The sequence below is a fragment of the Lepisosteus oculatus genome, chromosome 2 (assembly GCF_040954835.1).
Source record: "Lepisosteus oculatus isolate fLepOcu1 chromosome 2, fLepOcu1.hap2, whole genome shotgun sequence".
NCBI classification, from domain to species: domain Eukaryota; kingdom Metazoa; phylum Chordata; class Actinopteri; order Semionotiformes; family Lepisosteidae; genus Lepisosteus; species Lepisosteus oculatus.
In genome coordinates, this window is record NC_090697.1 from 16334702 (window position 1) to 16453656 (window position 118955).

A 118955-nucleotide genomic window follows, 5' to 3' on the forward strand; every position below is an offset into this window, starting at 1 on the left:
TTGTTCGTGTAGTGATTTGAACACTTCATCATTTGTTCAAAAGTGCAGCCAAAGCTTAAATTCGTCTTGTGAATCAAAGTCAAATATCAAATAATACAAATAGTCATTTTTTAGCACTTCTAAGGTACACATACTTTAGGCAAACTCTTGAAAATGTTTAATTTCGCACTTGTTTCCACAGAAATAACCTAATATCCTGCTTTTCTTTTATTGTGTTGTGAGAGGAAGATATTGATGTGTCGTGTTTATTCATGTAGAACAGCCAGAATACTGAAAGCAAAAGTAGTCCATTCTTATATCATTCCCCCCTTTCTCTTCAGTCGTTATTTTCCACATTGAATTCCCTCACCCTGTCTCCTAGGCTTCAGCTTGCATCACTCAAACCTCTTCCACTTCGTTCTTCTTGTCTCACACATTCACATGCTCCTGTCTTCTGCTCGAACTTGCCTTTCCCTTCTTTCTACCCCACTGAGACATACTAGACAGTATTACAGACTAGCAATATTCTGAGAATTAACATGACTTGTGGTTTCTACAATCACAAAATCAGATTTGAAAGTGACTGTCACAATTGTTCTCCAGACTGTAACCTGAGGTATTGTGCAGTTTACAGTCTTCAGCACTTAAATACTGACATTTGGTTTTTAGTACATTGTGAAAATGGTATAATATTTCAACTATTACAGCTAATAATTTTCTAAGTGTTTTATAAAACACATTTTTTAAAAGTTGTTGAATGTAGAATGTCTAAGATATTTATAAAGCATTATACTGCCATATTAAATATTACAGAACACTTTATACTCCTTCAATTCATTATAATGAATCACGTTTATTCTATAAATGTGATTCATTTTGGTTCAAGTGTGATAAAAAGCTTTTCATGATGAACAATGTAAATATATTGTTTTTGTTTTCTGCTTTTGTATACAAATATATACATTTTTTATTAAGATTTAGAGCAGCTTACACCAATAGATAAAGTTCATTACCATTGTGTCCCCTCCTTTTCTTGAGGCAGCATAAGCAGAAGTTAAGGAAAGTACTAAAATACTGTAAGAAAAGCACCTCAGGTAATATTAAGATGTTTCATGTGTTCATCATTAATAACTTGTGTTCAAGTTTTCTGAATTTTCTTCAAAATCATTATCTGTCTCAATTGGCTTCTGATTATGGTGCCATGCAGACAACTAGAATACGAGGAGTTGATGTCCCGGTCAGCCATGGATGTGGATTCGTCGCCATTATCAGCTTCTTGACCTTGCTCCATGTGTGTCTGGGAAAAGAGCAGTTGCCACTGTCATAGGCGAAGAGTAGCCTGCTGCAAACTCCTGAAGTCCAATCACAAGACACCGCCATCCAAACCGAAGGGCCTTGCCCACATTCTGCAAAAACAATTGGGACATTGGGTTTGAATCCCACATAAAGAAATGTCATTAGGTGTAGAAGTTATTAATACAGTACAGAAGATAAATAACAAAGGACGAAGTATTTCTTTAAAGATGTCTAAATAACAGCAGTTTCATTTTTGACATACAGTAAACCACGCTTTGCAGCTCAAAGAGCAAGTGCTCTTTCTCATGCTATGAGAAAAGCTGCAAACTTTCCATCCAGACAAGAATTTATCATTTAATTCAATACAGAGACATAATTTAGTACATAGGTCACATCATAGTTCCAGCTGGTTTCATCCTGCTACAGACTATTATTATAGATTTTTTAGATTTTTGTTCATTTTTTATTATATTGTATATTTTACTATATATAAATAATAATTTATATCGGGCGGAGTGGTGACTCTGTGGCTAGGGATCTGCGCCTGTGGCTGGAAATTTGCTGGTTCAAATCCCGCAGCTGGCAGAGAAATCCTACTCTGTTGGGCCCCTGAGCAGGGCCCTTACCCCCAGCTGCTCCAGGGTGCTGTACAATGGCTGACCCTGCGCTCTGACCTCAAGCTTCTCTCCCGGTCTGTGTCTCATAGAGAGCAAGCTGGGGTATGCGAAAAGACAAATTCCTAATGCAAGAAATTGTATAGGGTAATAAAGCAACATCATCATTATTATTCACATTACATTATTTGTGATAATCCAAAGCAATTAAAAAAAAACTCACTCAAAAACAAATTTAAATTAAGATTAAAGTCTCGGTTAGATCTGTATTATAAACATAATTAGAAATAAAAAAATCAAGATGCAAAAAAGCAAGTTCAGCTGGAGCTAAATAGATTTTTGTTAAGAGACATCTTTGTGTCGAGTGATTCACAGGATTGTACGGTTATGCTCGCCCTGCCCTCACTGTTCTCCAGTGGGGCGTGTCGCAGTTTCTGTAGTCTGCGGCCATGCCCAGCTCGCCTGGAGACAGCTGATGCAGATCACCTGACAGGACAGCAGGTCCTCTGAGGGTTTTAAATCCCTCCACTGTTTCTCCTCGCCGACTCAGCATTGCCATTGTTCACTCCACTCCTGAGCCACCTGCCAGCGCCTGCGAGCGCCTCTCATTCCTGGTCTCCAGGGCCCTTGGACTCCTCCTGCGAGCTCTGCCCATGGCTGTGCTTTCCAATAACTTCACCAGGCTGCTGAGTGTGGACCAGAAGTCGGGACCCTACACCAGACCCGGATCCCAACAAACAACTCCCTTGGCTCAGTCACCAGCGCGTCTCCCTATTCCGCCCCGGCCTGGTCTCAGGAGAGGACCACCTGACGAGCACGCGCCTCTTTCGGTCCAGAGACTGAGGCGCCTTGAGCATGACTGTGCCGTCTGGGAGTATCCTGATCCTGCCTGGCTTCAGCGCCAGACCCCTCAGGCCTGGACTGCTCCTCGGAAGCAAGCACAGCTCTGGGCATTGACGGCTCATCCCCTCCTTCACTAGTTTGGCCCTGCACTTTCCCTTCCTGCACCACAGCCTGCCAGTCCACCTGACCGCACGCCAGGCGACTCCAGAGGGCCGTCCTCCTTTCCTGCGTGGCCTCCATTTTCCCGGGAGTGCAGCTGCAGGAATCCGCTCCGAACTGGAAGAGAGAGGGACCCCAGTGGCCCTTGCTCCCAGACTCCAGTCGGTGCACTTTGGTGAACAAGTTCGCTTCAGGCTGGTGCTGCGCTGTTCCAGACACTCCTGCGCCCGAGGCGCCATGAGCCGGCTACTCCCCCTGGTCGGTCGCGCCTTCGCTCTTGGGTCTGTAACACCTACAGTGCCACCTCAATTCCTGGGGGGTGGGGTTGGGAGTTGGTCATGACATGTACGCTGTGATAAATTACAGAACTCATTTTCCCCCATACAACCATAGCTGTCAGGTGCCCTGAAGGCCAGGTGATGCAGGCTTACAGTGTTAATTTCTTTTTGTGGCAAACTCATATTGTCACCAGGAAGCCCTTCAATGTAGTAGATCTTCTTCCTTCATTGAGAAGAGACTGCAGGGAGCCAAGGACTGCTACAGAGACAGGGCAGGAGATCAAGTTCCAGTCCCAGGATATGTAGCAAATGAGAAGAGTCCTCACTTTCAGGAATACCAGTGCCTATTGAGGGTTTGTGTGTGCTGTAGAGGGTGTGAACCACACCTATCCGAAGTTAATTCTTTCTTAACTCCCTTTAGAACAGAAATATTTGATTTGAAACAGCCTATATACGTTTTAAAAAATCAAATACATAACTCAAAGTCCTTTAAAAGTGTTTCCAGGTTTTTCTTTGGTCTTTAGGTTCTTAAGGCGCAGGCTAATACGGTGTATTTTCCACGGACTGACTTCTTGCGTCTCGGCTTCCAGAAAGATATCAAAAGTATTTCTGGTTTTCTGAACCATTTACCTCAAACCCCAGCTATGGCCATTGTTCAGTGCTTTCATGTCCTCCACTAAAGAAAATAAGCAAATCTGTACAGACAATCGTGTTACTATTCTCGTTATTTGTGTACAGTTAACTCTGAAAAGGCACTTCCACTTCTTTTCCCTGGGGGGGTTCCACAGCAGTGCACTGCTGGTGTCCTTCCCAGCTCAGGAACGGCCCAGCGAAAACAAGCATTTCCTCTCTTCTTCGTGTGCCCCTTCCCTGGAACCTTGCTTGCATCTTGTTCACTGTGACAGTGTTCTTTGAGCCCGTCTTTATTCATGCAGCACATTGAGCTGCATTTCCTCCATGACTACTTGGAACTGGTCATAGATGTAACACTGGTTGGCCAGATTTTCTCACACACTTCCTTACTTTGCATCTGCAGTGGCTTCTGGTCATGGACTTTCAAGGGCAAAAATCAGTCGATCGCATTCAAGAACATAATCAGCCTCCAGAGTCCACTCCTCCGCCCACTTGGAAAACAGAGGTTTAAAACTGCCGCAAACACCCAGAGACGGGTCCCCCTGCAGGGAAATGGGGATGGATCACGCAGTCAAACTGCACCTTGGAAGGAAGAAGTCTGGTGGCAGCTTGGGAGAGACCCGACAGTGAGCTGGGAGAAAAGTGCAGATGCACTGGTGTGGTGGGACTGTACTGTATGTGGGTGTAGCAGAGCTAGTTCAGATACAGTGACATCATCACCCTCACTGCGGGTAGCAGGGACCTCAGCTGCCTGGGCTGGAGGAGTTCTCCTTTAGCTCGTGCAGCTGGTTCCCTGTTGCATTATGCCGGAGATCCGGGTTCGTGCCACAGGTGCTGCGGGACAGAACGAGACTGCGCGGAGAATGCAACGAGACTGCGCGGAACCGCGATGGTCACATAGGCAGAAAGGCACCGAGCAGCTGTACAGTCAGAAGGCTGTAATCACCACTGGCAGAGCCCATCATGAGTGTCTAGTTTCAGGCTGAGGAGCCCACATGAAACCACATGAGAAAAAATAATATAGAAATTATAGTCGAAAGTATTTCTTAACACAACAAAGGGAAGAAGATCTTTGCTCTCCTTTACAGTATGTGCAATAATTTTGCGATGTTGTTCTTTTGTCTTTACAATAATGCATGTTCTATGTATTATTTTGACAAAATAGCATGAGAAAGAGCACTTGCTCTTTGAGCTGCAATGCATGGCTTACGTCAAAAATGAAACTACTGTTATTTAAACATCTTTAAAGAAATACTTCTTCCTTTGTTATTTATCTTTTGTACTGTATTAATAACTTCTACACCTAATGACTTTCAGTATGAGCTTGACTTAAAGGTTAGGATAGGACCTAACAAACAGTAAATACAGGCTAAAAGTGAGAACATACTGTACTAACAGAGGTTTTTCAACTTATAGAGGACATCTACCTTATAGCAAAAGTGGATTTTTAAATATGGAGCATCAGGGTAACAGGTAGCACATTACATCTGTGATTTAGATCTTTGTCATGCAATAAACTATATAAAATAGGAAAGATATCAACCTTTGATACTTTTTATTTGATAGACAATGATTTATGTGTTAACCAACTGATTTGATGACATGGCAGGAGGGCACAGAGTAACTGGGAGTAATTCCAAAGTTCCAAAGTCTACTGAAACTGATAAAGCTAATGAATCATCACTGTCTAAAATAACTATTTAACTTGGTAAGTTGGACTTTTTTGTAGAGTGTTCTTGTATAATTTGGTCCCGATTTCACTATCCATGCGATTTACTACCTATAAGTCATATTGACCTTTTTTTGTCCATTTCAAAGCCAGATGAAATGTCACTGCAAAGATTCCTAAAGTCAATAAACATAAAACAGTCTGTCTGAGCTGCTAATCTCCAAAACAAACTTTGTAATATAGCTGTAAACAAGAGGAATAGCAAATATTTATCTTTCAGCAGAACAGGACAAGACTATCCATTATTTAGTAACAGACTAAAGTATAACCAGTATTCAGAACTGTAGCAGCCATTTCATCTGACTGCTCACTGGAAGGAGTTAATACAGACTGCCAACTAACAAGGAAAAACATAATTGTGTGAAGCAAAATATAAACCACAAAAATGTTTCCTTTAACTCAGCAATGAAGACAAACATGTTTTTTCAGATGCTAAGCCCGTTTGTCAATAGAAATTCCTCTACAATCGGCATCTTACCGGTAACAATACACTTCACTGGCCTGACAAGGGAAGTCAGGAGTCACGGAGTCATGTTTGCTGCTTAATACTTTATTATAGGTCGACAACGTTTTGGTGACAGATCATAGTTTAGAGATGTTTTACTGTTTTCAGTTGGAGGTAGTGAATACAGACCATGGGTGGAGATCCTATTTTTAAATTGATTTTGGTCATTCTCAGTGACTGGAAACCTTTAACAGTCCTGCTAGTTAGCAACCTTCTAGCCATCCATTATCAGAAAGTTCTGTAGCCAGGCCAGGGTTACTACAGTTTAGCAATCATCTTTCCAAATCAATACACCAAAAACAGCACTTCACATTAACTTCTGCCTGTTACAGTAGTTACTGTATATTGTTTCCTTTTTGGCTAAGGTTCCGCACCTGTGGCTGGAAGGTTGCCGGTTCGTATTCCACGGCCGGAAGAGGAATCCTACTCCGTTGGGCCCCTGAGCAAGGCCCTTAACCCCAGCTGCTCCAGGGGTGCTGTATAAATGGCTGACCCTGCGCTCTGACCCCAAGCTTCTCTCCCTGTGTGTGTCTCATGGAGAGCAAGTTGGGGTATGCAAAAAGACAAATTCCTAATACAAGAAATTGTATATGGCCAATAAAGTGATCTTATCTTATGGAACAGATGATATTGAATATATGTATCGTGTTGAAAATATAAATATAAAATCTCAACTTTAGATATAATGTTGTCTCCTCTTTCACAGTATATTTAGAAAACATTAAGATGGTAGAGAATTCAAAGCTCTAATGGAGAAAGCCTGGAAAGTAATCTCCTCTAATCCCTCTGGCAATCCAAGCCATGTCACCTGATAACAAATATGCACATACTTTGAAGGATGAAAAAATCATATTTATGAGCTGAAAGTAACTAGTGAGGAAAATGTGCCAGCTGAAATTATAGAGAATACCAGCAATTCTAAGATTGATTTAAGTTTATGATCTTAAGTATTCTTCTTATTGCTTAAAACAACTAATTTAATAGTAATAAATAGGTTTAGATTGGTTTTGCAATACTGAATATATATCTTACAGAGTAACAACGTACATTTAACAGCCCATGATTATGAAACTTTAAAGATTTCAAAGGCTTTAACAATTTTAATGGTAACATATTATAAATTGGATTATCTATCATTTTATCTATTTGATCTCTTATATGCTGTTTACTAGAGTTGACTAATTTTTGAGCATGTGCACAGACTGGTTTCCTTGATTTGGCTTTGCGAAGTATAAAAGTGTTTTTTTTTACCATCATTTTGTAATTGTGTTTGTTTTTTTGTAAAGAGTATATTAGCATGAATGAGACAGTAATGATATTTCTGTGACTGAAGAGGGAACTTTCTATTATTCCCCTCTCTTATTACTACATAATATTGCTTCATACACAGGTAAACTGATGAACAATGAAAAATGGTAGGAAAGCAACGGTACTCTCATTATTTTAATCTGGATATTTACTTCATACCTGAAGTTATTACAACCTGACACTACATTGGAGACAGAAACAACCTAAGATGTTTCTCCCTTGATATGTACAGTATACAAAAGTCCAGTGCATACCCCAATGAAGGTTACAAGCAACAGAATTAAATGTAATTTTAAATACTACAATTCTCTCAGTAATTCTCATGTAATTTGTATAATTTTGCAGATAAGCAAATAAAACTCCCAATGCACACCAGTTACATCTTTTTCAGGTTTCATGAACCAGAGAAAGAACTGACGGCATGCATTTGAATAGGACCCACAGCCAAAATGATGAACAGAAATACCTGTTCCTCTGTCCCTCACATACTACCGCAACTTGTTAACCTCTTGAGAGAAAGCATTCCCTGTTCTGTTGCATTTGGCTGCTGCTCTGTTGCTGAAGCCTAACAGTTTTCCATCTAATACAAAAATCCTCAAATTCTTCAAGCTAGCCCCATACCAATGCACATGACTTTAGGGTACCTTAATTAGTTTGTTTTCTACTACATGAGCATGTGAATAACATAATTACATCAGTATGCTTAAGCTGCACATAAAGCACAGTATATTAGCCTGTAAATATTTTTTCTGGCTGCATTACTGGTGTTTGTAAATTGACAAATGATTCTTTTAGAAAATGTTCAATTTCATCTCACATTTTTAATTCCTACATCAAACCTTTGATCTAAAGTCCACAAATTCATAATGAATTTCAATGAATGCCACAAGACCTGAAAACATTTTGCAAGGATGAGCTGGATATAGCCCACATAGGTTCAATGAGATTCGTGCCTGGTGTCTGTCCAGAAAAGTGAAGAGTTTGCTACCTTAGACCTCTTTCATTCTTGGTCTTTAATATGGCATACAAACAGGGACAGCTTCATCCAAAAACCATAGCCTTTAGAAGATCATTATTGCTTAAAATATCAGATGTTTTAATGGTTAATCACACTTCACCCCCAAAAGTCAAAGAATCACAAGTCTGGACAACTCTTCATAACTGGACATCTTTGAGCACTTTTTGCCTGCTGTGTCAGCCAAGCCTGCTACAGATTTATTTTATTATTATTTTATTTTTTATTTCTGGTGTTCTATAAAGAATTGAGTAACAGTATTGTGACAGCAAAAAAAGTGATATTCGGAATAAACGGCTGTTTTTTTTTCCCCAAACTGTTTTCAAGGGGTCTCTGTAAAAGGTCTGTTAAGAACTGGGTTTTAAGGAGTGATTGCTATGGTAATTAAATGGAATTCAGGAAGGGTCAACGTGCACAGGTCTTTCCATCAAAAAATGTAATCGTATATTCAGTTAGGTCTGTTTAGTTCATTCATGCTTTTACATTAAAGATACAATAGTCCACCTACCTATCCATCCATTTTCTAACTGCTTTTTTAAAATTCAGGCTCAAGCAGGAGCCAGAGTCTATCGCAGCAAGCGTGGCGGGATACACCCTGGATGGGATACCAGGCCATCGCTGGGTGGGCAGACAGACACAAACACAGACACTAACACGCAGCAGAGTGGACTGAGGAAGAAAGAAAAGCAGGAGGAAACCCATGTAAACACTGGGAGAACATCCAAACTTCACACAGACGGCACTCCTGGTCTAGAATTGAATCCAGCGCTCCAGCACAGAGGGCAGCATCTCCATGCCACCCACCTTTTAAGACAGTGATCTACTGTACATAAAAGTACTGTACATAAAAGTAATCTCAATAAAAAGACATTCACAGTTCCATTTTCCAACACATTGGTCTTCCTTTTCTTATTTTACATGCTTACGTTATTTAAGAAAAGTGTACTGTAAATAACCCCAAATCCTTTCTTCATCATCATCATCATTGCACATACCACATAGCACATACTGTAGCACAATCAATAATGGCACCGGTAGTAACTTGCTTTTTACACACATTTTTTTTTAATTACCTTTCTGTACTTCTTGTACTTCTGTTTCTTTTGCTGTTTCTTTTCCTCTTTAGCTCGTCCTGTCGTCTCGTCGTCTTCTACCAAAGGCTCGTACTTGTCCGGTAAGAAGGCGAAGTGAACCTGTCTGGAAGAGCGCTTGTCTCCTTGACTAGTGCTGGAGCCTCCGCTTCCTTCTGAAGCGGCAGCCTGCGGGGAGTCCGACTGCCGCTTGCGCCACTTTTTCACTTTTCTCGTGTTCGGAGATTCAACAAACTGCTCTTCGATATTCTCGACGATTTTTGCTCTGTCATCCCGAAGTGTTTTTTGTTTCATCTTTGTTTTAAAACGCCTGTCCTGTTGTCATAGTACACTCGAAACCAGTTGTAGCGATGTGTTCGTGGGCTAGCAAGTGGAATTGGAGTTAGCACCGGACCTTGGACACAGTAATTAAAGTAACTTGAATAGCTTTACGTAAGACGACTAAGGCTTTGCAGTTGCACGCAGATAATTAGACCTGACACATTCTTTACAATAGGAAGTGTTTTCTTTGTAACTGTTGGAAATCTGGTATTATTACAAAGACCAATAGTCTCTTATTTTAAATGTATTGTAAATTTTAAAAAAGTAGGATGAACACAAGGACCGCTCCTCGTTGCAACCATGTGATAAAAAAAACCTGGATATCGATCAGGATTTTAGGCTCTTAAAAATAAATGTAAAACAAGTTCATTAATGTATGAAAAATAGATTATTATTATTAAGATTATAATTATCAATTCATCACATAAACTATATATTTATATTATATACACTTTTTTTCCCGAAAGAAAGTGACGTTCACTGTGAACTATAAATATATCACGGTTAGTGTGCGTCATGTAAACATTATATATGTACAGTATATAATTTTCTGTCTTTAAGTATGTAACAAGTGAACCTCTCCCTGCGTTGATTCGATCTCAGTTGCTCGCGGGTTTGGAGCTACTGACCTGATGGCTCACAACTACACTGATGTAACAAGCTTGACCCACTGAGCACTCTTACATTTACATTAAATAATACTAAAGTATATGTGGGGTTCAATTAACGGTATTTCTGGCATTGTCAATCACTTATTTTAGCCTTCACTGATCATTGTATTTGGTGTTACCAATTTATAATTAGTATTGTAAATTTGCCACTTAATACGGGCTAAGTGTATTGAGAAACAGGTTACACCTAAACACATTAAAAAATCCCTTTATATAGCACACAATTAAAATTGAAATGCATGTTCATGTGAAAACAAAAAATCCCATTACCAAATCTATATTCTAATGAAGAGATCAGTTTTCACACCCTCCATCAATTCAAGTTAGGTAATCCCCAGGGACCGTGAATAAAAACTGAATTCTCCAGTGGCAGGAGAGGCTGGGTTTTTTCCTTGTGTTGTGTTACAGGCAATAGCTGAATCCCACCGGGGTCGGAGCTACACGGAGATGTCCATGGCCACTATTGACACACTCATCAGGGAAGGGTGGAGGACAGCCTCAGACTGTAACACAAAGATGATTGTCTTGGTCACCCTGAAGTGATCTACCTCCCAACACCTCGGGCCGCACTGCTGCAGAGACTACTGTCTGCTACGGGGTGCACCCAGAGCTGCTTCTACACCCCATGGACAATCTGTTGACCTGACCACTGTGCCCAGAAAGCCCTCAAAGAAGTCTGGGTCCGCCCAACGTGTCCTACAGTATGAAGGAGGCATTCCAGCTTTCACACACTGACAGACCAGCTTGTTTCACCCGTCAGTTTCCTGAATGTCTTCTGAAGACGGCGTGAGGCCAGGCAGAGGGATGCAGCAGTGTCTCAGCTTTCACTCCTCACAGCATTCTCCAAGACCCCCTCTGCACTTGGCCGCTGGGACAGGACATAGGCTTTCAGATGGTGCTGGCCTGGACAGTGTTGCACAGTATCAGCAGGGGACTTGGTGGGTGCTGTCAAAAGAGCTGCTCAGGTACACCAGGCACTGGGTAGGAGGAATAGACTCCAGGACCCTTATTCAGAAGTCTCTCGAACTTGGCAGGAGTGTTGTAGAGGCTGAGAAGCATCACCTGAAATGTCTAGGACCTTACCCCCCTCACCCCTTATATAGAGCATGAAAAGAGGAATAATAGGATTTATTAATAATTCCTTCGATGCACTGTTTTTGTGGACACTCTGCTTCATCAATGATGAAGCATTTAACAGGTAATGGGGACTCCCATCCATCATATCACCAATGTGCAGCCACACCTAGATGATGCGACAGCAGCCATAGTGCACCAGTATCCTCACCATACACCAGCTATCAGTGGGGAGGAGAACAGAGTGTTGAACCCAGTTCATAGAGAGGGATTATTAGGTGGCCATGATTGGTAAAGGCCAATGGGAAATTTGGCCAGGACACCAGGGTAACACTACTACTCTTTTTGAGAAATGTCCTGGGATTTTTAATGACCACAGAGAGTCAGGACCTCGGTTTTATGTCTCATTCAAAGGATGTTGCCTTTACAGTATAGTGTCCCCGTCACTATACTGGGCCTGTAGGACCCACATAGACCATAGGGTGAGCACCCCCTGCTGGCCCCACTAACATGTCTTCCACCAGTAACCTTAGTGTTTCCCAGGTCTCCCATCCAGGTACTGACCAGGCTCACACCTGCTTCAGTGGGCTTCCATTCCAGGGTCATGGGAGATCTGGAGCCTATCCCAGCAAGCAGCAGACGCAAGTTAGGATACACCCTGGATGGGACGCCAGTACATCATTGGCTGACACATTCACGCCAGGGCCAGTTTTCCTCCCAGAAACCAATGAATGTACCAGTAAATATTCTTTTTTTTTAATTTGATATTTTTACATTTGTTGTTAGTATTGCTGCCTCACAGCACTGAATTCAATTCCTTGTTACTATCTGCATGGAGTTTGTATGTTTTCCGCATTGTTACATGAATTTGCTCCAGGTACTCTGGTTCCCTGCCTATTCCTAAGACATGCTGGTAGGTTTATTGGCTTCAGTAAAATTTGACATTGGTGTTAATGTGTTTATGGCTGATGGCAGGATTACTCCTGTTGCTGCCAGGATAGACTTTGGCTTTCCTGTAACCCTATACTGGATAATATAAGTTAGAAAACAGATGAAGGAATGTTTTATGGAGTCCTTGTAGGTGACCATGGACATCACTTGGAATGGTAATCTCTGAAGTCTGTGCACAATCCCATAACACCAGCAGAGTGAGACATAACAGTATAAAGTGGGGAATCACATTGACAGAGCTGTCAATCTTAAAACAGCCCTTTGCTCTCATTCGGTCTGAATACCAGTCCAATAATTGCCTGCAGCCACATTGTATCATGTGCAGTCTTCTACAAGCTGGCTATAGACTTGGGTGAACCACCTGTTCCATCTCCAAGAATTTAACACACTGGAGTTTTCACTCCATTATTATTGGGCCACAGACATGGATGCTCAAAGGCGTTATGTGGTACCAATATTATTTAAGCCATAAGCTTCCACTTCATTCTGGACCTTTATCATGTGATGCAGTGTTCTGCTTAGTAAAATTCTAAATAGCTTAAGTCTATAGCAAAAGTTGTACAACCATTCCCTTTTTATGTAAGTGTTTGGTTCCTCAAATCTTTACCAAAATACGGGTAACTCACAATTTACGCACGTGAGAAGCAACCATTTCTTGGCCATTGCATGAAAACATTGCATGAAGGTAGAGAATTACCATTCATGATATTGCAGTGATGCACCCTACTTTCTCTAACTGTGTCGTTGAGTGAGGGAGAAGCAGAGCAGAAGTACGGGCTCACCAAGGGTTTATTGTCCTTTAATGATTAACAGGTATGTGTGTGGCATCAGGGGAGGGGAAGAGAGCAAGAGAGAGAGAGAACATAGAAGCATCTAGCAGCCCATGAGCTGCTAGAGCAATGTTTCCCAACCTGAGGTCTGTGACCCTCAAGATGGATTGCCAAAAACACAAGGGGTTGCTGGGGGATTTTATAGATTTGAGGTAATAAAATATTTTTAAAAATAGCTTCTCCTGCAGTGATCCACACAATTTATATTCAAATTCATATCATATTTACAGTTTGGATAAAACAGTATCCTTAGTTTTGCTAATTGACCTTCAATCTACATCACAAGCACATCACACTTCACATGTGGGACAAAAACTACAATGAATCACTGCAACTGTGCCAATTCACATGCCAATATGTGCTGCAAGCTGACCCCCCCAGATGATAAAGCTTTCTTTGGTCAGAGTCAAAACGTCACAGGGAATATAGCACATTTGGCAAAAAGTGTTGCCAGGAGAGTTACCTGGATTTGGGTTTTATAGAAAGTGCAGATAAAAGTTAGCCAAAATGTGACAAATGGGAAAAAATTGCCAGAGAGCATGAAGCCTTGCAAACTGCCAAGAAGCCAGGAAAATTGACACCCCGTGAGACTATGAGATAATTTCAAACAAAAGAAAGATATACTGTATCAATCGCTATTAGACCAGTGGGCATGAGAGACGCTTTTGCAAGAGTTGGGAGCGATGCACTGAATCCCACTGAGGCTTCTTTCGAGTGCTCACACTGAATCACACAACAAACCACATGACATTAGCAAATACCTCATTAAAACCCGCTTGTATTAAAATGGGTGAGAAAACGTGGGGGCTGCAGGTAGCTGCTAAACCAAAGACAGTACCGTTTTCAGCACAGTCAACGACAGAATCGATAGGACGGCACATAAGAGGGGATTTTTTTCATAAACAAACTGATAAACGGGCCACTTTGCAGGCCAGTTGGATGAGACACCCGTTGCGAATGAAGTGGCATTCATTGTGTACGTGCAATACATTGTCTTGTTTTAACTCGGTTTTATCAAGGAGAGCAAAGGACATTTTCAAAGAATTTGACTCCCACCTTACAGCACAAACGTGCTGTAAAATGCAAGAATATCGTCACCATGCATTGATGTGGCAGCTTCCACGATGGGGGCGTGGGGAAGAAGAACAGGGAATTCAATTGTCCATTGGGAAAAAAAGGCTCCTCGTTGTCAAATAGTTCATGGCATGATGCACTAGACAGCAAAAATTGTCTGACGGACTGAAAAATCCCCCCCTGATAGCGTATCAAGGGTTTTTTCACATTAACTGCAACCGTATACTGCCCCGGGTAGCAGTGGCAAGCACATCACTCGGTCTCTACCGGTTGGCCACGTTCGTTGGACAATATTACCCCCGCTATAACCCTTCTCCGATTTGTTGTACCAGGATAAACCTCTAACCTCCCAATTTTCATTTATAACTGCTCGCTATTCTTCTTAGCCGTGAGAGTCGGTAAAAAGGCAACCTCTGACTGCCTCAGCAACTGCGTGATAGGAAGCTAGCGATTCCAAGTGCAGCCAATTCAGCGATTTCCTCGCGGAATTTGATGAATGCGGCTGGTGTAAATGAGATGATCTCGGCCCTCGGTGATTCATCTGTGCTCCCAACACCCGCTTTGCTACACGGACATGTTCGATAAACGCCTTCAATGCTCTGAGACTAACTGTTGTGCAAGGGAGCAATAGATGCATTCGTTCGCAAACTGGAGAAAAAGGAGCTTCAAAACACAAGCCAATGTGCCTAAATCAGTGATTAAGGTGGTACCCGCTAACACAGAAACAGGTTCGCCACAGTACTGTATATAGAGGTTACCACACGTGAACGAAAGGTGAGACTGAAGTATACAACACACCTGATGAATATTGCATTATATTCACTATTCATCTGCAGAACAAACTTGCTGCACTACTTGCTCTTTATATATGTAACTTTAACTTTTCCTACCGAGAAAAAAATATTTTAATAATAATTTTATGTAAAATTAACCTTATGTAAATCGAGTCTTGTGTGACTGGGGAAAAGGTTACTAAATTAGCCTCTGCATAATCCTGAAACGGCCTCCTTTGAGTCACTGGATTTATCAAACGCTCCACAGCCGAAACGTTGTTTCCTTTCTTCTCTTTTCAGCATGGAATAAACCTATTACTTGACACTTTCAAATGTAAGTAACCTTTCTTATTTTTTTGTGGCTGTGCAGCTACTGATCCTACTACGGCCTTTTTATTGATCATCACAACTGCACCTTGTGAAACACTAAAGCATGATGTAAGCATGCTGGCCAGGATACCAGACAGATTATATTCGGGAAAGAAGTTTTTTTGGGGGGGAATATCATGAAGGGAAAAGGGACAGTACAAGGACTACTCTCACTTCTGGTGGTCGGGGACTGTAACACAAGGATGATTTTTGGTGTGCGTGTGCCTATTGTGGATAACGTTTTGAGTTCCTTTTTTTTTAAAGTTGATACATTTTGTTCATTTCAAACAGTTTTAGGAATGTCTTGCAGCGGTCTGCGAGTGTGCTGGGTCTCTTCGGAATCCAACGCACAGAGAGCAGGGAGATGCGTCCTACAACCTTAAAAATTGCTTAGGTCGTAGATGACTAGATCCTGAAAGTGTTGTGACGTACTCTGCTGAAAGTGCATTACCCGCTTATTACACTGAATTTTCCCCTTTGAACGGTTTGGGTTTGCACGAGGCGATATAAGTCGTTTGTCTCAGCAAACACTTATTTTTTTCATTGGAGACTTGGCACTGCGGAAAGTTACCATTCCTCTCAGTGCTGCTGTTGGTTTCCAGCTCAGCCAAAATTATTCAGACAAAAGATAACAAGTGTATATTATTAAAAAGGGGTGTTTCGAAGATTTTGTTTTGTATGATTTGTTTTTGTTAAATCGTTATCAAGAGGCAGCCAGCTCAAGCCATTTGTAAATGTTATGTAAGTATTGAGCTTTGGTGTGAATGTTTCAGAGGCATAGAACGTAAAATGATTTTGTGTTCATATTGCTTTGGAATACCGTAAATACATAATATAAATCACTTTTAAAATAAAAATTAAACATTCTCTAAACCGTTGTACAAAATGTAATTAAATCCATAGCGAATTTTAATTGTGCGTTATATGATAATTTTTTCTCTACTACCTCTGCGCTGCAAAGATTAAAATTCAGAATACCATTTGCAATAAGTAGCAGACGAAGCTCACAATAAAATATGTATTTCCTTCAGATAATCAGAAGGAGACTGTGTCTAAAAAGCCGCTAATGTGAAAATATGATTACCTCTATTGTACATTGAAGTTGAGATTCATCCCAGCAAGGTTTCAGTCTCAGATCTCAATATCTTTGATATCCCAGGGACTATCCCTGATAGTCTTTAGCAAATACATTGTGTATATTGTTACGCTCCGGGGTTCATGTAAGTATGCGCCCACGCCGTCGGGGACTTGAACCCGGACCTCCGGCGTCACTCAACAGGAACCCAGCCAGCTGAGCTCAAGGGAAATCTCCCGTCAGCCCGGTAGCTGCGGTCCCTGCTATTCACAGGGAAGGGCGGTGATGTCACTGCCCTGGTAAGCCGGCTCTCACAACCTGCAATGGTGGCCGTATTGGCGAGCTCATTGCATTATTAAATGAGTTGTTCCCCTACCAAATAATTAATTTTATTAATAATTACAAATGCATTTGTGAATATTATATAATGGATATTTAAATTATTACCTTGCTGGTTGAGCAGAAAATGGCAGTTGAAGTTGCAGTTACGAATATTGCTTTCAAATTGATACAGAAAAACAATAACAGAAAGTCTGTGTTGAGCTGTTTGTTGCTTGCATTTGAGGAAAAATTAAAATACGCAGTGGAATGAAATTTGAAATGTTTTTTTTGGTTCGGACTTCATCATAATCCACTAACTCTTACTGTATGTGTCTTTGCAGATTATTGGAAACTCAGCAAAAACAATACTGTGGACAGCCATCTTACTTGGGACACTGAAGCAACATTATCTACTTTTAAACTCCATCTTACTGTTACACACAAGCTCTTCTTGCTTCCAATTTACTTTAAAGTTCTTTCTGTTCCTACAATATGCCACACTTAGACATCTGGCCTTTCGATATAACATCTCTGTTATTTGTTCTGCTTTGCTTTACTTTCATTTTCTACATTTCTAAACCCCTAAAAATGTATAATTTCCCACCTGGTCCCCGAGCTCTTCCAATCATAGGAAACATTCATATTCTGGATCTCAAAAAACCATACATGACCTTGATGGAGGTAGGTTCAAATACGGTTAAATATCAGATGTCATGTGTGTGCTCATTCTCTGTTTGGACAGAGTATGTAGCTTAGTGATCATACTGTAACTTTAGGGTTAGTTATCTACGCTTTTGAAGTTTAGGATTTTCATGGTGTTTATAACATAATCCATTAACAAGAAGGAGTAAGTGGTGATGACAAAGTGTTGAAAACTACCAGTTTGCAAGCATGTGGTAATTTGCACAATTGACAATTGGTATTTCTTGTTACGTGAAATGAAATTTGTTCTTTTTGGATGAACAGCATCTAAAGGGTGTGAAGGATCTAGAGTCATTTTGCAATTGAGGAATGTTTAACAATCCCCCCTGAAAAAGTCAAAAATCTCATAATATGCTAGAAGAGAAATCTTATTAGTCTGATCCATGTTATAGAAGGATTTACAAAATACTGAAAGGATGTGAATAAATGGAAATGTTTTTTTCTGGATTTAAATTCTGTTTGACCAATAAGACTTTTCCCTGTGGAAAACTATTGAAATTACAGAATAACATTTTTAGATTTCTTAAAGCAAGATACATTATCCCGTTTGCATATCTTTTTATTATATTTGGTGTTCCTAATTCCGCAGGGTATGAAAAAATCACTTTACAGGGTATATAATGTGATGGGCCGGGGGTGAGGTTCAATAACACTGGCCATCTTTTCTGTCAACAATGGAGATAAAAATTGCTTGCATCCACTGTGCACTTTGACTTTTTTGCCCAGAAAAAGATTATGGTGGGGAGATAAGGGAATTCATGTTCCTAGTTTTAACAGGACAATGAAGTAACATTTTTAAATTATTTTCACAAATGCTTAAAACAAAACAGTATTATCTAATAAAATGTGTTACCTTAAAACCAAAATATACTTAGGTTCTTAGGCTTTTTTCACTGGAGAAAAAGTAGAATTTGTACTTGCATCATGCATAAAATTGTATTTTCTCCCCTATTTACTAAACTAATGATATGATTAATATCATTAATGACACTAAATGCCTTAATTTGAGATGACACAGTAGATACAGTACAGGGTATGCCACAGAGACAGTGTGTAGACTAAAGTCATTATGCAGATTTGCATGATTGATTTATAAGATAAAACAAAGCTCTGTTCCACAGACATTTTTATAGAAATATTGGGGATTCTGGATTGTCTTTTTGCAAATTTCATTTCCTTTACTGAATTTAGCTTGTACCTTGTTAATAGAACATACTGTAGATAAGAGGACAATATGTATTTTAACAAAAAATATGGCTTCAAAAGGATATTTGATGTTTCCCTTCACTATTTAAGTAATGTCTTTCTTTTTTCTTAGTTAGCAGAGACATATGGATCTGTGTTTAGCATTCAAATGGGCCTGAGGAAAATGGTGGTTCTGTATGGATATGAGACCATAAAGGATGCCCTTCTATCTCATGCTGATGAATTTGCTGAACGCCCGAAAATACCGATATTTGAGAAAATTACCAGAGGAAATGGTATACGCATATTATTGTTGAAGAAAGTAACTTTGATCCAGTATCTTTTGCAGAAAGGGGGCATTTTTTAAAGAATTCTTGTTATACTGTATTTGTGTATTCCTGGCTGGCCTTGTGACTAAGTGTTTTGCAGACGTCAGTTCTAAACCAGCATTCACATAAACTACATCATCATTGTAATGAACTGAAAACCCAGTTTAAAAAACTTTGTATTTATTTAAAGCAAAAAAAAAGTCAAAATAAAGAAAAAAAGTGTTAAGAAAAATACAAAAAATTACAGATACTGTAGATACTTATAGCTATAACTATATAATTCATGCTTTTTGCAGTCAAGTAGGAGTCAGGACAACCAGTGTGAATTCAGTAACCTTCAATGCATTCTCAGGAGAATTTAAAGGAGGGAGAGTGCTCTTATCCAGGACAATTCCTATTCTTCTGAGTCTCAGGAAGTCCAGTTGTACCAATATGGCCATTTCTAATGTCAAATATTTTAAGTGGGTAAATAATCCCAATATCCCTAATATGGGCATTCCAACTATTTACTTTTGTTATTTCTTCTACCACCAAAAACCTACTTGAAGTTAGTTGATGCAGCAAAGACATATGATAGCCATGCAAGCAAAAGAGAGAAAACTCACAAATTCCCTCTCAAGACTCTTAACTCTTCAAGATGCTTTACATTTTTCCTCAATAACCACAGGCATTATCTTTGGTCATGGGGAGTCTTGGAAAGCTGTCCGCAGATTTACTTTATCAACCTTGCGTGATCTCGGAATGGGCAAAAGGACCATCGAAGATAAAATCATTGAGGAATGTGATTATCTAGTGAAAACATTTGGAGACCAAAATGGTAAGTAAGGACTATGTTCTGAATGTACAAAAAGCTCTAAATGAGAGGAGTCCATTTGGACTACTGTAGGTTGTTTGCAACAGCATTGTCTTCAACAACATTTACCGTTGGTTAATGTTCTAAATGATTTTTAAAACATAAAAAATATGTATTTAGCTCTTAACAACACAAATCGTTATTTGCATGTATAATTTATTGTGGTATTAAATGTATATCCAGTATAATGTTTTCTGGCAGCACGGACTTAGATGTTTTAGATAGCCTGTCGAAAATCATCCTAGTATTACTTCCATGTCAGTCTCCAGTTTAAAGCAGTTCAAGTAGGCAGCTGCGTCAGCATGTGTAGGCTGCAAAGGAACAAGTAAAGGTTTATTCCATTCTGGAAAGAGAAGAAAGGAAACACAAGGCTTTGGCTGTGGAGCCTTCTTTGGGTGTGAAACCTGCTTCACCAAAAAATAAATTTTTTGTTTCTTTTCTTCTCTTTTCAGCATGGAATAAACCTTTACTTGTTCCTTTGCAGTCTCCAGTCTTTGTCTTAATATTTGTGGTGGATTTTGCTAAAAAGGTACCCAAATTGTCAGGTTTGATTGGTATATCCATCTACAGTATCTATCCCCGCCCTGGCATGTTGCAGTTGAACAATTTGTTACTTACTGACATACAGTACAGTACTGTAAGAACTACAGTTGCCACTTGTGAACAAGGTCCTAAAGCAAGACTTTTCCACAGAGGGCCATTGCTTCCTCCTACACTTTTCTCTAGGAGAGAATCATGACCTTAGATCTGGTGGTGTGAACTGTTATCTGTATGTTGCATCCAGCAATCTTCTGTGCCATTGCAGTGTTTGTAGCGTGTCTTTGTCATGTTCGGCAGTATTGCCGTACCGTGCAGTCATGCCATTAGTGAGGAATCACTGTATGGTATGGCATACGCACATGTAATGCATTAAGCAGCTGCTGGTGAATCGTAGCTTCCCCTCGTGCTTTACCATTACAAAGGCTAACCTGCAGCTCCATTAACTGCAGCTCCATTAGCTGCAGCAGGATCCTCACCAACAGTGATTGTTCCAATCTCGCCAGGGAAATTCTGATACTGCCTTCATCAAGGAGGACATGAACACCAATCTGAGAAGTTCCTCAAAGTGTTCCTTCTACTTCTCGACTACCTCAGTGGAAGTCAGTGTGTTTTACTACCTTTTCTGAGCTCTCCAAAATCCTTCCAAACCAGGTTCTTGCTTTATTGAAAACTGCATCATATTGAACTGGTCATCCAGTACTTCTCAGCCAATTCATGAGTGCAGCAGTTGCTCAGAGGGTCTCTTTCATTGACGTTACAACATCTGGTGTCTACCAGTGTATCCCGTGTTTGTTACCGTGACTGGCACTAACTGACAACAGTTCAAAGATTGATGCCCTCTGTTTCAAAAGTCAAATTTGATTTAGACTTTGACTTCTGTTTTAAAGTTTATTGAGAGGTTTAACATTAATAAAAATAACCTAGCGATAGCAAGGTCATTTGCATTCTCTTCTATCCCCACCTACAATATAAAGGAAGATCTATTGGAGGTGGGAGTTGCAATCGTTCTTCTCAGGTATAGTCAACATGGATTTACAAAATGTAGATCTTGATTAACCTGTTGGTTTGAGTTCTCTTAACAAGAAATAACAGTAATGGAAGCATATGTGTAGTGTATGTAGATCTTCAGTGGCCTTTTAATAAGGTTCCTCATAAAAAGCTAAGACTGATGGTAGACATTCAGAAAAATGTATACATTTGGATAGAAAATAGTACAGATGAGGAGTGAACCCTCAAATTAGAGTGGTGAAATTAGTGGAGAACCAGTGGAATCTGTGCGAAGACCACAGCTTTTCCCAGTTTATATTAAACAACCCAGATTCATTATAATTAGTAACTGTGACATGTAGTCAAGTTTGCAAACAATAGAAAGTTTGGCTTAGCAACCACTATAGAAAAAGCAAATGAAATGAAAACGTTTTAGATAATTCTCAACACTGGCCAACACCTGGAAAATACCCTTCAGTGCAGACAAATGCAAAATATTACATGAAAGCAGCAAATACCTACATTAAACACAAAATGGGAAATGATGAGCTTTAAAAGGCTACTTATAAAAAAAGACTTGAGTGTAGATGTAGAAACATTTACTTATCCAGGGTGGGCCCTTGGCTTAGGCGAACTAGGAGGCTCCCTTGGGCCCCAAGTCAGCCAGGGGGTCCCCTCAATCCAATAATTATATCACCCTGCAACTCACAACTGGCAACTCACTGATGCTAAACAGGTGAGAGCCTGGTCAGTACCTGGATGGTAGACCTCCTGGGAAAAAACTAAGGTTGCTGCTGGAAGAGGTGTTAGTGGGGCCAGCAGGGGGTGCTCACCGTGTGGTGTACATGGGTCCCAATGACCCAGTATAGTGACGGGGACATTATACTGTAAAAAGGTGCCATCCTTCGAATGAGACATAAAACCAAGGTCCTGTGGTGAATTCAAATCCCAGGGTCTTTCTCGAAAAGAGTAGTAGTGTTACCCTGGCGTCCTGGCCAAATTTCCCATTGGCCAATTTCCCATTCTTGTCTTTACCAATCGTGAATCGGTTTGCCTTTGCCACGACCCCCGAGCACCGGATCACCGTCGTCATGCCCCCCTGTCTGTCAACCGGTCCTGATCCTCTACGTCTTTTCCCTGTTGTCCTTCTCCACTTACTTCCGAACTATACCATCTTCATGGGGTCCTGGACTACACTTCAATTGTATGTGCAAATTGTGATCTGGAGGGCCCCCAAAAAGATAGGGCTGGCACTGTAGGTATCCTGGAAGTGGGTAGCAGGCCAGTAGCTGAAGGAACTGCAGTAGCAAATGACTTGCCACTAAAGGCCGCCAAAAGGCCTCTAGCTAATGTAAATAGTTGAGTCATTAACTCGGTAAGATGTTACTCTGTAAAACATACTGAGTGTTAATTTGTTAATTATTTACAATGTTAATTGTAAAGGGTCTTTTGGTACAATTAGTACCAAATGGTGTAATTTGGTTTAATTAGTGGTGTATCTGGCGTAATAAGGGCTTGTATAGTGATAGCAGTGCTTGGGTTTAGTGGTAGTCATGAGGGTGTTGAAGTAATTCAAGTGGGTAGCTGCATCAGCGTGTTTAGGCTGCAAAGGAACAAGCAAAGGTTTATTCCATGCTGAAAAGAGAAGAAAAGAAACACTGCGGACACAGCCAAAATGTTGTTTCTTGTCTTTTCAGCATGTCATAAGAAGGTTGCTTGGAAGTATTTTTCATTAATTGTAAATTATTCAAATTGCAACAAAACTGCCTGCACTTGATGTTGTTACTTTTTATGTGCATAGATATTTGAGACTATCCTAGCTAAGGATGAGGTCAGTAACAATGTTCATTTAAACCCGCGTTAAACAGTGTTGTGAGAGTATGGAGCAAGATTACTAGACATGTTTTTTAAATCTTCTGTTTCCATTCCAATTAATTTCTTGAAAAAAATAATAGAATTACATGTTAAAACCTTTTGATTGTTTTATCTATAAAAATCACAGAGAACCAGATCAAAAGTATCAGGAAATGAATGAGAAATACTGGTGAACAAACCTTGTTTTTTAAGCTTCTAATGTTGATTAGATTTCAGCATTTGTTAGTGTTATCAATTTGCATTTTCAGGACAGCCATTTCAAACATTACTTTTCCTGAATGCAGCGACATCTAACATTATTGTTTCCATAATCATGGGACACAGACTTGAATATGGAGATGAGAATTTTAAGAAACTTCTTGAAATGAATAATAGAAATTTTGTGCTGACAGGAAGCCCACAGGTTCAGGTAAGGAACAAAAATATACAAAATAATTTTTAGAATTTTATATTAAATTACAAACTACAACTTTGTACTACATCAGCAGAGTCTAATTCTATTTTTCAGTTGTACAATATATACCCAATTATCCATTCCTTACCCGGCTTTCATCATGATGTTTTGAGACACCAAGATAATCTGAAAGCATTCTTCAGAAAGATCTTCATAGAAGAAAGGAAAGTATTAGATGAAAACAGCTCAAGAAATTTTATTAATTCATTTATGAAAAAACAAGAAACGGTAAGTCCTGTTTTATATCTCTAATCCTCAGCCTAATAATTTTTAGACTGTAATCAGTATGATTGGCAGTTTTTGTTGTTGCAGCTACAATTTTATTTGCAAATGTCTTGTTTACTACTTTAATCAATTCAAATTGGTAAGAAATGTTTTGTCATTTCTAGTAAAAATGCTAAAAATTAAGTAGTTCAGCAATTTAAGAGAAATGCCTGAAATGTGTTGTTGGAAACTAGAGGTGTTACAATTTAATCAAATCAAAATTAATATCAGTATCAAAATCAAATGTCCTAACACTAGCTTTATATGCAGGCAAAAGAAAACCTTATTGGCAGATAATACCAAGTGCAACATTACATGTTTTATTTTTTTCCCTAGTACAGTATGATAAGTTAAAAGGACAATGTTTATTTACAATAATAAAACATAAACACAAGTTTTCACAGCAATTTTGAACTGATAATTATTGATCTGCGAGTTCCAGCGCCATGATTTCCATAGTCAAATAAAGCACAAAACTCTAACCAGCAATTGAGGACCAAATACAATAAAAGGAAACTTGTGTCTTCTAAAATATTAGTTCCTCCTTAGAACTTAATCACTCTCTAAACCAGATACTAAATGAATGTAAATCTTTTTCTTAATAGCTAAAAAATGAGATACTACTTTTAGCCTGATGGATACTGCAAATAGGAAATCGGTATTTCTTCAATTATAATAGGCCAGTTCCTTACTTAAAACCAAGACTTGACCTCCTTAATGCACAGATTATCTCAAATGATTCTGGATATTTAGTCTGTTAAAAGAGATTCTCTCTCACAATAACTTCTTTCTCCTGTACAATTTTCTTTTCTCCACTATCTTTTTATCCTGCCATGCCATCTATGTGATTGCTCTAAGAGGGATGACACTGATTTAATAAAGAGTTGTTTGGCTATTGTGATGCCTAAAGCGAGATGATAAAATAAAAGTTGTGTAAATACATTCCAGGATGCCCATAGATTTACTTATTGAATAAGGGACATTTGAAATTCGAGAAATTGGAAATCCCCAACAAGTCACATTATTTAACCATTAATATTAAGAAAAATAAGAACATAAAAGCTTAATATTTTCTCATTTAATGTAATAAAGATTCGTATATGTACTTTTACCACACTCTCTAAATTGAATGTATGAAAGTGAAAATGTATTGGATAGAAATCAAAGAATGCATGGGGTTCTTTGAGCTAAATACAATCAAATGTAATGTCAAGTTAAGTAAATGTGTTAAATAACATCAGCTATCTGGTCAAGGGATAAATGGGAATGAATATAAATTTAAAAATATTTTAGCTAGCCAGTATTTAGTGGATATTGGTGTTTTATTAGTGACTGAAATTGTAATCTTTCAGGAAAAGAAAAATCCTCATTCACACTTTCATGAGTGGAATCTGTTATGTACCGTTACCAATTTGTTTGTTGCTGGGACAGAAACAACTTCCAACACTCTGCGCTGGGCTATTTTACTTATGGTGAAGTACCCTGAAATTCAAAGTAAGTTGTGTGTTCTCACCTCTATTTCAATAGTAAAATTTTATTTAGATTTCTGTTCTAACATTTTTTCAGAGGTTTAACATTAACACAAATGACCCAGCGATATTTACAGTAAGTAGATATGGATAACTGAAAAAATTTATACTGTAGGATAGTGGCCATTTCAGACTCTCATTTTATCTGGAACACACTACTTTATCAGAAGTAATAAAAACATTGGATGTTTTTGTGGTCTTCTCTTTGTCCTATAATGTATAGAACAGTCGCATTTCCAAATGCAAAGAGTTCCACTTTTGAGAGACTGGTGGACTAGCTGTCCAACCTAAGACCTAAATCAGAAATAAGAAATAAATCAAAACTTCAAATTGGCAACTAGTCACTAGTGCCATTACAAACACAGTACTTAACTAGCATATTGCTTACCAGAAGCCTCTTTTTTTTAAGTGATATATGAAATATTGGGTTTTCTTGTAGTATATTACTGGTGGATTAAAGTTTACTTAAACCATGCCTAATCAACCAGTTATGATAATGACACTGATCTATTCAAGCTACACTGAAATACAGTAAATGGTGTGACAGTGTGTTGCGGGTGGCGCCCCGGCAAGCACCAGTAAAAACTCAACGCCTGGGGTGAGGGGCCAGAAGCACCGGCGTGAGGTTAGCAGGGACCAACAAGAATACGAACAGAGGTGGAAAAATAAACAAAAAGCAAAAAGAAAGTGTACCACTGTGCTTTGTTACCTCCACTGTGCCTTGTTACCTTTCTCTGTTTAGCGGGGTCCATTCTGGTGAGCAGAGCGCATAAGGTAAAAACAAACCAAGAACTGAGTGCATAACAAAACATGAGTGTGTAAGCTTGCCCTACTGAAAGTGCGTGATGGGACAGGCAGAAATAAAAATGAAAAGAAAACCTTACGCAGTTGCAATCCCCTCCAGGACTGTTGGTGAAAACTCCCCCCTTCTGGGGGGTATCCAGTGTGTCTTTATAGGATCCGCCCAGCTGGGGCTCATCAGCTAGAAGCCAAAACAGCTGAGACCGCAGAGACGAGGTGTCGCCCTTCTACCAGGGCTCCGCCTCCACACTGGACACGCCCCCGCGTAATGCCACAATGGATAGAAAATAACTACACAAAGTGACGGGTAAATCGGGAAACAAAACACCACACCGTTTCAACTACTATTTATCTTTAGATTTGTAACGCTATCGTGGACACCTATTTCGTGTCGTATCATCCTAATCCGTTAACATGACATGGAGGACATACACATAGAAATCCTGTGTTTCAAATGGGGAAATGCAGGACTGGGGCTGTGGCTGGACCAATCCTGAAGTGAGCAACCTTCCCAGCCCAAACTTTGTCCATTACCTACTGGCCTTTCTGTTTGCTGTGTTGACTAGTACCTAAACTATCACGATAATCCTGTCTGGCCAGAGACATATTACAAATAGGCATTGCCAGTGCCCCTGACACACAGCAGTTGTTTTGTCATTTAATATTTGTAATAATATGCCTCCTCACAAGACTGAACCTTTTTAAGCCTAATCCATTGTCTCACCATATGATTTTACCAGCCTATTCCGTTACCTGAGTAGACTACATTTTTATGGAGGAATCACCTTGCAGGCAGCTGACATTTATTCCTCTAATAATTTTGGATAAAATACATAACATTATTAAGCTCTCCATCTCTGGAGTATCCCCACACTATCCTCTAGTGGACCGAAAACACAATTGTGGGCGAATTACTAAATATCTGTTAGTTTCTTTGAGTTTTGAGTTTGTAGTGACTGCAATTGATGCGTATCAATACTATGCACGCTTCTTATGTGGTGACCAATGTAATCGATGCAGGATTACCAGTCCTGCCAATGGTGATTGTCTGTCCTTCTGTTCTCAGAAAAATTCAACATATCCACACCTGTTTCTGACATAACATGGGTTTCTACAATGAATTTCAGACTGTCATCCTGTTTTCATGCTGCACACGTCAGTGTCCACCCAGGTTTAAGCTGATGCCTTGTATGAGAACCAGGTGGCATTTTCTGATGGGTTCATGATGAAATACACAATGCACTCAAAATGTTCCGAATCAGTGGCATAACTGATTTCTGACAGTAAGAGGTCCTTTTAATTGAGGATTTGAATTGTTTTTACTTAAAACAATTGAACAAAAGACAAAGTATAAAATAATTAAAGCAAGGAATTCAAAATTACATAATCAATGACATCAAACCTTTCTCCAAAGCGGGTCTCCCGAAGTGGATTGGGTTTTACCCCAAAAAAAATCAACGGGAACAAATGTGTTAAATGTGAAAGCTTTGACTATGTGCGGTCAAATACTGTATGTACAGTATATGAAGCGCACATCGTGTCCTTGTTGCTTCCAGTGGACCATGTGACAGCACCACTCTTAGAGGAGAGAAGGTGGAAGGCTAAAACACTCTCCAGCAGGCTGTGAGGAGCGCAGCGGGCACTGTAGGCATGCATGTTTCGTGCTGTAAAGTGATGGCCTTTCCCTGTGATCTCACAGCAGGCAAATGAAAGTGTCCAAGATTATGATGTAGCCTTCATCCTGAACGTCTGTTATAAACTCCATATATACATTCAAACAAGGAAGAGTACACAGGTGTACAGTATATCTCAACTTTGAAAATTCCATTTTGAAGACGTTTGTGTAGAAATCAGATCATTTAACTCCTCATCTGTAGATCACTATGGACCACTGTATTCTGTCATTTCTGTAAAATGTAGTAATGTAATTTTCTAATAAAATTTCTTCAACTGTGAAATTTTGGATTATCCGTACAAGTCCTCAAGGTACAACCAATAAGTTCTAATAATCAAAATAAACTGTAAAATGACCTTGAGGACTCACTGACCTTGAGGACTTGTACACAAACGTCTTCAAAATGTAAACCTTAGGAAACAGGTTAACTTGTACTAGTTAAGAAACAAACTAAAATTAACTAAATAAGTCTTTGGCGATCCAGGAGTAAGGTGATTTTTTTTTACAGTAGAAAAAAATGGCACCATTTGATGGTTTATTTTGATTATTATATTTGTTATTATTGTATTTTGAATATCTGTTCACGTTTGATGCACATTCTAAGAGGTGCTGCTGGCTGGCATCATTGAACTATTCTATATTTCTTCTAAAACTGACATTAAATCTGTTCATTCTCTAATTTAGAGGAAGTTCACAAGGAGATAGACAGAGTTATTGGGACTTCCACTCCCAGGTTTCACCACCGCCAGCTGATGCCATTTTCCGATGCTGTGATGCATGAAACCCAGAGATTTGCAGATATTTTACCAATGGACATTCCCCGTGAAACTACAGTGGATGTAACTTTCAGAGGATATTTCATTCCAAAGGTAAATTTGTGCTGTACCAATGAGTTATTGCAGGACAAATCATGGCAAAGCAGTTGCAGTATGATGAATTAACTGACATTTTTAAAGAATTTTGGAGTGCAGAGGTTGGGTGTACAGTACTATGCATCTCTATTATTAAAGTCACGGGCACAGATGGCAATTAGCATATTCACACAAAGAGGGAAAAACAAGAAGATTCAGGCCTTCCCAAGCCAAGAACAGTTAGGAGTGGGAATTATGACATTTTTGATCCCTTGATCCAGCATGATAGATGATTTTACTATATTCAGAGCAAAAATATGACTTTAATATTTCCCTTATACAGTTGTAGGGTACTCCTCTACATACCACAGGGTCTGTGGTACCAAATGTTGGGATTGTCTCACTCCTGTAGACTTCTCCCTCAGGATCCATGGCAGTCATGCCTCATACATATGAACTTTAGGCCTGCAAAAGTCATAAACACACTACACAGGTCCAAGTAGTTCAGGTGGGTAGCTGCGTCAGCATGCGTAGGCTGCAAAGGAACAAGTAATAGGTTTATTCCCTGCTGAAAAGAGAAGAGAGAAAACATGTTTCGGCCGTGGAGCCTTCTCACACCTGAAGAAGGCTCCATGGCCGAAACATTGTTTTCTTTTTTCTCTTTTCAGCATGGAATAAACCTATTACTTGTTCCTACACAGGTCCAGTCTTCTTAACTCTTTCTGTCCAGGTTGCACATAAAAGGGAGCCTCTGCAGAGGAACTCCCAGAGTAAAAAATTACAACAGGTTAAGACTTCTGGACGCTCAGTGGTGGTGCCAGGGGGTTCACACCAGGACCAAGCCCTCAAGTTAAACTCTGCATCATCAGAAATAACATTCTTTAATCGTTACACAAAGTATTGCACATGCAAGAGATCTCCAATATCCTCTAAATCCAGCCATTCAATTTAAAAGTAATATCTGAAATCTGAAGTATATAATGGTACGATACAAGCACTTCACCAAGAGCTCCAAAAACTACAACATTTTGCCGTTATTCACAAGACCTCTACTGGATTATTTTCATACAGAGAATTTACATTTGGTAACTAATCATTGTTTTTGGAATGTCTTCTTCAACCAGTAAAGCAAAAATACCAGTTTCTCAAGCCGCTTCAGAGACTCACATAAAGCAGTGGGTGAAACATGAAGTTGAGATATGGACTTGTTTAATATGTTGGCAAGTTGTTTATCTGTTCAGAACTATTAAACATAATTGTATGTTTTTCCTTTTTTTAGGGAACCTACATTATTCCATTACTGAGGTCTGTACACCGTGATAAAAAATACTGGGAAAAGCCAGATGAATTTTATCCTTCACATTTTCTCGATTCAGAAGGGAACTTTGTAAAGAGAGAGGCCTTTATGCCCTTTTCAGCAGGTAAAATAGAGATTACTGAGAAAGAATGACAAATTAGGCAAAGCTATATTCATTACAAGCTTTTCAAGAACTTGTCTCGCATTCATTTCCTTCCCGAGAACAGCTGTTTCTGAATGTTTTGTTGTGTTCAATTTCTCAATTTTCACTTTTCGTGAAACAACATTCTGGTGTGCATTCCATTTGACACGAGAAGAAAAGATCCAGCTTTGTCACTGCCATTATAGACTAATTCTGGAACAGATCATGTTCAGTGACTTCCTCAAAAATAATTGCTTGTATTTCGGTAAGATCACATGAAAAAATAAAAATAAACCAGGCAGTGTTGTAAGATATTGCATAAATAACCATGAATGTATAACCTTCACAGAAAAATAGTTTACTAATGTGATGTCTTGATGACATATTGAAAGTGTCATCAGGTAATTGGCAATCTCTCTGTTCAATTTTTGGCGATGTTAAGAAACTCATAGAAGAAACATTACAGAGGAAGGCTAGCCTACTCATCCTAGGGTGTTACTTATGGATAGTGTGACGTCTCCAACCTCTTTCAGTCCACAAGGAATGAGATATTTGATTTGAGGGTTTTCAAAAGTTTAGAGGGAACTTAAAAACTTAAGTTCAATATTATTAAAGAGTGTTGTGATAGATGATAGGTTCAGGGAAGAGGATGCTAAATCACGATGCAGATTCAGGGTGAATAGGATGGTTTTTTACAGCCTTTTCTTCTTTGGCAGGACGTCGAGTCTGTGCTGGGGAAACGCTTGCCAAGATGGAACTTTTCTTATTCTTCACTTCCCTGTTTCAGTCTTTCTCTTTCCATGCTCCTCCTGGTGTCACAGAAAAAGATATCGATCTCTCTCCTGTCGGGGGGCTAACTTTGTCACCTAAGCCCCAACTTGTGTGTGCTGTAAAGCGCAAGGATTTTGCCTAGAAAGATCAATGCAACATTCTAGATGGAAGCTAAATGTGCTGTATTAATTGCATTAAGTGAATTAGGAGGTGTGCTGTTCTTCATTAGAATGATTGAGATCTAGCCAACATGAGGTGAAAAATCCATGTGTAGTAATGTATGTGAGTGAAAGATGCTTAAGACATTGCTTTCAAGAAACTGTGTTCTTACATTTATAAAAGGCTGTAGCTAGGAACTATATAATCTTTATAAAAATGTCCAAGAAGAACAGGTCAACTCAATATTTCCACCTGTACTTTAAACTCATACTATAGACTACTGTGTATTAAATTGATAAAAATGATCAGATTACCTAGAATACCGTAAATAACTTCAGTTTCAATTAATTTAAAAATGAAAGTGTATTATCCTGTTTTGCTTGCAGTGTATTGATTATGATGCATTACATTCTATACCATATTACGCCTAAAGTTTATAGAATGATCTATTACAATTATTACATGATTTAAAATTTTAACTGGTAGTCCATCATAGAAATGCTTCTGCAGTAGTGTATGTCACAAGATACTAACAATTTATCTTTTTAATTTTGTGGATTTGTACTGAAAATGGTTTAATAACCATGCTAAAATGTCAGAAAGACTCACTTGTGGTTTAGAAATGCACAGTAGTTATGTAGCATGTAGTTTGTATGAGACAATCCACTTCAGCAACAAACAAAGGAAGGTACTGGAAAGTAAACTCATGATATCTATTGCTAATTTGGCTACATACATTAATTATTTAATTAATAATTAATTAATTATTTAATGTTACTTTTGTCAGATCAATTAAACACTTAAGGGTCTTATTAGTGCTGCAATGGATACAACTGAAACACTGCATGTTCTGTAGTACTGCTTTATGCTTGAGACGTAAGGACCATCTTTAACAAACTATCAGACAAAGTTGAGCATTCATAAAGAATTAATCTGTAATAGCACAGAGAAAGCACAAGTAAAAGTGTCTCATCCAGCCATATAAATATAATACAAACCTTTTATCTGCAATTGCTAGAAACCCTGAAAACTTGCCTAATTTCAAGTCCAAGTATTCAAAGTACAGGGTGCTTAAGAAGCTATTGTATCAAAACAGGTGTATTTTGAAAACCGATCGCCACAAAGCAAAGTAATTTTCATGCACATACTAACAGAAATAACAGAAACCCATATTTACAGACATTGACAGGATACCCCAAAGGGCATTTATATCACAGGTTTCAACAACTGAAGAGGCAGTGTATTCCTGAAGTATACAGATCAGTGGACAGTACAGATGTTCAGCTCCCTATTGTCCTATGAATAACCTGTTGCAAGCAAGTCTAGAGAAACTTTAATTCCTCTGTGATTAATAACACAGGTATTAGAATACGAAACACTATCATCTTAAATATGAGCTTATTAATTCCATTCAAATTTCCCGGCAATTTTTGGCAGAACGTTCCTTCCCTGTTCTGAATTTCTTATTATTTAATCTCACTGTATATTGCAGTCCTCAAAACTAATTGAACAAATGAAATTTTAGGGATAACTTGTCAAATTAACATTTTAATGTTCATTTTTATTTGCACATTAAAAGTCCATTTCTGTAAGGAAGGAAAGCTTACTATCATTTATTTTTCTAGGGCTTTCAAAATACTGTAAAGTTGTCGTGTTCATCAAATTAAAAAAGGGATTCACAAACTTAGTAAGTTGGTTCTTGGAATCATGCTCTAATGATTAAAAGGCACTTGCTTTGCCTGTGAACTGAGAAAAGATAGCTGCCCAGCTGAGGTCAGAAAATATAGTGTGCATACTAGAAGACCGAAACATGAACATACTGTAAATCTATTAGCTGTTCATAAACTGATAAGTTATTTTATTTTGTTTAAAATTATTTTAAGAGGGTTTGAAGTTTTGCTTATTTTTGATTAAGTGAAGCCACTATAAATTTATTTTGAGATAATTCGATTTAATCATTAAAGCCAAAACATATTAGGAAACCAATGCGTAATTTGGTCTTGAGCTGTGCAAAGATGCTGGCTGACAAATACTGTTTCAACATAAAATATCCATGAGCATGCAAGCTGTAAGAAAAATGAAAATCACAACTGAAGTGTTGAAAATTTTAATGTTTTAAAAAGCGTCTAATACACAGGTAACAAGATCCTCTAGTTTTTCTTGAATCTCTGAACTTGATTTCTTAATTGATCTAATTAGATAATGTCCAATGTCCAACGTTTTCACGTGGACTTAAGTGTCCTAATCAGGTGCTAATTGTGAAGCACCAATAGATGCTACAGGACTCCAGCCCTGGTGGCCTGGTTGCCCATCACTGTGATGAGGTCTAAAACCTGAGCTTTACTGCTCATTTATTAAACAGCAACATTTATGTATACACCTAACAAACTATAATGAAAAGGCACTGATATAGCATGTAATGCATTTCTAATGCCTTTCTGTATATAAATCATGAGAACACGCAGTTGTCCTCACTCTTGGGGGCGGAAGACCAAAGTACTGCAGGATTTATAAACCACAAATATTTTTCTGACTAAAAGACTAGAAATACTTGTAATTAAGGCAAATTAAAAGAGTTCAGGTAGAATGAAATACAGAAGATCCTATGCTCTACCAGATCAGGATTGAGAAGCAATGTCTTACCATTAGAACTCTTTTACTGATGAAACATCATCTGCACACAAGCAATACATACATTATTTATATTCATACATTTTAGTTTTTCAACTGAACACATTTTACATATTTTGAGCAATCAAACATTTTATACACCATATGTTTCTTTGCTTTGTACAACACATACTGTAGATTCATTAGTTTCACGCAGCACATTTTCAGTTAGGGATGTCAGTGCGGGTTGTGCTCTAACTCTAAAACCCCAAGGCCAGTTCCAAGAAGGACCTTTAGCTGAAAAATATTCACTTTTCATCTTCCTCTTCCTGATTTCGTCTCGCAAATGGCAATGTGGTCTGTGTACGATCTGGGTCATTGAGACGAAGAATCCGAATCAAATTATTCACTGGCAGAGAACTGAAAGACAGTACATAGATGATAAGCGATAAAGGAAATCCAGATCTATAATATAAACACAACTATTGTATATACAATACAAGGAAACAAGTAAAGATTTATTCCATGCTGAAAAGAGAAGAAAAACACATCATTTTGGCTGTGGAGCCTCCGTCAGGTGTAATACCTGACACCAGAAGAAGGCTCCAAAGCCGAAATGTGTTTCTTTTCTTCTCTTTCAGGGATGGAATAAACCTTTACTTGTTCCTTTGCAGCCTATGCATGCTGACGCACCTACCCACTTGAACTTTTATGTACAATATATATAGGGATTTCCATGTTTAGTTATAGCCTTTAAATATCAAATAAAATATGAAGTCAATGTTGATCCAAACATGAGAAAAAACACCACAAAACATTATTCCCTTTACATTAGTATAACTAATTTACTGACAGTTTTAAAAGGAAATTGTTGACACTTGTCTTTATACTCAGAACTTGCATATCCTACCCCCAAATATTTTCACTCAAATGACAGCCATACAGTGTGGAGACAGGTTTATTGTGCTGCTTTTTCATGTCCGCCAGGTTTGGCAGTGGTTTTACTGAAAACTATATAAAATAGCAAATATACGCAGGACACACTTCAGTTTAGAGATTTAGTTTTTTGTATACAGCACTTTTGTGCGAAATTGAACATTTTCTTTTAAAAAACTAAAATTTTGAATACTAAATGGGAAGAGAGAAATATCAAGACTGGAGCTATACCTCATGCTCTGTGGGGTCAGGAAAATGAACTGCCGGTAGCGCTGACTTGCAGCAATTTTCAACATCATGTCCATGGAAATTCTTCGATTCACCATATCCTGTATTTTAAAAAAGGAAAAATCTTCCAATGAACTTATTTCCTCAGTCTCCCTTTTTTCCCCCCATTCAAAGGTAATTCTATGAATATGACACAAGTGCACTACACTCCTGGACCTTACTGACAAAGCCAACCCAATTAACCTCTATAGGGAACTACAGCAGCCACCAGCAAAGATCGGCTGGGCTTTAACAAGCAAATGAGGAACAGGTTTAAGAGTCTACTATACGACAGGGCAAGGGATGTCATTATCCTGTATTCTGTTTAATCCATGTCCTTTGACGATTTCCACTACTTTAACGTCCCTCTGCAACTCCAAACCAAGTGATAAAAACAATAACATACCATGTACACATCAAACTCATCCAGGCAGCGGAAGGGGCTCTCTGCGATGGCCCACAGTGACAAGACGAAGCAGACTGTGGAGAAGGACCGCTCCCCTCCAGACAATGATCTCATATCACTAAGAGCAGCTTTGTCGCCCTCTCCTGGTTGAACCTGCCAATAGCCAAATAGGAAAAAGACCACACAAGTTATGCTGGGTCCAAGACATCTTAATCGAGGTCACTGTAGACAAGAAAAAGCCTTGTTCAGCTATACTAGATGCAATGAAAAGCTTCACTTACTGCAATTGAAAGAGCTCCATTTTTATGGTCAAATGTCATTTTCCCAGAGTATCCTCGCTGTGCCAGCAGAGAATCAAAGTAGTACTTGCATCGCAAAGAAAGATACCTTCCAAGAAATTAAAAAAATGTTTACAGGTTGTGTTATGTTGTTCAGAAGATTTAGTATCAGAGACATAAAAAAGAAAAACAGTACAACTGCAATCATTTTTGATTTGGCTTAGTACGTATAAATGCCTGGCACTGATCTACCTGACACACAAAACAAAGCTCAGAAAACCTTTTGGCTAACCTGTCCACTCTATAAAACATATGTAAAAGTCTCATTAATACCAACAAGAAAAAAAGTAAAACTTCACTGTGTTGCCATTTTATATTGATCAAAATCAGAATTTAGAATTTTCAGACTTCTAAATGGAATAAACATTTGTGATTTCCAATTATAATGCATATTTTGAAAAATACAACAGCATTATACATTATAATTAACGTCAGGGTGGCAGGTACTGAAGAAAAGCATTAGGTACACCACGATGAATTACATGTTTTTTTATCAACCCAATGAAGGAAGCAAGACTCAGATCTACAGACTAGACCGAATCACAAGTCACCTACATTCTCATATCCGAGTACGCTTTGTGTCGATCATTCATTATCTTGCCCAGCAGAACAATGAACTTTCTCAGGTTCTTCATCTGCAAAGAGATGTTTCTGTACTTTTCTAATGCCTCACGGTACTGCCTGCAAAACAGGAAATACGCACACAGAACCAGAAGAATAAAAAAATGTTTTTTAGTAAGCACCAGCCATGAATACAATTCACTTCTACAGATTTTTTTACAAAGTAGCAAAGGCACAAATTGCATATTTAGTAATTACTTCCATCTCAGCTTAACATGTTCTGGGGCCTTTTGGATAGAGTAGCTCTCCCAAGCACAGGCTGAGCTCTAGGATCACAGGCTCAGGCCTAATGACACCAGCTGTCTGCAATCACGATTCCCTAAGAGGGAGAGCAAAACTGGCTGAGCATCACCTAGGGCAGGGTGGGACTGGTCAGCCAGGGCTCTCTCGGCAACACAGCGACCCAGGGGCTTGCAGGCAAGTTGGGCCTGTCTTCCACTCAGCTCTGAACAGCTAGCGATTAATGATAAAGGCGACCTGCAGTCCCAATTTCTCAGACCTAATATTAAATCTCAGTAACAAAATAAATTCAGTGACATTACAGAACAATTTGATAAATCGAGAATGAAGCACAAAATCTTAAAGTTTGTGAAAGTACTGTAAGTCGCCACGTTGTCGCAAACTCGCCTTCGGGTTCCCAAGAATTGAGATGAGAAGTGACCCTTTCTGCTCGCTAGTCACTGTAATGACTAATGCAATGTGATTTACCAGCAAATAAGCACAGGTTGTGCAGCAGACATTTCACAGCAGAAATGATCCAACATAATCTGCAAGCCAGAGTTAATAAGTAAGTAGTATAAAACGTAGTATGAGACTAAAATCGAATGCAATATTTCTATTGGAATAAAAGAGATGTATTCACAAGCCTGCTTGTTTACAATGTCATAGGGTCGCACAAGTCACCGTTCTGCCTCGTTCTGAATGGCAAAACTTGGTGCTGCGCTGACCTGGAAGCTTAATCTATTTTGTGATGTAAATTGGCGGTTTTACAAGTTACTGTGTACATTGTACTTTTATTGTGGTTTGAAATGCACTCATCTATGATGATTCTTTCTAACCCCAAAATATAAAAAACACCACTGCAGTTCCCCTTTAAAAGACAGAAGGAGGGAAGGTAGGAGAAGACTGTTGACACTCCCTCAAAGTGTGCGCAAACTGAGACATGAAAAACACACAATTGGCTATTCCAAATTGGCAAGGACAATGAAAATAACTAGTGGGGGGAAAAAAAAGAGCAAGACTTTTTGTCACTGTAAATGCAGCTTAACTCTGACACGTTTGAATTTGCTCACAATTAATGTTCAGTAATATACCCCTCAGCTATGGTGTTTGTCACTAACGAGTATTTCTGCTCTCTGGGTGTTTTCTTCTTGCGAAGATTACAGAGAAACAAGATATTTTTTGTACACCACACCCTGCAAGACATATTTTCCACTTGCACACATTTTGTGTCAGAGATATGAAGGAGATGCACTGTTCTCATGCCACAATCCGGTAGAACAAGATGACTATCTTTTCATGGGCTGCGATCCAAAAAAAACTCTGCACTGTTTTACCTAACAATTTCTTCTCGGTCCCCTTGCTGATCCTGCTGCGTACTAATTTTCTGCCGCAGGCGATTAATCTCGCTGTCGAGGCTTTTTGCTGTCCTCCTAACTTCAACAGGTTCAGTACAGATCTTTTTGGCTTGAGCAACTGATTCCTGTAGAGACATTTGACATGATAAATACATTTAAATATTCAAATTTATATATAACCTCTCTATTCCTGCCTTTTCAAAACTACAAGAAGGACAGAAGTGTTTACAGAAAGCTAAAAATTCTTGTTATAAGCAATCCTGTTTAAAGTTCCTTCCTGTGTTTATAAGAATATACAAAGTCTAATTTTAAGTATAGCAGACAGAATGGTTTGATATGAGTTTCAGTTGCAATAAAAATGAAAATATTTCCCATTTTTCTCATTCTAAATTCTATAGTTTTCAAGTTTTATACAGCAAATATCTCAATAAGAATCTTGTTTTAGCAATTTGCACTAGGCTGGCTGATGTTAAAACATACCTGCAATTGCTTTTCTTTTGTCTCCAGGTCTGCCTTCAGTCTTTGAATTCCACTTAAATGTGCCTTTCTTTTTTCTTCGTAATGCTTTTTGTGGTGCTTACTTCTTTCCACTTCCTGATCAGTTTTGCTAAGTTCCTCCTGTTGAAACACAAGACGTCCTTGTAAGAAAAAGTTCACAAAATTTCACTGAGAAACAAAATGGGTACCTGAAAAGGCTCCTCTGGTAGAAGGATGTGCATCTAAAGGTGCCAGAAAAATAGGTTACAAGGGATAGAGCTGTTATTGCCAACTGAGACAAGGCTTCACCGTCCTGACCAGATGTCAAAGTCACGCTGTAAGAATCACAGCTGTCCACTGCTCTAGGACACTATTTTGTGTTCTGAAAGCCACCTGGGTTCAGCAACCCTGTCACCACTAGACTACATTTAGATAAGATAAGATCACTTTATTGGCCATATAACATTTCTCGCATTAGGAATTCATCTTTTCACATACCCCAGCTTGCTCTCCATGAGACACACAGGCACACAGACAGGGAGAGAAGGTTGGGGACAGAGCGCAGGGTCAGCCATTGTACAGCACCCCTGGATTCCTCTGCCAGCCACGGGATTTGACCCGGCAACCTTCCATCCACAGGCGCAGATCCTTAGCCACAGAGCCACTGCTCCGCTCCGCCGTTTATCTCTCTACCTACTTCCTGGTACCCAAAGAAAGGAGCAACTACCCCATCCTCTATCTTGAGGAATTAATAGCTTCTGTAAAAGGCAGTAGATCCTGCTTTATGATCATATATACAGTACATGAGCTCCATTCAGCCCAACAACTCGGACTTCAGGATTTATACTAATGCATTTGAATCCACACGATGACCCACTGCAGATACTGTTCTCAGAAACAAAGGACTGTTGTAGATTATAATTGTAGACCGAGCGTGTACGAATGTCTCAGGTTGTTTAAATAATAATAATAATAATAATAATAATAATAATAATAATAATAATAATAATAATAATAATAATAATAATAATAATAATAATAATAGCTTACACTTATATCCCCGTCACTATACTGGGGCATTAGGACCCACATGGACCGCAGGGTGAGCGCCCCCTGCTGGCCCCCTGCTGGCCCCACTAACACCTCTTCCAGCAGCAACCTTAGTTTTTCCCAGGAGGTCTCCCATCCAGGTACTGACCAGGCTCACACCTGCTTAGCTTCAGTGGGTTGCCAGTTATGAGTTGCAAGGAGTCGGAACTGTTGGGCGAAACGCACTACACATGGAATGTTTTCAGAAACCTTTTGTGGTGGAACCTGGTCTTTGTGGCTAAGCCTCAATGGATAATTAATTCTGGATGTTTCTATGAGAAATTGCAAAATGAAGTGAAGTGTTTTTGAGTTTTGAAATCTAATATAATTTCCAGTAACTGTTACATTTACAATTTTAACAATTTTACAACTGTAACATTTATCAATTTGTTAAACATTCTGGAAATCAAAGTCTTATGTTGTTTCTATCAGAAAACCATTACAAGGCAATGTGAGACAAACACTGCCCCCCTCATCTTGGCCACTCACTCTAATTGCAGCAGGAATGAGACGTAGCCAACAGTAAAAATAAGTGAACAGCAGGATGAAAAAAGGACTATTTCATGGCCTACTGCCTTCTTACCATTACACAAGCCTGTTGTGGGGGGGCTATTATTCACCCTGGCGATTCGTACCCCCAGCTCTTTTTCCAGCACATGGGAGATGATGGCATCTGCTGTTAAAATCCGTATTTTCCCGCGCGTTACTAATTGTGCTTAATTTACGGAGGTGAATACACACATTTCTATTTTCTCCGTAAAGGCAGGTTTGTCCTTAAAGCCTTGAAAATACATTTTTTTATATAAAAATTGGAGGGTATTCTCAACAAACGACCCGATGGTATTTTTGAAGCAGACTGCCTAGAACTACAAGTACCCAAAAAAGCTAGGTATACCTAAATACCTATTTTCAACTACAAGCTTCATACCCTTCCAAGTTTTTGAATTCACTAATAAGACAATACACTGGAGTTCAGTAACAACCATTTCATACAAGGTTACAGCATCTAAAAACAATTACAATCATGAAGTTACCTTGATTGGATCTGCTTCTTCTCTTATGTTATTTATGTCTTCCCTGTGCTTTCTATAATTCAGTTCAGCTTCATCTAAAGCTTTTTTGAGCTCATGCATCTTCATTCGGGCATCCTCGGATTCTTTTAAAGCAGTTTCCAGTTTGTTGCTGATGTCCTGAGACTCCTCTTCCTGTGCCAAACAATGAGTTATATTTTCATTACAAAAAAAACGCCACTGCATTACTTACCCAGCAAAGGATTGCAATGCTAAAATCGCAACAAAAACCATCAACATACATTTCAAAAGTACACTGTAAAGGTTTTATTTTTTTGCTCTGAATCTTACTAATTAACTGTAAATGTTAACTGTAGACAAAATGTAACACCATAGATAAAGTGGATAAAACTGAAAGTATCGTTCAACTTGAATTAAAAAAAAGAATGTTGCCCTGATAGTCAACATTCTTTTTTTTGCAAGCAGTTCCCAGCCTTACTTTAGCATTGTAGCTTACATGTTACCACCTGAACAAGGCTAACAAACAATTATATTACATTTTAATATATAAATAATTGTATTACTATTATGAATTGCAATATTAAACTCTATTTCTACTCATTTCAAAGACACTAAAATACAAACATTAAGCTTACAAGTGCACTTATGTCTTCTGACTGGGGTTCCTCAGTGTTTTGTAGATCAGTAATTTCCAGTTTTATTTTTCTAGCTTTTTCCTGTATAGGAAAGAAGACTAAAGCATGAAGGATGAACATAATAAAACAAAAACATCAACAAACTGTTTATGGCTTTTAGAAAAACAGTTTTTTTATGTCCCTAAGCACTGGTGACCTTTTGACAATATGCACACTGAAAATTTTATTTAAGAATCAATCAGCAGAAATCAGTCTATTAGAGATCTATTATAGAGATTTATTATAGGCTGCAAAGGAACAAGTAATAGGTTTATTCCATGCTGAAAAAGGAAGAAAGAAAACACAACGTTTCGGCTCTGGAGCCTTCTTCAGGTGCTCACGCCTGAAGAAGGCTCCACGGCCGAAACGTTGTGTTTTCTTTCTTCCTTTTTCAACATAATATATCTGGACATCTTTAATATTGTGCATTTTTCTGTAAAGCTTTCTTTATAACAAAGCAGCCCTTTTAATCCACAACATTTGTATTTTAAAATGTACACATTTTATAAATGCTCTGGTTTTCTCCCACAGTACACTCATACCGGTTTAAGAACGTTCGGTATACGAATTTTCGCTAACCCTGACGTGAAGAATTTGTACCTTTTAGTGCATTATAAGAACAAAATTTCCCTTATTTAAACTTTGAAGTTCGTAAATGACCAACTCTGGCCTAGAACTTTCCGCGAACATTTGAATTCAGCGCCACTGAACAGCGGTTTGTTTCTGCGTGGGCGCAAAGCATTACTGTTAAGGACACTGTGAGGTAGCAGTCCTTTGTTTACGATCATAGCGAAAGCTTGTGCTCTCATTTTCAAAGTGTTTTTTTGTGTTTGTTTTGTAATTGCTGTTCATTATGGGCCCTAAGGAAGAGAAAAATATTATTTTGAGCATAATAGTCATCAATAGTATGCACATCGTTCTAGCCGATCGCTCGGATAGCGATTTATTACGAAAGAATGAAAAATGTTAATATGATATCTTGCCATTATTTTAAAGCTATAGTTGGCTTATTTGAGTAGAACTGTGTTGTTCACTAAGCTTGCTATAATAGTCAGTATGGTATTATATGTTCAGGGTGGTTTTTGAGTGACCGTGTCTTCAGTTCGGAATGGGGTGGAATTTTCCCCATAAGAAATAATGGAATTTTTATTTTCGATTTACATTCTCTCGCCTTCCAAACAGATTTTAAGGAACAAATTAGTTTCGGATACTGAGGTATAAGTGTACTGTACAAAGATTTGCTAGTAGGTTAATGGCTTCTGTAAAAACTGGCCCTGGTGTGAGTGTGTGCGTGTTTGTATCCGTGTTCTATGATGGAATGGTGTCCAATGCTGCCCACCTTGTCCCTGAATTGGATAAGCTGTGATGTAGTGAAAGTGATGTGACGTTTTATAAAATATAGTTCAAAAATCATTCTGATCCTATAAAAATAATTGCAGTTAAAATATCAACCAGAGATCATGAGTAGTACACAAAATGAATCACCTTTGTGTTTTTCTGATTTTCCAGTGTTTTTCGATGCAGATTCTCATTGCGACGGATCTCCTCCTCTATAGTACGTATCTGCTGTTTGAACCTTGCGATGTGTGCCACCTGATTTTCTATTTCTGCTCTCCGATGCCTGTGGAAGAAGTGTTAATTCCACACTAAGATTATTAATATTAATTATTATTAATCTGAATACCAAATACTTCATGAAAAACTTTTAATCTACCCATACAGAGAAAAACAAAATTATTAACAATATCTACATAGCTGGTCAAGTTTAAAAACCAAATGCATAAAAAATCCAAAACATAATGGTGATATCAGTAAGATGTATAAGATTACAATCAGCATTCAGAACTGAGAGTGAAGATCATCTGCTTGTACCATGTTACTAGTTACGTGAAAACACAACAAGCTAAATGCTGATTAGCTCTTAAATGAGATCAGGGTTAAATCGCAACTTCCTACTATAAATTGTGTAGAAGGCCTATACAAAAATGAGTCGGACTGCAGTAAATTTGGTCAATTCCATACGAACCTGATTTCTTCCTCTAAATCTCCACTCAAGTACTGCGCCCTCTTGTGCTCGTTGGAATAGTAGCGGTTGGTGTAGACCTGGTCTCCATCCTGGGTAAAAGCTTCACGGCAGTTCCTTGGGGGACTTCCACACTGCATCACCTGACGGGCGTCTTTGTTGTTCTAACAACACAATATCATCATTTGTGTTTAACAGTAAAATTGGAGAGCAGCCCGCACTGCTTTGAAAGGATTAATAAACTTATCATTTTGGTTTGAGGTGAAGTCCATACTAAGGCATTAAAGTAACAAGCAAGGCATCTGAAATGGCTCAACGACTAAAGACGGTCGCCCAGAGTGCAGACTGAGCCCGAATGTTCAAGCTCTCCTGGTTCACGCTCAAGACACTTTATTAGCCACAGGACACCAAAGCCTTATGATGCAACATCAACTCTGGGGAAATGCCTGCTGCCTGAGAATGAGCTCAGTAAGACACGCATGGCTCAACCAGCTGGTGCTCAAATTTTAACTACGAAAATCTGTGCAGGCAAAACACCTCACAAAAAAAGGAATTTTGTCATTAACCCTTAAACGCTTTGAATGGCGCCTTTTCTAAGAAGAATCGCCGCCTTTTTCTTCTACTACAAAAAGAGTATTCTTGTTTACGCGATTCAAATACAGAAGAAAGACCACAAGTGCATTTTTAAGTTTCAATGTTAAAGACCTTCCCTTGAATTGCAGCATTTCAGAAGGAAAGGGTTGCAAAAACATTTGTGACGATAATGCATAGTTAAAAGAAAAGACATACTTTAATCAGGAGGACTGTCTCTATCCCTCTCATGTCTATAAGACAATTTGTTATGACTGGATCCTCTATTTCCAAAGCCTGAAGAACCGATGGGAATTCTGGGTGATTCACAGCCCTAAAAAGAAAAGCCTAATGTTAGTTTTACATGTCACTTTCAATGACCACTTATCCAATTCAGGGACACGGTGGCCTTGAGCCTGTCCAACGCCAGTCTATCACAGGAGACAAACAGACATTGACACACTCATACCAGGCCCAGTTTTTACAGAAGCTAATTAAGCTAACAGCGTATGTTTAGCACTCCAGGAACTGACCCAGGACCCCAGCGCTACATGGCCATAACACCATTCTAGTTTCACACGGCTCTAATTAAAAACTGTTGATCATATATACTGTCTGATAGAAATTCCCCCAGACATCTGATTAAGAACTATTTCTTGAAGAAAAAAAGTATCAACCACCTGCAAAGTTTTTTTCATTAAATTGAACACTGTAAAATTTACACTCCAGTATTTTGCTTATTAACAAGTTTCAGAGTTGCATTGGCAAAAATAACGCTGATCATTCTATGAGTCATTCGAATTACATTGAATGTAAGGAATTCTGAGAATTTATTCTGATTCATCTGACCCAAACATCTTTAAAATGTTGATGTAAATTTCTGATATAAACGGTAAGTTCCAATCAGTTTTAGCCAACTTCAAATGTTAAAGAAGTGACATTTTCACAAAAGTATAACAGTCATGTTCACCCCTCCTTGGGTCAATAAAATGCATTCATGATCTCTAAAAGCAGTCCTGCACAGAAGATAAGAGTTTTGTTTAATGGGTCACATTGTGGCTCCCTGAATGACTCAATCAGTAAAGGTGTGGTTTTCAATTCTGTTACTACTCAGCTGTAGCACGAAGAATGAGTGAGCTTTAGTATAGCCAGGGTATCATCAGTTAGCTGGACAAATGACTTCAGCTGATATTTCAGGCGCTTGCAAGCACAGGACAGGCAGTAAGACACAGTGGACTGAGGACTATGCACTGTGTGGAAGGGAGAAAGGCTCGGACAAGTGCATTATTCCGAAAACATAAACTCGGTTTGCAGGTAACAGGGTCGGGTTTGCAACTGGACCAAACTGGAAGCGTATCAAAATAAAGAGCTAAATATCACTGATCCTAATTCTTTCAAAAGGACATGGCAGAACGTAAGAATTGTATAACTTCACATTCCCAATATTTTCTGAATGTGATTAAAACTTGGCAAACTGAGCAACTGCCGTTGAATTCTGAGCAAGACCACATTCAGTCATTTCAAATTAAAACTAAGACACTAAGAAGCTCTACAGTGTTAGGTGCATTACTTTCAAGAAAAATAAAATTCCTTGCTCATTTATGAAGAAGGACATTACTAAAAAAACATTTTAAACATGAAATGGACAGAAGGTGACTTCTAAGGTCACAAAGAACATCACATCACAAGGATGTTTGAAAACAACACAAGAAGCAGTGTTCTAACATTATTTAAAAAAATCAAATCATTAAATAAACATAACAAAAATCAAATCATACCTATGTCTTGTGTTGTACTCTGTGTTTGAAAATGCGCTCACAATAATCTGTGGTCTTCTCCCATGATTGTAGTACCGAGACATAATTGTCTGCAGCGTCTTCTCATCATTGTAGTTGTCACAACAAAAGGCCATCATAAGTCCCTTCAGACAGCTCTCTACAGCTAATGCAAGGTCAGGGTATTTAAGCCGTATGCAGAATCCTGAAAAACATATTTCAAAATCCACTATACTGTGCATGGACTATTCAATAAAGAAACCAAAAATGGTGGCTGCTGATTAAACAAAGAAAAAAATGATTTCATTTTTTACATCATACCATGATTTAATAATAGTAGACTAACAACTGACGTACAATTAGGCTGAAGGCACTTGAGAGAAAGAAATATGCACAAAACAGAGCACTGATGTAACTATAAAAAAGATGTGCTATACAAGGCCTTTATGTCTTCCACTATACTAAAGTATTTAGAGTAGGGAAAAAGAAAACATTCAGAAACACATAAAAAATTATGGGACTTTACCAATAGGTCCCACAGGTTTCTTTTTAAATACTCCTCTCCTGTTTGCTTCATCAATGTCTTTTAAAAGAGCAGGCATATATTCCCCAAATCTCTTAATTTTATCCGTTCTGCTGGCCTCCACAGCACTCAGTTCCCTCCTTTTGGCATTCGTCAACGCTTGAAGATCTCTCTCTTCGCGACTAAGACAAGTGAATGAAATGTAAAATGAGCATGGAGGAACACGGGATAAAGGTAACCATTATGCCAGATGCTATTGTGTGACAGCAGGCACACCGCCACGCTGACTGACACACCTCATCTTCGCAAGCTCTTCTTTGTACTTCGTAACCACCTGTCGAAACTGGTCCAGCTGCTGGCCTAAAGTATCGTCTTGCTGGCCTAAAGACGTTAGCTGGTCCTCAAGAGTGGCAATTCTCTCCAGTCTTTCCCGCCGGTCCACCTCAGTGGACTGACTTGCGCTATTGAGAGACGACATTTTATTGAACAGGTTGCAGGTAAATAACATTTTCGCACGCTCCTACTATGTTGAGATCAAATTCAGTACTCACTTAAGTAAATATCGTCTGCAACTTTGAGCTTTTCATTATCCACACTATAAGCTTTCCATCACCCTGGTTAAGGATTATCTTGGTCTCATTTGTTGATCAAAGTTCTAAAACTCTCCTGACCTAACTGACCCAAAACATAGGGCCCAGGCAACCAAGGAATTCACCAGGAGAGAAGAGTGAAAAATCGAACATTTATACGTTTTGACTTTGCTGTCCCAGTACTTTTGGATGGCACTGTATATGCCCAAGCACTGTATTTGCTTTTCTTGCTTCCCCACATGGATGATTTCTTTCATGTATCTTCTAGCAGCTCTGAATGCAATATGTGTACTGGACGTTCTTAGTCACAGATTGGATCACCTTTTTTACTTATCAAAGTTAAATTTAATTCAATGTCTCCAGACCAGAAGATAATGAATGACAAGTGTGGAAATACCTGTACTTCAGCTCCTCAATGTGCTTTGTCAGCTGCTCTTTGTCCTTCTCCAAGTGCTTCAAGTTAGTCTTACAGCGATGATATGCAGCCTGATAAAGGAATCGGATAAGAATACAGGCATTAGAATATGGGAATCAGCCCATGATGAAGCTCAAACAAATCACACATTTACTCAATGTTAAAACAAGAAGCATAGCTCATTTTGTTCTAATTCTGAGAAATAAAATAAGAGGACCATAGAAAACACATTATTGAGGAGGCCGTTCGGCCCATCAGACTTACTCAAGAGTTAGTAGCTATTTGACTAAGGGATCTGATCCAGCCATTTCTTTATATAGAAACCAGGGTATAAGCTTCAATAATATGTCTGGGTAGCTTGTTCCGAAGTTCCACAACTGTTCGTATAAAGATGTACCTCTTGTTCTCAGTTTTACATGCACCATTGTTTCCACTTTGCCCTCCAGTTGGCGTTTCACGATTTATTCCTAGAAATTCCACTAGGTTGATTTTGCCAATGTTCTAAATGATTTTGAATAGACTACAAATATTCAGTTTATTTAACCTGTCGGTGTGGAACATTTTCTTAAAATCCAGAAGGCATCGGAGGATTTTCAGTGAGCCGATTCCAGACCAGCAAATTCGTTTTTTTGTAATTTGGTGACAAAAAAACAAGGTCTTACTATTGTTTTTTACCATTTAAACATAGCACCCATTGGCGACAATTCTACCCTTCAAACTATACATCTTAATATTTTTTGTATTTGTACTGCTTCCCTGAACTGTCTAGAAGATGTTAATAATATATCAATATTAACACTTTAGTCTTTGTCTTAAGTAGCCTCTACAAGATCAGTAATTCCCACTTTGTATTTACAATTTATGTTTTAGCTACCTGCATGCAATCTCCTGCACCTGTCCACATTAAAAGTAATCTGCCCAATCTGAGAATTCACCTCTTATTGTACTCTCCATATTCAATTAACACACATTTTCTATCACACACGTCCCCAGATGACTACCGCCTATAATTTAAGAATCAATCCTTTTTGAAGAACTTCATCCAAAGCCTTCCAAAAAATCTAAATACACTATATACTCTGTGTTTGATTGTTGCTTGCACAAAAACCTCATAACAAGTTAGTTAAGAATGACATGCATTTTCTAAATCCATGCTCCCCTTAAGTCCTATTTCTATAAAGCTGATCCCCTAGATTGGTTTTGAAAGTTGTTTACATAACCTTGTAAGTAATGGTCAGAATTGTCTATAATCACTTGGTTCAATATTATCACCCATTTTATGGAAGGTCAGCACATTAGCAATTGCTGTACAAATGCCTAAGCAACCTTTCTTGTTTCCATATATACAATTCATAGGATTCCTTCTGACCATGGAGATTTATTCATCTTCAGTGCTTCTGGTTCCCAAAACATGTCTGCCTCTCCTACGTTAAAACTATTTAATGGAGAACTTTATCATTCTACTGCCTGAAGGAGGTAGTTGATTTTTTTCTTTAGTAGCTATTTGAAATACTCATTTAGTACATCAGTACCGTAGTACCATTTCCAAAGTAGGAGCAACTGTTAAAACAACTTGCAGTGAAATGAACAGAAACACAAAATGGCTGTAAACATCCAGGCAACATAGCTGCGCAGTGGTTAGAATTGCACTGGGTCCCTGGTCCATTTCCTGCTTTGTTTCTCCTTGTGCTCATGTGGGTTTCCACTGGGTGCTCCAGTTTCTTCCCACAGTCCGAAGACATAATGAATTGGCCTTGGAGTGAGAGTGTTTATGTATGTGTTAGCCCTGAGATGGACAGTGTCCATTGCTTGCCAGGATAAACCCTGGCTCCCTTACAGTCGTTTGGATAAAGCGATTAGAAAATGGATGGATGGATGGATGGATGGCTGTAAACATTACAAAAACATCAGGTACAATTGACCGGGACAATCGAAGGGTGGGGAGGGTGACTTTATCTATATGAGTGTCAGTTCCTCTTTGTGGCTTTAAGTCTTTTCAAACTCACCTCAGCTTCTTTGCACGCTTTGCTCCGTGCCTGTGCTTCACTCTTCAGAGCTGAACACTGTGGATCCAGAACGCGGACCCTCTCAGTGATGTTCTCCAGCTGACCATGGATCTCTTTATATTTCTTCTCAGCTTGATCCACCTTTTCCTAGGGAAAAAAACAAACTGCTTCAAAGGATCTGCCTACACAATGTGCACAATGTTTCAGAACTGACTTGTTAATAGAATACAAAGGCAAGACAACCTGTGTAACACAATCATCTGAATACTTGGTTTATGCATTCCTGTGTTAAATATTCCCTGCTGTAATTCCCTCTCCAGTAAGAAAGAAATCAAGGCCTCTGTAAAAACAAAACCTACAAACCAATTGCAGAGCAAGTACAAAGTAAGACATGGCAGATTCTTGGTGGCAACATTTCAAACAGAATGAGGCCTACAGTATATTCAAAATCAATGAATGCTACAATATCATTACCCTAAATTCCACAGACACTTAGATCCTCAAATAAAACATAAATATAATTTATTCTATTTACTACTTCTAAAAAACTGTGTAAACTAAAGATAATTAACCACAATTACTCAATCAAAAAAGTTAACCTTCCACTCTTCCACTTTCTGATCAAACTTCACTGTGGCCTTTTCTTCATGGGAAATTCTGTCCTTGATCGGCTGCAATTCCTTCTCAATTTCAGCGACCTATTGGAATCAAGCAAAATATTAAATGAACATGAAAATATAGTTTTTAAAACTGCAATTAATAAACTCTATAATTGGGAAATATTATCGACAAACGAGCATCTGTATAAGCCACAATTACAGGAACAAGTAAAGGTTTATTCCATTCTGAAAAGAGAAGAAAAGAAACATTTCCACTGTGGAGCCTTCTTCAGGACTTAGAGAAAGTGTGTAATTCTAATTAAACTAAAAACCTGACAATGAACCCTCCATGCTTAATAAAGCAACAGCAAATAACACATCAGAGATGTGATGAATTTGTGAAAAAAAAAGGAATAATGATTGGTGATTGACACCTGAAGAAAACTCCACAGCCGAAACACTGTGCCTCTTTCCTTCTCCTTTCAGCATGGCAAACTTGATTTACTTGTTCTTTTGCACTCTATGCATGCTGACTACTTCAACTACAATTAACTACTTGAACTACTTGAACGCATCTAACTACTTGAACTACAATTACAGGAAGTTAGGACTTTCGCTTACCCTATAAACAATTATTATTAAACTAGGAATCTGCTCACTTACCCTAGCTTGACTGAAACTGTATTGAAAAAAATATGAATTCAAGAAATACAATTCAATGTCATTTTGATTCCAGTTAGTCACCAAACTAACTTTGTGATATCTTATCTGCAATCTGTACACCATGCTCATAACAAACACAACAAAGTATTTTTAAAGATAACTTATACTCAAGCACAAAATAATAACATTAGTACATAAACCTTTCCTGACAAAATCTGATTTGAAAAACATTTCCTGAGAAAAAGACGTAGCTTAAGGGCAGCCATAAAGAACCTGCTACCATCCAATATTTTTGTTCATGACCTCAAAAGATAATCAGAACAAAGAACTTCTAAAGCTAATTCAATTGGTAATAGCTAAATTATTGATAAGTATGTTACAACATGTTTAAAAACTTTGAATTCATTTATGGTACTACCTGTTTTGCAAACAACTATGACTACGACTAATATGAATAATAAAATATAAAAGATGACATTGTGAATAGAAGTAGTGTTACACCTATTTATTACATATCCATTAATGTGCATTTGTTCACTGAATAACCCAACACAAAAACAAATCCCAATTGGAAATGGGAGAGTTGAACACAAAAATTCTAAAAGCCCATTAATAGATTTTAAATTATTTAGCAATTTAACCAAAGTTGCAAAGAATTACATACAGTAGAATGTAATATGTCTTTTTTTTAAAGACCCAGTCAAGGTAATATAATCATAAGACTAGACAAAGTCAAATAAAGTATTTTCAAACTGTTTGAATCAATCCTTTAAAACTAAAGCCTTGAGTGCTCATTTAAGGAGGGAAACCTACAGCAACGTATAACAACAACAAATAACAGTGCAAACCCTGTTGGAACACACTAAGCTGGATTCTCCATTCAGTTACGTAGAGTCCTTGAATATTTTTCTGAAAACCAAATTAGGTGAATCTCGTAACATACGGGTGTACTCAGCATTTAAGATCATTTCACAGCTTGTCTGTTCTAATGTGATCACTTGCGATACACACAGGAGTGTACTGCTGGGACGTCAACCTGCTGGATTCTCACCCCTTGATGGAGGGACTGGATTCTCAGTTTGCCAGTGAAAAGCATCGACTAGAAATATCTGTTCTGTCCAGTCAAGGCTTGCTGGTCACCGGCTTACTTTTAAAGAATGGTACAATTATTATTTGGCCAATGTCTCACAATGCCGTGACCATAACAAAGCAATGTTGAGGTGACGTCACAGGCAGGCTTCTCATCTCTAATAGAGCACCTCTGTCACCAGCTCACCAATGCCATCTGCAGAAAGTGGCAGATTTTTAACAGGCTGTCCAGACGCTAATACCCAATACTTCTTTTGCTAGATTTGTTTTTCATTTTGACTACGGTACATTCTATTCAGAAAAAAATATTATTTGATCTGTGCTCATCTTCATATTTTCTGTGATTTTGAAGGGAATCTATGTGTGAGTCCTTGATTAAAGGACAGAATGTTCATTCTACTTTGTAATTTGGTATATACCAGTACTCGATGTTCATATTTATCTGGTCTGGAAGTACGCAGCAGGACTGAAGATATCAATGCTGAAAATAAGAACAGAAGGATAATATGTTTTACCAATGCCCAGGCCATCTGATGCTTCAGTTCTTCCAGTTTGGCAAGCATCTCATCTAGAGAAGCCAGACCCTTGTATTTATCTTCTTTTTCCAAATACTGGCGTTTTAACTCCTCTAGGCTCTATAATAAATTGGAGAAAAAAAAAGCTTTCAATATCCATTTTAAGCACACTATATTAAACATTCGTTTTGTTACATTAGAATTAGACCAGGTTAAAGTTTAATATTAAACTTCATCAGCACGGGTTAAATATCTTTAACTTCCTGAAATTTTCCATTCCTTATAAATTCTTGTAGTTTTCTATGCAATGCAGGTCTAGTGGCAGTTTTGTTTATGTTTACTTGTACATTAACTCGAGGTATGAAAAAGGCAAAAATAGAATTTGTGAATTCAAAGTTCATGTTTATATAGAGAAGATCTTCAGTACAAGATGTCTTAAATTTATTGAGTACTTCTAACTGTACGTGCATTGCAGCAGCCAGTGGAAAAGAGAACAGGCGGCTCTGTATGTGTATACTGATGGAAAAGGGATAATATAATAATTACAGAAAGGAAGCAGCAGTACTTAAGAGTTCCCATTTCAAACCTGAAATATATTTGTGTAAAAAATCTAAAATCTTAAAATAAAGAGAATATTGTTTCCTTTCAGCATGGAATAAAACTTTCCCTCTTCCTTTAAATGAAGATACCTGGGGATTCAGAGTACTCTGCTAGTACCTGTGCCTCACTGACACAACTTACATATTCTTAGGATTCAGGACTTTGAGTTTATTATGTACTGTATATAAAAGAGTAATTTACAGTTCTCTTTTTACTATTTATAGATTGTATCTGCTTCAGATTACAATTAATAAGATTGTAAGCAACTATGAAAGTTACCTCTTCGTGTTTTTCAATTTTACTAAGTGTGACAGTCCTCGTCTTCATAATGTAACTGTAATCTTCTTTCATCTGCTCCAGCTGAGTGGCTTTCATGAAAAACTGAAGGAAAATATATAACAAATAATTAACTCAAGAGGCCAAATAAAGGCAAGTATCAGTGAAAGTAACCTAAGATTACTTACATTAGCAGCCAGCATGACAAAAGCAACTTATTAAAAAACTACTCAACCATATACAGTATACTGTATGCAACAGAACAATAATTGTTCTAAACAATAACTATTATTTGCAGGATAACTTATAAAATAGAATATATGATTAAAACAGCATATAAGTGGCCAAACAGCAACAGTTGAAGGCTGCTCCTGTCAAGGGCACTTCAACTCTTTACTGCCTATCAGGACTTGAAATTCCCACGAGTAAAAAAGACTATGAATCTGACTGGACAGCAATGAAACGTCAAAAGACATTAGAGTGTAGAATCGGTAATCACTGGCTCATATTACTAACAACTGGTTTCAACACAGGTGCAGAGAGACATCTCAGGACTTCACAGGAAGGCCCATTTTCTGCAAATACTGTTGTTTCACGATGAAAACGTTTCTGAGTCATCAAAGTAATCATTCCTACATTATATGAGAAATAAGAACTACTTACTTTTGTTATACAAAAACAAAACAAGCCCCAAAGGTTTAAGTTCCATATTATAATTATGTTTTACTGTACATTGTGGTTATCACAAGATGCATCAATATAACATTTAACCTGTCAGCAAACAACATTACACCCCTCATTGAGAAGTGTGTGCGTTATCAATGTCACAGCCCTGAGGTACCACATAATTCATTGACAAAAAATGAAAATATAGCTAAATGAAAAATAAACTGACAAGTACTTAACAAGTACGTTTACACTAGTAGAACATCTAAAGAGCCTTTAATTTTTTTATTATAGATCTTCTTCTTTCTCATCAGTTTCTGATTTAAGTTCTAGATGCAGACTGCCTTACCTTGTATTTATCTCCTTCCCCTTTCGAATGTAGGAAGTGCTTACTCATTTCTTGGGTTAAAATCGACACAGGGTTATCAACCTGGACAAAATGGGAAAATGAACTATCAAGCACAAGTATTTGAAGTTGTATTTCTTTTTCCCCGATATCAATAAAAGTCCTTTGCCTTATTCATGACAACGCCGATGAACAATTTTACAGCCGCCGACACAGAAGATCTCAAGGCTGGTGATGAGACAAGACAAGCATCCCTCCAGTTCTTAAATATTTCTGAGTAAATCAATGCACACACCTGGATGTTGAAGTGATCCAGAATGGAAATGAGCTCCTCCTTTTTCGTTGACATTAACTGACCTTTTAAGAAACAACAAAACTTTTCCAACAGTTCTGAAAAAAGATAACTAGAATGCAAAATAAAGTGTCAAGTCTGAAACACGTTTATCACTTACTTTTTCTATTACTCTTTCTGCACAAAGATTTAACAACTTGATTTTGGTCTTTGGCTAGTGTTTCCTTTAATTCAAATGTTCGCTGACTCATAAACATTGTTTTTTCAGAATTCTATACGTACTGCTATAACATATCTATGTAAGTGGAGTACACACCAGATTAAAACACCAAAATTGTCAATAACACCATGATTACCACTAGTCATTATATTAAAATTAGCAACAATCTAGAACCTACTGCAAAAAAGTCAATACAAACTTAGAGATTGAAGAGCTCTAAATAAATACCAGAATCCCACTCTATAGTTACTTTCTTGGTAAATAATGCAATACAATACAGGTCTACATACAGTAGTACAGCTTAGTATAGTACATAGATCCCTTCGTCTATATTAATCCTATGTCATTTGCTCCTATATTGAATTTTGGAGCTCAATGCTTAATGATAAAGGAATATAAAAACATCTGAAGCCCAGTGAGGAAGCATTAAAATTGCTTATCCTACAGCACTGAATGGTGTGAGGCAGGAATTACCCTCTCTCTCACTACACACCTGTGTCAAGGAAATGTCTGATCAGCATTTTGAGTTAAAAAAAGTAGCCTTGCTGTTACTAACTCTTTGAGAGAGTGAACATTTGACCTATGTGTTGCAAAACTGAATGACTAGTACGGTAGGGAATAAAAACAGGTTTATTTAAAACAAAGAATAAGAAATTACCCATTTTGTTTTTTAATTTGTAAGATCTGACACCATCACTCGAAATCCTTTGTTCAACAATGATGGACTCCCCATATACCACAGGCTTGTAAGCATCTGGTCCTCTGTTGCGTAAAGTTATTGAGACATCTGCAGAACTATACATGCAAAAACATAAAGAGCTCTGATTACATATCTAAATAAGATCAGCTTTGCCCTATAATTCTGAATATGTACTGCAGCTCATACTGTACATTGATCTAGATACAAAATGGAGCAGTACTGACATTGCTGACATAAATGGTAGATAAATTTAAAGAGACCCACCCATTTTAATTTAAAAAGTGACTGCCTCATTAACAGAAGCTGCTACTGCTGCTATTTGTTAATGATATCAGTTAAAATATATAGTTAAATATATCAGTTTGTGTTACTGCAAGAATCTGTTGACAGTATTGCATGTATTTCAGCCTTATTACACATTGCCCCACCTCTTACCTTTCTCCATCTTTCACAAATCCTTTCAAAGATGATCCCCTGTTTGTAGCCACTGCCTTACCACCAAGGCCAACAATCAGTGCTGTGAGAACAGCACTCTTACCACCTGAAATCCAAAAAAGAAGACACATTATTTTTCTATATATGATTACCCAACAAAACAATAATAAAATAAAATAACCCTAACCCTATTATTAACCATAATAAAATAATAAAAAGAAAAAAATGATGTACACTTCCAACATATTTGTTTACAAAGTGTACTATGTTAATGTTTTGGTTTTGTCTTGAAAAAATAAGCACACTCCCAAAAGATTATGGCTTTATGCGTTTAAACATTTGGTTTTCACTGAGTCCTCACAAAGTCCCAACAGCAGATAAAATTACAAAGGAACAAGTAAAGGCTTATTCCATGCTGAAAAGAGAAGAAAAGAAACACAATGTTTTGACTGTGGTGCATTCTTCAAGTGACAAAATTAGCCTAATTTAACACTCACGTATTCAACTCCTTCATTTAATTTAAAAATGAGCCAGCATTCAATACCTCTGTATGAAATAGTAAGTAAACACCTTGTTTCAGTAACTCGTGGCACCCCTTTTAGAAGCAATAACTTGAATTACACGTTTCCTGTAAAAGCTCATCAGTCTCTCACACTGCCTGGGAGGAATTCTGGCTCTTCCTTACAGAACTGCTTCACCTCTGTGATGTTTGAGGGCTTTCTTGCGCGTATGTCTCTTTGAGTGCCACCATCTTTTAGGACTTAGACATGGCTATTCCAAAATCCTGTATTTCATTTTTTATTAGCCATTCTATCACTGCATTGCTTGTGTGTTTTAAATTATTGTCCTGTTGCATGATCCACTTTCAGTTCAGCATTAGCTTTAGCTATTAGACCGATGGTCTCACGTTTCCCTCTAGATACTCTGATATAGTGGGGAATTCATATTAGACTCAATGATAGCAAGATGTCCAGGTCCTGAGGCATCAAAACAGGCCCAAACCATCCCCCTCCCACCACCGTGTTGATGGCTGGAATGAGGTTCTTCTGGTCAAAGGCTTTCGCCAAACATGAAGTTTTGCATTGTGGCCAAACAACTCCACTTTTAACTCATCTGTCCAAAGCATATTGTTCTAGAAGTCTTATTTTTCATTGAAGTGACATTTTGCAAACTTAAGGCACGAAGCAGTGCTCTCCTTGGAGAGCAGGGGTTTATTCCTTGCTATCCTTACAAGAAAGCTTCTCTTTTTCATTCGTTTCCTGATGGTGGACTCACAAACTCTGACATTTTCCGTAGCATGAGAGAAGCCTGCAGATCGCTGGATGTAACCTAAGGGTTCTTTGAGACTAGGAACATCATGGTGAGAATTAGGTAGGATGGCCACTCCTGAGTAGCATAACAGTGGTTTTGAATTTTCTCCATTTGTAGATTATCTTTCTTACTGTGAAATTCATATTGTTTTGAAATGGCTTTGTAACTTTCCCCAGACTGATAAGCAGCAACAAGGCAGTTACAGATTTATTTTGATCTGGGCATAATGTGTTACCACAAACCTGAAGGCTTTAGGCCAAACGTAAAGTTTAAACAAAGTTTCTAATTTTATATACAGGTAGAATCTCATCCTCATGATCAACTAATCATTTGCACATTTTGATGCACCTGACTCTACATACTCCTAACTGAAATGGCAGAACTAAGAGTGCACTTATCTCTGTTTTTCACACAGAGATATTAAATTCTGGCTGTTTTTTTTTTAATAATGACAAAGTAGACTTTTGTATGTTATTTGTCACATGGGGTTAGTTTTATCTGCTATTAGGACTTGCTGAGGAATAGGTGAAGACCATATATATCTAAATATGTTAAACATTTTATGGTTTAACCTTTTCACAACACTGTATGTGGACATCCATTGTTTACATTCTGTTTACTTATAAACAATGCTCATTTAAAACATGGCTGAAAGGAATAATGAATCATTTAACATGAAATTACTGCACATAAAACTCATGTTAAAGGTCATGTCATGTGAAGGAATGTTAGCAAAAATTATCATTATATATACTGACAAATCACAAGCATATAATCATCAAATAAAGACGCATTATCGAATAATTCTGGAAAAGAAGTCAACACACATTTCTGTCAGGAATAGGAATAAGTGGACTTACTTCCATTATTTCCAACGACAAAGTTAACATTTGGTCCAAAAGTAAAGGGTCCTAACAAGGCATGGCACATGAAGTTTTTCAAAGAGATGCTTTCAATGATCCCCACTTCTCCGGAAGTCTAAAGGAAAAAAACAATGAAATCCAAAAGGCAGATGGCTTTTGATAACTTTCCCTAATTTCATATTAAATGCCTTGCAGTCCAAGTTAGAGATAACGTTCATGAGTAAAATGTAAAATTAATTTCTTGAGCATTGTGAAGTAGAAGAGAATGAGAAATAAATACACAAGGGACTTCAAAGACTGTTAAAAATGCTAAACTACAGCACATGCAGAATATTTCTGAAAACCTGCCCCTGTTGTCTAGGACTCAGACTGAAAAAAGAAACTGTCCAAAAGAAATCTACCTGGGAACTCTGAAATACAAGACCTACAAGACCGAATAATTACATTGCAACGACAGGATCCACGTTTTCCAAACTCCATGTGTACCTCCCATAATGACCTTCACACCAGATGCCCCATATTTTACACATTTTCCCCAGCTGAATCAGCAAATATGAAATGATTAAAAATAAAGTTGGGAATTATTTCTCACAGCTTATGAATCTTACACACGGGATCAAAGCATGTGAAAAAAATGAAACATGCCGAGAATGACTGAAATGTGCCGTGTAATTGTTAGGATGACTGTAGGTAAATAATCCATACCAAGTGTGCGGTGTTGGCAGTGGCAGAGAAGACGTGTCTAGAGGAGTCGGAGTCCTCATCCGAGTCTTCCTCTGGGGCTGTCCGTGCCCTCTTGTGCGCATTCTCGCTTGGGGCATTTTGTTTTCGCTTGGACATTTCTTCTCTGTCTCTGTGAAACACAAAACTGCATTGATACGCAACTACACCAACAAACACACACTGTTACACTACTATATAAGGACATGGGGCCCTGAGATCATAAAATAAACACCTCAGAGTGTATGAAACGTTTCCCAAAACCGCCACAAATGCGATTAACAAGATCCTGTGATGTTCACCCCAGATGTGGCGATGGATTTACAGCTCCTGTGTTCCTACTTGGCAGAGATTGAGAACCTGAGTGAACAAGATTTATTCTCAACTACACCTGACAGTACCCATCCAGCACACAAAGAAACCCGAGTTCTGAAATTATGGAAATACTGTATGTACCAGAGTAAATAAGAATAATTTCTGACATTTATATAGCGTATTTCTGGATACTCCACTCTAAGTGTTTTACAGGTAATGGGGACTCAACTCCACCACCACCAATGTGCAGCCCCCCACCTTGTTGATGTGACGGCAGCCATAGTGCACCAGTATGCTCCCTACACACAGGCTATTATTGCAGAGAACAGAGTGATGAAGCCAGCTCATAGATGGTGATTACTAGGAGGCCATGACTGGCCAGGGGGAAAAGCAGCTACGACACTGGCGTAACACCGTTACTCTTTTCAAGAAACATGGAGACCATAACCATGGAGAGTTTGAACCTCGGTTTACATCTCATTTGAAGGACAGTATAGTGTCCCCATCTCAATACAGATGGTCTCCAATACAATACAGGAGGTCTCCCATCCAGGTACTGACCAGGCTCACACCTGCTGAGCTTCAGTGAGTTGCTAGCTGTGAGTTGCAGGGTGACATGGCTGAATCACACAAGATCTTGCGTGAAACCTTCAGTTAGTTAAATACAGTATTTCCGTAATTACAGAACTCTTTGTGTACTGGATGGGCACTGTCAGGTGTAGTTGAGAATAAAGCAAGTTAATATTTTACTCATACTAAGCTGTGCAAATACAGTGTTCATCATCTCAGAAGCATTCAGATCTTAGTCTAAAGGCATTTGGCATTTGAAAAATAATAGGATCATAGATTGTTTTCAGACAGCAAAATGAAGGAAGAGAATGAAAATGATCCAAAATTTCAAATTCTGAAACTCCAACATAAATTTGGAGACTGACATTTGGAAACTCAAAAGGAAACTACAGGTCAAATTTAAAAGTGTTCCTATTTTTGTTTGTGAATACTGTACGTAGAGTAACTTGTGTGTTGTATGTTTGTGTAGTTTGTGTCTTGTCGTAGTAATAAATATTTGTTTAAACAAGTGTGCCTGGATTATTACTCCTCTCACCAAAGCTGTGTCAGAGAACAAAGAATCCATGTGCCTCTAATTATACGTACCACTTGGGTATATTCTAGAGAAATCACTTACAAGTTGGGAGTTATCAATAATTATTTGACGTATTGACTGAAATCCTTCATAACAGGTGGTCTAGGTTCACTGTAATTTTGCCCCACACACAAAATGCACAATCATTTTTTTCGGGTATTAAATCAGACTTGCCCAGATCTGCATAACCACATCGCACAATGAAACCACCAAATGAGTCGTTCCACAATTGCCGGGTTAAAAAATGAAAGTGAGCAAAAAAAACGCATAGCTCAACTGCACAAAGCACGAGGAGAAGAGCATCAACTATCGGCTGATCACTTGGTAATGTAGTGAGATACCCTGGACTCCTGCTCTTCAGGTGGGATAGTTCTAGCATGTACTCAACCCATGAATGAGAGGAAATCATATACTTGTGCCTGAAGAAAAGTACAGTAGGTTTCCCATGCATAAACAGTCACAAGAAGTGCCGACTAGATTAATGAAAAAAGCTCAGGATATAGTTAAGGTTAAATTATGCAGCAATACTACCGCAAACCCATCAAGAACCCTAAAATGCTCTTTGACATCCTTAAACAACATTTTAATGAACTGACTGCCATTGTAGTTTCTACTGCATTATGCCAGCATCAGAGACTTGAATGACTACTGCATCCAGCAGAAGCAAGGCCGCAATAACGAAAGCCCCAGCCACGAAGTCGCATGACTCTTCAGGAGGGGGTGATGTTCACATGAAGCAACTACAGTATGTTTACCTCCTCTCGGCGTAATGAAAGGGCAGACTGAGAGAAAAACGCGTCACGGCGCGATCAAAAGGCTCACTGGTTTAAAAAAAATGCAATACCCCCACCCCAACCACCAAACAAAACAAAAAAAAAAACATGCAATGCATCTAGCTAACCAGGGATCAAGACTTGGACGTCAACACACAGGCACGTTTCCGTCCATTCCTCCTCCAGGAACTGAGACTGTTTTGGAGCAAACAGAAAGCGAAACTGCGCTGGCACCGACTGCACACGCCGCACGCAGTCAACACGGGAAGTGGGAGTGGGGTCCCGGGTGGATTCTGATGCTCGTGCTGGTTACCGGGGAGACAATCGTTGAGATGCTGCGATTCCAGGCACAGGCAGCAGTACTGTACTGGGAAAGTTTTTGCGTCGATGCTGGTACAGTCAAGTTTCCCAGGCCCCCAAAGCGGAAAAACTCGCCAATGCTAAGAAAGGAGCCCCGAAAAGCAAAGTGGCAAAGGGATCACCCGGCAATTTTCTTTTTTGTATTGAAAAGTTGACACAACACTGGAGGGTCGTTTAAGCACCTTATAACATAGTTTACGTAAAACACTCGATTTAAGACCATCACGTCGTTAAAACATTCGTTGTACTAAACGCGACAGTTGCTCAAAAATCAGTTTAACGAAATAGCGATACATCAACCATCAACCAGAAATTGTTTTCCCCCAAAAGTACTGCTATTGCAGTTGCATTCATTCGCCGTATGCATTCACTGAGCATAAGTGTCACTGATATCTTCTATCTGAGAAATGTATGTTATCTCGCCCGGTCACTATTATTACAGAAAAATATACAATATTTCTTGAGATAGCAATACTTTACCGGACTTTGTATACCTCCCTGGATGGGTGTCACATACCGCGCTCTTTCCGACTTAGGAATTCAAAATGCGCAGAATCCAAGAACATAGGTGATGGGCTCGCAAGTACCGTAATTCACATAATAAGTGAGGACTACTATATATCACTAAGTTTAACGGCGTCTTTTCATGGTGTCATAACGACTTCAAAAGCCCTTGTAAGATAACAAAAACAGCACAAATGAAAGTCGTGTCAAAACATTTTACAAAACCTATATTGAACTAAGTAAAAAAAAAACTTTTGAAACCTTTTTTGACGCAAGCACAAAGCCCCGGGTAAAGGTAAAATAAAGTCCATACTAATTTATTCCATTGGTAAACATATGATGATGTTGCGGTTGCTGTCTTGTGGGATTTTGTCCCATTCCTGTCATAGAACATAGAGAATCATGTTTCTGCTCACTGTTCTCTGAGGCCTAGATGCCAAACCTCATCCCACAAATGTTCAATGAGGCTTAAATCTGATAAATCACAGGCATCCACAGCTTATCTGTCACATTCCTTCATCTTAACTGCGACAAGACTGAAGTCATGCTTATTGGTACCCCCCATCAACTTCATAAAGCCAGTTCTGTAACCCTATCTGTAGATGGTTCTGTACTTGAGCTTCAATCAAAATTGAAAAACCTTGGGGTGATATTTGATTCTGGCTTAACATTTGACCCACATGTGAAGCATACTGTCAAAACATAATTTAGTACCACCATTCACAGTCTCCTCTATATATTGTAATTGTGTTTTATCTTGTGTATTCATCTTATTTATTGTTATTGTCATCCTGTAAAGCACTTTGAGAAGCCACTTTTAAAGGCGCTATAGAAAATAAAGTTTATTATATTTATTATTCCCCTCTCTCAAGAAAGCTATTGGTATACAAACAGCACCTTCTGGGGAGTTGTCACATCAGAAAGAGTCCACAGGAAGGGCTGTAAGCGAAGTCCCAGGTAGTACTGATCAAGGTGGTGTTGAGCAAGCTTGTTATCATCAAGTCTTACTAAACCTTGGAATTCAATGACTTTTTCAAGAAAATTTGGCGTATATATTCTAGATATTACGGTTGCACATGCTTATCCTAAAGTTAACCAAAACAAAAGCGAACATATCTTAAAGAACAAACAAAATTGATAACATATACTGTGAGGTATTTTCAGGTACAGGCAATACATCCTGGACAGTAAATTCAAGTTTTACTAGTACATGCAATGATTCAGCCCTCGGTCTAAATCATCCCACATCCTTGACTAAACCGGAAGCGATCTCCGAAATGCAATGTCTGTTGCTCTTTTGAAATGCCTAAATGTTGAATATCCACCTACATATAGCTATATTTCCAAGTGTTCACATATACAAAATGAATCTAACCCACATTCTTCATCATAATTGTTTAAGTCACAGAGATCATTAAAAAAGATTCATTTTGTTGATATGGCTTTAAATGAAACTGTAAATACACACCCGGAACCGGAAGTCCTGTGAAGCGCTCAGGCAGGCAGGAAGGATGAGAGTTTGGAAGCGCTTTATTTGAAATTCGCTTTTCAGGGGTGTTTGTTCTAGAGGTAAATCAAGCCAATTTTATTATGAAGAAAGCGTTTGCCATCTCTGATGTTTTAGCATTTATTTCTAAGTAATGTGTACGAAGTTTGTGAAAATTTAAAAAGAAATGTACATATGTGAAGTAGATACCCTGACTGAAATCCATCCACTGTATCCATTGTAGCCGGTACGCATGTCTAGTTACCAATGGAGCACAAAATAAAACGTTTAAAATAACGCTACCCTTTTAAATAATTACATCATGAGTTAAAAAATGATATTCAGGTGTTTATGATGGAGAAAGCATGTTATACCTGACGTACATTAGTCTGTTTTCACCTTTCCAAGAGACTATTGTGACTCCATGTTTCTCTTCGTGTCCTATGGAAATGAAAACCTGATATATACATATGCATTATAATTATTTTAAGGAAGATTGAGATAGGCCCCAAGTGACGTTATTTTAGCGGGTGTAAAATATTGATCTACATGTCTATTGGTTTTACTGACAGCAGGACCTGATCCAAGCACTCAGATCCACAAAGCCATTGACTAGTTCATCTTTTGGACTTTGTTGGTATCAGCAGTGAAACATGTAGCACGGGACACCATGAAATGGAAAACAAGGGGAATTTAAAACTGATAACGGGAGACGTGTCTTTAGTAAAGGATTGTGGAAACTTGGAACAAGTTAGCCATTAACACTGTCAAATCTTATGCCATTACTTCTTTCAAGAAACGTTTGAATGAAGCTCTTGAGATAAAACAAAATAAGACAGATGGGCTATGTGTTTTCATCTGAATACCTTTTGATCTAATTCTAGGCACCCCGGAACTGTAAAATTTGAAGCATGGGCGTTAATGAGTTATGGCCGATCCTGGAGCCAGTGAGAGAATCTGTGCCCCTCTACAGTCTTAGTGGGAAGACCTTGGCTGTGGATTTAAGCCTGTGGGTTTGTGAGGCTCAGTTTGTAAAAGAGATGATGGGGAAAGTTACTAAACCTTATCTCAGGTGAGTTATCTCAAGATGAAGACTTCATGACTGATACCTCTCAGATGAAAACCAGCAGAGCAGTTTTTGTAATGAACTAAACATGTATTATGGATAAATACAAGCAATTTAATATTTTATTTCCATTCTTAATGTTTTCTTTGTATTAAAAATTAAGGTGTATTTCATAGGTCTGAATTACACAATAGAGTAGAGTGATATAATAATGCAAATGGTTATAACAACCAATTAAAATAAGTACAGTATAATACAAAACAAGGTACAGCATTAATAGTATAATTAAGTGGAGGGTTATACATTTAAGAAAAAATAACACAGCTAATCACAACTTAAATTTCTAGTTCACTGTAAAAAAACATGAAAGATGCATTTGTAATAGTTTAATGTAGAACTGATTACAAATTCTATGCATCTCAGGAGACACAATCACAGGTGCAAGTCTATTTATGTGACCATTATAGAGAAACATGTTTTGCATTGATTAAAATGCAGATGTAATTGCCATTAAAAGAGAACTTGAAATGAGATGTGTTCGTTTGAATTTTCATCCTAATACCTATAGAACTTTTCTTTTCACCTGGAACCACCAAAAAAGTAGTTTATTTTTTCTTGGATTGTAAAAGAGAGAATATATCAGCATAACCTTTAAATGTCTTTTTTTTTCTGGTCAGAAATTTATTTTTCCGAGTTATGTCTCTAACGCTTATGGGAATAAAGCTGATTTTTGTGGTGGAAGGAGAAGCGCCAAAACTGAAAGCTGAGACTATGAACAAGAGAAATGAGATGAGATTTGGACCCTTAAAGAAGCCTGCATCTAAACCAGGAAAAACTGGAAGGTCCCATTTCAAGTCTGTACTTAAAGAGGTCAGGATGTGTGTGGTTTCACGTGCTCTGGTCTAGAGAATGTGTGTCAGTATTGGTGGAAAAGCAGCACTACCAGTTTGTGTGTTTTGTGTTAATTGTGACTTTACTGTTTCTTTTAATCTGTTGGCATGCTTCCTGAAAAAAAAAGAAAGAATTACTGTACAAGGTTTAATTTTTAATTGATACATTTTACAAATAAGCATATTTAATAAGCAAAGGGCGGAGCAGTGGCACTGTGGCTGAGGATCTGCGGCCGGCAGAGAAATCCTACTCCGTTGGGCCCCTGAGCAAGGCCCTTAACCCCAACTGCTCCAGGGGCGCCGTATATATGGCTGATCCTGCGCTCTGACCCTAAGCTTCTCCCCCTGTCTGTGTGTCTCATGGAGAGGAAGTTGGGGTATGCGGAAAAAAAAAATCCTAATGCAAGAAATTGTATATGGCCAATAAAGTGATCTTATCTTATGTCTTATCTTATCTAACTCCCTGAGTTCTAATACTCATGGATTGTTTGTAATGTTGAATTTAGATGATCAGACTGTTTTTGTTTTTAATATAATTAATAATAATAATTGCTTACACTTATATAGCGCTTGTCTGGACACTCCACTCAAAGCGCTTTACAGGTAATGGGGACTCCCCTCCACCACCACCAATGTGCAGCCCCACCTGGATGATGCGACGGCAGCCATAGTGCGCCAGAACGCTCCCCACACATCAGCTATCAGTGGGGAGGAGATTACATCAATATGTGATGTAAGGGGGACTGTGCTGTCCTGCAGAGCGCTCTAAATGTTTTGCCGTTATGTGCTGTATCTAGTGCGCACAGATGCTCGACTGTCTCGGCATTCCTTGGGTCACGGCAGCGGGAGAGGCTGAAGCTCTGTGTGCCTACCTGGATGCCAACGGCCAGGTGGATGGATGTATTACAAACGATGGGGATGCCTTCCTTTACGGAGCTCAGACAGTTTACAGAAACTTTAACATGAACACCAAGGTAGGATATTAGTTATCTCTTACATTTCTTATGTTCAGTATATGCATTACAAACATATATACTAAGCATAAAAGACAGAATGTTTCCTTGGCCAAATCATTGCAGTGATTGTCTGATAGATGGTATTAGTGGATAAATCTAATTGCTAGTAATTTGCCATACAAATAATTTCAATCAAAGGGGAGTTTTTCTGCAGTGTAACTGGAGCTAGAATTTCTTTTGCATTAGGTCAACTTGTAATTTGCTCTTTAAATAAAAGGGTGTAGTAATACTGGTGAAATAAAAATTATACATTGTGACACATCCATAAAATAATTTAGCCCTCTTTGTATGCTTTTTTATTGTAGCCTATAAATATTCCCTGTAAATGTAAGCAGACTCCTCCGCTTATGATACAGTTTTGAAACAGGCGTTGCATTGTATGTCTACAAGGTCATGGAACAGGTTTTGTTATTTTCATCTAAAGACGTTACAAAAGATGGATTTGCACGGTATGTGCGTACTGGATTGAGGAAAGCTGTATCAATCCCTTAAAAGCATCGGGCAACTTCTGATTTGTAGTCTGATGTATGCCCACATGTTACGTGTGAAGATGTGTTCTGCCACATGCCACCACATTACTACAACAGAGGTTAGAATTATGGGGTTTTCAATCAGGGATACAAACAATTGGGTCCTTTAAATTTCCTGTAAAGGCATGTATTTTAACAGCTCTGGGTGTGAGGAAGCTAAGCTTTTCTTCTGGTTTGCAGCTCATCTTATGAAGTAGTTTGGGATGTGGTGTTCATTGCCATTTAAAAGTAGGAAGGATGTCGCTGTGACTGCTGTACAATATTTTGTGATTTTTTTGCCTTGATCACTTAAGCTGTATTTTATCTTGTAAGACTTATAATAAAACTAATAGGCTCCAACTTGTAGGGAATGAATCTACTATATTATTCATTTACTAACATGCTATACCAGAGTTCTTGTGTTTGTCCTGGTTAGTAATGATTTCTCATAAGGACTCTAAAGTAGCAGAATTACCTTGTAGAGCTTTTTATGTTCTTTGGAACTTACTTATTCTTAATTTATTTAATCAGTTCCTCAATCACAGGCTACTTAATTTAATCAGCTTGGGCTGGAGATTCCAGATGTAACGTAGTTAACATAAGGACTGGTAAATATCAAGAGTCCCTTAGATGTAAACTGAAGGCCTGTCATTTTGAATGTGCTTTTGTGTTCCTGATTATAATTCAAAGGTGCTGTGCCCAGGAACTGTGTTCTGTTTTTTATTTTTGTAATTATAACCTACTACAGTACCTGTAGTAGTACATTAGTATTTTTATACTGCAAAAAGTATTTTAATAAACATTGTGGTGTTTCCATGCTATTTACGTTTACGAAGCCTTATTCTGCTCTGGCATTTTCTCCATTTCACAACTACATTGTTTTTCAGGATCCTCAACTCGACTGCTATAAAATGGAAAAGATTCAGTCTATCCTGGGACTGGAACGGGAAACCCTGGTGGGTTTTGCAATCCTGCTCGGTTGTGATTATCTTCCAAAGGTAGGAATCAGGTGTATATTATCTCTTTCAATTACAGGCAGTTACAGAAATGCAGAATCGAATGTTTGTATACTGTACAAACGTCAACCTTAACATGGACAACGTTGACGTTTTATTTTTTTTCTCTGCCAGGGAATACCAGGAGTTGGAAAAGAAATGACTTTAAAACTTATAGAGACATTAAAGGGAGAAACACTCCTTCAGAAGTAAGAATTGACCTATTAAACATATTTCTGTGCAGTGTTTTAAAGGCCTTATGAAAGACAATTAGTTGGGCAGTAAATACTACTTACTTTTCCAGTTTCCAATAATCTGTGAAAATATTTGAACAATCTCATAAACTGTCTCTTGCAATGTGACTTGAACAGCAGTGTAAATTTGGATTACAGCATTTTTTAACCCATCTACCCCAATTCTACACCTTGAAGAAGAATCTGCTACACTCTTGCTAGATGGACGTGGCTAAATATCAAAACAATGAACTAATACGATACGGAATTTGTTGTTTTCTCCTCTGTGTAGGAGAAAAAAAATGTGTAAAATGTGTAGATGGCCGACCTAAATGTTGTAAAAAACAAAGCAACATTAGACAATTCTTTTAAAATTTAGGCTCTTGAATTGTCTAGTGAGAATTTCCTCAATATGAAATACTCATTTCTAGGTTCAGCCAATGGAAGGAACAGACTCAGGATCTGGACGTTCAGAGAAGAGCTGTTAAAAAAGTAACGCATTGTCAAATCTGCTGTCACCCAGGTGGGTTATTGTTCTCCTTTTCGGAGGGTAGTGCAGAGTTTGCTGCTTATCCCATTCCGGCTTCATGGTGGCCTGGAGCCTATCCCAGGAATCATGAAGCATGAGGCAAACCAGTCCATCTCAGTGCTGGACCCAAATACAGACACACACACACTCGCACCTCGGCCAATTAACCTACCAACATGTGTTTGGACTGTGGAAAGAAACAGGAGGACCTGGAGAAAACCTGTACAATTGCGGGAAGAACATACAAACTCCACGCGGCTGGAACTCCAGGCCTGGAATTGAACCCGGGGCCCCAGCGCTGTGCCACTGTGCCATCCCCACCTCTGATTGCCTTTAACAGGAATGTACAGTATATGAATGTCATTACGATTTTTCAGAAGAGGGGTGGGGGGGCTATTTTTTTTGTGCTTCCACAGGATCTGCCAAGACACACGAGAGGAACGGATGCAAGTTGTGCGACAGCAAACGGTTCTGTGAGCCCCGGGGATACGACTACTCCTGCCCCTGTGACTGGCATCAGACAGAACGAGGAAGGCAGGCTAGTGCAGCAGAGTTCAACATCAAAAAGTAACTTTTCACCTTCACTCTAATCTCCATGTCTTAGGTGTTCCAGAGAGGCATCGGGTTCAAATACCGTAGCACAAAATTTAGACAGGAAGTTTAGGCTTCGTACACTGAAATACTCAGTTCACGTTTCATTAAAATAAACACGGGCTAATCTAAATATATACACTGTATATATTTCCGTAGTACATTGATATATTGTCTGCATTTTTAGAAGATGACTAATCTTGAGGTTAAATGTAAATGTCAAGGATACTGACAAATGGATACTGTGTATGTTATAAATTATTTGTTGCTGATCAGTTAGAAACTTTGTAACCTTTCTGATATTATCCTATTGATACATTTAATCGTCTTGCTCAAATGAGCTTGTTTTTGAGCTCTATAAATATAGCTCTTTACGCAGCGAATTTCCTCTTATGTAGTAAGGCTAAAACATTTCATTTATAAAATGTGTGCAGTGTGTTTGTAACTTAATAAGTGTACTGAAGTCATCTGTGGCCCGAGGAGTGTTAACTTTTGGGTCACACTGAGTGTTATTTGTACATGCATTTGCATTATTTTCTTTGATTTAATATAATAAAAACTTCATATTTTGTTCATTTTTAACTATAATTTCAAATAGGTAATTCAGTTACTTATATTGCACAATTAATTTTTATAAATATTTATAATGAAGACAGATTGCTTATATTTGGGAAGTCTGAAGCCAACTATATCACCCTGCACATTAAATTTATGAAATGTGTGTTACAATATATATGACATCTTAAAGATACAGATGTTATTTATAAAGAAATGTATATTATTCTATAATATATTGAATTATTACAATTCTAATAACTAAGTTGTGTTTTTTGTGAAATGTGTGTGAATTGTTTTACAAAATATTACCTATTTCTTAACAGAAAAGCCCTAGCATGTGAAGGATTCCCTTTTTCAGAGGTAATCATCAGTGTCAGTATTTGTCACATTGATAAGAATGGTCTGATCATATTTTATTTTTAATAAAGTATTTAATTCATTGTCATGTTCAGTTCCTATTTTCCTCTCAGCATTGATTATTCTTCTTTCAGATAATCAAGGAATTTCTGATATCCAAGGACAAACGTACTAAAAACCTCAAGTACAGAAAACCAAATCTTTTTGCAATGCGGGTAAGCTGGATTCTCTACTGTGTAGAAATAGTACAAAGGAAAATTAAATATTTATTTATTGTGTGCATTTTTATGTTAGCACACTGCATCTGTAATAATGTAAAAAATACTTAATGTATTATGAATCGTGTTTTTTAACTACGTAACTGCCAGCAATACATTTATGGTATTTTACTAGTTATTTTTCTTTTAATCACTTCCAGTAGCGTAGTGAGCTTGGAGACATGACATGTCTGTGACATGAGCTGAACAGCACTACACAGCTGTATCCACTGATTATCACACAGTACCGTTCGCGGCACTGAGCATCACTCGGAGGAGTGATAACTGCATGTAGAACACATTCTTCAATATACACAGCTGCTCTGCTGAATTATCTACTTTACAAGAAGACGCTGCCAGTTCTTGCATGTGCAACTTTTGTATTCATTTTCCATTTCAAATTTAAGATAATAGAATTAATGATGATGTTTGCAGTCACTATGAAAGCAAACATAAACTGAGTAAATGCTAGCTTTGTGTAAGATCTAGTATTCATATAGTAAACATGATTAAAATAGTGATTCATCTCTGGTTTTGTTTCTGATTAGTTTAAAATGTATTTCGTTTTTCCTTTTCACATTTTGTACCCTTTAGTGCTTAAATGATTTGAGTTTTCTGTTTAAACATTATTCCTGATTGGGAGTATTACTGTACTACTACTATTAAAGATCAGTTTGTATCATGTTACATCACTTTACATGTTTCAGAAATTTGCTCTGGACAAAATGGAGTGGCCTGAACACTATACAAGTGAGAAGGTGGTTGTGTTGATCACATATACAGAAATGATGAACAGAAAATGTGGGAAAGAGAGTGCTTCACAGATAGAGCCATTAAGGTATTGTACTGTTTAAGAGTTTTAAATATGGTATTGCGGCTAGATTATCTGAAAAGAGTCTCTTTTCACATTACACTCCATTCAGAGAGTGTTAAATACAATAAAGCCATATTTACATTTCAGTAGCCAGCAACTGTAAGACGCTATATGGAGAACTATTTTTGTAAAAAAAATGTAATAATACAAATTTAAATCATGTTTATTTTATGCAGGATATTCAAGTCAAGAGTCAGAAATGGAGTTGCTTGCTATGAGATTATCTGGAAGAAACCAGGTTAGAAAATTATTTTCCATAAGGGGTTCTTATTGAGTTTTTTATAAACTGATGCACAGATTATGTTGACTAGAAAATAATTTGTTCTAATTGTTGTTATAATAAATACTACTATATGGGCAGTATTAAAATGTTTTAGCAAAGTCAGGTTTTTCTAGTTTTAGATTAGTAAATTGCTTGTTCCGTTAGATTACAATACATTTCTCTCATACTTTACCATAATATAAATTTTCAGGAAAGTACTGTAGTAAATGTATTTTGATTATATGGGTAGATTGTGCCAACTAACCTATTAACTCGCATGTGTTTAATGCTAAACTGTATTTGGCTATTTTTGAGATCCCTCTTGATTATAGGAGTTAATAATGCTCCCACAATGTCATTTTCCACATTTCTCAGTACCAGTCCCATCTGTCAATCTAGTGACCATCTCCTGATTGAGTTGTTGGTCAACTCTCTGTTATCAAAATACCAATTCATCTAATTATTTTAAGATGATACATTATTCTGCACAGCTACAAGACGGCATCTGATAAAAATGTAATGTCCTTCTATTCTTCCTAAAATGTAAATTATAGAAAGCAGTGGAAGAAAAAACAGTGACTGAAGAATCCAAATTTCACAGTTATAGATTGCACTGTTTCTTTAGGAACTTGTTTTTTTTCCTGTTGTAAATTGAAAGTTTAATACCGATTAAAGGTGCCAAATTAGGCACTGTCCCTGAAGGTGTCAAGAGAACTTCCTCTTTTCCAGTCTCAGGTCTTACACAAACAACCCCCAAGCATGTAGTCTTGTGTCTAATCAAAGTGAAGGCAGGTCTTATTCTTTGTTCGGATTAATTATTTCTCAGTTACCAAACTCAAGTTGAATTTGTACTGTAAAAACGTTTCAGGCAATAGTGCAAACCCATTTTTTTTCCTGTCCGTTTAAGAATTCCATTGGAGCACTTTAAACATATATTTTGCATACAAATACTCACCTACAGTTCTTGTTGTCTTTTGCGATTTGCGTTCTGCACAAACATTTTGACCACTAAACTAAAAATGGTTCTGTTTGCATTTTAGAGCACTTTATTTATGCAGAAGATCATCCTGTAGAATCTCTGGACACAGTCAAAACAGTTGAGGAGGTATCTCTGTTCCAGTCAGCCTACCCAGAGACCGTTGACATGTTTTTGAAGGAGAGGGCTGAGGCTGAGGAAAACAAGAACAAAAGTAAGTTTGTATACGTTATATTCTTTAGCTCGTACGAGATGAGAGCTAAGAGGATGCAGCTAATATTTTACAATAAACATCTTCCTTTGTCACTTCAGTATATCAATTTAAAAATATAAGAACAGCTATAAATGTTCTTTCTTGTGATGAAAGCACTTAAGGAAACATCCAGAAATAAGACGTCTCCTCCTTTGCTGCTGCAGCTGTGCAGTTCAAAGTGATTTTGTATCTTGGCTCTTCAAAATTGGTCTTCCTCTTAAGCCTTTTATTTCAGAGGTGTTGCTAAGCAAAGGACACACATTTGTACCTCTGCTCAGTTTGATAAGATATATTTTCTGCTGAAAATATCATAGGCAGAGTACAGTGAAAGTATAAATTGAAATGTGGCATATATTATCATATACTGTAAAAACCTAAAATTACACTCACCAAAAAACCTTATGGAAGGAAAAGTAGAAAAAAAAATGAGAATGATACTTTTTAACTACACCAAGTACATAATAATGCACAATTACACTTCAGATTCAGATCTTACAGACGGTGTTTTGTGGTCATTACAGATAAAAAGAAAAGGCCAAAAGGGCAGAAGTCAGGGGATACTGATGAAGTTTCAAGCCTCTTTGCCCAAATGAGCATCCATAGTTCTTCTCAAGAAAGAGCAGAAGTGGCTGCCATTGCCACAGCTCGAATCCCTGCAGTTGTTCCCATAGACCACGAAGGCAGTGAGGCGACACCGGATTGTCAAGTTCTCCACATTTTCGCCCACACAACTACGAGCCAGCTGGAAGAGTTGTGTGAGCACCACACAAATCTGCATGGCCCAGAGAAGCCACAGACTGAAGATGCTGGTCGTGCTCTGTCTCCTGTTTCGCCAGATAAGGCCAGTCTAGCCTCATTCTCCCATTCGGCATCTGCAGTAATAGATGTGCTGCATCTGAGTGACATTGACTGGGCAGCAACATCCTTTGGTGCATCTCCACCTCCACAACTGCAAAACGCAGCATCTGAACCAAATAATGTTACACCTCAAAAAGGTGTCAACTGCAATGGCGAGAGCACTGGCGAATCTGGTGATTTCAGTTCCTGTAATAAAGTAATAAAACCCACAGTTTTGCATTGCGAGAGATTTTCAAATCAAGGGACAAAGCTGCCCGTTTCAGAGCTTTCTTTAAGAGAGCGTGTTATTATGAAGAACTTTAGTCAGTCCAATAACTCTCATATTCAGCATGCAGCTGGTGACAACGTAAGGCACAAAGCTCAGCCAAAATACCTGATTCCCGCAGGGCACAATACTATGTTCCAGAAACCAATAACATCACCCACGAATGCCATCAAAAAGACTATACAGACAGCAAAAGAACAGATTTGTGCTGAAAACACATTGCTGAATTATCATCAGAAATCTTTTAGTAAGCAGAATACAATCTCTTCTCTTCCAAAAGCAGACATGCCTCTCACAAATCAGAAGGCAGTCAGTAGAATTAAGCAATGTGCAAAGAACTCTAATAAGTCATTGGAAAAAAAACAGTTTCTTAAGACTAGCAGCATAACTAAACCTTCCAGTGGAGTACAGAGGCTAAGTAGCACCAATGTAGCCGACCAGCCTGTTCACAAAGGCAGAAAGAAAAATGTCTTTAAAAAGAGTGAATGCCATGTACTGTATTCATCTAGCGAGGACAGCGATTTAGAGAATAAAATACTCAAAGGCCATAAAAAGGTGGTTCTTTCTAAACCTGAACAGAAGTACACATCCGTCAGTAATAAAATCCGAAAGCCAGCCAAGACAGAAGGCAATTCGGCTTCTCTGAGAGCAGACTTCCATACTGCAGATCTTGTATCACAGACAGCTTCTGTGGAGCAAAATAAAAATAATCATGCAGAAATGAAAGCGAAGAAACAAATAATTGTTGATAATGAAGAAATTATAATAGGGGACCAGAGTTGCACTTTTGACCTTAATTCTCAGAGTCCTAAAGCTCTTTCTCACACATGTGATAATGTAGCAGATGATTCTGTTATTTTATTAGACAGCCCGCTGCCTCTAGCTGAAAGGCTGAAGCTCAAGTTCAGTAGCTAATGTATTTTAAAATGAAATTAACAGAATTTGTAATGCCCTTTCCTGGTAGTTATTTTCTACTTTTTGTGTTAGTTAATTCTGTATTTCTAATATTTGTGTAATTGTCTTCATTTTTAATTGTTGCAAATTTTACATAGAGAATTATGTTCTAGTGTCTTTATTCTCTATTTTAAAATTATTTCATTGTAATTCACTGTAAACTTGTGTAAATATCTGTAGCTGCTTTTAAGTATCGGAAAACTAGCTTGATTGTGCTAAACATTAAGAGAGCTGTCAACACTAAAAATTATTTTCATATTTTTTGTTTGTCAAATTGATTGAAGTTGTAGGTGATTGAAACTAAATTACAATTATGTGAGTTGTAACATTGTATATATACTTTTATGTGAATAATGACACTTTATATGTACCTTTTATGAGTGACAACTAGTATATTATGCCAGTAAACCTATAGACTTCTATGAAAGTGGGCATTGGTAAAACATTTCTAATGCAGTTAAAAAACACATTAGAGGTTATGATTTTGTTTTTGTTGTTGCAGCAGTCACATTGTATGAAACCGTATTGGACTTGTGTATTTTTTCCAATAAATATATTCATATTTTGTTTTTGTATCCTGTAAAATATTGAGTTATTGTGTGTTCACTTGATAAAACCATTTTAAATTCCTTGAGACATTACAGATCCTTCCAAAACTGCATAAAGCCCATCTTAAATTATGACACCTAAAACATCTGTTTGCAGATGCATTTAAAACAATTTTAGTTCTATAAATTATGATAATAATTTAAAGTTTAAAAACTACCGATCAATGTGTAATGTATTAAAAGTCTTCAGTAGAAGACCTTGTTGTAGTTCAGACTGATTCCACATCTGCCAGCCAAAGAGCAAATCAGTAGAATTTCCTCTTCTCATCTTCTCAACTTTCATATTTTCAGAACAGTATCTCAGCAGAAACATAAAGGTCTCCCATAATAGGGAGTACTTTTTAAATATAGCATTAACTCCCCTTGGTTTCCTTTAAGAACACAATTCCTCAAGTCTGTCAAGTTGTTTCTCAAACATACTGTAGGTCTGACAAATTATTGTTTGGCCAATTGTATTTTTACAAGAAAAAAGTATATTTTTATAAAATTGCTGTAATACTTATTTCTATTTGTTGAACCAAAATATAAAGAAAAGGGCATATTGTAAAAAGATAATGTGACTGTTTTTAAGCAACAAAAGCTCAGTGAAGTACAACTCACATTCGTTTAAAATATACAGCTGTGACAGGTTTTTAATTTCCCCATACGGCCGCGCTTCGGGTATGCATACACAAAACGCACCTCATGGACCATTAAATGGGAATAATGACATTCCAATCAATCAATTAAATTGATCAAGATAGATAAGATAAGATCGCTTTATTGGCCATATACAATTTCTTGTATTAGGAATTTGTCTTTTCGCATACCCCAGCTTGCTCTCCATGAGACACACAGACATACAGACAGGGAGATAAGCCTGTGGACAGAGCGCAGGCTTATTCGATTGAATAATTAATTGGCTTAAGGAATAATAAATCATAGCTGTAGGAGAACTGTCGTAGAATGATTAAATGTAATATCTTCGACATCTTCACAGATTTAAAAATACGTTACGTAACGGGTTTTATTTTCGTGAAAAGAAGGCATCTCCCCGCACCGGTTACCTTTTTACAACTAAGAACAGGGGAATAGATTTACTTGAAAGGCGAGATGCTTCTTCAAAGCTGGTATTATTCCCATTAAAACTTTAAGGAGTAAGAGATGAAAGATTCAGCACCGTCCTAATAATCGTTTCCACGGTGTTAAGGTGCTGTTTCCCAGGAGCAAAGTGTAAGGATTTCCACTATTACCGTGTTGATCTCTCAGTAGCGCTTAGGCTAAAAGAGGCCAGAGTCAGTCTGTCGGAGTTCCTTTATTATGAGTGACGCAAAGCACACCTACTCAGACATGAAAGAGTTCTTTCATTTGTGAGGAAGACATTTCTTCCCTGAAGAAATGGATACGACCGAGCAGTGAATAGATGGATGGACATCTAGTGCTCTTAAAATAAGACGAGTAGAGAAGATACCAAATCTGATCAGCTGATATGATCAATGAATGATTTTGTGGATTTTCGTGGCTCACTCATATATATAGTACTTCACGATATCTGACTTTATACACATTTTAAAAGCTCAAGTTACTAAACCATTTAAATTGTTTACATGGTATGCAATACGGAATCACACCAGAATGACTACCGTGTGACTAGGAATCTGAAATATCAATTAAATGTACTGTTGTTGTTACGGGTTTTTCAAATGTAGTATTTTGCTTCAGTAAAAGTTGTATTAACGTCCCCAGAGCATTGTTTTCACTTTTTGTTAGTGGAAAAAAACATTTTCACATTTACCTTTAGCATCTTGCGTCCACCGTGTTGTAGAGACTCCAGGCATGTTTCCTTGAACGGATTTTTGTTTCCAGAATACTCTTGACATTCTGGGCTCTGGCAAATTAGCAACAGCGGGAAATTCATCATTTTTCATAGTTTTAAATGTCTTTTACTCAGAAATGTATTGTACTCAGAAATTTTACAAACCACGCGCAAAAGATCCTAAATCTTATTATTCGTAGCAATTGTAAAATTATAATTTCATTATTAACTATGTTCTATCGTTTTTATTTTAATTCCGATCTTTTCCCTGGGTCACTTTTCACCTTCTGGAAAGTTTGCAGTGTCTTTGCAACTACTTGTCACTTATAGCACCATTTTAAAAGTGTACAGTACGGCTTCTTAACTTTCTTTAAATGCCTATAAACTAGGCTTTAAAATTTGTGTTATCTTATTTAAATCATATTTCCCACAATTAAAAACCATAACATTTATATATATATTTACGTAGCTAATTGTAAAATCGTGTGAAACGTGTTGTGGAAGTACATTTCACTTCCTGGTGATGATTTCTGGATGCTATGTACCCCGCCGACTTGAGAGCCGTTTTGATTTAAGATTCCTCAAAAGTAAAACCGCCTGTCTGCGTTACGAACATGATTTATTAGCCTTTAAAGTCACAATGACCATTTAACAATGCTCTGCAAATGTATTTGATGAGCGCCACGTCTGTTATTTACAGATCACTCTACACAAAAATAGCGTACTTCTTTTTCTAACTTTAAACGATTTCCAAACTTAATAGGGGGCTTCACTTGGTGTGTTAAATGATGACATTGGCACCTTCCTTTAAATATTACGCCCTGTCCATGGCTTTCTAAAAATGCAGATACAAATATGAGAAATTGATTAGGTTCTCTTTACAATGTTTTAATTTCACATCTTACAAGGAAAACATGCATTACATCAATTGCGAAAGCGAGTCTGGTTTCTTGCTAATTCTTTGTGCTTTGCTACAGTCTTGTCCTGTTATAAATGATATGCATTTAACTCTTGAAAAGAATGAAATTGTAACAATATGGAATTTTACTCTTCTTCTATTCTAAAAAGCATCCCGCGAATGCTACATTAAAATAATCTATAACGCTATGCCATAATTTGGGGAAAAAAGATTTCCCAAATTTTTATGACAGAGTGGTTTAATTTGCATGCAGAGGAAATCAAAATCACTTGTAAACTGGAATGTTCTAACAATCTCACTTCTAGCTCTGAAACTTGCCTAACAGTGAGTTACGCTTCTGTAATATCCCAGTGAAATTGGGAACATTTCAAATAGAGAAATGTGAAGTAAGAAATGAAAAAATAGTTTCATATTATTTGTGAAACGAATTTAGACCGCGGAATCTAATCTTGTTGCTTTCAACCCTAAATTTAGAGCAGACATATTATGTTCAATAACACGCGGAATTCCGCCTTCTCCGATAATGTAAAAACTCCTGGTGTATAAGTTAGCGGTTTTCTACGTCTTCATTAGCCTGCTCGCACCACTCTGATAATTGCAGTAATACCGATGTAAACCACTGTTCACACAATGGCCAATCTAATTATTTTTCTTGCTGCTACACTTTACCTGGCTGTTTACGGCTACTTCACGTACTTGTGATAATGAATGAAAGCTGTCCTCGCCAGAGCTGTTAGAAAGGTTGTGTTGTTGGCACTTTCCCTTTCTTTGAACTTCGGCTCTCAGCTGTGAACACGAACTGCTAGAGATGTCGCCCTCCGATATAAAGGCGGCCCTTCTCGATCCTTTTTCCTTGAACCGCTACAAAACCTCGACTTAACGGGTGTGGAGGGAGAAAGTGCGCTCTCGGCATGGAGAACCTGCCCGAAGATGCGCTTGATCTGGATACTGATCTGGACCACTTTACCTCCAAGATACTCGTTGACTGGAACTGGTCGACAGAAGGGACCGGCCAGGGGCCGTCTCCGCACAGTATGTCCCCGGAATCTTCGTTCGACTCCATGTGCTCTTCGCCAGAGACGGCACACGGCGTTGTGGGATACCGGACTCCGGCCACTTTTCCGTATCACCTGCCTCTGCACGGCTCCGCGGCCTCGTCCAGCTCACAAGGAAGGAAGCCTGCCAAACCCAAAATGACAACCAAACGGAGGATGAAGGCCAGCGAAAGAGAAAAGATGCGCATGAGGAGCCTGGCTGATGCCCTCCACCAGCTGCGAGATTATTTACCTCCGGATTACAGCCAGAGGGGACAGCCCCTCACCAAAATTCAAACCTTGAAATACACCATTCAATATATTAACGAACTTTCCGACCTGCTGCGAAAACCCCAAGAGCTTCAGTGAAATAAGGAACTGTTATCCAATGGAAACGTTTACTCAGAGCGGACTGCACAAAAGCAAATACTATTCAAAACATCATGATGAATACAGATGTTTGCTGTTTTGGGATGAACTTTTTTTTCCTGAAGTTCTTTGTAAAATAGCGTGTTTTTCCTTTCTTCAATGATGAGATTTAATTGGCTTGATTTAGCTGCTTCTCGTGTCTTGAGGGTTAATTCTGTATTGCTTTGTATGTTTGTGGTTGCATGATTGGTTGCGCCTGTGTTACATTTTTTGTATATTTTGCTTTATTGTTATACTAATGTCGATGAAATAAAACAAATTTTTATTTAGACTTTAGCCAAGTTCTTAATTTACAATATCACAACTGCGGGTGTGTAGCCACATAAACTGGACACGTTACGTGTATTTTATGAATGGAGTGTGCTCATCCAAAGGGGAGCCGGGGTCTGGTGTTTGGTGCTGCACTCGCACGTCATTATAGTTGCTTCGATTGGTTTTAATTTGCTTTAGATCATATATTCCAAAAACTTTCTGCATTTGACAACGGAAAGTGCAAACGACAAAATGTCAAACATCTTTCACTATCACCGCAGAAGTCTCTCAGAATTTGCCAGAAGGGATTTAATATGATTGGGAAGGAGTTCCTGAGCCCGAGTACCATCGAGATTGTTTTATCTGATCAACCTCAAAACATCACAAATACATTACATTACATATATTACGTATACCAGCGTTTTCGCTGATCCTAATATTAATTGCGGACACAATTACACCCACTATAGGTATAGGTATATTTTAACAGTAGATTATAGAGAACGTCACTACATTAGGAATTACTGTTGCTGCAGCGGTCGTCTGTTTCGGTGGTGCCTGCTATTCGGTTTGTGGATGAGATTCCGGCGCCTTATGTGTGCAGTTTGTGTGATCCCTGTGGTCACGTGGGGTTTGCTCGAGTTTTATCCTAGTGTTGTCCTCACTATGTGCTCAATTGCTACGAGTGTGTTGTATATGTACAATACTGCGTACTAAACTTCGTGCTAGCCGGTATGGTGTTGTCTTCATTTTGCCCCTCGGCTGCGTGCTCAATTGCAACCGAAGGAAAAAAAAACAAGAGACGAATTCGGAAAGCTGCTGATACAGTCCATATTGCGACCCTAAAGATGAAGCCTTGCCGTCGCTCTACCAAATAGAAACTGATGGGGGCTCGGAATCAGAATACTTTAATTATTTGTGTACATAAAAGAATATTTATTTGGCAATATTTAATTTCAGAGTAGGTCTACATTTATGTATACTTGTAATGTAGTGTCAAATATGGGATGTATGCATGTGATAATTTAATGTTTGTTTTCAATTAAAAACAGTCCGTGTGAGGGGATGAAACTCCCTATACATTACTCAAGTATATGCAACAAACTAATGTTACGAGCACAGCCTGGGTTTGTGGCGTGTAATACACTGGCTTCAATCTTCTTTTATAATAATGAACAACACATGGTACAATTCATAGACTTGTGAGAACACCTTGTCTATTCGTTTTTTTTGTTACTAAGCCGCTTTTATCTGTAGGCCTATAAACGTATCATGCTTTTTCATGTTTTGTACAGGATTTGCTCCACCTCAACTGAGCCTTTTCTCATTTTATCGAAATAGTGTGCTGTACTTATGCTCAACGACCTTTAATATATTCGTTTCAGTTACGTCACTTTACTATGTTGTGCACTTTAATACGTGTATAATATATTAATATATAATTGCACATATTATATCAGTAATGATTGTATAATCATAAACTAGTAAATAGCTGTAACACTCTGTACAGACGAAATACAGAGAGTAGTGTTAATACAATCATTGGCTTAAAGCACCAGCTAATAACTGTACTAGCAAGTAATACAGTACTACTTTATCAGTCACTGGCTGTATTCACATCCCAATTCGTTTACACGGACGAAGGACACAATTGACATCAATACGCTCGGGTATACAGTAGTTCTATCAATTGTCAATTGCCATTTGAGAGTCAATTGAGAGGCCATAACCAGATGACACAGTGTAGTAGCTAAATATGTTAGACTGTTATTAAATTAAATTAAATAAATTTAATAATTTTAAATACAATTAAATTTGTCTAAAATCACATTTGAATAATGTTTGTTGTTGCCATAAGAGGAGAGAAAATGTATTGTATATTGAAAGAGCCTTTGGATTTTTGAAACCACGTCCTGCATTTGGTTTGCAATTGTAAACGAACATAATTAACATTTTTATTTGGTTTAATTCAGATCTTTTCTCGTGTTGCGTTTCCTCTTCTTGAGAGTCTGTATTTTCTATAAATCTACCTGTCACGTACAACACCCGTGATTATAAAAGTCCCGCAGTACAGTACCCAAATATTCTTTACATGTCTATGATGGAGGCTTTAACATTTGTATGATCCTCTTACACTCCCCACTATTAAAATCATTGCATTTAGAATTTACCCTCTGAGCCCCCCTTTTCCTTAAAATCATTGCTCCCCTCCTAGTGTCATGTTGCGTAAAAATAATAATAGAATTGACCAAGTGACATCCGGATGTGACATTTAAGAGTCAAAAGAGTTCTCTCTAAACGGAATATCTTATTACAGTATATTTAACACAACTCATACTAAAGTCTACGTGCTACGTGCAAGTAGCTGTAACACTGATGATCTTTTCATTCATTATTAATAAATACAGTGCAAGAGAATTTTGAATGCAATTTTTTGTTCAACTTTACAATACATTTTGTCGTCAAAGTGGTTAATATCATTACGTAGCGACAATATTATTGCAGTAAGAAGTTGCTGTTATATTCTGATATATATCCTTCCCTATATGATCCAATTCTCAACGCAGTACGGTAACACGATTCTTAATCTACGACTATAGCACGTTTTACTTGTTTTCATTTAGTACCTCTAGTACCTGTGTACATGTGCTGTGTCCTACCTGGCCCCACATTTGTCTATGCGGATATTGAAAAGGTTTTTATTTATGTAATTTTCTGTTCATTGCCGTCGCTATTATCGTATGAGACTTGGATATAGTCTGTAATTCGCCAAACAATTAACCAAGTATTCTAGGTATTGCAGACCGTGTTGCATTTTTATTGAAAAAACATTCACCCATAGTTATTTTTAGCACATCGTATAATGTGTTCAATACTGCGTTAAATATGGATGTAGGTCATTGAACTGTACTCGATGCACCTCAAGGGTTATAATAGGCCAGAATATGTCACAACATTTTGTTTATGGTCTAGGCCTCGTGTACGCTTCACGTCTGCACCTCTGTACAGTTGGTATACACATTGTTTTGTTGACAAAAAGTGCTTTGCTCGTTAGCCGGGTTGTTTTCAACTGTTACTGAACTGGCAAGACACGACTCACGCCAATCCCCAGCAAAGACGAAGGCTGACATCTTCCACCTTGCAATGCACCACTATGTTTAATGAGCGTACAAACTGAGGCCATTGTGGTCCACAAATTGATTTCTTGAAACCCGTAGCGTTGGTGTATCTAAACATTTGACTACTAGAGGCGATTTTGGTACTTAGTTTTTTTGTGACGTTTTCTAAACTTTCCCGCTGCTTGGACTCAGCATCAACACCGAACCGCTTCTGCGTGCTCGCATTCCGAACACGGGCCGGAGAAGACGGGCTTTCCATTCCACCAATGACAGCGAGAAACGGGCAAAGTGAGAGTGTACATTAGCCAACCAGGAAGCGTCTATGCCCCCAGGAGGCGGGCCTTGTTCATAGCTACAATGTACTGTATCCTTGACAAAGGAATCTGAGCCCTGGATGTGTCGGATTTTTACAAACAAGCCGCCATTTCAAAGCAAGCCAAGACAGGAGGGTGGAATATATTTTATTGTACCACAAGCTCATTTGTGTTTTAACTCATCTGGTTTTTCGTCGACATTCCTTTGGAATTCATTTTTCAGTGAGGTAAGTTGGTTATTTATCATAGCAACAAATGATTACAGACACCTTTCACGGAATAGATTTATGGAGAATTTCATGGTGAAAATGTATTTTTTTTAAAACCAGTTACAGGAAAAAAGCAAAGGATATGAAAATGAATCTGGTAAATGTTGCGTGGAGCAAATTCAACCCCCTGTAAGGTTGCTAGGCACTTTGTTACTTTTTGATATATGGGCGTGACTTCATGTAAGCTTGTCTTTTTACGTTCAATTCCTTTAATATTTTACCTATACAGTTAAAAAAATAGTTTTTTTTAGAGACCAATTACGTAGATTGTGAACGATGTGATTAAACAAAAAGGAAGCTGTACCGAATGCATTCTCACTGTTTCTGAAAAAAAAAAACCTTCAGGTTTCTAATTGTAGGCTTTGGTTTTACATGAAGACGTCTTTTCATCTTTTAAATAAAATGTTTCTTAGATATTTGAACATGTAGAATTGCATATTGCATGCTGGTGCGGTCTTGCATGCAAAATCTCTACAAGACCGAACAGTGCCGAACAGTTTTTCAGCTTGCTATTTAAATCTGGATAGCCTGTCACTTTTTAGTAGTGTAGGCTCAGGCAAAATATTTAATCAAAACTATTGTTTTCATAGGGAATTCTGATTGTCTTTTATACTACAATACGAAAAACAATTTTCTTTGCTGTTTCCATTCCTAGAGAACCTTTACAAAAATGACGACCCGCTTAAACTGTCCGTTAAGAGTCCATTTGCGCTTTAGTGTTACTAAGCCTTCCTGATCTCAGCCTCAAAATACCGGCTTTAATTTAACCTGGTATTTCGTTCTTGTTTCTGTCCGATTTCAGTTTTTTAAAAAATGTTCAACGGACCAGGAACCGAACACCTGTTACAAGATGTAACAGATATACATGATGGAGGAACCCAGATGACTTTCTTATATGACAGCGAATGAAATTAGATCGAACCGGTATCCCAATGACAGTATATGCTGTCAATGGTCGATTTTTTGAATTATTGAGTTAATGATAAAGAGAAAGAAGAGTAAAACTTGAACTCATATATTTTGCTCTGATCTCTTCAAATCAGATTTGAAAATCTGCAGCGCATTTAGGATCAGCATCTGAAGAGAGATCCTAATCATATAATTGTCCCTGGAGAAAAACCCCGTGTGGTTCAATTTCGTAATTGATCGATACTCGATGAAGCCGTTTTCTCTCTACTGGTTTATAAGAACAGTGATTTGCGGTCATTTTGACTTTCTCAGCCAAGGAAATAAGAAACTAGGAGGTTGAGTTCATACATCCTTATTGGAGTTTCAAAATGCCACAGACGTATGAAAAACTGTACTAGAAGAGTGTCCTAAAAAGTGTATACTAATAGTTGGGTGTTGTAAGAGATTCTCTTCTGTGGGCATCTTTGACTTTATTTGTATGCTTTGAAAGAGGATAGTGTGAACTAGTTAAGATCTAGTTATGCGTGAAGCGTTTGATGTTTCTGAGTCTCAGCGTAGTGAAGTCCTGACTGTATGCAGATACGACACGTTGTCAGTAAGTGTTTGGCTTTCTTGTTATTGCGCAGCAGGTGCGCCAGTGGCGTGGAGGTTCAGGCTTCTGTGTCGTAGCTCTCGAGTTCGAATCCAGAATGGGGCACGTTCTGTGGAGGCTTGTTGGGTTGTGATTTACAGTACATACCTCTTATCTCCCAAAGACATGCTAATTCATATGTCTTTTTTTTAACTATTTAGCGATGAAAAAAATTACAAACAGAACACATCCAAAACAGCAATATAAACGTTTGCCTTCATCTTTCATTTTTGTTATATGTTCATACATATAAAATAAACTATTTACATTATGCCAGCAGATATGTGGGGGGGTTATACAAGACAATACAATTGTTTAATGAGAAACACAACAAATAACAAAGTAGTCCACACAGAAATATTACTGTATATTCCCTCATAAACTGAAATTGGGTCTCATTGGGGAGACAAAATGAATCCATGTTTCCCAGTATTTCTTAAACCTCTCTGCCTGTAACCTGAGAGAAAAAAAATGATCTTTTCCATTCTAAAGAGTTCACTCACAACATTAACCCATTGTTCACGTGTTGGAGATTCTTTTCTAAGCCATTTTCTTGTGATTGCTTTTTTACTATAAAGAGAAAGAAGAGTACTATTAGCTGCTAAAATAATCCCCAAGATGTATCTATCCTTTACTTCAATATGATCAGTCAAATTGCCCAAATACAAAACAGAAAAGTCACATGGTATGTTCACATTTACTATATTGTTGTATGTATAGATTTCCAGTATTGTTATATTTTTGGGCATGACCAGAATGTGTCTGTGTAAGTCACGCTAATTCATATTTCTGCATTTTCCCTGGGTGTGTTTGTGTTCTGACATAGACTGGTTTCTCTTCCAGGGTGAATCTTGTAACTTGTTCATCAGGAATAGTCCTTGGGTTGTTTCCTTACATGAGCAACTAATTCAACTTACGTCAGCTTTATCCAAGTATGATCCAAAGTCTGAAATTCAAGAATGGGCATAGAGTTTGTGAAAAGAATACACTTGACAACACATAACAAAAATCTTGATCTGCTTTGCGACCAGGGTATATTTAACAATTTACACTTCTAATGAAGTTATTGATTATAAACTGTTGACTAGATCCCGTTTCATTTGTACTATTTGTTTTAATATGAAACAACACTGTGCTAATTAGCATGATGTTAATATAATATGATCTTCATTTCCTAAAACAGAATACTGTCTTTCCTGCCCTAGGGAGAGTGTAATGTGACCTTTTTATGAGTTTTATTAAAAAGGAGGTAGGGAGTGCAATTTAAGCACAGCTTCCTCTGAAAAAAAGCACTTTGAACTTGCTTGGGAAAGGTTAAGGTTTTACTGACAGAATGACATTTGTGTTTCTCACCTTTGAATGCTTCACCCTCAAGCATAATGCCTGGTTTATAATGATATAGTCTTTGAAAATGCTATTCATTGCAATATCTACAGTGGATACAAATACTGTATGTACAGTGATGTGAAAAAGAAAGTACATCCTCTTAAGATTGTATGGTTTTACATATTAAGGCATATCTGGCCTTCACCAGGTCCTAACGGTACATAAATCTAACCTCGTGTGACAGATAAAATACATACATTTTACTTTGTCATTATTTATTAAACAACAAAATCAGCCAACAGTCAGAAGCCTTGTGTAGAAAAGCAAGTGCACCCTGACTGCTTCCATGCCAGTCTAGAAGGTAATTACAATCGGGTAACCAAATGTACATGATTAAGTGATCATCAGGAAATGTTTACATCTATATATAAATCAGAAATTTTGTCAGGTTGTCTGGAGCATTCTGGCTAGGGTTAACACATCATGTCTAGGTTAAAAGAGATCTGTGACAGTCTCAGAGAAAGAATCGTTGTTGCTCTTCAGGCTGGGAAGAGTTATAAAGCCTTTTCCAGACAGTATGAAGTCCATCAATCCTCAATACAAAAAAAGATCATTTACAATGGAGAAAGTTCAAGACAGTTTCCAATTTACCCAGAGTGGGGGTCCCAGCAAATTCACCCCAAGATCAAACTGTATGATGCTCCTAGAGATCACAACAAACCCCAGAGCTACATCCAGGGAGCTACAGGCCTCTGTCAATATTGTAAACATTAGAATTAGATTCAACTCTTAGGAAAAGTCTGAAGAAGTACAGTGTTCGTGGAACAGTGGCCAGGAGAAAACCCTTCACTCCAAAGGAGCATTGCTGTAAGGCTTAGGTGTGCAAAACTACACCTGAACGAACCACAAGACTTCTGGAACAATGCCATCCAGAGAGATGAGACCAAAGTGGAGTTGTTTGACCACAATGCAAAATGACACTTGTGGCAAAAACCAAACAATGAGTATCACCACAAGAACCCGATACCAATCATCGGCATGGTGGTGGAGGGGTGATGATTTGGGTCAGGTTTTCAAGTGCAGCTGCTTTAGAATCACCATGAATTCTTCTCTATACCAGCACATTCTAGAGGAATATGTGAAACCATCTGTCCAACAGCTAAAGCTTAGCCGAATGTGGATCATGCAATAGGACAATGATCCAAAACACACCAGTTAATCTACAACTGAATGTCTGGGTTAGGGTTAGGGGTTAGGGTTAAACCTAAAGACCTAAAGAAAGCTGTGTATAAAAGAATGCCCTCAAACATCACCGAGCTGAAGCAGTTTTGTAATGAGGAGTGGGCCAGAATTCCTCAACCAATCAATCAATCAATCAATCAAAGGTTATTTATCAAATGCACAACAATACGGCGTGCAGCAGTAGTTGCTGGCAATGAAATGTCTTTTTCTGTGAGCTCACAAAAATTACAAGAATCACAAGAATCACAAAAATCAAAAAAATTCACAAAAACACAAAAAATCACAAAAGTGAGGTTACATTTTTTAAATTGAATAAAACTCAATGTGAGTAGAGCTGTTATGTGTCCATGGTGTTTGCAATATATACATGTAGTGCAGTTATGCTGAATATAATAATAATAATAATAATAATTGCTTACACTTATATAGCGCTTTTCTGGACACTCCACTCAAAGCGCTTTACAGGTAATGGGGACTCCCCTCCACCACCACCAATGTGCAGCATCCACCTGGATGATGCGACGGCAGCCATAGTGCGCCAGAACGCTCACCACACATCAGCTATCAGTGGGGAGGAGAGCAGAGTAATGTAGCCAATTCATAGAGGGGGATTATTAGGAGGCCATGATTAGTAAAGGCCAATTGGAAATTTGGCCAGGACACCGGGGTTACACCCCTACTCTTTTCGAGAAGCGCCCTGGGATTTTTAATGACCACAGAGAGTCAGGACCTCGGTTTTACGTCTCATCCGAAGGACAGCGCCTGTTTACAGCATAGTGTCCCCGTCACTATACTGGGGCATTAGGACCCACATGGACCGCAGGGTGAGCGCCCCCCGCTGGCCCCACTAACACCTCTTCCAGCAGCAACCTTAGTTTTTCCCAGGAGGTCTCCCATCCAGGTACTGACCAGGCTCACACCTGCTTAGCTTCAGTGGGTTGCCAGTTGTGAGTGAACTATAGTGAGAATTGTGTGTCCATGTAGCCATTACAGGTGATTTGCTGAGGAGCTACAGGTTGGCTATTTAGCAGTCTTATTGCCTGGAGGTAGAAGCTGTTCCGTAGTCTGTTGGACCTGGAACGAATGCTTTGGTACCGTTTACCGGATGGTAGGAGGGAAAACAGTTTGTGACTGGGATGACTGGGGTCCTTGAGAATGGACCTGGCCTTCTTCAGACATCTAGCTGAGTAGATCTCCTGGATGCTTGGTGTGGTGGGTCCAGGTTAAATCCTCTGAGATGTTAACTCCCAGGAATTTAAAGCTGCTGACCCTCTCCACTGCAGTCCCATTGATGTGAATAGGTGTATGATCTCCACCCTGATGTTTCCTATATTCCACAATCATCTCCTTAGTCTTACTGATGTTCAGAGAGAGGTTGTTCTCCTGGCACCATACTGCCAGGGTTTCAACCTCCTCCCTATATGCAGACTCCTCACCATCTGTGATCAGGCCAATGACTGTTGTATCGTCCGCAAACGTGATGATGGAGTTTGAGTTATGCCTGGTGACACAATCATGGGTAAATAAGGAGTAGAGGACAGGACTAAGCACGCAGCCTTGGGGGGCTCCAGTGTTTAGAGTCAGGGTAGAGGATATGTTGGTGCCCACCCTCACCACCTGCGGACGTTCCACCAAGAAGTCCAGGATCCAATTACAGAGGGAGGTGTTCAGTCCCAGGTCCTGAAGCTTGATGACGAGCTTTGAGGGCACTGTAGTATTGAATGCTGAGCTGTAATCAACAAACAGCATTCTCACATATGTTCCTTTCTTATTCAGGTGTGAGAGGGCAGTATGGAGGGCAGTGGCAATAGCATCTTCTGTTGATCTGTTCTGGCGATATGCAAATTTCAGTGGGTCTAGAGTGTCAGGCAGTGAGGAGGTGATGTATGCTTTGACTAACCGCTCGAAGCACTTCATGATAACTGATGTGAGTGCAACAGGGCGGTAGTCATTTAGGCAGCTGAGTCTGGATTTTTTAGGAACAGGGACAATGGTGGTTTTCTTAAAGCAGGAAGGAACTATAGACTGAGCTAGGGAGAGATTGAATATGTCCGAGAAGACATCTGCCAGCTGGTCTGCACATGCCTTCAGAACGCGACCAGGGATGGCATCAGGGCCAGGAGCCTTGGGTGGATTGGTCTTTTTAAAAACTTTACACACATCCGCTCTGGATATGATCAGTGGGTTTCCGTCTTGGATTTCTGGAATCTTCCTGGCTTGATCTGCGTTGCTGACCTCAAACCGAGCATAGAATGAATTTAGCTCATCAGGAAGAGAAGCAGACTATTGTGCGATATAGCTGGGTTGCGTTCTGTAGTCTGTAATGGTGCGTATACCACTCCACATGCTCCATGTGTTGCAGCCGTGATCATATGACTCTAGTTTTACTCTGTAGTTGCATTTAGCTCTTTTGATGGCTTTCCTGAGGTCGTATCTGGATTTTTTGTATTTACCCATATCGCCAGAATTGAAAGCAGCTGTCCTAGCTTTCAGTTTGGCGCGTATCTCACCATTTATCCACGGTTTCTGATTTGGATATGCGCGAACAGTAATCCTGGGAACCACGTCTTCAATACATTTACTGATGTGGCGAGTAACATAGTCCGTATACAGATTGATATTATTTTCGGCAGCTTCGCGGAAGATCTGCCAGTCAGTGGTAGCAAAACAGTGATTTAGTATATTTAGTAGTCATCCGACCAACGTTGAATGGTTCTTAACGCTGGCCTCTCCTGTTTAAGCTTCTGCTTGTAAACGGGAAGTAGCAGAACGGAGGCGTGATCAGATTTGCCGAAAGGAGGTCGGGGGAGGGCTTTGTAACCATCCCGGAAAGGAGTGTAAACATTGTCCAACGTGTTTGTTCCGCGCGTCGGGCAGTCGATGTGTTGATGTAGATTAGGCATTTTGTTTTCAAGTTCGCACCGTTGAAATCACCCGCTATGATAAATGGTTTCTCCCAGACGATGTGAGAGACTGATAATCTCTTACAGGAAACGTCCACTTCAAGTTATTGCTGCTAAAGAGGGTTCCACACTGCTGAATGCTGAATGACTTTTTTTTTGGTTTAATGAATAATGACAAAGTAAAATTTGTGTGTGTTATCTATCACATGCCTAGATGTGGGGACTAGATGAAGGTCAGATATCTCTTTAATATGTAAAACCATAGAATCGTAAGGGGGTGTACTTTCTTTTTCACATAACTGTAAATTACATAATGAAAATTTGATACGTGTTCTCCATTTAAATTGGGTTTGAGAGAACTACTTTTGATTGGCACATTGTAATTTGTGATGAATCTGTCCATGACGTTCTCCAACTGACAAAGTAAAATAAACTCTCAATACAAGTAAGCTCTTAATCTGGTTTGTGTGCTTACTGCATAATCTTAATGTTCATGACAGATCATCTTAATTTTCACAGACAAAAAGAGATGTCCTAGTGTACTCGAGTCTAAAGTTAGCACTGTAGTGAAAGCTAAGCTTTTATCTTAGTCAGGCACAAATAAGGTAATAATTGGCAAAGATCTGATATCCATAGATTACAAGATGAATGTGTATCAAAGGAAACAAACATGTTTTATATTTGAAGTATTAAAATGGTTTTTAGAAAAAAAACAAATATTTGAAAATATTTTTTTCAAATACCTCCATGCTATTATAAATAGTGCCGGCGTACCAGAGCAGATGACGTCGCCGCCCTTCATTGTGATAGCAGGACCACAGCTACTGGGCTGTGGAGAGATCTCTCTTTAGCTCACGGGGCTAGGTCGCTGCAGAGAGACGCGGAAGTCCCGGGTTCGAGCCTCCAGTCGGGATGGGGCCGACCAGATGCGGCAAGGACGCCCGCCTGAGCCCCCGTTGCGTTACAGTACCTTGGTCAAATACTACAGTACATCTTAATATTTAGAACTGTGGGAGCCATGAAGGGTTTGTGTACTGTAAAGTTACTGCTAATGATACAAGCTACACTACTGTTATTGTTTTTACTCTTGTTACCATGTTTTTTAAGCTTTGATACGGTTATTGGTGGTATTAGCTGTAGTGTAATTGTCAGCATATCCCTGACACTGTCTCCTCAAAGACTTCCAAACTGAATACGCACCCCTGTGCAGTAGCAGGGGGGTTATAAATCTGGGAGCACAGCACTCACATGATAAAAGAATAAAAGAACACTGATGAGCTGCCTACAAACAAATATGATGAACAACAACTAAGAAAAACAACAGCTGATTGATACAGTAGGTCAACAATATTTTGACAGAAAAGTTTACCTCAGAGGTCTCCAGTCCCACATAAGGAGTTTCAGTTTTAAATATTTTTCTTGTGATATAATCATGGGGATCTGATGCCTAAACATTTTATGTCATGTCTTCCAAGTTACAATCAATGACAAGAAATAAAATATTTGAGATTTTTTTACATCTTTTTCAATACATGAGGGGAGTGGCACAATCTCAGCAGTGACAATTTACTGGACAAAGAATGGATGGCTGGTATGTTCCTTGTTGTGTACTAACCCATAGCCCAGCACATCTGGAAAGTATTTCCCAATCGGGCAACACTAGAATAATGCACCCCAGGTATCTTACCCTAGGTGAAGAAGAATTCTGGTACCTGTGAGATCAAGGATTATTGTGCACTGTTTAGCACTAGAGCATAAACTGGGCAATTTTAAAACTTGTTGCAAATTAATATACTTTACTTGGTAGAAATAAGTATGTTGCAAAAGCCAGATTTCCTTTTCAAAAATAAGTTCTTCAAATTGCATTAGAGATTAAGTCAAGTATCTAAAAAGTTTAAAATATGTTGACACTTTAATACTTTTACTGGGCTAAAGTTTGGGATAGATTTTGAATATGTCTGTTTCCATCATTTCAACATTGCATAACAATTGTATAACAATGGAGAACATCCTATTGACAGTTAATTATAGTTTCTATTTCCAGTGGCTTGCATGTTATCAATTGCTTCAATTTTGAGTAACTGTGCACCCTACTATATCCAAACGTCACCTACACTGATGCCTGGTGCTGTGAGGCACAAGAATTGTAGTGCCGCACTCCCTCATTGGCCTCAGAAAGCAAACCTTCATGCTGACAAAAAACATGCTTCCTATCAGTGTTTTGAAAAGTATATCGTTTACATTCTCATGCAACGGCATGGATCCAAGTTATTCAGTGCCAACCCGCAAGGCCGCAAGAGATATCTGTCAGTCTGAAACTTGATCTTTGGTCCAGTTGTCAAATGAATTCCTGCCAAGGAGAAACAGGCCTGTCTATTCTGGAGTCTTCATAAACATGAACAGCTGGAGGAGATACTTGGATCAATAAGCTAACACTACCAAACAAGACTCAAGGAGCTGGATAGCGTCCTTGCACGTGTAACCATTCTTATCTTATGTTCATAGTGCCATGCTCAAATAAGCTATTCAAGAGTCACCACACTGGAGAGCAGATTGGAAACACTTGTGAGGAAATCTGAGACCACTACAAGTCTACACAGTAGTTACAGACAATGCAAGCAACACGATGGCTGTCTTCTCTTTCTTTGAAGAGATTTCGTCTGCACAGGAAGACGATTTTGATGATGATGAGGGAAGTCAGGATCTCGATGAAGGTAACTTTCCTGACAGGTGTTTTGCAGCTCACTATTAAAAACAGCCTTAAGTCAGCAGACTGTATGAACAAACCAATTGTGAAAGCTTCCAGCATCGTCATCCACTGCCAAAAGCCCTTTTTCACACCAGACGACTTGAAGGAGAACAATCACCTGCAACCTAATGCAGTCACAAGGTGGAACTCTAGGCTGAAAATGATTTGTTCAGTTATCAAAGCTGATGAAACAAAGCTAGAAAACTTACCAGACACCAAGCTGTCCATCTTTGAAAGGAAGTGCACAGTAATTCAACAGTTGATATCCAAGCCCTTTTGAAGATACCGTAGATCATATTGTTACAGCAATCTACATCATCCCATGTGTTGGAGACCTTTTCAGAAATCTTCATTGTAGCTTTTTGCAAGTACAAAGGCAAGCTCATCAACAGCCTGAATGCAAAGCATCTACAAGAAAAGTGAATTAGACAAAGCAGACACAGATCCATGCTTTAAGTTAGTGTAGCGTGACAACTGTGAGAACGCCACTGTTACAGCTGATCTTAAAGAGTTTGCCTCCAAATTAATCAGAATAACATAGGATGTGCAATCCATGGAACGTCCAGCTAGGAAAAGTGCATTTTACTGTCATGGAGCAGTCCACAAACTAAGGAGTATCCCAGCACCCCACGCCAGTCACCACCAGATGATTTGTTTTCATTCTGGAGTAGACGGAGGAAAACATGCCCTACATAAAGCAGACTGGCAGCTGAGTGCTCTCATGTGTCTGTATCCCCTGCTGCTGTTCAGGCCTGTTCGCTGCTCACTCTCTGATGATCTCTAGCATACTCGGTTTTTAAAATGCAACATGGCTAATTTTCCAATGACTCTTGAATTAAGCACATGTACGTGATGGGGTGTTCAGTGTACGTGGTTATATTTTATTCTTTACTTATAGTAAATAGTAAGTACAAAATGTATAAAAGGTCTTCAGACTCAGTCAGAACCTTTACAATGGATTCAGATTAGAAGGCTGTGATAGCAAATCTAGCACTGATTTCTGTTTTGAAATTTCCTTGATCATCTTGCAACATGCTTCAAGGTCTTGGCATTATAAATTGCGAGTTATCATCCCTCAGTCTGAGTCACTAGCACAACAACACCATGATGAAACTGCACCATGTTTGACATCTTATCTATTGTCAACCTCCATACGAATGGTGGTCAGTCCCAGTTTGGAAAATAATATTCTTGACTCATTAGAATTAGAATTTATTAGGATTGATCCTCTATGTTCCTTGGCTTTATTGATAGGATCCAACTGAATCCCACCTCATTCAATGGAACGAGACACAGAGCAGTCAGTGGAACTGATGGAAACCCAGCCAGCCAGTACAGAGCTGACAGCTTCAGACAGCAAGTCCAGGTCTGTAAAATAGATCATCATTATTTATTCTGCTGAGAATTTCTGCATGTCCAACTCACTCAGCTCTAATGCTGTTGTGAAAGTGTGTTGCTTTACATTGTTTTTTTTTTCACATTGTACCATTAGGATTCATTGCCTTGTGGGAAAGAGCCACACATTCCATTTGGAAAATAGAAATGGTAAAAAAAAAAGATCAGCTTCTGCACCTTCCAGTGTGTAGTGTCTTCATAAAGAGGAGTCTTGCTTTTAGAGTTTTCAGTGACTTCACAGACACTGTTATTTAATATAAGGGGTGGCCAACCCAGGCTCTTGAGAGCCAGAATTCAATGGATCACCCTTAAATCAGTTTGTAAACACTTGGAACAATTAGTTTTAATCCCTTAAAGTAGGTTTATTGTTAAAAAATGAATAAAGATCAATAGAAATGCAAATGCCTTGACTTGACTTAACTGAACCAATTAACCTACATAACTGATCCAAACTCCCAGGTATGAATCCAGGTGCTTTCCTGCCTTTTATAATATTGATGATTTGAGGGTGACGTTTAAGACATACCGGGTTGATGTGGGTCAGCCCTGCCGGTTATCGTCGCAGATGTGGGGTGATGCTTTTTCTCCACAGGGGCCGAGGATCTAAGGGGCGTGGTCGAGGAGGCCGGATGGGGCGAGGCGGCAGAGGTGGTAGGGGCATGATGATGAAAGGGCAGGGCACTCCAGGGAGAGGCAGGGCCAGAGGCAGAGATGGGGCCACAAATGGATTTGGACCTGGAAGGTAGTACATTATCACGTCAAGTTTGCGTCCATAGAAACTGACCTTCACAGGGAATAAGTCTCTGTTTGATCACTCCTCCAGACTGTTCATGATAATCATTATGCTAACCTGTGGACTTTTAAGTACTAGGAAAACATGTGGTAGTAATCCCTTTTTTCAGCAGCTTGACCTCACTTTGAGATACTCGAAAGGCACTCAGAAATTAAATTGTGTTATTATTGTAGTTGAATAATTTGCATGATCTTTGTGGATACAGTTCCCTAGCCTGCTATTAACTGAACACTGGGTTGGGCTGCGTATAACCCAGATAGATTCAATACCTCCATTGATAAAAATCAGCATTACAAACAGCTATATGAATGAAAACACACATATATGACTTTTTGTCTGGGTTCAGTTGGACGGGTGACTGAAGAAGAACTGTCAGTTTATTTCTTTGGCTCTCTTCACTTTGATCATACAGTATCTGTGCTCTTACAGGCGAGGCATGGGGAGAATGAGGCCATATCCTGACCCGTGTGGCCGAAGAGGGGGCAGGGGAGGTCCCATGGGAATGGCCCCGCCCCCTCCTCCTCCTCCTCCTCCTCCTCCACCCCCTCCACCGCTTCACATGAGAGGACCTTACCCTCCCATGCCCAGGTGAGGGAGAGTGTGATCCGATCCTTGATCAGACCTGCAGGATTCACTCGTTGGGGTTATAAGGTGGTGTCGTTTTGAGCTGCACACTGAGCAGAACTTAAAGTGTTGATCCATGGTTTAAAGCCAGGATGCAAAGATTTATATGTCGTCATTGTTCAAGAGTGTACCATTTCCTCAGATCCCCCACTTGGGCTTCTAGAGCTTGGAACTGGACATTTGTAAACCAATTTAGTGGCTCTCTCACTTTCAAAGGGTCTCACACAGAACAAACCTACTGCTGGTGGTATTAGTTTGGATGGAACTGGGTATATGATACTGAATGTACCATAGGCCACTTGTCAGGATCCCAACAAGTCTGCATCGAGCAAAAAAAAATGTCACAAGCAAAGGAGGCCATTTGGCCCATCTAGGCTGTTTGGTAATTTTGTGGACCAAAACTAAACAATATATTCATATTGAGGTAGTTCAGGTGGGTAGCTGCATCAGCATGCGTAGGCTACAAACGAACAAGTAATGGGTTTATTGCATGCTAAAAGAGAAGAAAGAAAACACAACATTTCGGCTGTGGAGCCTCTCTTCTTCTTCACATCCGAAGAAGGCTCCACAGCCAAAATGTTGTGTTTTTTTTCTTCTCTTTTCAACATGGAATAAACCTATTACTTGTTCGTATTCTTATTGAGGTCTTACTTGTGCATTGTATAATTTCAACATAACATCCCTTGATTTAATCATCTTTGCACAGGTAGCATCTTGAGGCTCAATATTTTGCATGTTTCAATAGTTTTTTTCATGTTATCACACTGCACTTAGGATCTGCAGTTCCTGCACACTCCAGTTTAATCTGACAGGTGTTTTCCCAGTATTGATTTTTACTGTGGTTGACATTGTTGTCTCACAACACTGGGGCCTAATTCTAGACCTGTGTGAAATTCTGTGTGGAATTCTATCTGTGTGGAATCTGTATGTTTTCCCCATGTTTTCGTGGATTTTTGCTGGGTGCTCTGATCTCCTCCCCAAACTGTCCAAAGACTTACTGATACATTAATTGGGAAAATTAATCTGGGAAAATTGGCCTTGGTGTGTGTGTGTGCCCTGCGATGGACTGGCGTCCCTTCCAGGGTGTACCCTGCCTTGCGCCAGTTGTTTGCTAGGGTGGGCGCTGGCTGCCCTGTGACCATGTATTAGATGAAGTGGTTAGAAATGGAATGGATGGATTTTTTTCTGATCTTCATAATCGTTCATAATCGTTCTCCTGTGCTCTCTACGTTGTTCATCCTACTGTGGTACAATCTGCGAACCTGACTAGCATGCACTAGCATCATCAATTTTGGGATTAATAAAGTCTTATCTCTTACCTATCTACCAACTGTACCAGAATCCACATCATCAGATATAAACTGTGGAGTAGCAGCCCTGATACTTCAGATAGGCTGTAGTCCACACTCCACAGTGAAATCTGGCTGTTACCATGGAGACGAGGCTGGCAGAGATTAACGATGTTTCTCCTCCTCCTTCCTTGTCTGCAGACCTGGCCTGCCCCCGCCTCCTCGGCCAGGACACCCGGGCTTCAGGGGCCGGCCTCCACTGCCCCGCGGGAGAGGGCTGCCTCCCGGCCCCCAGGGGCCCTTCCACCCTCGAGGGTAAGACCACTATCGGCCACCCCTTCAGTCCGCCTCCTTTCAGTCCCGAGCTTCTCTCTGCGAGGCTCTTTTCTCTTTCCTTTATTATTATTTTTTTTTTAAAAATCTGTTTTAAAATTAATTCAACGTTAGAAATTCAAAAACCAGTAAGGCTAACTTGTAAAAATAATATAGAAAAAGAAACCCAAACAAACAGATGGCTAACGTTCCCTGAGGGGGGGGAAAAAAAAGAGGAAGCCTCTTAAAGATTTTTACAATTGCTGTTTCTTTTTAGTTATTGGAAGCCGTAAAAGATGCATGAGTAATTTTGTTAATCCTATGACATATATGATGCTTATGATCGCCGGAGAACAGGGGATGTGAGGAGCAGAGCCCAGCGGAAAGCCTGGGCAGAGCTCCTTTCGAGCTGCAGGGTAGAGTATGCGAGTGGCTGAGCAGAAGAGAATCCAATGTGTGATTTTATCCTTTTACACAGCTTTCCCAACGGACCTGCCGCTCCGCCGCCTCCTCCGCCACCTGGCAGGGGCCAGCGGTGGCCTGGGCCCCCAGGTGGCAGACGCTTTTAAAGCTGCTTATGTTTAATACCAAGCGCTTTTAAAATAAGGGGGGGGGCGCTGTCCACACTCACTATCCCACCCCACGTGGGCTACGAACTAAAAACCCCCACCCTCCGTCTCCCCTCTCGCACAGGCCCAAGATGACAAAATTGGGATTCTAAGACACCCCCCCTCCTCCCCCCTCTTTGGAAGATAAAAAATTCACAAGGCCACAGTATTCACAAGGCCACAGCACTCCACTACGGACATGTAAACGATTTTAACCCCAAACACGCCCGCTTTAGAAGAAGACTCGATCGTATTCCTGAGCTAAAAAATTCAAAACGTGTACAGCATGCCGTTTCGAAGAAGAGTGAAGATTTTTAAGCGCTTTAAAACTGAAGTATTGGAATGCTGTTCCCCTTTTTGAATTTCTTGGAAAGAGGAGGGGGGTGCCGACAATATAAAAATGAAATGAAAGCTTACATACTTGCGAATCCAACTGTGGCACTCTCTGAAACGACAGACACTTTTTGCCCACAAAGCAAGAGATTGAGATACAAATCAATTAAACAAACACAGACTGAGAGATGGCAGAATTTCAATATCTTTACAGCAGCCCTCATGCACCAGTGTTGATTAGTTTTATATTTAGTCCTGTGACTCCTTGGACCTTTCCAACTTTTGTTAAATATATATATTTTTTAAATGTCAACTTCAAAATACAGTATATGCTGTAAGGACTTGTACAAGCATAAGATCCTATTAATTGAAAGATCAACAAGCCAACATGTTTATCAAGAAACCTTCAGAGTTATAAGATCCCTAATGTGCAGCTATATGAAGTTTTAAAGTGTTGTTTAGAAACATTTATGTTTGTGTACTACAAGCTGTTGTGGAATGATCTTTTACGAATGGATATTAATGGATATACTTTTTGAAATAACGTAACTATATATATTTATAAGCAATTTACTAAAAGTAATTGCTTTAGTTTAGGATTAAATTAGTATTTAACTGTGTTTAGGTTTGAAGTGTTATACTTTTAAGTATGTAAGTCATGTGGATTTGTGAATGTACTTTTTGAAAACAAAGTTAAAAACTTTGGCTAAGTCATGAAGGAAAAAATAAACTAAAAATAAAATGTGAACTGTTCCTTTTTATTATTTTTAACTTAAATCTGTAAATGTTTTTCCTTTATCTACAGCTGGACTTGGTTAACATGTCAGCTTCAAAGTTAAATGTAATTAATATGGAAAAAAATGTGGAATATCACATGTCACAATATGTGCACTGTATAATCACTCTAGAGTTACAATGGTCACAGTACTGGTAAAATAATTTTGTTGTATAAACAGACCTGTTTTTCCTAAAAGTGCAATTAATATGTTAACTGCACTTCTTTATTTTTAAATTAATTGCGACAGAAACAGTGTTAAATCTGTGGAAATCAGAATGTAATATTGCACTGATTGTTAAATGAATGTTTAAGTTGGAGGACCAAGAGCATATATGGAAAACTGTATTAAAAGATCTTCACAGCTTGTAAGTTATATTCTGAATCTGCAAAAACATGCTTTTTCCTTGTGCTGAGGGCTGAGTCAGTTTGCAATTGCTTATCTTAGACTAGGGCACCATTGGACGACATTGTCTACATTTTAATGAAGAATCGTTCATTTTTGACAAGTATGACAGACAGGTGGGATAAATCCTACGTTCTCTCTGGCTTCCTGATTTCTAATTTGTTAAAGAAACAAATACAGACATTTCATTGATTTAAAGCATGTCTGTCTTGAAAGAAACCTTTGATTGCTCAGATATATTTATAGTAAGTGGTGGTAGGACTCAAATGTTTTTTTTTGTAAACTTTGTATTGCATATAATTTATTTTCATTATGCAACAATCAATAGCAATGCATGAAAATGCATGTAAAGGTGCAATACCTCAGACTAAAATGTACAGGTAAACAAATCTATATGCATTTTTGACTGCATAGAAATGGTCATTTGTACTGGGTGGTCTGCTGGGCAGATATGGGGGTGTCCCTCTTTACAGTATCTTTGATAAAGTCACCGTGTGAAGTCACTAGACATCGCCAGTGTTACCTTCCAACAAGCAAAATAAGCCGTGAAGAAGGTTTACTAGAAACATCAAAATGTTAGATTCTGAACAATTTGAGGACTAAAAAAATGCATCTCAACTTTATTACGGAAAGGCCTGATATCTGTATAACTTTAGTTAACTTTGTCTTATATACAACATGTTTCAGTGATTTCAGGAAAATATACCATTAAACACTTGTCGTTACATTTTATATTTTGAAGTGTAATTGAATTTGAACTAGAAATTCTGCTTTGTGCTGGTTTTATATACGGACTTGTACCTAGTGGTCTACTACAGTGCTGTCCACAGTAATGTATTGATAAAACACTTAGTTAATTAATTATTATTTTTCATGTTTCAGTGAGAGAACTAAACACTGTAGTCAGTCTCTTTTTAATTTTGTAGCTAAAGCAGATGGATTTTGAAAAACTGAAAGTCAAAAATGGAAAAAAACAATATTACTAAATTGATCTGTGTTCACGTCTTTGCATACGCTTGACCTGTTTTATGCTACATGCATTTACTTTGATTTCAAATCTGCTTCAAGGAGCGTGACAGTCGATGCTAGAATCTGAATCCAGCTTCACACTCTTGATTACTTTGCTCAGACTTGAGAACACATAATATAAAGCCTAGTCATTGTTTTGTATGAAAACCAACATGAAATTTAATTTAATGTACTGGGATCTAATTATATGGAATTTAAAAAGAGCTTTGAAAGAGTCTCCATGGACATCCAGTGAAGAAAAAAGACCAGATTTGAATTACTTTTTGCAAGTATTGCAAGATGCATTTTTAAGTGGTAAGCATTTCACTGCCCCCCCTTTTATAGATGCTTTTTGTTTCTAAATAAATATTTCTAAGCAATTTTCTATACAGGTGTTGCACCTTTTACAGTCTTGATTTTTTCTGCATATGTATATATTTTTTTTTTGCTTCTGCCACGTTTAAAGTTGAAATCCTCCGGATGGCTTAACGGTAAAAGATTGATGCTGTTGTTGTCTCCTGAAGGGTAACATAGTCACCCTTTTGAAGCCTGCGGGAGAAGGCATGCAGACCCTCCAGGAGCACACAGCCAGCACCCAGCAGAGGTGAGACTCCTTTTGTGTCTGGCTTTCTAACAGCAGAGCTCTACGGGACTGACAGGCTTCTCTTCAGGGTCTTCACAAGCAGAAAAAGAGGGATTTAAGTGCCAGAACTGATGCACTGCTCTTAGTTCAAGTCTGCAGCCAGCGGTCTTTAGACAGTTCCATTGTGTTTTTCTGGAGAATCTGAAAATTGAAATTTGCGTTATAAAAGCATGTACAGTATGTTAATGACATAACTGCAATTTTCGATACACATTATGTACTACAGAAAGGTTAATTAAGACGTCAAATTCTGGCTTGTCAAAATGATTTACTGTATTTAATGGAAAATGCAGCTAAATCTTCTTGAGCAAATTCTCATATTAGCCATTAAATGATTCTTCACACTTGTATAATATTGCTCAGAACTTGACGCATATGAACTTTGAAATTGAAGTATTAATTTTCTGTCTTAGATCAGACATTTTGCCCATTAATCTTACATGAAGCTATGAACGTGAAGATGAACTTCACTGAAGTTCACCCCTCAAACCATAGCACACGGTTCAAGATTTCTTGAAAGCGTGATTGCGGTCATTATAATTTAAGAATATTTAAATTCTGTCCCATTCATCTTCTCAGATGAAATACTGTGATGGACTAAAATACTGCTTTAAATATTAGTGTACTATTTAGTGAAGAAAACCAAGTCCAAACTTCAAAGTCCCTTTCATTTTCTGTCTGTTTTTCTTTTAAACTTACAGTATATTTTAAACATGCATTTTAAATGCATGTTTGATGTATTAATGTCGGCAATACAATTAGACTGTTTTCGGATTTCAACATCCAGAGTTTTCAGTTACAGCAGTTTGATTTCATATTCACAGCAAATTACAAAATGATAAACTAAATTATGGAATCATTGAGGTTTTTAATTTACAATCTGCTGCACAAGTGCATTGTGATTATCAGTCTTCAATTATCATGCTATTTATCACAATAGACATGAATGCTTAAAAGTCATGATTTAATGCCATTTATTAGCTGGAAAAAAATGATTTAGCATGCAGGCCTACAGTATGTCAAAACAGTGCTGTATTATAAAATACAATTTGAGACCCTCCGGCTAAGGTATCTCACATTTCTTCACAAAATGAAAAAACAAAGCAAAGCTCATTGACTAAATACACTCCTATTCTATTCAATTACACACAAAAAAAAAAACGTTTTCAGCTGGGATTTTAAAGGATTTGGCTTCGAGTATTCATAATGTTGATGGAATGGCTGTAGCTCACGCTCACAGCTCATTTTCTTTAACAACACTAGTCCATTTCCTCCTCTGTCTTATCCACCCAAATTTGATGAATCTATTTATTTTGCAAACGTAACAAAGCCTTAATAATGTTTGTTTCAATGTGATGCACACAGAAATAGGATTTTTCTGGCAAGCATCACTTGACTCACTTTTTAAATTTTAAATCGAAAGTCTACTAGTACAGTATTCTTTACTTTTGTGTGAGAGACTCCTTTTCTGTGACTATTTGTGATTTTTCCTTTGTTACGGTGCAGTTTATTTTACTTGTCCTGAAGAACGAATCCCTTCTCAGTCATAATATAAAAATCTAAATATTTTTGTAAGGTAAAAAGCAAAGAACAAGCAGTTCTGTGTAAAGAGATTTTTTGTCACCACCATAAAGATATGTTGAACTCTAGCTCCAGTGTTAATGAACCTTCTGGGACAGAAAACTATACAGCAGCTGCTCCTAAATCTGTAGTCACTGCAATGCTGCACTCATAAAGTAATTTGAGACAGTAATTTCTCTGCTACTCCTGGTCTACTCCTTAAACTCACATACACTGTATGCCTCATACTGTACAGTATATGTCTCTCTTTATAGTGCTAAATAACAATCAAATTTGAATGCATGGTAAGTGATATTATAAAACAAAATCACAAGTTTTAAACATTTGTTGTTAAGTGAATGGTTTGTAGCAGTTCAATGGACTGACTTCAGATAAAAGTTGGCTGTGAGTTGCCAATGATAACAAAACTGCCATACTTACTGTTGGCTCCAATGGCTCGCATTGTGAAAATAGAAGATGGCCTGACAGCGCACATCCTGGAAGAGGCACGTTGCAGTCTTGTGCCGGTCTGAGCACTACTGATTCCAAATTATTGTAACTTGAAAATAAAACAATGCTATTTCTAAATTTTAACAGAAAATAGAATCAAATGGATCATTAAGATTCAGTATTTCTGCCCGATTTGTAACTCCCAAAATATACCGGGTATCATTTTGTTGTTAAAGCCAATATCCACAATTGCCCTAAATGCTTTTTAGGATAAACACAACTCACTCAGTTTTGGAATTTGCACTGATCCCATTATTTATTAGGGGCTTAGACTGATTGCATTATTATATGCACTATACAGTGCATTGCAGAAAGTATTCTGTCCCTTGCACAGTTTTTTAAAGTTTGCAGTTATGACACTTGGCAGTAGAAAATTATGTATGTTACATACACACTTTACTCCACATCTCCACAGAAAAAAACAAAAGGAAAGAAAGAGTTGGTTCAGTCTGTGTTTAACAAAAGTAGTTCACATGATCACATATACCCTTGTCTGTCAGATCTCTCAGTGAGGTAGTAATTTTCCAGGAAAAATTCAACTGCGAAGATTACAAATCAGATCTTCACAAGAAAGGCACAAACCAGGAGGAGGGTATACAAATAAAAACGCCCAATATCCCTTTGAACACTGTGAAGTCAATCATTAAGAAGCAGGATATGTGCAAACGGGCAAGTAGTAAATTGGGTATGGATGCAGAGGTGAGTCCAGCAGTGACTTTGAGCTCAATGGCATACTGTAGATGGGAGCAAATGTCCACAGGTTGCATAACCTAGTCAGTCACACTCCATAAACCTGGCCTGTATTCCAGCCTATATGAGTGGAAAAAACATCATCCCACATGGTAGTTATACCAAGCCATTTTAGTGATAGTGCAACCATGTGGCAAAAGGTTTTGTGGTCAGCCAAGACAAAACTGGATTTTTTTTGTGGATATATTTAGCACCATCCCAAGCACTGTGGTGGCAGCATTATCTTATTGTTCTGCTTGTCAAGTTTGATGAGGGATATAAATGGAACAAAGTACTGGCAAATCCTAGGGAAAAGTTGATTCAGATTTAAAATTAGTATAAAAATTCATCTTTCAGCATGAATGTGATAACAAGAAGAAAACTAAAACAGTCTGCTAAAGCTTTTCTGCAGGATAATGACCCAAAACACAGGGCCAAAGTTACATTGAGCATGTTACATTGCAACTGCAATTAATGCCAAAAGTTTTTCGACCAAATATTGAGTTTATTGGTCTACATCTACTCATACAATCAATATATTTAAGTTTTTGGTCTCTTTAGATTTTACTGACATTTGCTGTAACACTCCTTACCCATGGAAGTGTTTGGTTTGAGCATTCAGGTTTTAAATAAAATATTAATAAAAATGTAGGCATTTGTATAATGTAACCATTTTATAGTTTCACAGAATGAGACACCATTGGAAGGGAATGCATATTTTTCCAAGGACCTGTATACTTCAGCATCTTTTTTGCTCCAGTGTCTCTCAAAAAGACCTACTGCCATCTTTGGATCGTGGTCCCATTTAAAGTATTCTTATGAGGCATGGTTTTCAGGTATTTAAGTACATTTGTTTGAACTGTTTCAGTCTGGAAGGTTTATAAAAGAAGCTCTGCAGAGTTGGAATAAATGTTGCACAAACTTTATTGTAATCATTTAAGTTGCGTATTAGATTAATGATGGATTTCACATTGCACTCAATCTTGCCCTTGCCCATTGGTAAAAGAATGGAATAGTGGAATTCCAGTAGTGAAAAAATGATCTGAGGTTTGCTGCACACATTAATTTAATTCAAGTATTAGTAATGCGAATATCTGTAAAGAAATTCAGCCTAAGGCTTGAATTATTGTCCCATCTCACTCCTTCTATCACAGCCCAACACTCAAACACAGGTATGAGACAGTGTCCAGGAGATCTGTATGCCCCCTAAGAGCTCAGAGCTTCAAGTTTATTCCTCCTTCAGTCACCCCTTAATTACCCGGTAAATTAGGTAAAGTACATATATGGTAAAGTGGATTCTAATCCTGAGTTATATGATGTAATACTTCTGTAAATATAGTCTTGAATCACTCTATTTTTTAATATTATTCATATTGCAATGTCATTGCGTACTATAACACACAATGCAAATAGCTGTGAGAATTCAGTCATATACTGACACTGTTCTTTAATTCTTCTGATTTAATGATTTTGTTCTGTTGGTTTTATCTAAAATTATTGCAATCACATTATGTGTTTACATCCATTGACACTGCTGTTTTCTGGACTACTGTGTCAACTAATAGTTATGGTTTTGAGATGATTATGAAAGACCCTCATTGTTATCCTGCTTACAGGATAATTTGCATTTAGAAATAGCTGCAAACACCAATGAGGACATTGTTTTTAAAAGATGATTAAGACTGTAATTGTTTAAATTAAAACTAATAAATCTGCCACTTCCTTGGAAGTGTTTAGGAATCCAAAGTTTGGGACCTCTGAAAGCTAAAATTAGTATTTTTATGTGGAAAATTGAAAACATGATTAACTATAGAGAATTGCTAAATATGAATCCCATATCAAATATATCAGATATCAAAGATATCTTTTATTATTTTTATAAATTATATTGACTTGACTTGCTCTACATATGTTTTGAACTATCCTTAATGCCTTAAAAAACAAGTGACAATGGCTTAAAAACAAAAAGTGTGAAGTATTTAATCACAATTGTATGTTTTTTTCAAATGTTTTCAAATCAGATTAAAAATATTAGTAAATCACGTTAAAATATAAGGCTAGTGGCAAAGTGGTAAGCGTCTCTGCCTCACAGCGTTGAGGCCCTGGTTTTAATTCTGGGCCCGAGGTGCTGTCTGTGTGGAGTTTGTATGTTCTCCCCGTGTTCAGATGGGTGTCCTTTGGGTGCTCTTGTTTCCCCCCGCAGTCCAAAGATGTACTGTAAAGTGGTTGGATGGACTTTTTTCTAAATCGTTATGATTTTCCTGTCCTTGCTTCATTGTTCGTTAATCCTTAAATATATCCTTATCTAGTGGTGCGTTCTTTTAGACGGAAGCACAATACTTGTGCCTTTAATTACCACTTGCTTTGTTTCTTGAGCTGATTATGGAAATAGGCTGGCTGAATTTTTGGCACTCTCAGGCAACTGTTTCACGTATAGAACTGTGTAGCAGGACTTTCTTAACCATGCTGGAGGCCATTGATCAATTCGAGAAAAAGCTGAAAAGCGTGATATGGTGGTGTAGTGGTTAGCACTGCCGCCCTACAGTGCTGGGGCCCAGGGTTCAAATCTGGACCTGGGGTGCTATCTGCATGGTATGTATGTTCTTCCTGTGTTAGCTTGGGTTCCCTCTGGGTGCTCCAGTTTCCTCCCACAGTCCAAAAACATACTGGTATCTTAATTGGCTTCTGGGAATATTGACCCTGGTGAGTGTATGTCTGTGTCTGCCCCATGATGGACTGGCATTGTGTCCAGGGTGTACCCTGCCCTGCATCTATTGGTTGCCAGGATAGGCTCTGGCTCTCCTGCATTGAATTGAACACTGTTTAGAACTGGAAACAGGCAGAAAATGAATGGATGGATGTTCTTATGAAGGCAGACATTACTCACCCATTTGTCAAAATCAGGAATTTAACTGAGATATATTTCAGTCACTTTGTGTATTGGACAATATAAACTTCCTTAAAAGCTCATCCCTTCATGACATTAGTGAAAAGTCAGATCCAAAGTAATATTTTAATTAGTTGGACACCTTATGTTTTTGTTGTGAAGGATTAGGCGAACATTATTTACCAAGCATGTTTAGAAAAGACAAAGCTAACCTCTGAATGGACCTCCTATGATACCAGCATTTATTTTTTATACATTTAATTTAATTGAATTCCATGTTTCAGCTCTGTAAAAAAAGTCTTCACTAATAGACTTGTTCCTCCACATCTTAACGTTGCAGATCTGCTTGTGCATATTCATATATTCTGCAACAGACACAGAACTGTAAGTATTCCTGCTTGTTTTTTTTTAAACTTCCACATGGAGTATGGGGTGTTTTCAAGTTTATTTGTACACTGATGTGCATTCAAAATATTTAATATGTGCTTTTTGAATGAGTATTTAATGCTAAAAGTATAAAATGGGATTGATTTTTCTATCAAGATCAGAATGAAGAGTATAATTGACAGTTTGCATTATCTGTTTAGGCAATCATTGTAAGTATCAGTTTTTAAAATGATAAATACTGTGGTAAAATATATGAAACAATAAATCCATGGAATGCTAACCATGAAGAATCAGTGTTGTTTCTACTTAATACCAGTGCACTGGAAATTGAATAGGATTAAAAGAAAATGGCACCCAGTTGCATATATTGTCATGTGATGCCTCTTTCAGGATAATGTATTGTCACACAAGCTTAGGTGTATTGCTGCCTTTTATTACCCGGTACATGAAGAAGCTGTGAAGTGTTAAATGTGTTCCTTTCAGAACATTTCAGTCATTATGATGTTTGTGTGATTGGATGACTTGTCAAATGTGTTCCAGCAGCAATGAGATCACTAGGTTAAATGTGTTGGCATGAACTAAGCTCCTGTAACTGTTACAGCTAGACATTGCAAGTCATGTCAGTTATTGTACCAAATATACAACAGTACTAGCTGAGCTAATTCTTGCACATGGACTATAAGCCTCTTTTGTCCTGCTCATGACTTTACATTTGTCAGAGAATTTCTTGACTTTGAAGAATTAATGGGAAGGCAGGCTACAATTCCTTCTTTGGTAATAAAAGGTAGTTTTTGTCATATTTGTCAGACAAGTTCTGTAAATGTGCATCCTAGGTGTTCATGGATAAACTGTCTCAGCCTATACAGTACTGAAGTAGTGTTTTGACATTGCTTCATTGTCCTAATTGCTTCAATGTAAAAGTGGGTGTTTTCACTATAAAGAAGCAGCTTCAACACCATCATAACTTTTGAATTTGATGCAATGTTGTCCATTTAATGCTTATTATAGTTACACGGTTTTTCTGTTTGAAGGCTGGATATACCTTGGACATGATGCCAGTCCATCACAGAGCACATATAGACACACACACACTCACACCAAAGCTATTCCTACTGCAAGCCTGTTTACTTGTAGGCTAATAAGAACATCTCAAGCCTGTTTACTTGGGCTTGTTCACAGAACTTCACCTAACTAGTCTTATGCCACTTGTCATAGATTGCATTTAAGGCATGGCTACTCAACATGTAACCTTTCCCATCAAATTCTTTACACAGAACATTAATTGTTTAAAAATAAAAAAGGATAATTTGGTTACTGGTTCTATCAAAGTACAGCACTGAAATGGACTGGAATGGCTACAGGTTGAGTATCCCTGATTGAGGTATGCTATGTCAATAGGGATTATTATTTGAGTTGGATGCATCTTTAATATTTTGATCTGTCTGTTACATTGCCGCATATTTATTTTATGCATAGACAGCATCTCTAATAAAGTACTGTACATTTCAATATGTAAGACCATGAAGCAGACACTTGTTTCCTGGTTCCACATTACAGCACTTACTCCTTTCACTGTTGTACTGAACAGTTTTCACGGATGAAGCCTTTAGCAAGGTTCAGTTTGCAAAAGGTTCAATCACCTACTACAACAGCACTGTAATGGTAGACTTTTTAGAGGTTTTTAAACCTTTGTACTCCAGTTTTAAATATGTTTGAAAGGACAATAAAGACTGATTTCCTTAAAACTCGTTGTTTGTACCATTTTCTTAAATATAAGAACATTTAACAGAAAAATGTTTAATTATATTAAACATTAAAAAGACAGCATTGCATCAAATTCAAAGGTTATTAGCAAAATGACAATCTTCCTTGTAGCATGTGTATTAATATTTTATCAGAAAAAAGTAGATACATTATTTGTGCTAATTGACATGCTATCATCAGGAGGGGAGACCTACTGTGAAGATCACAGGCTAGTAATGGGTGTTGCAAATACTTTACACCAGATCGCAGATACTGTGTTGTGAAATTTTGTGCCTGTTCACTTGTTTCTGAGTCCTAGACAAAATGTGTCATTTCATTCTACTAATGTTCAGTGGAGCTCAGGCAAAACAGACCCATTCTCATCTAGCCAGAAAGCCAGTTACATGAACAGCATAAAGATGCATTTTTCTGCTCTAATACCATATCATGTGAGCATGAAACTGCAGAAAATGAAATGCCGGGACATGATCAGTGAACATGGTCATGCAGTCAGGTAGCCATTGATCACTACAAGTGGTGAACTGTAGCAACTAGTTCAAGCAAGGGGCTGGGTCAGCATGTGTAGGCTGCAAAGGAACAGGTAAAGGTTTATTCCATGCTGAAAACAAAAGAAAAGAGACACGGTGTTTCCTTGTGACACCTGAAGAAGGGTTACACTTGGGTATCCTTCATTGGTTGTTCTGTTAAACACAATAGTTAAGAGTATTGTTCTGCATGTATATGGCACACTGGCTGATGTCCATCAGGGCTTTTGTACACAAAACCTATTCCACTTCTGGCAAGTCAAGTGGTGACTTATTGAAACCTTCGACGTACAGCACCAAGGGCACAAAAGCATTGTTCTTTTGATAAATGGGGCATATTAATTCCTTGACAATCATTAGGTTAAATCACCTCATCACATGTTTTCAACCAGCCCTCTGATTCATGAGCTGATTTAGTGCTTGTGCAACAAAGTCACTCAAGTATAGTAGGTTCTCAACATCGGCCAATTTAACATTTGCTTAGTCACAATTTGGTCTAGTTGATGGTTTCTTGTATAGAAGAGCAGAGCAGGATTAAACTGAGCCAGAGGCTGGTAAATGCAAATTTCAAATTAGCCAAGCAACAGACTAGGATTGTCAGACAAATCTGGCTAGTTACTGAGCCTCTCCGTCCCCCACACAAGTACACACTACCCAGAATCCACATCTAAACGTGGTCCTGGTTTTATATTGTAACAAACACTCCTGGTTCTTTGGCAGTATTATGGGAAATGACAGGCTAGAGATTATTTCACAGGCTCACCGATACCTTTATTGCCCCTTTCCTTGGAGTGAAGCATAAAGTGCAGGCATCCGCTGGATGCACAGGAGAGATTCATGTTATTTCAGCTGTAATTATAATTACTGTTGTTTGTTGTATTTGATCAATGTTACTTTAATTTAAAGCCAAAGCATTAGTACTTTATTTATCATATAAGGGAGGGCTACTTGCATCTTAGCCATACATACTATGACTACTGACGACAGTTCTCTCCACTGAACCCTTGCGAATGTCGTGACCCTACTATATATACACCAAACAAACATTGTATATTTTATTTTTATAAAAAAACCTACATACAGAGTTATGTTTCTTTTGATGGTCAGTGTCCAATGAAAATAAAAGCATTCCCAGGGAAACTACCCGTGCTTTCCATTACTAGTGAATGCAACTGCCAACAGAAGGCAATTCAATTAGGGTAGCGATGGCAAACTTTGCACTAGCCCATACAGCTTTGAAAGGACTCAGTCATCAGGTGTCAAGTATTTCACATACAAATCTTCCAATGCACATGAAAAACAACTGAAGTTTAACAAATACATTTTTCAAATATGTGCATTAAAGGTCCATAGTTATTGTAAAAATATATTACAATGGCAATTTTAATTAAATTAGATGCTTTTGAATCCAACCCAATTACAACACGTAGACAGACGGCAGGTTTCAAATATCAAATAATTTTATTTCATCATTCTGCTACACTTCTATAACACTTTGCTATATTCTCTGCCGTTAAACAAGATGCACAGGTGAGCCCCGTATCAGCCGCGGCCCCTCAGAAAACACTGTGGCTCTGACAGGGTCTCTGTAGGAAGAACTGAGGGAACTAGTTGAACAGTGGAATACAGAGAACAATGACAGAGGACCTTCGAGCAAGCGGAAGTGATTTCTCAACCAATTTCTCTGCAAGACCTTGTTTAGAAGTTCTAAATAGTGCTTTGATTGTATCCTGCTGCTTGAAAACAGCTTCATTCTTTGCTGTTCTCAAATGACAGACATGATTTTCACAGGCTGTGTAGTTCAATCACTGGGTCTGTCCACTGTCTGTCCTACGAGATTAATCACTCTCTCTCCTGTACTTGGTGTGATATCACAGACTGGGCTTCTCCTGCATGGACAAGGAACTCCACAAAGGCTCTTTAATATGGTCTGGAAGTTTTTCTATAGCAGTCTGCAAAACAGGAAAAAAAATCAATACTGTCCTCATTACATTTCTGAACTGTTGTAAAGTATGCCCTTTAGAAAGGGTTAACCAGTCAACTATACAACATCCAACCAAAAAGCATTTCCAGAATGATGTCACCACATGTTATTACTATGCTTTTTTTTTCGTCCCAGATGAGAAATGCCTGCTTTGAAGGCATGTAAAAGGACATATATGATATGCAATACATTTAACTAACACAACATGAATCCATTAACAAAAAAACAGGTAATTGCAAGACTACAACCTACAAACTATTCAGGATGACCATATCCACGAGATATGTCATTTTATGTTTCGATAACTCTACTGTGCTTTGTATTCCCTGGGATCAACATTTTCTGTAGTTATCATCCTTTCACATGATGTCTTAGTTCATTTGAACTTTTAAGAATGCCATGATCAAAATACAGTTGTGTGAAATAGTGTAAACCCATTGGAATAGTCTGTATTCCTGCAGTAACTGCTCCTAAAATGTGAATTGAAACAATTATGTAAAGAGGACTGACCGAAAATACCCTCAAACTGGTGTACAGGACTGACCTGCAGCTACAGGAAACGTTGCTGCTAAGGGAAGTTCCACCAGTGAGTAAATATAAAGGTTCACATTCTTTTTCCAGCATAGAGAGTGAATGTGCTTAATATAGACAAAAAAGTACAATTGTGTGTTATTTGTTTAATCAGATTGTATTTATCTATTATTGTGACTTAGATAAAGATCACATCACACTTTGGGGGCAATTACTGCAGGAATATAGATAATTCCAAAGGTTTCACAGATCTTTTCTCACCACTGTAATAAGCTTCTTACATGATACTAGGCAGCATTAGAAAAAATAAAACAAAAGTGTTTTGAATATAAGGCCCTCTGATTCTGAATCTATTTTAAATAAATTACACAAAACATAGAAGCAAGACCAGGAGAACTTTTACAATAGATGAAATATGAAGAGAATTAATAATACATTTATAGTTTTGCAAGTGTTGGTTAAAATGTATCTATTTGAATAAATGCTTCACTTGAAAAAAAAAGTAGATTCAAATACATTCTAGTGATTAAACATCAACTATTGTATAATAATGTAACAATGAACAGATTCAACAGGGTCAGTTTTCTATCCCTACCCATCAGATACCTTTCATAATGTTCTTTAATATGCTTTCCCAATAACCATGCTTATAAATAAATGTTACCTTAACAGTCAAAAAGCCTATTTAAAATGCACTGGGCCCTCAGTGTCCTTTAAACTGTTTTGCTGAAAGCATATAAGAATAGACATACTGAAGAACAAGAAATGTGACCTTTGGCAGAACTGAAATCCAAAAGTCAAATATTAAATATATTATGGAATATTATATTATTAATATTTTATAAATCAACCAGCCAAACCACAAACAGATCCACAGACAGGTCCCTTAAATGTTTTAGCAGGATTATGAGAAGTACAGAAAGGGGGCCTCATCCACCTGATTTAAGATAAGACATAGTGAAGTGCTTAAGACAAACATAACTGAGCTATTGAAGACTGCTCTCCTTTAAATAGAGCAGTTACCTTTGTTACGTCCATAGCGACCCCTTCTGGCAAGTTCCGCTGGATGTACTCCAGATACACATCCGCTGTGGAGCCAGTCAAATGCTTCAGCTGGGTGTGAAAGAGAAGAAACAATTAAAAAGCGCACTAGCCACTTACTTTAAGTGGAACACAAGGTTGACCTGCAGCATTCGAACAAACCACACTGCATTTGAGATGTCCTCAGCAGACCCCTGTGTGGAAAAGCCTACTAGGCTCACTCCCTGGGATTCTCTCCAACTGGTTTTCTCTCTTAGGAATGGGCTACAGTCTTATGTTGTCAGCATATTGTGTAAGGGTCTTGCTACCTTGTAATAGGCTAAAGTATTAAAGCCACATATTTTGTTGGTGCTTTGTATTGTTCCAAAATAAAAAGGTTTTCTTTCAAGCTTGGATGTTCATTTCTTTAAATCTTTTTCATGCAGTGATGGTCTTAGGCTTCTGCCTTAAAAAGGACCACCACAGGATATCAACTCATGGTTCCTCATCATATCACTCCCACTTAATTTCATGGAAAACTTGTAGCTGTAAAGAAATCCATAAACTTTCAAATAAATGCAACTATCTAGGTCTGCTGTGGAAAACTGTGCCTACATAAAAAGGAAGACAGACTTGTTCATAAATCTCACCTCAATATACCTATAATGTGTCCTTATTTCATACTGGACTCTGTGGTTCTTAAAAATGTGAACAGACTTCAGAAGGGTGAACCGTTCAATCTTCTTTGAAGGTTCATATCTGAAATCAAAAAGAGAAACCAATAAATGTCTTGTGCTATCTAGATAAGACTAGTCAGTTTTTGAGCATGTAAAACAAAAAACCCTCTCAACAACGAACACTAAGCTATACTACCTAGTACTCTGTAAGCTTCACTACTGAATTAAAGAATAAAGGTGTTATAGCCAGAAGTTTAAGCTAACAAATATAACCCACTACAACTTTAAAACAAGCTGGAAATTAGTTTTGTCACCTAGCAGAAATACATTAAATAGCCTTATATTTCCACAGCCATTCTTCACACTCACTTCTCAATGCACTCAAAGTCTTTCACATGCAAAATCAAAGTAAAAGTTTTTTTCTTTTTCATTTAATCAATTTATATATATATAGGACAGTGCTGGATGCTTTCTTTCCTCTTTCCTATCTTCGGCAACAGGAATGCCCTCAGGTGAGAACTTACACCTTGCCAATGGTGATGCCCAACTCCTGGGCAGCCAAGGTTGCAAAAAACTCATAGCTGTCCAGAACAGCTCTGTCGTGCCCCTTCACAAGTACGGCCACACTCTGGTACAGCGTGTCGGGTTCCTCCGTCACTCTGATCTACAGCACAGTTCAAAGTACAGGTTACAGAACAGTCATAATGATCTCTGATCCAATCATTCATCCAAATCGACAAGAAGACAAGAAATGGATGAGAGGAATCCCATCAGATGGGAAATTAGCTCTATTCAAACTTAAATGCGGAACAGAACGCACTAAAACAAAAATAATTTCCGTTTTCTAAGACAAAAAAAATAGAGGGAAGGGGTTCTTGTTTCCCTATCAACTAATTTACCTATTAAATAATAATTTAATATTAAATAAGCATCAGAGATTCATTTGACAATTCTATAGATCCTCTCACCAAATAGCCCTTTCTGGCCACCCAGTGACTGTTCCCTCTTCAAATGCCTTTGGGGAAAAAAGAGGTTCCTTCTATTTTTCAGGTAATGACTTAGTCAGCGAACACTGTAGACAGACAGCCAGGTGGACAAATTCTATAGACAGACAAATCTGTATGAAATGAAACATACTCACAGCTGGAGGGATGGCACAGCAAGGTGACCCTGTGTGCAGAGCAGCTGTTAAGGTTAATGAAGGCAGTTTGGTGCTGCTTGATAGGGGAAAAAAAAAGAATTAACATTTCCACCTCCGATCCAAGATGCTTTCAGAAACAAGGAAGAGACTAAATGTGGACAGTAATAAAATCTTTCCCCTGCTAAATGTCTCCCATGTGATCAGGTCACATCACACATTAAACATGTAGAAAATAAATAGTACCTATAAATTTGAATCATGTAAAACTTGTAAATGATGAGACAAACACAACCCCAAAACACACAAGCTTGGTCTGCGTCGAGGTAAGGCTTTTTACAATGTGAGTGATATCAAGATGAGCTCAGAAACTGTAGTTTTGAAAGTCAATACAGCATCAAAAAGCCTGTCTCTTCAAAGGGCACAACTTTACAATCACATAAACAAGCCACACAAGGTTTATGTTACTATAAAAAAGCAACAGAAACAAGTACAAAACATCAAATGCTTTTCTTTCCTCATTTTATAACTACACAAATAAATATACATACATGGCATCATTTTTTATCTGCAATGTTTACATCCTTTAAATATTTACTAACATTACCTTTGGGTCAAGACTTAATATTTAATTGCAAATATTGCATTGGGTGACCCTGTGCTTTGACCCCAAGCTTCTCTTATTGTCTGTGTGTCTCATAGAGAGCAAGTTGGGATATTACCCAATTACACACAAGTAATTCTAATTTAATCACAAAATTGACCATTCCCAAATATCCATTTTGCTTCAACAAATTAAACAAGATTTCTACCTTAATGTACAGACACACCTGGCAAGAACACAGCTCTTTGCTTGTTTGAATTAGGTATTAATGCAGCTTCTCAAATGAAGTGTGCTTACCACAAGAGGTCATTTCTTCTCCATCCAATACTTCTGCAATGGCCAAACCCTAATATTCGCGATTCCTGAAAATAATTAAGATTCAAATGAAAACAAAAAAGTAAGTTAAGGCAAAATTATACAATTGCTACTATTACGATTATGACCGAACGACAGTAAATCGAAAGGATTATTTGAGGTTTGGGGTGATCATGAAACGAAAAATAACTAAAATTAGCTAATAATGCAGATTTTATTCTCTACTCATGTTCCCGTAATATATATATATATTTTAAAAGCTCTCGATTAAAAAGGAAATGGAAGTTACTTAAGAGTTTCACGTATTTCAAGGACACAGTAAGGAGCGTTTAGGTTAGGTAAAATTGGAAGTTTCATCTCACACAGTAAAAAAAATACCTTTGTAGGAAAAATAATACCACAAAATTAGTTCGTGAGCGAAGAAACCAAACATATACCATATACAACTCTAGTCAATTTAATCTTTTCTTCTTAAAAAGCGCCCTTGAAATTCCTCTACCAGGAGGTACATTTTTCTGGTATTGCCCTTGGATGACGGTCTAAGAAATCACCACGCATGGCAGTGTCCAGGTCCTTAAAACAGATTCGAAAAGTTGCAGGTGAAGTTAGGTTAACTCTGTGAACACCGATCACGTTGCCAAAATGATACCTGCTGAGTACTCTGCAATACCCTCAACAAGGTACGGAGACTCCTCGTCACACACGCCGCGGACCCCATGTTTCCAGGCAGCGTGAAGCAGCCAGGGACATTAAGCGACGCGCAGCCTTTCTGTTTCCTGGTTCACGGAGAAACCGCTTCCGTCGGTCGCGTTGACGCCGAGGGCCGCCAGGGGGCAGCGTCTCCCTTAAGCCTCTTGCGGAAGCCTGCGCGTCTGTGACTCGTTTCCCTTCATCATCTCCGAGTTCTCAATACACTACAGCCACATCCGCATTTTTTATAAATGACAACGTAAACTGTCATCCAGTAGAGTGGCCTTGAAGAAGCCTTACATTGAACGCCTTAAATGGGCTAAGAGTTGTTACAGACTGACCAACTGAAACCGTTGCTCACTACTGCATACAGTATATAATGGCTACAGAAATGTACTACTTACTCAGGCATTCGCATTATGTGTCAGGGAAAAGGAAATCGTATCATTGCCCCTCTCTCAGATTCTCTTAGATAACCAGTAATGATAATACATTTATGAGCTTATCTTCTAAATTCGACATGAAACCTCAAGAGAAGGAAACTAATTTGAATGCCTTAATTCACAACAGGGAGCTTCTTGTGATTTCTTAGGAATTCAGTGATTTCAAGATGACCACTTAAGCCTATTTGTAATGTAGACAATTATACCAGTAAAGTAGTATAATTAACTTCTCAGGACTTGTTAACATAAAAGTGTTGCAGTCCTATGAAGACAGAATCAAAACTAAGTGAATTGCAGCCACAAAACATTGAGAAATCATGAGCACCAACAACATTTAGAACCTGACTGCACTGTCAATACAAGTTGAATGAAGTGGTCCTAATCTGCTGTCGTTTCCTTTTCATTATGACCAGTAATCTCCTTTGCAAAACATTCATCACTTTCACTTCAATTCCCTGAAGATAATTACAGGTTTTCAATAATTGCGATTACATGTATACTGTCTTGGGTAATAGCATCTGCTAAATATAGAAAAAATAAATCACTTTCTTGTCAGGTTTTCATCTTTGCTCATTTACAATGATTTTCATACATTAGTAAGCAAATTATACTCTTGAACAAAAAGCTCAAAGTTAGATGTTTCTGCAACTTGTTTCTTGGGAATCATCTGGAAGCTGTAAGAAGCCCAATAAGGAAAATACTACTACTACTACTACTACTACTACTACTACTAATAATAATAATAATAATTGGTTACACTTATATAGTGCTTTTCTGGACACTATTTCAAGCACTCTACAGGTAATGAGGACTCCCCTCCATCATCACCAAAGTGCAGCTCCACCTGGATGATGCGACGGCAGCCATAGTGCACCAGTACACTCACCACACACCAGCTATTATTGAGAACAGAGTGATGAAGCCAGTTCATAGAGGGGGATTATTAGGAGGCCATGATGCTCAACCCAGTGGTTTTAAGTGACTGTCAGTTCCAAAACACACAATCACTTTAAATTAAATAATATGTATGTCATTATTTGGTTCCACATCCCTTTGACCCAATTTCAGCAATTAATGCAGTAACTGCTTGAAGCTTCTGACCCACAGGGGCTTCCCAGACTCTCTTTGTAATCATTTGTGATGCTTTGCTGCAGCCACTTAAAACTATTGCTTATTCTTAATAATAATTGCTTATACTTATATAACACTTTCATGGACACTCCACACAAAGTGGTTTACAGGTAATGGGAACTCCCTTCCACCACCAATGTGGAGCCCCACCTGGATGATGCGACGGCAGCCATAGTGCACCAGTACACTCACCACACATCAGCTAATAGTGGGGAGGAGAGCAGAGTAATGAAGCCAATTCATAGATGGGGATTATTAGGAGGCCATGATTGGTAAGGGCCAATGGGAAATGTGGCCAGGATGCCAGTGTTACACCCCTAATCCTTTTGAGAAACACCTTGGGATTTTTAATGATCATAGAGTCAGGACCTCGGTTTTACATCTCATCCGAAGGACGGCGCCTGTTTACAGTAGTGACCCCGTCACTATACTGGTGTATTAGGACCCACACAGCCCTGCACACCCCACTAACACCTCTTCCAGTAGCAACCTTAGTTTTTCCCAGGAGGTCTCCCATCCAGGTACTGACCAGGCTCACAAAAAATGTCCTTTTCTCATTTATCCCCTTTCTTATCTTCTTAATTCCAGTTAGATCATTAAGACACAAACACCATGGCTATCAGTTGATGCACACACAATGAAATCGTTTCTATGTAGTTATAAACCCATGATCAATTACTTTTCCCTTTCTCCATTACCAGACTTAAGGGGTCCTCAAGTCTGCTTTTCAGACAAAAAGTGCAAAGCTGGTACTAAAGAACTTGATAATTCCCCTGTCTGTGAATGTAGTAACGTTTGTTAAGAT

At 38.2% G+C, this 118955-nt stretch overlaps 7 protein-coding genes across 21 annotated transcripts; 4 read left to right on the forward strand and 3 right to left on the reverse strand.

Annotated features, from left to right (window-relative positions):
• Positions 1-1066: 1066 nt before the first annotated feature.
• lg1h1orf115 (linkage group 1 C1orf115 homolog) lies at positions 1067-16805 on the reverse strand. Of its 3 annotated transcripts, none has more exons than XM_015357780.2 (3): positions 16598-16805; positions 9433-9813; positions 1067-1385 (listed from the first exon to the last, which is right to left on the reverse strand). In XM_015357780.2, the coding sequence occupies exons 2-3, from the start codon at positions 9742-9744 to the stop codon at positions 1248-1250; spliced, it is 450 nt and encodes a 149-aa protein (XP_015213266.1). In that variant the 5' UTR covers positions 9745-9813; positions 16598-16805; the 3' UTR covers positions 1067-1247. The 3 variants fall into 3 exon arrangements, with proteins under 3 accessions (XP_015213266.1, XP_015213261.1, XP_006626475.1); XM_015357775.2 differs by having other exon boundaries at positions 9433-9844; XM_006626412.3 differs by lacking the exon at positions 16598-16805 and having other exon boundaries at positions 9433-10087.
• LOC102694268 (cytochrome P450 2K6-like) lies at positions 15085-32924 on the forward strand. 3 transcript variants are annotated; one of them, XM_015357760.2, is made up of 11 exons: positions 15085-15145; positions 15445-15478; positions 17251-17590; positions 18930-19092; positions 19793-19942; positions 23629-23789; positions 23889-24062; positions 25451-25592; positions 28788-28972; positions 30234-30375; positions 31110-32924. In XM_015357760.2, exons 3-11 carry the CDS (start codon positions 17402-17404, stop codon positions 31304-31306), a joined length of 1503 nt encoding a protein of 500 aa, XP_015213246.2. In that variant the 5' UTR covers positions 15085-15145; positions 15445-15478; positions 17251-17401; the 3' UTR covers positions 31307-32924. The 3 variants fall into 3 exon arrangements, with proteins under 3 accessions (XP_015213246.2, XP_015213243.2, XP_015213240.2); XM_015357757.2 differs by lacking the exon at positions 15085-15145 and having other exon boundaries at positions 15349-15478; XM_015357754.2 differs by lacking the exons at positions 15085-15145; positions 15445-15478 and adding an exon at positions 15633-16254.
• Positions 32925-33414: 490 nt separating this feature from the next.
• LOC102694460 (structural maintenance of chromosomes protein 6) lies at positions 33415-61687 on the reverse strand. 4 transcript variants are annotated; one of them, XM_069197565.1, is made up of 27 exons: positions 61619-61687; positions 58532-58677; positions 57824-57941; positions 55653-55758; positions 55176-55312; positions 54301-54362; positions 54009-54089; positions 52997-53098; positions 52118-52237; positions 49851-49949; positions 49252-49398; positions 47228-47316; positions 46537-46701; positions 46244-46422; positions 45721-45922; positions 44162-44276; positions 43376-43536; positions 42835-42970; positions 41311-41391; positions 40679-40849; positions 38559-38696; positions 38058-38203; positions 36436-36561; positions 35824-35929; positions 35543-35695; positions 35101-35198; positions 33415-34353 (listed from the first exon to the last, which is right to left on the reverse strand). In XM_069197565.1, exons 2-27 carry the CDS (start codon positions 58664-58666, stop codon positions 34242-34244), a joined length of 3285 nt encoding a protein of 1094 aa, XP_069053666.1. In that variant the 5' UTR covers positions 58667-58677; positions 61619-61687; the 3' UTR covers positions 33415-34241. The 4 variants fall into 4 exon arrangements, with proteins under 4 accessions (XP_069053666.1, XP_069053671.1, XP_069053662.1 ...); XM_069197570.1 differs by having other exon boundaries at positions 61633-61652; XM_069197561.1 differs by lacking the exon at positions 61619-61687 and adding an exon at positions 60907-61006 and having other exon boundaries at positions 58532-58679.
• Positions 61688-63130: 1443 nt separating this feature from the next.
• Positions 63131-75144, forward strand: LOC102694660 (GEN1 Holliday junction 5' flap endonuclease). The gene is made up of 14 exons (XM_015357818.2): positions 63131-63211; positions 64013-64200; positions 64872-65064; positions 65882-66058; positions 67497-67607; positions 67740-67813; positions 68269-68360; positions 68783-68933; positions 69839-69875; positions 70007-70087; positions 70837-70967; positions 71180-71241; positions 72306-72455; positions 73016-75144. The coding sequence occupies exons 2-14, from the start codon at positions 64040-64042 to the stop codon at positions 74530-74532; spliced, it is 2937 nt and encodes a 978-aa protein (XP_015213304.2). The 5' UTR covers positions 63131-63211; positions 64013-64039; the 3' UTR covers positions 74533-75144.
• A 3002-nt stretch (positions 75145-78146) lies between these two features.
• msgn1 (mesogenin 1) lies at positions 78147-79595 on the forward strand. Its single transcript, XM_015357871.2, has one exon. The coding sequence runs from the start codon at positions 78805-78807 to the stop codon at positions 79294-79296; it is 492 nt and encodes a 163-aa protein (XP_015213357.1). The 5' UTR covers positions 78147-78804; the 3' UTR covers positions 79297-79595.
• A 3462-nt stretch (positions 79596-83057) lies between these two features.
• Positions 83058-111329, forward strand: LOC107078680 (cleavage and polyadenylation specificity factor subunit 6). 5 transcript variants are annotated; one of them, XR_001479638.2, is made up of 7 exons: positions 83058-83268; positions 94325-94436; positions 95031-95207; positions 95688-95846; positions 97373-97486; positions 101138-101217; positions 104736-111329. XR_001479638.2 is itself a non-coding variant. In XM_015357860.2 (6 exons), exons 2-6 carry the CDS (start codon positions 94351-94353, stop codon positions 101145-101147), a joined length of 546 nt encoding a protein of 181 aa, XP_015213346.2. In that variant the 5' UTR covers positions 83058-83268; positions 94325-94350; the 3' UTR covers positions 101148-111329. The 5 variants fall into 5 exon arrangements, 3 of the variants coding, with proteins under 3 accessions (XP_015213346.2, XP_015213332.2, XP_015213339.2); XR_001479626.2 differs by having other exon boundaries at positions 107283-111329; XM_015357860.2 differs by having other exon boundaries at positions 101138-111329.
• mrps10 (mitochondrial ribosomal protein S10) lies at positions 111060-116670 on the reverse strand. Of its 4 annotated transcripts, none has more exons than XM_015357833.2 (7): positions 116536-116670; positions 115869-115933; positions 114971-115043; positions 114354-114493; positions 113803-113911; positions 113156-113245; positions 111060-111569 (listed from the first exon to the last, which is right to left on the reverse strand). In XM_015357833.2, exons 1-7 carry the CDS (start codon positions 116602-116604, stop codon positions 111489-111491), a joined length of 627 nt encoding a protein of 208 aa, XP_015213319.1. In that variant the 5' UTR covers positions 116605-116670; the 3' UTR covers positions 111060-111488. The 4 variants fall into 4 exon arrangements, with proteins under 4 accessions (XP_015213319.1, XP_015213315.1, XP_015213327.1 ...); XM_015357829.2 differs by having other exon boundaries at positions 114971-115046; positions 116536-116669; XM_015357841.2 differs by lacking the exon at positions 116536-116670 and adding an exon at positions 116324-116469.
• Between the last annotated feature and the right edge of the window lie 2285 nt (positions 116671-118955).

What these genes read in the sequence shown, in the direction of transcription:
- lg1h1orf115 (XM_015357780.2), bottom strand. Translation starts at nt 9,744, where the DNA reads ATGAAACAAAAAACACTTCGGGATGACAGAGCAAAAATCGTCGAGAAT. An exon ending in AGTACAAGAAGTACAGAAAG is followed by an intron (nt 1,386 to 9,432) that starts GTAATTAAAAAA and finishes TTGTTTTTGCAG; the next exon opens with AATGTGGGCAAGGCCCTTCG.
- msgn1 (XM_015357871.2), top strand. Translation starts at nt 78,805, where the DNA reads ATGGAGAACCTGCCCGAAGATGCGCTTGATCTGGATACTGATCTGGAC.
- LOC102694460 (XM_069197565.1), bottom strand. Translation starts at nt 58,666, where the DNA reads ATGTCCAAGCGAAAACAAAATGCCCCAAGCGAGAATGCGCACAAGAGG. An exon ending in ATTGAGGAGCTGAAGTACAG is followed by an intron (nt 46,702 to 47,227) that starts GTATTTCCACAC and finishes GTCTCTCAATAG; the next exon opens with CGCAAGTCAGTCCACTGAGG. An exon ending in GACCGAGAAGAAATTGTTAG is followed by an intron (nt 36,562 to 38,057) that starts GTAAAACAGTGC and finishes CCTGTTTTGCAG; the next exon opens with GCAGTACCGTGAGGCATTAG.
- mrps10 (XM_015357829.2), bottom strand. Translation starts at nt 116,604, where the DNA reads ATGGGGTCCGCGGCGTGTGTGACGAGGAGTCTCCGTACCTTGTTGAGG. An exon ending in AGAAGAAATGACCTCTTGTG is followed by an intron (nt 115,047 to 115,868) that starts GTAAGCACACTT and finishes TCCCCTATCAAG; the next exon opens with CAGCACCAAACTGCCTTCAT. An exon ending in GGCATCACCATTGGCAAGGT is followed by an intron (nt 113,912 to 114,353) that starts GTAAGTTCTCAC and finishes TTTTGATTTCAG; the next exon opens with ATATGAACCTTCAAAGAAGA.
- LOC107078680 (XM_015357846.2), top strand. Translation starts at nt 94,351, where the DNA reads ATGGAACGAGACACAGAGCAGTCAGTGGAACTGATGGAAACCCAGCCA. An exon ending in GCTTCAGACAGCAAGTCCAG is followed by an intron (nt 94,437 to 95,030) that starts GTCTGTAAAATA and finishes TTATCGTCGCAG; the next exon opens with ATGTGGGGTGATGCTTTTTC. An exon ending in AATGGATTTGGACCTGGAAG is followed by an intron (nt 95,208 to 95,687) that starts GTAGTACATTAT and finishes GTGCTCTTACAG; the next exon opens with GCGAGGCATGGGGAGAATGA.
- LOC102694660 (XM_015357818.2), top strand. Translation starts at nt 64,040, where the DNA reads ATGGGCGTTAATGAGTTATGGCCGATCCTGGAGCCAGTGAGAGAATCT. An exon ending in ACTTTAACATGAACACCAAG is followed by an intron (nt 66,059 to 67,496) that starts GTAGGATATTAG and finishes ATTGTTTTTCAG; the next exon opens with GATCCTCAACTCGACTGCTA. An exon ending in GTTGTGATTATCTTCCAAAG is followed by an intron (nt 67,608 to 67,739) that starts GTAGGAATCAGG and finishes TTTCTCTGCCAG; the next exon opens with GGAATACCAGGAGTTGGAAA.
- LOC102694268 (XM_015357760.2), top strand. Translation starts at nt 17,402, where the DNA reads ATGCCACACTTAGACATCTGGCCTTTCGATATAACATCTCTGTTATTT. An exon ending in CATACATGACCTTGATGGAG is followed by an intron (nt 17,591 to 18,929) that starts GTAGGTTCAAAT and finishes CTTTTTTCTTAG; the next exon opens with TTAGCAGAGACATATGGATC. An exon ending in GAAGTACCCTGAAATTCAAA is followed by an intron (nt 25,593 to 28,787) that starts GTAAGTTGTGTG and finishes TCTCTAATTTAG; the next exon opens with AGGAAGTTCACAAGGAGATA.